Below are 142,916 nucleotides of genomic sequence, written 5' to 3' on the forward strand. Positions count from 1 at the left end.
TATATCCGGTAGCTCTTTACCGGTTTTATCATTTTGATACCAGTTTTATCATATTTTTACCTGTTATATCGTTGTGGATCGATACATTTTTATAAAGTATCGACACTTTATATGCGCTAAAATTGCTTCTCTTTTAAATTCACAAAGTGTCGATACTTATATTAAAGTACCGACACTTTAAATATATCTGGTAGCGCTTTACTGATTTTATTATTTCGATACCGGTTTTGTCATATTTTTACATGTTATATCGTTGTGGATCGATATATTTTTATAAATTATCGACACTTTATAGCATTAAAACTGCTTCTCTTTTAAATTCATAAAGTGTCGATCCTTATATTAAAGTATCGACACGTTCAATATATCTGGTAGGGTTTTACCGGTATTGTCTTTTCGTTACCGATTTTATCGATATTTTTACTTGTTATATTGATATGGATCGATACATTTTTAATTTGGATTGACACAAACCGACAAGTTAAGTTTGCCGGTTGCCAAATTTTTTAATATTTCTTCATGACTTAGACCTACTACATTATTATTACTCAACATTTTCGATAATGCTAAACAAATTTATTAAATATCTTTTAATATATCTGATAACGCCGTATATTAATCATATATCAACCCACATTTCCTAAGACATTCCCCCACATTAGCCGTCTCAAATCTTATTCCCCCACATCAACCCACATTAGCCGTATATTATTTTCCCCCACATTTCCTAAGACATTCCCCCACCTTCTTTATCACGGTAAAACTAATGTATATGCACTCGTATTATATTTTCAGTATATATTTTATTTTTTATAGTTATTTGTTAGAATAATATGTTCATTATTTTATTATAAATTTAATTCAAATCATTGTATTTGTTTTCCTTTCATTTTATAGGTTGTTTTATCTCAATATAATTTATAAAATTTTTAATCTGATATCTATTGTTAATTACTTTTTTTTATTGATATCTTTCTTTACCACGTAAGATAAAAGTGTGTTATGTTTATGTCTACATGACAATAATACATGCTAAAATAAAAGAACACAGAAAAGTGAGTCCAAAAGTATGAAAAAATTATACGACTTTTATCTAAAAAAATAAATGTGTGATTATGTTAAATATACATAATTATACGAACACTAGTAGGGCGATGACAGTGACACGCTTAAATTAGTCTTATGTTTAATTACTGATTAAATATATATTTAAAAGATTATATTTAAACAATTAAAAATTCACATATCTATGCAACTCCTTTTAATACCTTTGCAAATGTCGTGATCAAATTTGATATTTCTAAAGATAACAACCATCGCTTTAACTATTTATGTGGCTTGATTCATGTAATGATAAATGTTTTTTGAATAGTCTGAGATGTTATAAGATATTATATATTCATGATTTTTTAGACATTGATAACGTACGCATACTCACCATATTTGCAATTTTAAATGTGTTATATTCGAGTGAAAATCCGATTTTATATCCTATCCATGGGTCTTTAATTTTAAATGCAATGGTTTAAGTTAAATTATAATTGATCATAGCAAAAAGATATTTTATTAAATTAAATTAATTTTTCTATATTTATATAGTTGTAACAACAACAACATGTCATAACAACGGGGAGATGACGAGAAAAATTAAAGAGCCGAGATTCAATTGATCACTAAAAATATGAACCACATGATCATTACATAAACTTTCACAGAGTGGGTCCCAAAATGATAAATCTTGTCATACAAGTGAGGTCCATAACTTGTTGGATGATGAAGAAAACGGGGGAATTATTCTATAGAAGAATACAATCACCACATATTGGAAAATAATGTATCGACATACTTTTTTTTATATAAAATATGGGTTTTGAGGTATATGGATTTTTTAGGGAAAAAAACTTTAATTGGATTGAGTTTGAAATTAGAGAGAATTCGTCTCAGAATAATTACAAAAAAAATTTATATATATTTTTATATTATTAATAATTTTTTTAAAAATATATATAAAAATTAACATATAATATTATTAAATTAAAATTTATTTTAATTTTATATTATTAAATGAAATATAATTTATTTTTCTATAATTTACTATTTTAACAAAAATATGTAAAAATTTAAAAATTACGTTAAAATCAGATTCAATAAGAGTCGAAAATGAATTTCTAATTAAAATTTCGGGTCGAGTAAAAAAAATTAAGCTTCAATTGGGTCAGAGTCAGCTTTTGTGACTATAGAATTGAATTAATAAAAGTTCATCCCACATCATAGACATCCCTAATCACAACCAATATAGATTGAAAGTATTATAAGTAAAATAACGGACGAGACACTTGATTTCTTAAGCAAGGTCGATGGTTCGAATCTTGATATTTGTGAATAGAGAAAATTGTTACCCTCTCCTCTGCAATACCGAATTTATATTAGTCGATTAATGGATAGAATACTAATTATTAATTAAAAAATAATCATAACAAAATATTAATATATATTTTTTAAGAACAATGTCTATACCACCCAGACTCTTCTCCATCCATATATAGGAGGATATTTAATGTTTAAGCATGCTTGATCTTATGTCATATCGTATGTTGTATCAATGAAAATATCAATTTAGATGAACTCAACCGACATTAAGTATAGTAATTAAATTAATTTCGAGTAATTTTAGATAAGATGGTATTTAATTAGAATGAATATTTGGGTAAACTATATAAATGATCTCTAAACTTTTAGAATGCTTGTATTTTGGTCATCAAACCCTTAAATTAATTTTTTTTTAAAAAAACCCTTAAGTTAAATATCATTTAAATGATATTTAAATTGAGTATTAGTAGACTTAGTATGTTAAAATCTTGTAACAAAATACAAGATGGGTGCTTCTGTTTATCGAGGTGGTATTGAAGGAGAATTGATGGCTATAAAACAAATGAGCAAAGCTGTAGATAAGTATTTGTGGGGCTTCTGAGCGCTCTGATGTTCTCTACCATGTTTATAAGTTCATGGAGGAATGTTCTTTTAAGAGAATGTCTTCAAAACAATAGTTGCCAGAAATTCCATACATGTAATTATAAGATTCGGATTGTTTTAGATGTTGCTAACGAGCTTTATTGCCTTCACAGCTTCACCAGTTCAACATATATGCATAAAGATACTTGCAGTGACAAAGGATCGTGGTTGTAGTGTTTGAGACTTGGATGAAAAGATGGCGATGATTGTGGGGAAATGATGAAACTCTTGAATAAGGTGAATGTTGTATTTTCTAACTATAATGATTGAAACTATGTCGCGTAGACGAAATGAGGTCAACAACTACCAATTTGAAAGAAAATCTTAAGAATTTTCTGTTTGAGAATAAGACTTTAATATGTTACATTAATTTTTCTTAATGACATTTGAAGAGAATAAAAACGTATTAAAATTTTAATGATTTTATAACAAATTTTAAATGTTCAATAATCAAAAGATATATCACTCTAAAAATTAAGTGTCCATTCATGTAATTTATCCTAAACATATAATTTTGGTTGAATAAGACTCAAATTCAGTCGTTTAATGAGTCGGGACATCAATCTAGTAATCTTTAACGTGTCAGAATATCATTGACAAACTTTTTTAAAGTTAATTATTGATATTCGATCTATTGATCGACTAATCCAAATCGAGTATTGTAGAGAAAATGGTAACCCCAACACAATTTGCTCCATTCGTAAATGTCAATGTTTGAACTATTAATATATTTTTTAAGGAATCTAGTTATCATTCTATTAGACCAACTAGTTATTGGTAAATATCATTGATAATTTTGGTTTTGATTTAATTTAATACCGTATATAACGACATTTTTTTTCTAAATTACACATTGGAAGTAACACGGTTTTGCTGAAATACCGATTCAATTTCCAAAAGCAAATCGTGTGAGACAAAGAAAAGAATCGCACGATACGCGTTTTTCTGTAGAGGATGATGTTATGTAGCTACAAAACGACTAAACTTGAAGCTTCTTATTTAGGTTAAAACTTAAAGCTAAAGGATTTTATTAATTAACATTTTTGGACATTTTTAGATTTTTATTGTAAACATTTAGTATAATAATTATTGAGTTATTTTCGATTAATTTTGTTGGGTTTTCTTAATAGTTAATATAAAGGATATTGTTACTGAAAATGTTAGACCCTTATTTATACAAATTAAAGAATACATATTTTTATTCAATTATTTTAAAATATTAAATCTTTATTTAAATATTTTGAGAGTTTACTTTATTTTTATAAAATGAAAAAAAGAGATTATGTTATCATGTGAATAACACTTAAAAATAGATTTTTTTAATTAATCACTAGTATCCGATCTATTGACCGATTAATCCAGATTAAGTACTACAGAGGCAAGGGTAACTCTCTCAACCCAGTTTGCTCCATTTACAAACGTCAAGATTAGAACCTTTAACCTTGCTTAAGGAATCTAATTCCTCATCCCACTAAACCAACTGATTGTTGATAATAAAAAAAATAAATTTTTAGTTGAACGGTTTGTCAATTTAAAAAACGAATTCAATGACGAATTTTAGAAAAAAAAATAAAAGATTATGAATTATCAGTTAATTTAATTAGATAAAATGTTAAGTTCGTTAATAAAGGTATACGACTTAAAAATATTGTTGTGAATAAAAAAATTAGGTTCGTTAAAAAAGGTATATGGTCTAAAAATATTGTTGTGAATAGAGAAAATTATATTCGAAATATATTTTATTTGAATAATACTTTATTTTTTAGTTCAAATTTGTTTTTAATTAAAAAATATTTGTGAGGTTCATGGGCTAAGCCCAAGGTGGTCTGATGGGATTAGCCTTTTTTTGTTATGTGGACCATAGACGGCTAGACCCACTAAATTATCGATTCCGTTTTGTTGATAATGAAAAATGGTATTTCATAAGATAAATTTATAACATGATATTTATATGGTTTGGTTTTTGAAAATGTTTTATGGTTTTTAAAAAATATATATATATATTTTAATAAAAATATCACTGATAAATAAATAAAAATTTTATTTTAATAAAAAATGTTAAATATGTATTTTTCAAAATAAAATAGAAATAATAAAAATAATTCTTATATATTAGAGTTTGACTCGAATTCAAAGTGACACAAATTAATTAATATATAAATATGAGAAACTAAAAAGCATAGTTTGATTAAAAGTAGAAAACTTTATTAAAGTAGTTTTGTAATTTATATAGTTTTCTTTATAATAAAAAATCTATCCCTCTAAATAGATATTAAGGATTAGGGTAAGAGATTAGGTTGTCCACAAGAACTTTTCATATATATATATATATATATATATATATATATATATTTCTTTTGACATTAGTGAATTTTCTCCTCTTTTGTCCGTGGTTTTTTTCGAAAAGATTTTCCACGAAAATATTGGTGTATATTTTATTAGGTGATCATTATGCATGTCGTTATCATCTAACAAATTGGTATCAACTTTCGAGTTGTTTGAATCGATCACGATATTGACGTCTTTGATGTATGAAATTTTTCTATTGGATCACAACACTAGGGATGGCAATGGGTCGGGTTTTTTGGTCACCCGACCCGACCCGAGAAGAAAGGGTCCTCCACCCGTGACCCGACCTGACCCGACGAAATTAAGATTTCACCCGACCCGACCCGACCCGAATATATGACTTAGAAACCCGACCCGAAATAAAAAAATATTTTTATTCAATAAAAATAGTGACTTAATTGAAAAAAAATTATATATAGAGGGGTATTATTGTAATTATCCCTAAATATATAGGGTAAAATTATATATATTTTCAGGTCGGGTCGGATTTTTTCCACCCTAAACCCGACCCGACCCGACCCGAATAGTGCATTTAATAAAAACCTGACCCGAACCCAATTTTTTTTAAAAAAAATCCGACCCGGTCGGGTCGGAACCCGTCGGGTTCGGGTTGAGTTGCCATCCCTACACAACACCATATTAACGCTATGTAAGGTAGAGGTGCAATAATTTCTAAGAACTCTCTTATTTTGATGAAAGGGAAGAGAAAGACTTCTAAGCTTTATATTATCCAGGGTTCAATAATTATAAAAGATGAACTATTATTTTTTTCCTTCGTGACAAAGGAGGATTTTGTGTTGAACAAAACAACCGTGGACATAACGATTTTAGGAGCAGAAAATTGTTATACTCTGTCGGCATAACATACTTGAGAAGAAAAGGAGAGTTAAGCTATGTGGCATAACAAATTCGAGAAGAAGAAAATTCAGTTTTGTCAGCATAACGGAAAAGATAGAATTGTCATTGATGATCAGGATAGTGTTGTGCATGGTATTACTTGTAGTGAACAAGTAATGAGAAAAAATAGCACTTATGATTTCTTTATCGATCTGAAGACTAAATCCAAGTTTGGGGAAACTTTGGATTCATTTGACAATCACTGTTGAATAATACTCCTCTAAGGAATTTTGTGGAAGAAGTGGAGAATATGTTCTCAAGCTGGAGAACTTATTTGTTGAAGTGAAGAATTATTTTTGTTGAGTTTGGTGTGTCTCATCAAATTTGGGTGTTTTGTCTCGAAGCCTTCGCACTTTCATAATTCACGTAAATGTGGAGATTTGTCAGAGTTTGACTCGAATTCAAAGTAACACAAATTAATTAATATATAAATTTAGGAAAGTAATAAACCTATTTTGATTAAAAGTAGAAAACTTTGTTAAAGTAGATTTATACTTTATATAATTTCTTTTGTAATCAAATATATATATACTAAGGATTAGAGTTGGCGATTAGGTTGTCCATGAGGACTCCTCTTGTATTCTTCTTCTCTTGACATAAGTGAATTTTCTCCTCTTCTGCCTGTAATTTTTTTCAAAAGGATTTTTCACGTAAAAATTTAGTGTCTATTTTATTGGACGATCATTATGCATGTCGTTATCTTCTAACATTACATTTCTCTGATTTTTAACTAGCATAAGATAATTGATATTTACAATTTGTTAAAAATAATAATTTAGTTTTATATGAATTTTAACTAGTATTAATTCATCAAATTAAAAAAAAATAGTTTCAAGCTTTTCAATTTCACAAAACATAAGTGGTCCTTTTTCTTTAATTTTCACATATTTTAAAAAATTTATTCAGAGAAAAATCATTATATATATATAAAATAAAATATTTTAATTCCAATCCAATCCTTATTAATTGTAAATGCCATGGATTGTGAGTTTAAGATCGAGACATGTGCATAATTATTTGTCTAAGAGGTTCGCAGTCGAGTTTTGGACTTCTTTAGATAATTTGATTTGGCTTGATACTTGAAAAATACTATAAGGTTTGATCGCATTGATTTTGATAAAAAAAAGATAGTGCTTTTTATCAACCAAGTTTTCAATAAAATAATTTAGATGATCGATTTGAGTTCCATTGTCTAAGATCACACAAATTGCTTACTGCTCTTTAAACCCCTGACTGCTTGACCCAAATACTTTCAAATACGTATATATATCCTCATTCTCTGCCTTAAATATTCTCCATTGAATACTTAAATTACAAATGGTTGAATTAATAAAAAAAAAGGCAATAGAATAATTAAGTAAATCAAAAGTGCAAAATAGCAATTAATAAAAAACAATTTATATCTTCGATAATTATTTTTATTAAAGGCAATGTATCTCTCTAACATAATCCTTCCATTCTTGAGGGTTTTATTCTCAAAAATAGGTAGTCCATGACTATTTTCTTTAAACAAGAAAATTCCGTAAAAACAAAGATTTCTTTTAAAATAAGAAAAAGGGGTTCACATTCTTCAAGCTTTCTCAAAATACACCCCTAAAAGATATCATAAAATTGATTTAAAATTATTTTTATTTTTTTAAATAAATTCTAAAAAGGGAGATTCTTCCATACCACCTTACATCTGTATCTTATCACACAGAGTTGATGGACGAATGTTAACCAAAACCAGTAGAAGCCAAATCACGAAAGGGCAAGAGACAAAAATACAGGGAAAACCAGCCAAAGGCCCAAACCCCAAACTCAGGACAATGGCTGTTCTTTTTTCAAAAGCTCTTGCAGTTCGATAAATATCTACATAGATATTTTCTTCTGCATTAAAGACATCATTAACTCTAGTTTTATCTACTTATTTTATGTCCGAAAACCCAGAGAAAAAAAAACTATAAATAACAGTTCCAATAATACAAAGTTCTGGTGAAAAATATCACTTAAAGGCAATATCAAAGTGAAGGCATCGAATCATTTAATCAATGAACAGTGGGGGGAGACTGTCTCATCCAGCCATTAATGCCCCATTTAAAGGACCACTTGCCTCAAAGCAGCCATCCCCAACCAGGATGTTCCATCCTCCCTTACTTCAATGTCTCCTAGATTTTCTAATCAATTCCCCCATATTCCTTTCGAATTACGTCGTTTTCATATCGTGTTCGTGTTATTTTTTATATCGTCTTTTGATGTTATTATGTTCATGTTATGTTCGGAATCATCAAGTATGTTTATGCCTTATTGCTCAAGTTTTCTGCCCACAGGAAAAATTATGTTTTGCACATGGTTTCTTTCCGGGGATTTTTGTGCCCATTGTTTTTTTTGGGCAACTGACAAGCTAAGGCAACCCTTTTTATTACATGGAAATCTACTGCTTTTTAGGGTTTGAGGACAACCAATACCTCCATTTCCAATTGCTTAGGGTTTGCAGACAAGTTGTCAGGGTTCTTCCTCAAATGTCCAATTGGATTTAGCCCTAATTTATTCATTGATTTCCCGTCATTGGCCTTTGGAACAAAAGCTTAGGGTTTTGAGAATTCGATGACTTAAATTTGCATTCAGTATAATTGAATTTCTTCCCTCATTTTATGAGCCGATTTTCGGGAAATTGAACCGCATTTCTTAAACTTTTTTTTAATTAATTTCAACCGTTCTTAATTCTGGTTGTGAGTTGACAAATGTTATGCAGAAATTAAAAATATTATCCGACCTAAAATACAACTTTATTATATACCAAAGGCCTAAAATCATTCAAATAATGTAATAATTCCCAAACACCATCAATCTGTTATGATGTTAGGTCTTCTCACCTAATGCTATTAGTATATTTTTAATATACCCCTGATTTATACTTTTGATTTAATTCTTTTATATTATTGAGTGTTCGTAATCATCTTAAATAGATTATGTTTGAGTTGTAATACATTCAATTGTCAACGTATCGTTATCATTGTATTTATTTTTATATTAATGTTGATGATATTTATTTTTCATCGTCAACTATAATATTTATTACTATCTTCAATTTCTTCTTAGTTGTATGGTTTGAAATTTTAACTCTTTTATTTTATGGTCCCTTTTCCATTAGTTTGTGATAGTTAGTTTTACTCTTTTTGGTATATTTTTGTAAAAAAAAAGTGGTATTCCTTAAAAAAACATTGGTTTCAAAATAATAATAATAAATGACCTATTAATAAGGATGGATCAAGAGTGTTGTAATTACACTATGAAAAAAATTAAATTTTAATCTAATTTATGTATTTTCTTTGTATTTTATATTAATGATCTAATTCCACACCTTTAAAATTATAATATAACTTCTTAAATTTTTTCAAACATAAAATTTTATGTTTGTCCATACCATCAAAAGATTACTGATATTGAGACTGAAATTCAGATTCGAATGAGACTGATCATGTTGATATCATATGCTAGTTGCGTCACGGTAAGAATCTAACATACGTTCCCCCCTTGATTATTATCCGTGCATGCATTAGTTTAGCTTTGGGGCTTAGCCCTCATCATAAATGCCGCCCTGCATTCTTTACCCTATAAATGCTTTACAAACTCCCCCATCTCCCTCAAATAACCTCCTCCTTCATTTCCCATAAATTCAAACAACGACAGATTCACAGCATTTCTTTTCTCAGATCTAAATCCCGATGTTAATGGAGTGGTTTTCATGCATAACCGATGTAGCATTTAGGCACGGAGAAGCCATCTCTTTCCGGGTTTTCGCGGCCATGAATGACCTCCAAATCGAGACCTTCATTCGAGTGTTGAAGAAAACTCTCTTTGCAGCTTTCACCTGCATTTTTTCATTAGGTATATAATATAGATAGACATGATGAATGCATTTGTACTTTTTTTTACAACTTACATGGAAATCTGTAAACAGGAGGATCTATGGTGGGAACTGTAGTTGGAGCAATGAAAGGGCAGACGACAGAAACAGGGTTTGTGAGGGGAGCTGGAATCGGTGCTGTTACAGGTGCAATCACAGCCGTTCAATTGCTGGAATCATTGGTTGATGGGGAGTCATTATCAAAGGTATACATGGAGGGTAGAATTTGCCAATTCAAGCCCCCTGAGAAAAATAATTTCCAGATTACCATATTTTCATCATTATTGCATTCATTATTTCATCCCTTCTTTAATTTTTGCTGTTTTATAGGTAGCTTTATTAGTTAGCTTAGTAAATGGGAAAGTGTTTGTTGAGTGGGTTAGTCCAGCAGTGCTGAAAGCTTACCAATGGCAAGTAAGTAACTTTCTCAGTAACCAAACAAACCTTTTCTCTCTCTCCTTTTTTTCTAATTTCAGTTCTGTATTTCAGATTAACTCGGTTGAATCGACGTATAGAGAAATCTCAGACATTTATGACGTAAATGGAGCAAAGGGTTTGTCCAGAAATCGAATTCGAAAGCTTCCGGTGTTCGAATTTCGATCTAGAGATATGATGAAAGTGAAACCCATGGAGGAGGGTGGTTGTTGTTCAATTTGCTTGCAGGGTCTAAAGGAAGGAGAACTGGGGAGAAATCTTCCGAGATGTGGGCATGTCTTCCACTTGAACTGCATAGATGAATGGCTAAGCCGACAAGGCACTTGTCCCATGTGTAGGGAACATGTTTTTACTGATGTTAACCAGGAATTGTAAATCACATCAAAGTTTTGATTCACTAAGAACAACAAAAATGTTTTTTCCCCCTTCGATGTTCCAATGTACAATTTGGAGAATGAAAATGAATGGTGGAAGAGATGAAAAGAAAATGGTGTATTTATACTTCGTTGCAACCTTTCATTTGAGCATTGATTCGCTTGTAAATCTGTCAACTGATCATTGTTAGAGTGATAAATAACTTGTTTAACTTCTTATTGACGGCCGCATCTAATATTCAAACTTGAACAACAGCTCCCCGAATACAATAGGGTAAAGTACATTAAAAGTCATTGAGTTATACTCAATTGATTGTTTTGGTCATTAGACATTCAATAATTTTAAAAATGATCATTAAATTTATCAAATTATTAAAAAATGGTCAGTGTGACGTTATAATAATTGTAACAGTTTGAATAATTTAATGACCGTCAATAAAATTTAATGACTATTTTATAATGTTTGAACTTGAATATCCAAAACAATAATTTGAGCATACTTTAATGACCCTATGATGTACTTTACCCAGTAAAAATAACATATATGTATGTAATATTTTTCTGGGTTAAAGTACACCAAAGGTCACTAAACTACGCTCAATTGATCATTTTGACAATTGAACATTTAAAAGTTACAAAATGATCATTATATTTTTCGAACTGTTACAAATTAGTCACCACAATGTCATGATAATTGTAAAAGCTTGATAAATTTAATGATTATTTTATAAAATTTAATGACTATTTATATTAGTTCGATAAATTTTAATGAAATATTTTATAATTTTTGATAAATTTAATAATTATTTTATAATTTTTAAAAGTTCATTGACTAAAATAATCATTCGAGCATAGTTAGATTACCTCTAATATATTACTTTAAAAAAATGAAAAAGTAACCTTAAGAAAATCATTTTCAAGAATAAGAAAATCATTTTCAAGAATATAAATGAAGTGCGAAAATAATGGACTTGTAAGTGGATTTAAGATTCAACCAAATCTACTCCAAAGCCCAAACCTTTAACAATAATTGTCTGAAATCATCAGCTTTGGGGTCAATCTAGGAAACATCGAAAACCAAACTTGGAATATTTCTCGGTTCATAAATTACAACATTTTTTTGTTTTCCAGTTGTTTTCACTACAGTTTCACCTGGCTATGTATAATATAGTATATACATACATAAAACACAAACAAAACACCATAGAAAAAGTGACCAAAGAAGGAAATTTGGGAGAGACAACAGTGAGAAAATGGTTTGGTGTAGTTTAAGACCAATCAATTTCCGACTATCGATGTCGGCTTGCCACTCTCCGGCTCTCAGTTGGCTGCTGCTGCTGCTGGATTCGTAGCTGGCTGTTACTTTTTGTTATCTTTTTCGAGGGAAGGCTCCCCTTTTGCTTGCTTAAGCCTATCAACTTGTACTGGAAAAATGAAACGATTGTCATTGTGAAAATGGTGGGCCTTTCACATATTTTTCGTTGTTTATAGTTTCATTTTCGAGTTTTCTTTGATGGGTTGTTCTTGAAACTGTGTGAATTTGTGTTGGATGTTGGTTTTAATTGAATCATACTTGTTGAGTTCATGATAGAGTTTATGGGAATTCATATCGATTTATACTTTGGAACCAATGTCATCAACAACATTACGATAGTAAGGGGCTGAGAAGATGGAAGTTTAAGAGAATGCTATAAGCAAATTGATCATAGATTATACTTTGGAACCAATCTTTGTTTCATTATCAGTCACAAAGCTGTTCTACTTTATAGTGGTCTTTGGCTCCATTTGATGCCTATGGTTTGCAGGTTGTAACTTGTGACACTATCTTGATCTTAGCGAAAAAGGAGGCAGTGGTAACTGTCAAAGCTCCGGCAGCATTGGGACCGTATTTGCAGGCCATCAAGGCTAATAATCATCTCTGTCTCCTGTATTCTCGGTCTTATACAGGAGGTTCGTGACATATTCATCGGTTCTTGATGTTTTAAGGTTGTAGTCGTAGAGTTCCAGAATATAAACGAGGTTCTGGTCTTGTCTTTTTGGTATTTTTCAAGACCGGAAATCTCGTCTTGGACAAAGTAGAGGATCAAACGGAGCAGGTAACCTACGAACATATGAACTAATGGCCCTGTAAATTTGCTACCGAGTACATGATGGTACACTGCTATGCAAATCTATGGTACTCAGAAACATAGGAGAAATACTGAAAACTGGTGGTGCTGACTATTCCGCCGAGGTTAAGACAACAATTATGTATAATTCTTCTTCGATTTTCTCCGCCACTTTGCTCGATGTATCGATGATGATTGATGATCCGAAATAGTTAAGATTTTCATTGTTTCTCTGGTTTCCTTCTTGCACGCTGGCTGACATGAAAGACCTCAAGAAAGTGAATGAGATCTACGATAAATGTGAGAACAAATAGTTCAAGTTAAAATCTGCTTCAAGTTAAAAATAAACCGTTGTATACATTGGTTTCCAGTTTCGTCTTGAACATCGTACACATCGACAGAACGATTTCTTTTGCAGACTTTCATTCGCCAGCACCAGCTCGTGCAACACTTCAGGCAGCAGCATTGCCATTGGATGCCAAGAGTGATTGCTGCACTCGAGGCATGACGAAACTAAGCTTCAAGAGCCTCATCGTTTCGATTTTGAATTCGGATGTCGTTTCGGGAGACTGCTGCAGGTAGTAACCCCGTTTTGACATCTAGAAACCAGCAAATCTCATGTGATTTGAGATCTAATAATGTTTTGAGTTGCAACGCATAAACATCTAGTTGTATTGGTTTTATGCATATGGTTATTGTTTAACAGAGCAGTCAACCTCTGTTCTTCGGATATCGGATACCGAGTATTGTACACCTGAGTACCATGTGTATTCCGTTCTCTAGTTTCCGAGATCGGAGTTCGAATTATTAACAAATAATTAATGATGGATTATCAATGTTATTGATAATCGAATAAATAGTTAATCAAACCATAAAAACAATTTTTTTAATCAAACCCTTTGAAGTCTATTCAAATATTATTCTTTTATCTATTTAAAAAAATATTCTTTTATCCTGTAAGCCCTTGTTGGATAGAATTGTGGCTCAGTTCCACACTTGGACTGCTCGGAACTTATCGTATGCGAGGAAGACTCAGTTGATTCAGGCTGTTATCTTTAGTATTCAAAACTACTGGAATAGGCAGTTGGTTATTCCTAAAGCCGCCCTTTCCCGTATTGAGCAGCTTTGTTCCAGGTTCTTCTGGAAGAATGGAGACATTGAGAGTAAAGGGGCTCGGGTTTGCTGGAAGTTCATTTGTTGTCCAATGTCGGAAGGGGGGTTGAATCTTGAAGACCTGGAATAATGCATGCTTAGTGTTGCTTATTAAGGATATTTTACAGGGGACGCCTAAGGTCCTCTGTCTCGGCTACGCTTGTGATGGATCCGGGGGTGACCTTAACGAGGGTGTGGGATGCTATTAGATTGAGAAGGGATAAGGTGCACTGACATAATCTGGTTTGACATGCCTTCCAAATGCCTAGTCATATCCATGGTTTTCAGAACCGGACCGGTTATCGAACCGGTCATGTTATCGGTTCACTGGTTCAATCGGTCGAACTGATTCGACCTGTCGGAAGAACCGGACGACGTCATAATTATTTAAAAAATTAAATAAAAATACCAAAAATATTTAATAAAAAATAATTTTTTATATCACAAGACATATTCAAAACAAGTCATAACATATATAAGTTAAAAACCATAAAATCAAGTGAAACAAAATGATTCAAATTAACTACAACATAATATTTAAGTTAAAACATATTAAATAATAAATATAATTATATAACTATAATTAAAAAATAAATTTGGGGTTAAAAAATCATAACAAAATGATATTGTTTGGTTTAATTTTTTTTTAAAAAACAATCTCACATGGCTAAGAAACATAGAACAGCATCCCAAAAGTCTAAAGAGTAAAAATACGAGAACAAAACAATCTCACATTGCTAAGAAACATAAAAGAGCATCACAACTAACTTCTATAAATAATAGATGTAATTTGACATTCAAAATCATGGAGCCTTTTGGTAAGTATTGAGTGAACTATTCTTTCACTTCAATCAAGCTCGAATTTTAGGCTTCAATCGAGCTTCTAAATTTTTTTTTTAGTTCAAGCCTTTTTTGAGTTCAAGTTTCAATATTATATTTCGAGTTTGAGTTGAACTTAATAATTTTTAACTTGTGAGTTTGAGTTGAGTTGAACTTACTTTTAAAGTTTTCAAGTTCGAGTCGAGCTCAGTAATATTCGAGTTCGACTTGGCTCGTTTAACAAACGACGTTGTTTGGTTTAATTTTTTTTATAAAAAAAATCCCGATTTTTCCCGATTTTTTCCGGTTTTTAGCCGGTTCGATTTGAACGGTTTTGACCGGTTCACTAATAACGGTTCAACCAATTTAAATTGAACCGGACTAAATAATAATTTCCGATTGAACCGGTTGAACCGATTGAACCGACCGATCCAATCCAATTTTCAAAACAGAGGACATATCTTTGTATCGACTATTGAGTGAGGGTGGTATTGTTTTATGTAGAGGGTTTTAGTGTTGATGTACATTTGGTGGCACCCCCGCTGCTCTTCGGATAAATACAGTCGCATTTATCCTAAAAAAATGTTTATTCTTTTATCATATTACTATGAATTTAATTTAAAATAAAGATAGGACAAACAAAATAATATTTTGACAAACCATTATTTATATAATATCATGGATATTTTAAATCCAAGATTAGATTTTTCCCAGAAATGTGGGGCCAAGGGACAAGTGAAGATTACACATTTAGGTCATATTTCGATAAATTATTAAATTGATTTTATTTTAATTACTAATCAATTAAATTAGTTTTTTGTTTTAATTTCAGTCAAAGTAACTACAATTAACCAAGAATTTGACATAATAATTTTAAAATTTGTATAATAACATAATAATACGCGTGGGGTTATCTTTTGAATTCCCTTTATTTTAAAGTTATATCGTTGTCGGTGTCGATTCTAGTTCTTCCGTGATAAAATTCGGTTCTTCTGTATTTCTTTTGAATTGTATTTCAGGTAATTCAATTTCTTTAAATTTTTACCATTTCAAGTTTTTTGGTAGGTTTTTCCGTCTGGTTTGATTTTAGATTTTGTTGGTAGCATCTCTTGTTCTTTGATTGTATTATTCCTTCTCCAAGGTTCAAAGTTTTTATTTTTCTTTTAATTTTTTTGCTGTTTTTTTTTTTCTTTTCATCTCTTTGTTTAAATTGTCCAATGGTATCACATATATATTGCTAATTGCTTAAGAAAATTTATTTATTTTTGGATAAAATGCTTAAGAAAATTTAATTTAGATTATATTATTGTGAGCTACAAAACTGGGATTTCATGCTTTGATCAATCTGCTGTTCCTTGTTTCATTTTCACAAGTTTTGTTTTCCTCTGTGTGTGTATGTATGTATATGTATATATATATATTCATGGAATTTAAAGAACCAATTGCTTAGTTATTTCCATTATCGACTATTTAATCATCTATTGATGCAAGTTAATTTTGTGTTTTGTTTTTTAGGTGCATAATAATTTGGATAATGGAAGGTATTGTCGTTAGAAGGGTCATTCCCTCGGACAACAGCTGCCTTTTCAATGCTGTTGGGTTAGTTCATTAAACTACTAGATCATTAACTTTCCGTTTTAACGTGTTTATTAGTTTGATTGGTGTGGTTATTGTTTACTTGAGATCATGTTACTTCGTTTCCTCGCTTTAGGTACGTGATGGATCATGACAAGACCAAAGCTCCGGAATTGAGACAGGTTCTTATCTGCATTATCTCATGATTTTTTTTGGAGCACTTCATTTAGGTCATAATGTTATTTTATGCTTGCGTGGTGATTGAAGATATATATCGAAACTTTGTATGCAGTTTATGTTAACTAGTCAATTCTAGTATTTAGACTTCGATCTGTAGATAGAATGGTTACAAAATAGGAAGCTTTATATGTTGGTATGCAAATGCATACGACTGGGGCTTTAATGGAAAATGTTCAAGATTACCGTATTACTAACATTACCGTATTTAGGTTGTTTGGTATTTTAAATGAATTTCGTGCTTTGCTTTGTTTGCCTATATATTACTACTGAGATCTCTGATGCATCTACGGGAGGTGTGATATACTTTTTCATCGAGTTGTTATCACTGCTATACGCTGCATGCATCTGGAATGCCAAAGTAGATAGAACGATCAATGTATTTTAGTTGGAAGGTGGAAATCTGTGAGCATACATGAAGTGTCAATATAACGCCATTTATCCTAACTATTTTAAATGTGATTTTGTTTTCGTAACCTAGTATGATCGATGATTGTTTGAAGGTTATAGCAGCAACAGTGGCAAGTGACCCAACGAAATATTCTGAGGCATTTCTTGGAAGGCCAAATGCAGAGTATTGTTCTTGGATTCTCGACTCAGAAAAGTGGGGAGGTTAGTTGAACTCTCCCCCCCCTCCACTCGAAGTCCATTCTAATATTAATTAATTTTATCGGGATCTATTTATTACAAGGACAGTCTTCATACTATTTCATTAATTGGCTACTGACCTTGGTATGTTATTTCCTGTTTTGAAGGCGCCATTGAGCTTTCAATATTAGCATATTATTATGGACGGGAAATCGCAGCATACGATCCCGTTGTGATTTATATGGTCAGGTTAGAACTGCTTATGTCGTCACTCTTTTTTGTCTCTGGTCGTCAATTTGTCATTATCGATGCTTACACTCCCCTTTCTTACTTCGGCCTTCATGACAGGAAAAAAAATTCTCTCAAAGAGTCATGCTGATCTACGACGGTCTCCACTATGATGCATTGGCCGTATGTTGTTTCATGACCAATTTATTATTTTCCGAGGCTGTCATTGTCACATTTAAAACCAGAGGAATAACACAAAAAAAGCATTAGTGGATAATAAATTGCTATAAAGGAAACTTTGAGAGAATCTATATGAGATTATGACCATTAAATAGGACATCGCTGCTGCTGATTGTGATCTTTTTCTTTCGTAATGTTTTTATCTTTATTTCTTGTTGCTGCCATTCTCCTTTCTATGCTTATGTTTTCCCTTTTTTGGGTTTTGTATCAACAGATGTCTCCATTTGATGGTGCTCCCGAGGAGTTTGATCAGACTATATTTGCCGTGCAGAAGGATAAAACCATCGGACCAGTTGAAGGTCTTGCATTGAATCTGGTTAAGGATCAACAAAGGTAGCATTTTAAGTTTTTGAATATATTATATTTGTTTATGTAGTCAGTGTTTGAGTAATCCCCGTTTTATCCTTTAACCGACCTTTTCTAGTGATGAGCATTAGACCTTAACTGATTTTGGCTCCTTGCTTGTTAGGAAGAGGAGCTATACCGGCAATGCTAACTTCACTTTGCGTTGCGGTGTATGCCAAATTGGTGTGGTAGGCCAAAAGGTCATCTTTTCCCCTCGTTTCTTAAGCTCACTATGTCGCATCCGGTTTCACTATATTTTCTTTTAAATACGACACTTCTCACGTAGCTCTGTGCTAATGTTTAGGAGGCTGTGGAGCATGCACAAGCAACAGGCCATGTGAACTTTCAAGAATATAGATGATAGAAAAACCGGAGAGGTTAGTGTCGTTTCAACTCCTTTTTATACCTATCTAGTCCATTGAACTTGTATCATTTGGTTGATAATCATCTCATCGGATTCTCGGAAAACAAAATGGAGGTTGTTGTTCCAGTTATTTCGGGAACTGTTATTGTAGGATTGAAGTTGTGCTAGATGAAAAATATTTTCTGGTTTCTTGTTATATCATCACAGCAATGGAAAACATTCGGTTTACATTCATGGAATGATAAAAGGATCATAATAGTGAGATCTTTCTGTTGTTTTCACGCTTAATAACTTCTGTATAATTTCCAAAAGTTTCAACCTTGATCATGCCATCAGTGAATGGTTCAATTTGGAAACTCAAACCCTGTTACCGAATCAAACAGCAATGATAGTCGAAAATGGAACAATTTGCCTAGTAAATGGTATTTGCAGGCATTAGCAGCCAAGCATTCCTTGAAAGGCAAAGAACTCGAGACTGACAATAGAGTAAGTTATTAGATACTTATCGTGTTTTGTGCAAACAGTATTTCTCGAAAAGGCAATATGGATCGATAAACGAAAATAATCCAATCAATCAAGAGATTGCCATTGTGGTCCATTTTATCAATTGACCGAAATATATACACACACATACATATTTAAAACAAAAATTACAGAGGAAAAATGATATCATTTCAGTCTGCCATGAAATTGTTTTCCTTGATAACATCGAGTGATGCAATACAAATGGCATGCATTGCTTTCTCTATAACATAGACCATGTAGAATTACAAGCTACAGATAAAAGGAGCCAACTAACCTGTTTCATGAGGAACATCATCTGGCTAAAGTAGCAAGAACTCGATAACTGGAAAATCGGATAATCTATGGGAGTAACAGGGTGTTTTGTATTCAGATGCTCCAACTTTTTAAGCAATTCCGAACTAGCAGCAGAAGTTGCCTCGTGTATATATTACTTATTTCAGGTGGAAACCTATCTGTTGAAATCACTAATCAACATCTAAATCTTCTGTTTAAGAACATGCCGTAGTTGGACCTTTTGGCTTTCCATCCTTGCCTCCAAAAGTTTTGCCTTCAAACTATTCTTCTGCGCGCCACGAGGCCAGTCAATGCATCCTTTCGTCCCTCTCATTATGTGTGGATGACTAGAGTCGGGAGAGCTCCACTGTCCCACTGAGGGACTAAAACCATCTTTACCTGATCCTCGATCTGGGGATACAATACCGCCGTTAGACATTCTTCCATTTGAAACCTGGCCATTCGCTCCTTCTACCGTGATCATCTTGTAATTTTCTCCATTGTTCGGGCAAGACCTCCAAAGCCTTGCTATGGACAACACCTTCGACTGCCTAGCAGGCAATGAACAAACTTCGCTAGTCTCTGTGTTTGGCGTATCCCCATATGCATTTCCTTCCCATTCAGTTCCACTACCTGAGAAATTGCTGTCCCGGTGAATCTTGCTCGCAGATGCAGCACTTTCTTCGGGTGAATAACTTGAGCCCTGATCCTCGAAATGGCTTACAGTTTCCCACCCACTCTCATCTTCCTCTATCTCATCATTCTGATTATATTGTGCATTTGAATGTCTCGCCATGCTGTCTTTCTTCATCATTTTCATCTCAGGACTCGGTGTATGAACTTTTGAGGCATGGCTGGCAGTACTGTATGCAGTACATTGTTCGATTTCCCGTTCATTTGCTTCAGCTAACACATCTTCGAAAACCGAAAATATGTCATCTGGGTTTGCGGGTTCATATGTAAATTCCTTGATTTCTTCAACATTAACAGACTGAGCAGCCTGTCTTAGTGACTCTGCTTCTCGCAATTCTTTCATGTGCAGATTTCCAGTTCTTGACCTTAGAAAAGTCTCCAAATCTGCTATAAGCTTGTTCATTTGTGAATACCTCTCTTCAAGTGCTACCTTCGCATCAATGAGCTTCATCTGAACACGTTCTTCACGCCAGACCTCAGCCATCTGCAACATTTTTCTTTCCTCATCGACTTCCTCCCGAAGCTTCATGGAATCTCTCTTAATTTTCTCTGCTTCAGCCTTGTCTTCTCCAATTTCCTTAGCAAGCTCGTCACATACTTCTTCAATGAGTTCTCTGGCCTTTCTTTCCTTTTCATAATCCTGCACATATCGCTTTGCCGATAACTTGGCAGCAGCCAACTCATTCACCAACTTGGAATTAACAATTTCAAGCCTCTGGCGTTTCTTCTTTTCTCGATTCAACTCAGCTTTGACGTCGTCAACAAAGGCACGTATCTTCTCATGTTCTCTACTCCGCCATGCAGCTCTTTCCTCGCTAACTTTCCTCAAGAAGTGCTCAAGTTTCTTCTTTGAGGAACGGCGCTCAGTCTCAAGCTCCTCAATGTGAGCCCGAGCCTGTGCTAGCTCAGCTTCAAGGGCAGAAACAATTGATACAGCACTTACTTGTTGGTCAATACGCTTCATGTGGTGGTAAATTTTCCGTACCTCGTCCGTTGTTTTTAAGCAGACAGGATCCCACTTTGTTGCTCCCTCCATTGCAGAGTTTGAAAATTGAATTGAAGGCTCAATCTTAAGAAGGAAAAAAGCAGGATAAGATCAGAAGAGTAAGGAAATCAATATGCAGAGCATGCAGCTGTCTTCGTTTTCACGTTGTATTAAGCAAGCTACAAGCATGTTTATCCTAGCTTTTCTTACAAATATCCCTTTTGGAGCGATTTCCCCAGTTTATCCTAGAGTTGAAGTGATTATTGCCACTCATCTTCATCTAATCACGGTCAATGCATCAAATGGAAGTGGTCTGTAATTCTATTCTTTTCCCTTCTAGTTTTTCTAGACTTGTTACGAGTCTCGGATAGGCAATGAACATAAAATGCTTTAATAGGGAGATTGATAATAAACCGCTCGAGCACACAACTTTGGTAACATTCAAACGTCCAAAAATATAGTGAGAAACAACCTATTCTTCTTTTACAGAATCACCAGAATGGAACATAATAAACCCCATCGAAAAGAAATCACCAAATGTGGGTCCCACGTGTAGATTACAAAAGGTTTGGTTTCCTATGAGTTCCATTCGTCGTTTCCTTGTTGAACAGGTCATTAAAAGTTCAAGATTCGGTTTAGTAGCTCACAGATGCAAGCATACCTTACGCAGGAGGCCGTTTTTTGCGCCAGAGACCGAACTTGGGCTCTGTAATGGATCCTCTGAACCATGATTCTTTTCCTTCTGATGATAATGGAATGGAACACCCATAAAATCTTTACCAGACTGCAGTAAGCCACAAAGTAATGAGCTTGAAATGTCCAGAATCATGATTCAAATTTCACAACAATTAAGATTCAATTGTTCGTTCAAGACGGAAAAGAGTGTTAACTGTTAAGAAAGACTAATTAGGCAGCACAACTTTCAGAAGCAATTCAAAGAGATGATTGAATGCATTCGTTGTGAATCAAGCAAACCCGTAATACTAGCGAACGTATAGCCCTTTATCGAGAAAATATCCATAGAAAACATATCAAACCATGCTCACAAAATGCCTCTCATGATTAGGAAAACAAAACTATACCAGAGCATACAATGAGGACAAACTGCAGACATGATAAATGCATCGAAAAGGAAACTTTCGGGTAAGAAATCATACGAATCGATTACATTTAGCAAGTTATGAAAGGTTCACTTCTTTGTTAGACATGCAAAAGCTTCATAAACATCAAAACTTTCAAAAAATGGAACAATGATGGCATTGTAAAGATCTGATTCTTTTCAGCATCAATTGCTAAAGCTTCAATTATAAGCAAGAAATTAACAGTTCTTGAATTTGATCAGCTTATTCTCATTATACCAAATAGTCTAGAAACAAATGGGAAAAAGAGCATAAAAGCACAGGTCATGGGGGAAGAGGTTAAAAATTCCAACCTTGAACCCTGACCGATCACTCCTGCCTGCGCCACCGGGCGCCACCGTCTCCGGCAACTGCAACTGCAACCGCCATAATCCAGCTGCAAGCTTCCTCGCAGACACTTTCGAAGCACTTTGCCTCCGACGTCCACGACCACCGCCTCTCCTGCAGCCATCCTCCTCTTCCTCCTCATTCGCGTGCTCCTCTTCAACTCCACGACCTTTCTCTTTCTCCTCCACTTTCCATTTCAACAAAGGCGTCTCCGGCCTGCTCCGCCTCCCCACAACCGGCGTACCCCCGACCCGTTTCCACCTCCTGTTCCGTGTCTTACGCTTCATCGCCGGCTTGAGATCCGCGTCCGTCGGAATCCTACCCGAGAATGCCGCACGTAAACTAGCTTTTCCCGTCACCTTCATCACTCTCTCAAACTCAAACCTCTCCCATCAACATCCCAAAAACCAACAAAAATAAATCACAAAATTCCCACTTTATAAAGGAACAAAAGCAACCCAAAAGAAAAAAACTTTGCAAATTAGTTGGCCAAAAAATCCATTCTTTCAGTGAAGTGTGTGAAATTGATTCGGGAAAAAAAAACACAAAAACAAAACCAAAAGAAAGAGCAAAAACTGAGCTGAGAGAGGATTGTGAGTGTGTGTGTGTCGCTGTGTGCGTTCCTATGTTTTTTTTAAAAGTATCTGGAAATGGAGAAAGAGACGTATCTCAGATATGTATAAAGATACGTTTATATGTATCACCGTATTTTTGTACAGTCAACGTGTAGTTCGGAAAGATACGGTGCCGTTTGGCGGCGTACTAGGACGCGGGTTTAGTTTTGCTTGATTAGTGGTGGTGGGTTTGCACTTACAGAGATAAAAAAATTAACTGATCTTATTCTCATATGTAATTGAGTAAGGGGAGGTAGAATAGTAGATTGTCTTCAACATCAAGTTGAGAGCAGCTTCTGTAGGAGACTTCCGGATTATATATTAGAAATTTAATTAAAAGTACATTATTTATTGGCTTTTTCTTCTTAAATTATTTTGTATGGAATTGTTTTCGAAGAAAAGAAAAGAAAAGAAAATATTTATAAATATATATTTAGGGTTTTTAGTGAGTGAAAAAAGATTATGTGAATTAGTGTGTATTGATTAGTGTGATTTTCACAATCTTTCATGTAATTTGTTTTTGATGTGGTGAAAATTTTCTTTTATATATGTAACCTTTTTGTTTAAAATATTTCGTGTAAATTTATATATTTTTAACTTATCATCTTATTCATTTATTCATATTTTTTATTTTATACTTTTTTACATATAAATTAAAATATTATAAATATACAATAATTTTTTAAACTCACTTGTAAGAATAAAAAGATATTATATATCAAATAGTTATTATGATTTTTATATCTCATTGAAAATTTAAAATAAGTATATTTAATTATTCGATATTTAAATTTCTAACATAAAGAGATAATAAATATCACATAGATTTCAACTAATAATATGTAAAAAATATTAAAATGTATAAAATAATTATTAAGGAATCAGATAAGACCATATAAAATAATAATAAAAATTCAATGAAATAATTTAAAAATTAAAAACAATCACTATTGCTATCTTGATAAATATCATTAACATTAATATATATATATATATAATGATGATATTTTGATAAATTAACTTTATCACAATTAAGCAATGATCGATCTATCTTTAATGATTTTAAGTATTTATCATGATCAATAAATTTTAAATACTATTAATGGTATTAATATAACATGGTCAAATATGTGTGTATAGAGAGAACACACGGTATGGCAGATTTTTCTTTTTGCAATATTTTAGACCGGATCTTGAAGGCATCGAGGAAACTCCACGTGGCTATACATCTAAGTCACACGTGGAAGACAAACCAAATCAAATAATTTAACAATCAACAATTACTTTTTTGGTGTATTATTCTTTTCATATCCGCAAGCAGACGAATTGTACCCTCATGGCCTGGCTTGATGTCCGAGCCAACATCAATAAAATAGAATAAAATTTGGATCTTAGACTCCCTACACCTTAAAATTAAGACATGAATGTGCAATTTTTTATTTTTATTTTTATTTTTCGATAAAATGAATGTGCAATTCAATTTTTATATTCGTAACAACCATGGAAGGGTTATTATTGTTAAACCTAACATTTGTTATTATTTGAGGTCAATGAAACTAATCAATCGAGTTAGCTAAGGTAAAACACATTGTTGAAGGATTTTATTTATTTATTATATGATCGGTCAAAATCTTTAAAAATCAAGTATTATATTTTTAAGATGGCATTATTTTGATCAAATACATTTTATCGTTACGGTAGATTCAAAAATATTTTTAGGTCGAACATGAGTATGTTAACAATATAAATTTTTTAAATGGGGTAGACACAATTAAAATTTTAGGATGAAAACTCTCAATAAAATAAGTAACTAATCGAAGAAAATTCATATTTCGTGTGAGCACGTGGCTATAGATCCACCGCCATTTGGTCGGTTGGTCAAATTGATCATCTTTGTTCCTTCATATTCCATTGGATCATAAGTTATAGACCTACCGGAAGCACTCTCATTCTTTAACTTAGAGTCTCCTTCTCCTTCCTAGAGGACTGGATTTAGAATCAACAATAAAAAAAATGACACTCCCGTATAGAGTCATATTAAGATTCTCTCTCTATATCCTGTAAAAGGTACTCGGAAGTGCCTCATAAGATTATATAGGGCGTAGAACTTTATGGTGACTTATCTCTCGATGAATTAGGACCTGTTATAGGGTAGAGAAATAAAATGTTGAACATTTTCATGATGACGTCATTTTGAGAATATAATACACAATTGTTGGAAATTCAAATCAATCACACAATTAGACGATCCCTCCACTCCACGTATAAATATTTGTTTCGTTTAGATGATTCCATCTCAATGTGTGCTTAGATATTTCGTAATTAATGCAAATCTCAAACGACAATTAACCCTTAAAACTACTCAAAATTTGTCACATTGTTTGCGGCTAACACTCACATTACATATACTTGGGCAAAATAATTGTCTTACATATGTTTTGGTAATAATAAAAGATTATGGCTACCCAAAAGACAGACAATTAGACAATGAAAATTATGGGTTTTCTTCAATATTGTAGTAATTGTGGAGGGATTTAGTGGGGGGATATAAGCTGTTCTTAATCCCATATTTGTGGGCCAAATTGTGTTTTAAATGTCACTAGCAAAGTAGAGGTTCTAACACAGTGTCTTAGTATGCTTAAATGACACTTCGTTGTTGTTCTTGTTAAATTGTGACAATGTATAAAAGTTAAAGAACTAAATCTATTATTATATTAATTTGAATTTTATTTTATTTTATTTTTAAATTATAATTAATATAAAATTTTATTTATAATTTAAAATTTGAATTGATTATTAATTTTTTTTTATTAATGTACCATGACATCAGCCTAGAGTTAATAACGTAGTGATTATTTTATGCTTTCTCAATAACATGAATGATAAAAAAAATAACTTGAATGATGATAACATAACTTTTTAAAACTTTAATAATTTATTATTTCTATTATCAGCCTGTTTCTGTATTCTAATAATTAATTATAATTGTAATTATGAAGAGTTGTCAATTTCTTTTGCCCATATTTTATTACGATGGGGAACCATGTTGTTTCACATCTCTTTCATTTGCTGGCTTTAATTATATGTTGAAGTTTTGTACCAAACAAACCATTAGGACCAATATGTTACATATGAATTTCTTAGCCAATAAGAATGGAAATCTTAAAATGGACAATTAATGTGAATATGATCTTTTAGTATTTGTAACAGGACAACATAAAATAAAAATATAAAGTAAACAAATGCAGCAAGGATGAAGAGGGTCCATGAATAGTTGCCCCATTGATATGTGTGGCTTAAATGTTCTGTAATTCACTGTCCCAATCAACAATATGATCAGTGTGGGACTGCTACAAAGGAAAAGTATAGGTCTCCAATCATCATCAATTTGATCACGTAAACTTTATATTTATATATTCATATATAAAAATATATTATATGAGAATATTTATGGATCAAACCGGACTAAAATATTTCGCATAATTTTAGAAATTATTAATCAAAGTAAATTTGATTTATTAATAAAAAAAATTAATACAATATTAAGATATAATACAGTCTCAAGAAAAAAATGAACCTAAAGACGACATTATTCAGAGAAAAAAACATGAATTTCAAAAATTAATACCCATTGATTCTTCTTTAGGTGTCCACAATTGAGAATGTATAAATTGTTTCCACCTTCCAACAATTAGATGTGTATATGATTCCTTCGAGGTTGATGAAATTAATGTAGGAGTATTAAATACAAAATATATTCGAGTCAATAAAATTAAACTCTTTATTTTTTTTTAATAGTCTGAGTGGTTACAATTACAAGATAATATTTCTTAACTAATTGACAATGTATACGCATCTTGTAAACGCAACTGCTCAAACTTAAGATCTCTATGATATTTTTTTATGTTAATGTTAATGATTTTTATTCTTTATTCTTGACGATGAGATTTGTTCTTATTTTTTTTATCTTTTCAAATTGTTCGTTTAAATTTTTTAACTCCTTAATGTATGTTTTTGTCTTTAATATTTAAGGGTTAGTATATGATATTTAATGATTTTGGGACACCTTCCTTTTAATCAATTAGAATGCAAAAGTTTGATACTTATCACTTATAATAAAGGCACGATTAGTTGAGAACATTTTTATTGAAGTACGTCCAATTTTAATCTCATATGACTAAAAAATATAATTTCTATAAATAATATTATTTAGGCTTTATTTTAATAATTAAAGAATAAATGAGTATTATTTATATAAATTAACCCATCAAAAGAGTGATATCACCTTAGCTTTTTGGTCAAATAGTTAATGGCTATAATAATGTAAGCTATGGGGTCTTTAGGCAAAAACACGTAAAAGAAAGTTAAATATAAAAAGAATAGCATCAAAATGAGTGAAATGGTTGATATATACAATATAAAGACAATGCCTAAAAAGCAATGCAACGTATTAAATACATTTGCATGTTGTAGCATTCTTTGAAGTCAATTGTGAAGCCATGGCTAAGGTTTGGTTGGGTATGGGCTAGCCTGCCAATACCCATGTGGACTAGGAGCTAGGCTAAGCCTCTTTTTATTTTTTTTATTTTTTTTAAGTTTTCTTACTTATCATATATGCCGGGATTGTCTCAGGAAAGGCTGGTTAATATACAACGTTATCGGATATATTAAAAGATATTTAACAAATTCGGTTTAGCGCTACCAGAAATGTTGAGTAATAATAATGTAGTAGGTCTAAATCATGAAGAAATATTAAAAATTTTGGCAACCGACAAACTTAACTTGTCGGTTTGTGTCGATCCAAATTAAAAATGTATTGATCCATATCAATATAATAGGTAAAAATATGACAAAACCGGTCACGAAAAGACAATACCGGTAAAGCCCTACCATATATATTTAAAGTGTTGATACTTTAATATAAGTATCGACACTTTGTGAATTTAAAAGAGAAGCAGTTTTAGCGCCTATAAAGTGTCGATACTTTATAAAAATGTATCGATCCACAACGATATAACAAGTAAAAATATGATAAAATCGGTATCAAAATGATAAAACCGGTAAAGCGCTACCGAATATATTGAAAGTGTCGATACTTTAATAAGTACGTGCAATAAATTATCGATAATTTCAAAGAAATAGGTAATTATCCTATCGAAAGTATCGACACATGACATAAAAGTATCGATACTTTGGTAGTTGTATCGTTAAATATAAATAACATATCCGATGAAAATATAAAGGACATAGCTAAATATTCTCTGAAAATAGATAGAACGGACGAGTTTTTGAAATCGAAGCGTAATTGTTGCTGCATTTCAGAAGGCGTTTCTAAAGCGAAGTTTGCTTGTTGTTGCTGCAGTCGAATCGAAAAGTATGTTGTCGAAACTCTAGTTTTTTATTATTACAATAATCACAAAAAGGGTTTTTATGTGTTATTTGGGGTTTTGGAGTAAAGAAGCATTTGTGATCAATTACAGGTAGAAAGTGATATTCAAGGTAAAATATAAATGTTGATACTTTTATTAAATATTATAGGTAGAAAATGATATTATAGGTTGTATAAATGTGCCAACACATTTTGTAGTGGCCATTCAAATTCTTTTGAAGAAAACCGTTTTACCACAAGAGTAGTTATCTATATTTGAATATTGAATAAAGTTTATGTAACAAGTATTTGATTTGATTTGCGTAAACTGATATATGAAGGAAAAATGGAGTCAATGGGTGGAAAAATTGTTGGTGGCGCAGATGACTTTGAAATTGAGGCCGAGACTCGAAAGCAACCAAAGGGTGGATATATGTACTTCTAGTAAGTATCAATGTCTTTTTGTTATTATTGTTGAAATGGTAATTGGATTAAAGTATTTAAGAACTTTAAATTGATGACAAATTTTAAATGTTGATAGTATGGCCGAATGCAAAAGGATGAAGAAAGATGGCACACAGAGCGGTTCGATATGTAAAATGAAATTGACATTGAGTATTATTTAGTGTTAATGTATTGATTAAGAAACGTGTATGCTTAATATTAGGTAACAAAAGATGTGAGGTCCAAATGGAATTCGATGAGTGATGCTGAAAAGGAACCTTACATCACACAGTCAAGGAATGATAGTAAAGAATAAAAAGAACGGAGGAAAGCACATGAAAATAAGGTATTCATTAAACTTGTAAATACGTTGATACAAAATATATAAGAACTATAACATTATATATTGTTAAAAAATATAGAAAGTGTCGACAAGGTGCAGGATTAAAAGGGTGAATTCATTAGTTAAACACCTTAAGGAGAAGGGTCAGTTGAATGTGCTGGGAGAAATAGTGTTTGGATCGTTGGTAGGAGTAAGGGATCGACCTATTCGGAGAGAATTGTGTTGATCCTTGATGGCGCAATTTGATGTCAAACAATGTATTGTTAAGTATGGTGATTTTTTATTTCCTCTCGGGATCACATGTGCTGCAGCCGTATTGGGGGTAGAAAATGAAGGCAAAAGTGTTGTAGAAGTCTGTAAAAGTAATAACTGAAAATCACTTGCCTCCAAATATGGTTTAAAACAGAAGGTGACATATGCTGAACTTGAAGAGGAAATAAAAAGTGGATCTTACGGGGGGATGAGCTAAAGGCCAGAGTTCTATTGTACCTTGTTGGTATCTTTATTTGTCCAACGGGTGATACGTCAACGAACAAGGATTATATGAAGCTTATTTGCGATGAAGGCTTGAAGGGTGAAATCAATTGGGCTGAATATGTCCATTCAAGATTGATTGAATCAATAATCACCTTTAAAAAGGGCAGCCAGAGATACCTCAAAGGGTGCATAGCAATCTTAGAGGTAAATGACTTGAAGAACTTTTTTGTGTTTTTATATAAAATGATAGTATAGTTATTATATAAAATTATAAATTTTATTATAAATGCAGGTTGCACTGTTCGATTTTTGGTCGGGCTGTGAGGCAGTGCCGGTTTATGAAAGAACCGGAATGGCACGCATCCGTGCATGGGGGAAGGAGGTGGTGGTTAGAGTGATGGCGAAGTTGAACTTGGATAGACCGAGGAAGCACGAAAGGATAATAAATGTAATTAAATAATATTAAGAATATAATCAATGTCTTAATATTGTAATTTAATTTTGAAGGTTATTGGCAAGAAGGCAGTGGAGGCAGAGGAGAAGAAAGAAGAGATGGTTGTATTGGGGGTGACGATAAGGGAAAACAAAGTAACTTCAACATTTTGATGTCTGAATTGACTGATATAAAAAAATTCCAATTTGATATCATGCAAAGACAATCAAGAGTCAAAGAGAAACTTGAGAGAGTCGAAGATACACTTGAGAGGCATAAGGGGGAAGTGGAAGGAAAAATAGATAGAGTGGTGAAAGAAGTAAATGTGTTGAGGGGTGAAGTGGTGAAAGAAGTTGATGTGTTAAGGGGTGATCTTAAGATGGTGACGGGTGAAAAATTTGATGGAGTGGTGAATGAGGTTGTGGAATTGAGGAGTGAACTTACAGAGGTGAAGTGGGTGGTTGATCAATATTTGGATGAAGGAGATCAATTGAAGGGTTAAATAAAAGAGATGAAGAGCTATGTACAACAAAAATACGATGAAATGAAAAAAATATGAAGAAGAAAAGAGGGAGGAGAAAGAAGAAAAGATGGAAGAAATAAGGAGGAAGGAAGTCGATGTCATTTATACACTGGAGAATGTTATAGCAACAGATTTGGATTCGGAATGTCCTGCACCCCAGAAGAAGAAGCAGAAGGTAAGTTGAATAAAAGAAAACTTAATTTGATCTTTATCATGTTGTTGTGACAAAAATTTGTATGAAAAATTGTAGGTTGAAAAAGCGGATATTCCAAGCGGAATTGATGACATCGAAACTGCAATTTGTGATTATTTACGGAATATGAGTTAGAATCGGGGTAAGTGAAATATATTGCTTTGTGAGTGATATTTAAATATTTCATGACAACATATTAATTCTAATGATTCATACAGATATTCTGTAATCTTAATGGGAAATCAATTCGCTAGTTTATACGACGTTGCAACGTTGAAGCCTACGGAATGAGTTTGCGGTGTGGTAAGTAGAAAGTAGAAAATGTTAAAACTTATTGAATATGTTCTGATTGTGTAATTAATTTTGTTAGGTTATTGATTTGCTCGCTTGGACAGTATGCTACGATTCTCAAAAATCATTCCGGATGATTGACTACCTTCCATACCTCTTAGCGGTAAGTTAAATTAATAAATATTGAAAAGCAGTGTTATAGACGGTAAATTAATAATGTTTGTTGCGTAATTGCAGCAACAGGCGTTGGATGCCAACAACAAAGAAAGTTTTGAGAGTATTACTATCTTTTGGGGTCCCATATTGGATAACTATGTGAAATTCACCGACTGTGAGAAGGTAAGACACCATACCAATTGCAAATGATATTTTCGGATATAGAATGTTGAATTTTATCAAATTGGGTGTGAAATTTGTTGCAGACCATGATCACAATAAACTACCATAATTCACATTGGTATCTGTTGGTGTTGGATATGGTAGATCGTGTTGCAACAATATATGATAGTATGTTTACATCTGAAGCAGCTAAACAGAGAGTGAAGGATGCTAAGAGATTGATATGTATGTATGTATGAAAGGACATTATGTAAATTATAATGCATAATTTTTTTGGATCATAACTTCTTTTTTTTAATGCAAATTAAAATATTATATTTTTATAATAAGAAACGCATTTGGGTTGAATATTGTGGATCTCTAGGAAAGTTCCCCTTGAAAAATTTCAAATTTGTGGAGCATAAGAAGAATAAGCATTCAATGGGTATGAGATGTTATCATAAATAGAAAGCTTAATTTATGCAGGATTCATAATTGACATGTGTGGTTTTCAAATTTTGTAACAGATATGATTGCGGCATGTATGTGATGATGTGGATGAAATCGATCGGTTCTATAGGGGCAACTGGTGATTTTGTAAGTGGAATTCAAAATTCGTTTGCGGTAAAATTGTTAAAAGTCGTAGATTGAATGTTGTGGTTTACAATAGTTAACGTTCTGCCAATTTGAATATAGGTTGTTGGAGAGTGGGATCGATCGCGAATATTAAACGATCTCATAAGCCACAATCAAAATCAACGAAGATAGGAAATAACAGAAGCTGCCTTGAGACACTACAATAACAAAATGATGCAATGATGTAAATGTAGGGTTAATTTTTTTATAAGATTTATAATTTTGTATGTGAATGTAATTATGTATGAGATGAGAAAAGTTAGCGTAGGTTGTTGTATATTTTCTTATACACATTAAGAGTCATGTTCATACGTACGATATATGGAGATTGTTGTAAAAGGTAAATTGACAATGTAGTTGGTAAAAATAGACTTTTTACTGAAAAATTAATAAACACTTATTTGTTTCCAACATTTTGTCCAGTATGATTCCCAAACATTAAGTTTCCAAAAGTAATAGGTAAAATATATCGATCCCAGAAACATATGCATCCATAAGTATAATGTAATAGGTAAATTTACAATGTAACTGGTATAAATATATCGGTTTTATGAGAGAATAGGTCTACAACATGTATCGACACTTTTTTAATTTTGTGTCGATACTTTTGGTCCATAATGGATGCCAAAAAGAGTGAACACAAAAAGTGTCGATACATTTTCAAAAAGTGTCGATCTAGAAATATATGCATCCATAAATATAATGTAATAGGTAAATTTACAATGTAACCGGTATAAATATACCGGTTTTATGAGAGAATAGGTCTACAACATGTATCGACACTTTTTTAATTTTGTGTCGATACTTTTGGTCCATAATGGATACCAAAAAGGGTGAACGCATAAAGTGTCGATACATTTTCAAAAAGTGTCGATCCCAGAAACATATGCATCCATAAGTATAATGTAATAGGTAAATTTACAATGTAACCGGTATAAATATATCGGTTTTATGAGAGAATAGGTTTACAACATTTATCGACACTTTTTTAATTTTGTGTCGATACTTTTGGTCCAGAATGAATGCCAAAAAGGGTGAACGCATAAAGTGTCGATACATTTTCAAAAAGTGTCGATCCAAAAAACATCGAAACCCATAATTATAATGTAATAGGTAAATTTTCAATGTAACCGGTATAAATATACCGGTTTTATAAGAGAATAAGTCTACAACATGTATCGACACGTTTTTAATTTTGTGTCGATACTAATTTAAATATCGTGTGTTTTCCCCCTTCATTATTTATTCGATACAAACTTCAAAATCGACAAATAAACCCTAAACCTAAAGGCTTCTGAACTCTTCCTCTTCGACGAATACTAGCGTTATCATAACAGTGACGATCATATATTCAGGTAAATTTATCGATATTTTATGGGTTTGATTGATTTGTTTTCCTGAATGTGTTTGTGTTCCATTGTAATAGTATCCACACCCAAAATGGCTCCAAAACGTCAGCATCAGAAGCGCGGTCTTTCTCAAAGCTCTTCTCAACCCAGTTCTTCTCAACCACAACCTCATTCTCAAACAAACGATTCTTCTGAGGAAATCAGGTCCTTCGAAACTCTGAACTTTAGATCCGATATGGAGAAACAAAGATGGCAAATGAGCTTTAAAGTAAGGAAGATTCGTCCCGAACGTGTCATTGACTTGGGTTTCTTTTTTGATGATAAATATGTATTTAGTTTAAAATCCACATTTACATCTTGGGGTTGGCTTGAATTCCTTGGTGTAGAACCAAAATATTACCCCAACCTAGTTAGAGTCTTCTACAACAATTCTTCCTTACAGTACGAGCCTAATAAGACTAATATAATAGGAATTAATACCCATGTCATGGGGAAGAAAATATATATATCTCCGAAAACTATTGCGGAGGATCTAGGTGTCGAGAATAAAGGGGATTTAGATGAAAATAATTTAGATACTACAATACAACGGGTTGCTAGAAATAACCCAATTCACCTAGATGTAGAGTCGAGAGTGTTTCACAAAATGCTCACATGGTATATCCGGCCTAGTGGGGGGAAACATTCAACGCTTCGAGACAACGATTATTGGTGGATAGCAAAGTATAAATCCAAATCCAAAATGGCTTCAAACATTGCTAAACTGATATTTAATACAATTGTATATATGGTCACAAAGGGAGCAACAATTTCAACTTCACTACCATATGGATGTGTCATCACCCATCTGTTAAAGAAGAAAGAAGTTGATTTTTAGCATGACGTCCCTGTTCGATTAACCCGTAAGATTGACATGTTATTTATTAAAAAAGCGGGATATGATTTTGTTGAAAAACTCGGTTGGAAGCACGTCAAGGAGGTCGGATTAGATCAAGAGAGGGAGGAAATGGACCCCATTGGCCATGAAGATGAGCAACCAATTGGAGACGCAATGATGGAAGAAGCTCCAGTTAGAGAGGATGTCACAATTAAGACCGTAATGGAATACATGGTCAATTTTTGGGAGCGTATTGATTCCCTTGTGAGTAGAATGCGACCCGATATTTCATCATTACGCGATGAAGTCTCCATGTTGCGTGACGAATTACGTCAACGATATCAGACGAGTTAGGTAATTCATTATTTATGGTTCTAAACATTTACACGTTCTGAAATGTATTTTATTTTCTTTTAACAGATCTGAACAACCAAGCGGTCATTGAAGATGAAGATGACGATGAAGATGACGATGACGATGATGATGACGATGATAATGATGATGATGATGATCCAAACAAGTATATTGTGTCTGCAATGCCGCCTTCAAGAAAACTTTTAATTTTTTATCTCAATGGTGTCCTTGCCTACATCCCAAGACTGCCTGTAGGTTTTAATTCTGTTCTTTTGTATCCATTATTTTAACATATAAGCGTAGAACTTTAATCTCATTTTCTTCATGTTGTAGATGTTGTCCTCAGAACATGATTATTTGAATTTATGCAATTTTGTGTAGACAATTTTGTTGTTGCCATTTGGTCTTCCAAGATGAGGTTAGAACTGTTGAGCAATTGAATTACTGTAGCTAAAATCGTTAATATACAATTGAATGTTAACATTCAAACTTGATTACAATCTCAGGCATAACGTCGACCGTGTACTTGAGAAACTACCTTTATTTTCTGAGCATTTTCTATTCGTTTGGGTAAGATGAATGTCATTACAGTTTGCTGACTTTTCTTTGTCTACGATTCCTACATATTTATGTTCGACTGTTTGTGAACAGGATCAAGCAAAATGCAAAACATACGATAATGTTACCTACTGTAAAGATCTCAATGATGTTTGGAATGCGTGTCCTAATTTTAACGAGCTAAATACACTTTTGGTCGATGATTAAGCGAAAAAAATGATTTATAATCCGGTAAGTTGCATTTATGCAATATGTTTTTCCAGTTAAACAGGTGTTCATACATTGATTATTTTAACAATTTATGTGTTTATATAGAAATATAATTACATATGTCCACATACCTTTGACACTGTTTCCCATTTGAACGACAGTGCTCTAGGTATGACACAAATTTATTCATGCTTATGCGAATTTAGTTTATTGTTAGTAAAACCGCACCTCATTAGTTTGATAATTGAAATTATTTATGTATGTCCTTAGAAAAAGGCGAAAACATACAAGAGTATTTGGAAAATTTGTTGAAGGCGCGTAATGTTCCGGACTTCGTTAGAAATAACCCTTTTTCATCGGATTAATTTCGTTGTCGGTACATTATTTGAACATTGTTGTGTATGTATCTTTTGGTTTGATTATATTGTGTGTATATTTTCATTAATTATTCCATATTTGCTCCTCTGTATACAGATACATTTAAAGATTGTTGAAATATCAATACTAGTTATTAATATATTTTACATCTGCGTGCAAATGTATCGAAACACATTATTAAAGAAATGTTTTCTATGATCTCCACAACAAAGTTTTCATACTTAGAAATATCGGTATATTTATAATCGTTTTCTATAATGTATCCAAACTTAAAGTTTCCCATAAAGTGTCGATCCATATATAAAAAGTAACGACCCAAAAAACATCGAAACCCATAATTATAATGTAATGGGTAATTTTTCAATATAACTGGTATAAATATACCGATTTTATGAAAAATATGTCTACAACATTTATCGACACTTATTAGTATTGTGTCGATACTTTTTGTCCAGAATGGATGTCAAAAAAAAGGGAACCTACAAAGTGTCGATACATTTTCATAGAGTGTCGATCCAAAAGAATTGCACGCATAAAGTGTCGATACATTTATTAAAAGAGTCGATCCCAAAAATATCGAAACCCATAATTATAATGTAATAGGTAATTTTGTAATATAACCGGTATACATATATCGGTTTTATGAGAGAATATGTCTATAATATGTATCGACACTTATTAATATTGTGTCGATAATTTTTGTCCATAATGGATGCCAAAAAGGATGAACGCATAAAGTGTCGATACATTTTCAAAAAGTGTCGATCCTAAAAACATCGAAACTCATAATTATAATGTTATAGGTAAATTTACAATGTAACCGGTATAAATATATCGGTTTTATGAGAGAATAGGTATACAACATGTATCGACACTTTGTTGAAAAACCCCAGGTTTTATTGGCTATGCTGTCAACATGATTAACCTGGATAATCCTAGTTACAAAACTGATTCCGGCCATGATTGCGGGAGACTATACTCTACAGATTGTTTGGCATTTATGTGATGATGCGGATGAAATAGGAAACGGTCTCGTAATCCACAATAAAAATAGACTAAGAGAGTAAATTTTGTAAATATAAGGTTAATTTTGTATAATTTACATTATACTCAAGCTGAGCTTGACTTGAGGACATGTTAGTTTTTTATGTCCCTCATCGTTGCAGTACCCACATCGCCTAATTATCTTCTTGACCTTGTTCTTCGGTACTTCTTTTCGCTTGCGTTATTTTTGTTGAGGGTCACGAACATTGTTTACTGCAATGCTCTGGTTTACTGAATCATTCAAACCAAACGAGTTTTCTAATTCTTCTATTACTCTTTTCATCTCATCTCTTGCGGTTTTGAAAGACTCGTATGTCTTTGATGCAATGTAGCATAACCTACTTGACGTTGAACGTAGAGCAGCGAACCATGCCATTTGCATCACTTCTGGAGACACATTCAAGTCAACATAACTGGGTGCAGAAGCCTTCGCATCATTAGTATACCTACTTTGAATCAAAGTCCCGGGCAAATATGTATAATCCAAGTGCTTCAAAATGTGAAGTTGATGGCGACACGAAAGTCCAACGGTCTTGAATTTTTTGTAGGAGCAAATTAGGGTTTTCGTACGAAAATCAAAACTAATTTCAAATTTCCTATTTTTTTCTTTGTACTTTGACAAAATATAATGTTGACATTCGTCTGATAAGGACTGAATCTCTGACTCAATCTGGTACAATGTCTCCCATAGAAGTTCATCTTGGAACGCACGAAAAGATTCACGGGTAAAAATCACAGCAGCATGGCTTTCAAGGTCGAGCAGTTTTGTGATTTGGAAGGGCTTCGTACGGGAACTTAAGTAATCTGTTTTCAACTCGTTCATACGCATTCTACTAATTCCATCTTCAATTGCGCGAACAACATCTAAATATGTCTTATTGTGTTTCAGTGCAATCGCTAGTGAAGCATTCATAGACTCGCACCTTTGTATTGAGCGAATATTGGCAAAGAAATGGCCTGTTAGATATGCTTGTGCCCATAAGTGCCGTGTATTTCCCTTCTCAATCACCCATGGATGCTTTTCAACGTTGAATTCTGAAACAACCGAACGCCATTGAATATCAAATTCCTCGGTTGTCCACCAGGAAGCCATGCATTTTGAGAATGCTGTTGTAAATTTTGGGTCACCAATGTTAGCTTGTACATTGCTAGAACGATGCTAAGAACATAATATGTGCTTAGCATAAGGGATAACATATTTGATAACCCTCTGCATTGCCCTATCCCCATCGGTGACAATTGAAATAGGTGATTTATTCATCATGGCTTCTAAAAAATTCTGTAGCACCCACTCAAAAGATTGAGACGTCTCGTCAGCGATTATGGCAGTGGCAAACACAATTGTGTTATGGTGATGATTGACACCGACAATAGGCATAATTGGTCGACCATACAAATTATCTTTGTACGTTGTGTCGAACGCAATTACATCACCGAAGCATGTGTAATCCGATCTCGATGTAGAATCCGACCAAATAAGATTATACAATGCCCCTGATTCATCTACCGAGTATGTCATAAAAACCCGGCATCATCATGTTTCTTATAATCAAAGTAGGCAATAAGCGCATTCACATCCCCATCGACGATTTCCTTTGCTTTACCTCTTTGAAGTGCATTGTAGAGGTCTTTATGTATAAATCCAACATTATGATAGCCCCCTACCTGCTGCGTTAAATAGTTCATTACTTGTGACGTGCCAACACTGACCTCTTTCAATATTGTTGCCTCATCGATATCAGCCTTACTTACAGCTCTATTAGAACGCATAAATGGTGTCATAGCAGGTGTTCACAATGCATGATTATGTTCCTGATAAGACTTACTTATAACCCATTGATCGTTTGTATTTGTTGCTGTAACTATGACTCTAGCCTTACATCCTGTTACTGTGACTGGTGTATGAGCACGTTGACGATTAACAGTATTAACTTTTGATTCTCGAAACCCTTCTTTAGAACAACAAAATTCTTGTGTCTTCACATTCCCTTCCACGTCAAGCCGTGTTATTCCCTTACGTGCACTAAACCCATATTCCCGTACGAATCCCTTGTAAAAGTACCAAGCTTGATCACGTGAACATAAGAGTTGACCAACCAATCTGTCAGATTCATCAACATTATGTACTTCATGGCATTCCTCGGTTGGCTTAACATTGTCTGCATCAGTATGATCTATGACAAAAATTTTGTTGTGCAAGTTCAGTGGTCCCAGAGTTGATGGAGATGTAAGCAAATGTTCATTAAACATGTTTCAGTCGTGTTGCTTTCAATAGGATGTGGTATTGGTAGTGGTAGTTAAAAGGTGGGTACAACATTAAATTTACAGTACATATTTAGGTATGTACAATAATTACCTAAATATGTGTCGATACATTTTATACAAGTATCGACCCAAAAAACATCAAAACCAATAATTATAATGTAATAGGTAAATTAACAATGTAACCGGTATAAATATACCAGTTAATTAGAAAACATGTCAACATAATGTATCGACACTTGTGTAATTTGTGTCGATACTTATTGTCCAGGAAGAATGCATAAACGAGGTGCACGCATAACGTGTCGACACTTGATAAATTTGTGTCGATACTTTTGGTCCAGAATGAATATAAAAATGGTGTAACCATAAAGTGTCGATACATTTAAAATTGTATCGATCTAAAAAACATCGTAACTGATAATAATAATGTAATAGGGAAATTTGCAATGTTACCGGTATAAATATATCGGTTTACTTCGAAAATATGTCAATATAAGCGCTACCTATTACATTATATAAGAGCTACCTAATATGTTTTTATACTTGATAATATTTCTGGTTAAATGCCTATTTTATTATATAAGCGCTACCTATTATATTATATAAGCGCTACCTATTATATTATATAAGCGCTACCTAATATGTTATTGTACTTGATAATATTTCCGGTTAAATGATATAACATTACCGGTCAAAATTTTAACCGATCACGTCATTTTTTAACCGCCGCACAGCAGAACTTCCCCATATATGCCATTTGCAAAGCCCACTCAAAATCTTGTTTCCATTTTTTCTTCCTTTTACACCCAAAAGGAAAGTTATTGTTACGGATGATAAAATAATGAAATTGATCTATTTTGATGTTGTTATTAGAGGTTATGTGTTCGAACGCCAGCGACTGCAATGGTGATTGGACATTTAGCGTCAAATGGTTTAGAGTATTTAGAACATATATTACTTTGTAATCATTTTAGCTCATTCAAAAAATAAAAATCAAAGGTTTTAACTGTGGTTAAAAGGAGTATTATTCTTCCTTGAGGTTTTTGATTCGAATAGTTGTGTTTGTAAAATGTGCTTTGTCAATGGTTAAGGAAGATTATAAACATATTTACCTTCTAATCATCATAGATTATTAAAAAAAAAGGTTGTGTGAAATAAATTTTACTAACATGAAATAATAATCTTATTTATTTTCATTTGAAAATTGAGTTTTGTAACAATATAGGTAGCTTTCTCATGGAAATTTTCAAGGTGGGATTGAGGTAAAATTCTATTGTTATATTTGTTAAAAATACTTAACTTGTAATTTTGTAACTATTTTCATATTTTTAAATTTTATAAATTAAGAATTTAAATTTTAAAATTGAAAGGAGTCAATACTGAATTTACCTAATATATAAACTTACAAGGACTTGAATTGAAATTAAACCAAAAAAATTGGGAACATGTCCCTTACATTCACTTCCATGATAAATAACGTATGGTATTTAGGCCAACTTTTCTGACAAAATATAAAAAATTATTTAGGTCATAAATGTACCAAATCTCAAATAATTGCCACATGAATTGGACCCTTTCTAAACATCTACCAAATTTGTTTTCAACTTTTCTATGTTCAAGATTCTTTGATATTTTATTATTAAATTAAATTTTGATTATATTTAAAATTAAATCTGATTAAACTTTCAAAATAAAATATAAAAAATTATTTATAAAATTTGATTCTGTAATTATAATTCTATAATTGTACTTAAAGAATATAAACATTTTTTATTAGTATGTATTGAATATAAAATAGTACATGTTTAAAGGATCTTAATTATTAATTTAATACACTTTTAAGTGTCTAAATTATATCTCAAATTAACTTTTGGTGTCTAAAGAATTTTTCATTAAAATAGGTGCTTAATGTTTCTAACATTTCACTTTTAGGTGTCTGGACAATAGCAGTCGTTAAATTTGATCGTTATCTGTCACGTGCCACGCATATAATTTTAAAAAAAACAAATAATATTATAATTAAAAAAACAAAAAATCCCAAAAAAAATCACCATTGATCGGCTACTGTCGGTCCATGACAGTCACCGTTGACACCATCAGAACCATCTTGCCATCGCAAACAAAACACAGTCTCTCATCCATCGTGAAACTACGTTGATCGTTGTGAAAAACGACGCGAAGGGTCGTCGGATTTCTAAGTTTTCCTTCGCTATTTTGCGACAATTCCGACGACTACAACTGACCGTACATTGCATGACCTCCACCATTGAGTTCTTTGCCTTGTTCCGAACAAAACCTAGTCGGTGGTGACCCTTCGTCGTCGTCGGAGGTAGGGGGAATGGGAGGGAGAGGGACGACGCAGGGGAGGAGGTTTATTATTTTTGAATTTTTTTTAAATATTTTTGTTATTAAAAAATAAAAGAATTAAAAATATATATAACTCTATATACCTAAAAATATAACGGATAAAACTTTAGACACTTATTTTAACGAAAAATTCTTTAGACACAAGTCAATTTGAGATATAATTTAAACACTTGAAAGTGTATTAAATCTTAATTATTTGATATTATATACTTGTATATTCTTGCAAAGTGATACTCAATCTTATGATCTCAAAAAATAATAATAATTCTTTAATCATTCAAGTGGATTGTTAATAAAACTTAACAAATATATATATATATATATATACAAAAAAAACGAAACAAAATTTTGTACCTTAGATACGAACTTTCTATCCTCTTTACCACCATATATACCTTCACTTTCACCTCCATTTCGTATTGGCTTTGTGTTTGTCTTTGTCTTTGACTTTGACTTGTTCGCTTCTTTATCTCCTTAGAAAACACGTTAATTTATTCCATACTGCACCATAGAAAAAAAAAACCTCACATTTTCTCTAACTTTCTCTCAAAATTTACAGCTTCAAGCAGGGCCGGGGTTAGGACGTTGGAGGCCATGTGCAAATTCTTAAAAAGAGGCCGTTAAATCTTAATTTTACCACTGATCCATAATACTTTGTTTGTTTTTTTATTGTAACAATAGTAATAAATTTAATTTTGTGGGTCCTTAAATCTCAATTTTACTATTGATCCATAATACTTTATTTAATTTTTTATTGTAACAATAGTAATAAATCTAATTTTTTGAGTTCTTACTATTCCGAGGCCTGTTCCGTCACATGTTGTCCATGTGCTAGCCCGCCCCTGTTTCAAGGTAAAAAAGTTGTAACTGGTTTTGTCTTTACATTTTTTGTTTGATTACCAAGAAAAAAACACGAGTAAGTATACGGTGTAGATATATATATAAGTATAAACAGTATCCAACTAATCCAAATATATGTGGTCTTGCTTTGGACGTAGTTCTTTGTTTGATTTCATGGAAACGGACGCCAGAATAACATAAACTAGTGGTTGTGGTTTTAGTTTTAAAGCCCCGTTTTTCTTCTGCTTTCTTTTGGTGTCCAATTCCAAACACAATATTTCTTTTTGTTTTTTTTTCACCTTTTTTTATGTTGACGTGAGAGCTGTTTGCATTGACTTACACGAGGAATATAGCTGCAAGTTTTTCCCTGTTTGGTGACCGAGAAAATTCCTGAAAGAGCTACAAATTTCGAGTATTTTTATATGCTCTTCCTTCAGTTTTAGTTACAATTTTACTCTATATATTTTTTCTTTCATTATTCTTATGATCAAGAATCAAATAGATATACAAGGTCTGGTTTTGTTAATTTTCACCATCTTCTGGTTTTTGTCATAGAGATTGACCCTTTCGATGGAGAACACGGGGAGTGGTTCTTTCTTGAGGAACAGAAGATTCGAGAGCTTCCTGGATACGAAATCGGGTCCAAATGTGAGTGAAACTCAAAAATTATCTAGCAAAGAAGTAACAGATCAGAGTCTTGAAAAAGTTGATGCTTTTGTCGACGACGAACATGATGATGGATGGATTCCGACATTGATATCGTGTGTAAGGATTGTAACATGTTTTCTGGCAATGATGGTCACCGCATTCATTTGGGCAATAATCATGGTGTTGCTCCTTCCTTGGCCTTACCACAGAATTAGGCAAGGAAACATTTATGGTCATGTAACTGGTAGATTGCTGGTAAGCTTTGTTTCATTCGTTCCTCTCATTTTAACTTTCATGGGCTCCTTTTGTTTCATTTTAAAATGCACTGATGTTACTCTTTAATTATTAGGATTAAATGTACTTGGTATCTAATTATTTACATCATAATCTTATTAACTGTCAACATTAATATTTATATCATTAAATCTTAAAAAAGAATTTTGATAACAAATTAAAACGTTTATTAAAATTTTGATAGATTTGAAATGTCATTTATGTAATAATTTACATATATTTCATATTTACATCACATATTTGTTCCATGTGTTATACTATTTAATTTATTAATTTGACTAATTTGAATAAAATATTATATAACTTTTTATGAAAAAATAGTTAATTATATGTATGAACCTATTGAGTGATCTCAGTAGTTAAAATGACTTATTTTTCTTTAAGATATTAAGTTCAAGCAACCATATATGTGAAGTGTGAGTTCTAATAGTTATAAAAAAAATTAAACATATACTAACTTATAATTTAAAGACATATGATACAATTATCTCTCAAAGTAATAATACTCAACTCCAAAAATTCATATGCAATAAATGGTCATTATTAAGGGTTCTCACATTTCTGTATTCAATACTTTGCCTTGAAATGAGCGTTTGCTACTTTTTAGTAGAAATTATGGGAAAGGTCATCTGGATAGGTACATAGTAGACTGTGTTTATGGTTTGCCACTTGTATTTTAGTGCCAGGTTGAGCATTTACCAACTGGCCAAAAGCTATTAGTGATGAATGTTCTAGCAGATTCATCCAATTCTTTGAATATTCTGGTGGCGCGGTTGTAGTAGGAATCAGACCGGGTCGATTAATTGAACCGATTGAATTTAAAACCGATGATTTAATAAATTAAATTAATAAATAATTATACACATTAAAACCGATGTATTAATGTTGTTGCTCTAGACAATGTTACGTTATATATTCAATGTTTAACTAGCATCTGCAATTTGTTCAGTGGAGATGGAAAATAGTTTCCCATTTGATCATTAGCATTACCACAAATTGATTGCAGATGTGGATCTTAGGGAATCCGATAAAGATCGAAGGAACAGAGTACTCGAAGGAACGAGCCATTTACATCAGCAACCATGCATCTCCGATCGACATCTTTCTCATTATGTGGTTGACTCCTACCGGAACCGTTGGCATCGCAAAGAAAGAGGTACATTCCACTCGTCAGCAGTTTAAACTATATTACAACTTCGATTATTTGAATTGCTCGTTTTCTGCAGATCATATGGTACCCTTTATTCGGACAACTATATGTTTTAGCGAATCATCTTCGGATTGATCGATCGAATCCAAGCACTTCCATTAAGTCCATGAGAGAGGTGTGCTTTTCTTACCATTTATCATCTGTTAGACATGTCGTTAATGTTACAAAGTTACGTTTTCTTGTCTCTTGCTCAGGCGATTCAGGCTGTTAAAAAACATGGCTTATCTCTGGTTATTTTTCCCGAGGGCACGAGGTCGAAAAATGGACGACTTCTTCCGTTTAAAAAGGTACGACTGGATCCGTATTTGTTTTATAATCTTCTCAAACATAGGTGTTAAAACACGAGTGTTGTACGTTGCAGGGTTTTGTTCATTTAGCCTTGCAGTCTGGCCTTCCCATAGTTCCAATAGTCTTAACAGGCACTCATCTAGCGTGGAGAAAAGGTAGCTTGCGCGTTAGACCAGCGCCAATATCCGTAAAATATCTCCCTCCGATAAGAACCAATGGTTGGACGGTCGAGAAGATCGATGATTATATAAAAATGGTGCATGACATGTATGTCGAAAACCTTCTGGAAAAAACCGAACACATCCGATGACATTAAAGAAGGAAACCATCAACATAGACACAGAAGATTCAAGATTGTGTTGTGATAGCCATTTAAAAACTTGTATCATTGGTGCCTAAGATATGAAACATAAACGTATAGTGCATAATATTAAGGCATCAGTAACCTAGTGTACAATTTTTAATAAAACAAGAGAAAGGGATCCACCAATGATATTGTAAGCTTGATATTATAAGTAAAATTAAATATTAATGTATAATAGGTGAGATAATGATTTCTTATGGTACTCAATATTTTTTTTGACGTAGACAGAGTCGCTGATGTTGATGTTGATGTTGATGTTGATTAAATATTAAAGTATGGAGTAAAATTCCAGTGAGAAAGGAAAAGGAAATTTCCTTTTGTTAGAGAAAAAGAGAGACAAGTTATCCTTTCACTCCTAAATGACAATTATAGGATATGCTTAATGAGGATTTAGATGAGTCTTTCCGGTGATCATTTACGATTATTTATTTATTAGGGACATAATATTTTTTTTGGAGAGAGCATTAGAATCATGAGGATTGTGTATCATTCCTTTTAATATTTTAGTATTTTTATTTCATTTCTTTTTAAGTTACGATTCGTCCCTTCTTATTTCGAAATAACTATAACGAATGTGTGAAAGCATCTTTACGATCACCTCATCACCAATCTAACGATTAGAATATCTTAGGGACATGTTTATTTGAATGTAATAAATCATAAGAAACATTTCATTTTTTTATTTAGACTAAAAATCACATATTCATCTATGATAATTTGTGAAAAAATCTCTTATAAATTTGTAAAAATATACACAATCATCTCAACACTCTTAATAACAAAAAAATTATGATATTTTTTTTAATTTAGGCAAAGACCCACAAAATACTTCCCTGCTCACATGTCAAAGGCTCCAATGAGGAAGTTTTTCACGTGCGAAAATCTAAACAAATAATAATTGAAAGTTAAAAACGATAGAAACGAAACGTAGTTGAAAATGTGATAAAACAAACATAATATTTTATATTAAACGTAACTTAAAATATAACATTTATAATATTTTCAGTTACAATCTAAAATATTATAAAAAAATATCACATTTTCTATTACTGGCCAAAAATATTATAAAAAATCATATTTTAAGTAGCAATAAAATATATGATGAAAAATATCACATTTTAAATTACGTCTAATTTAAAATGTTAGGTATTTTTATCATAGTTCACACTCTGTTTTCAACGTTATTTTAACCTAAATTTTAGATTGTATAGCACAACTATCGTTTTCACGTTGTATAGGCAGATTTGAAAAAAAGCATCAACATCAACATCACAATCAATTCTTCGCCGGCCAGTGGCCAAAATAAAAGACCATAATATCAATGATGAGTAGTTTACCCCTTGATTAAAGTATCAAACTTGAACACTTTAAATTTATATATTTTATAAATATATCTTTATATAAATGGAATATATTTACATTATTTATAAAGAAATATTTTTAAATAAGATGAAGAAACATTAAGACAAATAATACGAGCATAATAGTTTAATAGTATTTCGATTCATGTAAAAATTAATATTTAAATTTAAAAATATAAAAATTTATTAAATATTTAATTAAGTAAAAATCGAACTAAATAATGATAAGTCTGCCTTCTCAATTGGTCTAATTACAATTTAAGTTAGTGTAAGTTTTAAATATTAGACAAATTTGAAGTTGTCTTTTGAGTTTTGATTTTTTTTAATTTAGGGTGAATACAAGGTAATATATGTACAAATATTTTCAATTATTTGATAATGAACACTCATATCACTACATACATGTTTGAACTCGGGACATCAAGGATGATAATAATCCTTTAGTCACTAAGATCACTTGGTTCATATTGAATTTCGAGTAATATTTCGATATCTAACCAATATTTAATTATGGTTCGATCTGATCACATTGGAACAGGAACTGTTTGGCTTGACTTTTATATTAGTATTACAGTAACTAAAACAGTTGTTCTGTTTTGGTTTTTTGTTTGCCTTTTTTCCTTTTTTTTTTTGTTTACTACAAGAATCGTTTACTAAATTTTATAATTAAATTTTAAAACATTTTTATATACTAAATTGTAGCGTGTGAAAGAAACCCTGGATTTTATTATTAAATTTTAAAACATTTTTTACATACTAAATTTTAGTACGTGTATCATTTTAATCTCTACTAAAACTGTCAGCTCCTTAGATTGTTTATGTCGGCTAATCATTGTCTATTATCGGTTGTTATTCCTGATAAAATCAGAATTAAAATTCTAGTATTTTGTTTTTTTATTGGATTGATATTTTATGAAATTCACTTAAAATGAATAAAAATTCATTTAAAGATTTAACATTATGTAAAAACTCATTTTCGTCCACATGGTATTTACATGATTTATGTGTTATTATTTATAATATATGTTGTATGTATATTATATTACATAATATACACATATTATATATTATAATTAGATAACAAATATTTTATTACCACTAATTTATTTTTCGTTACATATTGCAGGCCTGAATATTCAGCTCGAAATCATTACAAAGCCAAGCCCAGTACAGCAAACCCACTACGCAAACCCATCACCCAACTATCCAGCAGTAGAGACCCGAACCCGTTGGAGATCCTGGAGCCCGACCCGGTTTGAAACCCTAGGGTTTCAAACTTTTCTCATCCAAAGGCGTCGCATGTCCCCATGCTCCACGCTTCTCATCCCCGCCGCTTTCCACGGCCGTTTCTCGCACATTCAAACAAAACACCACAGGCGTGTGTTAGCAGGACTCTCATCAACCAGCAAAGTCGAGTTTCAATCGGGATCAAATACTAAAAATAGGGCGTTTTTTTATAAATAGATGAACACTAGGACACACAAAGGACGATTACTAGAGGCAAAAATCGTACACAAGTATTGTACAGAGGGTTACACACGAAATCAAAGCAAAATAGTTGTAAAACTTTCGAAACCCATTTGAAATAAAGGTGCGATTTTTTTACCTTGTTTTTTCGATCGATGCTTGCATGTAGGAGTGGTATTCGGTTTTCAATCGTTTCGCTTTAAAAAAAACAAATCTTTTCGAAACTTTTCTTTTAGATCTACTCTCCCTGATACGATTTTTAAAAAACAAAGTTGATATTTGAACTAAGGGAAGAGAGATCTTTTGGAAAAAACAAATTTTTTTATGTTCGCCGCCGATGATTGGCAGCCGGTGAAGCGGCAGATCGCCGGATTCTGGAAAACACGACGGCCGTGTTCTTCACAATGAAGAACACGATTAAATGCTTTGAGAGAGAAACGAAATGGGGGAGGGGTGTTTTGCTTCAAATGAAAAATGAAATGTTTTTTGGTTAGTTCTTGGGTTTTGTATGACCCATGAAGCCGACCCATGACCCGAGCGGATCCCCTGTGTTTTCGAGCGAAATAGGGATAATTCTCATTTACTCCCTCGTAGTTTTAAAAGCTTTAATTTATGTCCATTTCATTCAAATCAACCCCGAATTCCTTTTAATTTAACCCCTGATTTACATTCTCTTTCAAATCGGTCCCTCCACATTTAACTTTATTTATTTATTATTCCTTACCTCTATTTATTTAAGTGTTATATTTAATTACAAATATATATATATATATATATATATATATATTATTTTTCATTATTATTAATATATACATTTTATTTTATTTTTCTTTTTATTTCCTTTTTCTTTATTATTAATATTAGTATATATATACTTTTTTATTTTACTTATGTTATTTTATTTTAATTTATTATTTATATATATATATATATTATATTTATCTTGTTTACCTTTCTTTTGTTTTTATTTTATTTATTTCATTTATATATAGTTTCATTTTTTATTATTATTATTTTCCTTTATCTTATTCTTTTATGTTTTTATTTCTATTTATCTTTGTTTCATTAGTCTTTATTTTCTTTGTTTTTTATATTTTTTTATAGATTATATTTATTTTATTTTCATTTTTTCTTTATCTTATCTTATTTATTTTATTTATTTTATTCTTCATCTAACATTTTCATGACTTTTTAAGGGTACGTTTTCAAAACCCCTAAGGTAAGACGCATATCATGTAAGAAATAGGGTATCCGATCAATCCATTTGTTTTAAAATAAATGATCGGTGGCGACTCCTAATCCATTTTCATAAGTAGAAGCCCAATTCCGGGGGCCAACCAAAAGACGATTCCGACACATTCAAATACTTTAATTTTTTGAACGTTTGTCTAATAAAACTAATTTCGATATATATTATTTAGTTTTTTGAAGAGATATTTTTCACTATATGAATTTTTGAACATACATCTTAAAACTCTCAAATCTGAGAAAATTTTTAATACAAAAATAATAAAGTCTTGTACTTATTTTTCGTGAGTTTTTTTAGAAAAATAAAAAAATATTATAAAATAATTAAATGAATACATCGTTGTCGCAAAAGATGCAAAGAATGATCAATGAAGAATAAAATTGAATAAAAATTTTAAAATGATAAAATAAAAAAAGTACTTTTATACCAACACAATGTCATCCAATTACAGGTGGAAAGTAAGACACAACATAACGAGAAAAATATAGGCAGATTATCCTGTTAAACGTAGTAGTGGTATATTAAGGCCATTGCAATGAAAAGATTCCACGGCAAAAGCCAACAATACCAAGGTCAATAACTTGCTCTCCATGGATCGGCTCCTCTCATACACAACCATGAACACCATCATCGTAGATACACCGGTGTATCTTGGAACTGGTCGGGGAAGATCATAAGCGTGTTCGTGATGCTCTCGTGTCGGTCTTGAAACCGGAATCGTTGAAGCATTATATTGGAAAGATGGATGAAGAAGTCAGGAATCACCTTGAGATGCATTGGCATGGCCAGGAACATGTCACGGTATGCTACAAAACATGCTATAAAATGCTGTCTAACATGGGAATATCATATGTGATGTTTTTTTTCCCGTCCCGATAGGTGTTACCACTGATGAAGACCCATACATTCAACATAATCTGTTCTCTCCTATTCGAAATCGAAAGAGGGCCGAGAAGAGAGAAACTTGCAGACGATTTCCGTTACATTGTTGAAACATCTCATTGCCGAGAAGAGAGTCGATCTAGAGAATGGTGCTTCACCTCGCCAAGACCTCATCACTTGTCTTCTTAGCATTCGCGATGGGAAAAACGAACAAGTAATATCTGAGAAAGAGATTATTCACAATGTTATGCTCATCATGGTTGCTGGATATGACACCTCGTCTGCTCTTCTCACCTTCTTGATGCGCCTTTTCGCTAATGATCCTGCCGTTTATGCAGCTGTTCTTCAAGGTAATATCGACACGTTCTTAACTCTACAAGATTATGATTCCAACCGCGAAACGATCTTGCAGAAAATGGACATGATTTTGTTGATTTCTGGTTGCAGAACAAGAAGAGATAGCAAAGAACAAGCCTAATGGGAAGCTTCTGACATGGGAAGACCTTGACAAGATGAAATACACATGGAAAGTTGCCATGGAAACTCTGACTGTTTCCACCAATCTTCGGTGGCTTCCGGAAAGCTGTAAAAGATATCGAGTATGGCGAATATCTCATTCCAAAGGACTGGCTGGTAAGCAGAACCATACATACCATTCTATTTTCTTCCAACGTTTCAGATTCATCCATTTCTCTGTTATGGTGTCACACTGATATAAGTCACTGATTTGTATCAAGGTTCTCTGGGTTACGGACATGACACAAATGGATGATACCATATTTCCGGAACCATCAAAGTTCGATCAAAATAGATTTGAGAATCCAGCTTCGCTTCCACCTTACTGCTTCATTCCTTTCGGAGGGTGACCTCGGATATGTCCAGGATACGAGTTTGCAAGGATTGAAACCCTTGTTTCGATTCATTATATAATTACACGGTTCACATGGAAGTTACTATGTTCAGCAACAGTTTCAGCAGGGATCCAATGCCTGTCCCAGCTAAAGGATTACCTGTTCAGATTAGTCCTAGGAAACTTCTCTGATATTTTAATCTCTTGATCACTTTTTTCAAAGAAACTTGCAAGATTTATGTTGCAGATCAATTGAACTTTATTTCGCTTCATTACTGAAAATGAGATTATGTCCAGCTGGTTTTCCGCAAATACTCGAACCAAGCGTATGTCACTAAACAAGCAGACATTACAGCTCCATACATAAAACTAAAATATCTGACAGAATGACTCTATCAGCATCAATGTTCCATTTTCTATCATCTGTAACAAATCAATATCTGAAATCTCAACTCCTAGATTGATCACCATATTTACCATCGATACCAATACACAATTTCTCAAGGCATCTTGCGTACGATCGACTCAAAGTACAGTTGATGAACTAAAAGTAGTGGTCGACCACTGTCTAGCAGTTTTGTGGCCTGAAGTACTTTGGTGGCTTAGAAGGACACCGTTCATTCATATTCAGGTACGGGTCCAAGGAATTAAATCCCGGTAGTTCCATCCTATACTTCCCCAGAATCTGACAATAGGGAAGCTTTACATCATCTGCATCATTGCACCACTTTGGCAGTCGGCTTGAATCATTCTCGAAAAACTTTAGAGTATAAGCATCTTTGATCTGTGTTTTTGGTTTTAATTCAAACAGAAAGAGTCAGCAATAAGGATTGGAGCATGGATACATGAAAAATCTGTATTTCGGAAGAGAAATCCTACAATCTTAGACAAAGACTTCACTCAAAATAAGCTCACCGTGAACTCGGTGACTTGAATAGAGTCAGCAATAGGATCAAAAAGTCCCGCCTCCTTGTACATTTCGAGGATAAAAGCAATGCACGAGGTTGACTTCCCATCACTATATATCCAATCATCTTGTTCAGGAACCGTCAGCAATTGATCAAATGATGATCCACGCTTTTCGGTTTCCACCAGTATATCAGAAAGATTAAAACCCTGCCGTGACGACCATAATTAGAACAAAGAAACGATAATGCATGTTACCTTCAAGACGTAAATCGCAAACAATTCAGATTATATTTTGTGTGAACATTCCACAATAAGTTTGACCAATCGAGAAAGATATACCATACCTGAGTTCCAAGCCGCTTGTTTAATCCTTCATTCCACAAGTTAGCAGCATATTCAGGCTGCATTTGACTCCAAACTGTCATGGCAGAAGCTACCTGTATCATTGCACAGAAACATTCAAATCTTATGAACTGAGAAAATTACAAAGTGAGAGACTGCAACAGAGGGGAAGAGTCATATGCATTGACAACATTGTTTTTTGTAAATGCAACGATGAAGAAAGCAAGAAAAACGTGGAAGAATGAGAGTACGAGACCAACATATTAGCACCGTACACTATAAGCTTAACGTAAGGCATTCAAGTTAAATATATAAATACCAGGTGAGCATCCAACGGAGGAGGATAATTCCCATCTATGGTGTCTATCCAGCTGAATAGCATGTTATGATAGCCGTATGGTCTGCCTTCCATGCTTAGTGCATACTCCCAAGCAGCAGTATCATTAAACTTGGCTCGAACATCAGGATGCAAATGAAGCAATGCAATATGGGGATTAGACTCATCCTTGTTCAGCTCGAAATTCCACCATTCTTCCCATGGAATAATGGCAACTATATCTTCTCCCTACATTCCAGAACAGATATGTTACTACACTCGGTCACAATACCAAAAGAAAGATTTTATAGCAATATGAAACTTATTCCAATTTCCAAGTGCAACAAAACCAGTGGGAATCTATCTACAAAAACATAAAGCATAGCTCGATAAAACAATGTGTTTACACAACTTTACTTGATATATAAACTAAAAGGTTTAAGATTACCTTCTGATTTTCATGTCCTGATTCACCAACCCATAGCTTCCCCTCAGAATCCTTTAGGAAAACAGCACTATGACCAGCATATGATCCAGTAACCCACTTCTCAAGAGTCTCGAAACCACCCCATCGCCCACGAATTTTCGATAGTACCATGAAATCTCCTGAGTGTATATCGTCGACACTAATGTTTGTGTTCCAGGGCAGAGGTCGTGGTTCGAATGTAGCCCCCATGTGTTTCTCAAGAAACCCGAGATTGGCATTCTCACCCCATTGAGTGTTAGTATATAAAGGGAAGACCTCCCATAGAGCTTGAAGTGTTCCAAGCATCCCTGCTTGCATCAGGAAAATAGAAATTCCCCTGTTTTTCACCTAATTTAAACACACCATAAAAACCATGAAAGAGTTTGCATGAAAGATGCATGATCAAACCAAAACTAACAGAGAAAGGCAACTTACATATTCATACTCGGCTCTCTCTTCCCACTCCTTGATTTCGAGTGTATGCTCCCGAGATCGAAAATAATAATCCCATGTTACGCGGTACGGAGTTGCAAATACATAAAGATCCATACAAGTCCAACTATGGGCTTTGCTAACCTGGATAAGCACATTGGATCATTTTCACATCATTTTGTGCTGAAGAACTCTAAACAATTCTACCATAGATAAGCATTTCGCACCATTATAGGCCTGAGTTATGCAAATATTATAAGCTACAAAAACCTATCAAGAAATATCTGCAGTAGTATTAAATAGTATTAAACCTAGTTTTACCAAAATGCTCTTTTTAACTTAAATAGTATTAAATTATAGTCGCAATACAACGTAACGACAACAGCATAACAATTTTCAAGCTTATCGCTATATCGCAATCGTATACCCAATTTAAAATCATTGTGATTTTTAAAAAACAAATCACAGACAACATCACAACAACTGCAATCACCACTCTGCAACCCCATTTTTAACATACATGGCAACCGCAATTTAATACTATAGTCAAAGTACTTGTTGCATTTCATTTGTGTAAGAAAAAAGTTCACAAATAATCAACTCTCCAGTTTCATTCTCAATAACGATCCATCAAACCTGAAAAATTCAAACTTGGAGCACTTTCAGCTCAAACCAAGCAATTCCCAGGAACAAGAACGCTTCAAAAACTTCGAAGAAATTAAGAACTTAAAGCATTTTCAACTCGAACAAAGCAATAGTGCAATCCCAGATTATAAAAAAAAAAAAAAAAAACTCCAAAGCATTAAGAAGAAAAAGGCCAAAGGTGTTACCTTGATATGGAGAGTTCCACCACCACACTCACTGCCACTCTTGTTATGGAAATCCATCCAAGCCGTGTTCTCATAAAAGCACGCACCTTTCCAGCTTACGATGTGGTTTTGGGACGAAACGGAGCCGACAAAGGTTGGCAAAAGGTCGACGGCGCTGTTGAGTGAGTTGAGGATCGGCCATGAAACCTGTCTCGGCAATAGAGGGAGAACATCTCGAGGGTGAAATGGTGTTTTCACCGTTTGGACATGTGAGAAGAAGAAGTGAAGTAGCATGCAACATCGAAGAAAAGAAGAAGAAGCCATGATTGAGAGAGCACTAAGAAGTAAGAAGAAGAAACACTTGTTTTAGTTTATTTTTTCCTGTTATCATGATTTTGTATGCAATACCGAGATCATTTACTGTGATTCTTTTTGGAAGATTTGTAATTATTTTGAGCTTATTGCATCTTTTGTCCCATGTGTCTTTTATTTTAAATCAATATTTAAATATTTTAATTTTATTTTCAAATTATAATTTTAGACTAAGTTTTAAATTCTAAATATTTTAATTTTATCATAAAATTATAATTTTTATTCTAAATTAATCTCTAAAAATTTTAAACATTCAAACTTTATCGTCAAAATATCGATATTATTAGTTATATCTTATGCTAATTAAATTATTAATTATCATATAAACACCGGCGTAATAATATGATATGATTTAAATGATAATTAATGTTATATCACGGCTTTAAAGATTATTATTTAAAATTAAATTAATTTTTTTATCTTTCTCTCAATTTATTTATAATTTTTAAATTTATTAAAATTATATAATTGTTTTATTTAAACTCAATAATATTAGTTATCATTTACCATATTATTATATAATATATATTTGTATTTATATGATAATTAATGATTTTATAATTATTTTATTAAAAACGAACGTAAATGATATACCGATAATTAAAAAATAAAAATAAAATATTTAAAATTGTATATTTAAGTTACTCTTAATTATATGAAAATAATATTCTTAAAACTATAGAAAAATGATATCTATAAGTTGGAATTATAATTATATTTGAAAGAAGTAAAGACAAAACACTAGAGACCAAAATCAATTGAAAAGAGAAAGAAAGGAGGAAACTTCATTCCAACAAAGTGCCAATTTATCATTACAGCATTACCCTGTTTCGAACGGAAGTGGTCATGGCCCGGTTAAGGTTTGATCTTAAAAAAAATCAATTCATAAAAATATTTAGTTTTTATTTAAAAATAAAAAAAAATTGTTAATAAAATTATAATTAATCTAAATGTGTGTTGAAATGATGGATTATAATTATACTTATTGAGATTGCATTAATTACAAAAAATATAATTGTTAGAGGTAGTTAAATGAAACAATTGCACTAATAGTCCCTGCCAAAAATTAATAATTCATTTTAAACTTTATAACCATCATTTAAATGGAAAAATATATTTGTGGCCCTCCAAATAAATTAAGAATCTAATTTAATTACTTTTGACCAGATTTGTTCCATGATTGAGTTACGTGTCATCAAAATAGTAACATGTAATAAAAATATAAAAATATCACTATTGTTGAATAATGAAAAATAGAAACATACAATGAAAATGATTACAAAATTCAGCTAAATAATTAAAAAATTTAAAAAAAAATACTATTGATAGTGAAAAATAAACATATAATCATTAGCATAATAAAAGGACATGATAATACAATAACCACAAATTTTATCGTAATTTAAATATGATATATTTGTAATAATTATGAACATCTAAATATTTTTGTCAACAATCTATATAGTAAGTGATTAAATATTCTCAATTGATTTCTTCCCCTAAGTTAAAGATTTAGTATCTATTAGGAGCAAAATCTTAATTTGCTCTTATTAATTATTGAGAGAGAAAAAAACTAAGCTTAAAAATTAGATTTATCTTACAAAGTTGGCATATAAGGGTCCGTTTGTTTCACGTAAAAGATTTTCCGAAAAACGTTTTTCCCATTTTCTAGGCTCGGTTGGAGGAAAACATATTGATCAATATAAAACATTTTCATGGTCAACATAATTTTCTTTGTATTTTCTGGAAAGTGAATTACGGTTTGATTTTTCGTAAGTCATTTTTCGAACTTTTCACTTCAAAGCATAAAATACTCAAATGGTATTGCTTTATGTATTTAACATTAATACGATATTTTAGTATCATTTTAATAAAAATATTAATTATTAACATATTTAAAATATATTTATTAATATTTTTAATAATATAATAATATTATTATTACAATATATACTCAATTATATTATAATAATATATGATACTATTATAATCATATTTTAATAATATATAATAACTTATTAATAAAATTTATATTATTTATTAACCTCTTAAAAATAATATTATTAAATTATTAATAGTGAATAATATTATTTATGTATTTAATATTAATATAATAGTCTAATAATATTTTAATAAAAATCGTTAAAATATATTTATTAATAATTTTAAAAATATAATATAGTAATTTTATTTTAATATATATATATATATTTAATATAATTTATAATATTTTTAATAGAATATACTAGTCTTAATACTTTTATTTATAAAATTAGAGAAATAATATTTTAATAATAATATTGACATAAATACTATTAAATAAACTATTCTAATATGTTTAAAATAATAGTATTATGTTTTTATAATAAATAATATTATTTATTATATTTCATATTTGTAATAAATAATTTCTAGAAAATTTATCAATTAGTGAAAATGGTTTATACAACATCTTCTAAATACCGTGAAACATTTTTCAGAAAAATGTTTTTGAGAAGATAAATTCATTTAACATAAAACATTTTTCAGCAAATGTTTTCAGTGAAATAAACAGACCCTAATTGTATGAATAAGCTTGAGGATACTTGAACATTCCTACCCTATCTTTGGCTACTTGGAAGCTTCAATTGAAGTTTCAAGTGTAAACAAATCTAGGAGTTTCAAATGTAAACAAATCTAGGAAAAGGACGGTTCATTTTTTTCACTACAACCTCAAATTCTGCATCTCTATTCTTCTTAGCACATGAATTCAACGAATAGATATTTATAGAAAAAAATAAAAATATTTAATTAGTATTTCTAAAAATTGTTTGGATGAAAACACATACATTACATATACGTATGATGAGATCGAATTTAATCACTCAAATTATTATTTGTTAACATCATAGAATCCTTAGTTTGAAATACGTATAAACCTTGCTTTTGGTGAAGGAAAATGAAAACAATGACGCTTTCCGGATTTCAATAGCCCCATGCCTTTGCTCAGTGGCCACTACTTTATTCTCTTAACATTCTTTAAACATCGCCATTTCATTTCACTAAACTTTTAGCTTCTCTCATACAAACCCTTTCAATGTCTATCTTGAGTCAACACGGTTGTATCGAGGTCTCTGACTCAGGTTCCGACTAGCCGACGATTGAGCCCGACTGCTCGTTTGACATGTTCAGCTGTTACCACGGCCAAGCTAGAGTCCAGTTGGAACCGGTTGGTCATTGGGCCACGGCTTGAGACTAAACCGGACCTGGTTACTATGGTTATCCCTAGCGGTGGCCCTCCTTTGCCAAATGACCCAAGTTTGCAATCAACATGGTCTCACCGGGCATGGGTGGCAAGTGGTTGCACAACACTTGTTTTTTCACTAGCCAAGACTCATATGGGTGCAGCTGATTCTCATATGTTGCTCGAACCTATGATAGCAGGCTATGTTGGGTATATTTTAGCCGACCTTTTGTCTGGTGTTTACCATTGGGGGATTGACAATTACGGTGATGCATCGACTCCGGTTTTCGGTTCTCAAATTGAAGGATTCCAGGGCCACCACAAATGGCCCTGGACTATCACCAGGCGCCAGTTAGCTAACAACTTACATGCATTGGCTCGTAGCATAACTTTCATAGTGCTTCCTATAGATATTCTTTGCAATGACCCTGTTGTTCAAGGATTTGTTACCACGTGTGCTGGTTGCATCATGTTTAGCCAACAATTTCATGCCTAGTCTCATGGCACCAAGAGCAAGTTCCCTCCATTGGTGGCGGCGCTACAAGATGCTGGTGTACTTGTCTCTCGGACGCAACATTCTGCACACCATAGGCCTCCGTAAAACAGCAACTACTGCATCGTGAGCGGTGTCTGCAATGAGTTTCTGGACAAGAACAAGGTTTTCGAGACTTTAGAGATGATTATATTTTTCAAGCTTGGGGTGGGACCCAGGTCTTGGAGTGAGCCTGGAACTGAATGGATAGAAGAGACGGATGAGGCTGACTCTTAAGTTACAGTTCATTGAATTTTTTCGCCTTTTCTATAATAAGAAAATTATAAGCAAACATTCCAATGACATATGTCAATGATTTGTTTTTGTGGAGTTCAGGATTTGATGTATAGATGATATACTCATGGGCTTCTCCTGCAATAAAATACATTATTAGAAAAGGCTTGAAGATATTATACATTTTGCAGGTAGAATTACCATGTATCCTTCTCTGTTTTCCTCTGGTGGAACTTTTGGTTTCACGCGGTCTAATTATGGTTTTAGTACATTCTCTATGTTCAAATTTGAAATTTAATCATTCTACTTTTTATTTACTATAGTATGATCCTTTATTTTTTTATAATATTAATAGTAGTTATAACTTATAAATTGATAATGCAGTTCTACTTGGAATTTAGTAACATTGTTAATTGTTTTCATTAAAAATAATTATGAAATACTTTTTACTAGGCAACCTACAAATCTAATTATAGTTACATAATAATAAACTTATATCAAATGAATGCTGTTATAAAAAAAATCATCTCAATACTTTAATGTAAGAAACTGTTGTTATTTTGAATTTGGACTGTCAAATTTAAATAGAATTATTAAAATTCTAACATAGTATAAGGACTATATCACAATTACACCGTTTCTAGTTCATAAATTCAATTGATTAAGTAAAATAAAGCGTGCTTTTCTTGTCAACAATCAGAGTGGCGCAGCGGAAGCGTGGTGGGCCCATAACCCACAGGTCCCAGGATCGAAACCTGGCTCTGATAAGTGTTTTGCTTTCTTTTTCCATTAATTTGTGATTTGGGCTATCTGCTACACGCTATGGGTCTTGTCGTGATTTACTTTTTTCTTTTTATATTTTGCAATATATCTGGAAATAATATGTTTCATATTTCTAGTTCATAATTACATTTCAATATGTAAAAAAGAAAAATCAAACTTTATTTGATTGCACTGTTACATATCACCTTACAACAATTTTAAGGCACTCATAATTCTTTCTTCATGTATATAATCCGTGCTTGTCAAAGGTAGACCACAGCACGGAACAAGGTGAACCATCATCAGAAACATTCACTTTTTCCCGGTATTCCGAAGCACATATAAGTTACAACGTTATTGTTTGCATCTGTGTAAGACATGTAAGATTGCGACTAAAAGTATACTTATTCACTAGCAGTTTCTCTGCAGTAGGACGGGGACACTGAGGGTTGGTATACGAATGGTCTGACAGCGTGGAAATGAGCTGATGGGCGATTATAGGTCAACTTGATGCCGGTACTGCGTTCCCCGGGATGGTTGTAGTGGTAGTGACAAGCATGCATTCTCGTGCTTTGTTTCTGCCACGGTATATACCCCCCTTAGCGTTTGTGAAAGCCTGGTAGTTTACTACTTCGTCGGGTTTTGTAAAGTACAACCACCTCAACACCTGCAATAAGACATTTATTTTACATAAATATAAGGCAAAACCGATAAATCTGATTGATGATTCATATACTTCAAGATTTGGTTTAAAATATTAGTTGAGGATTCTATGGAAAAACCCTAAGAGAATGAAACGAAACCAAAGATCATGAACATATTCCACTATTCGATATTTTAAGCCATTAGAGAATTGCTTACACAAAACTGACTCAGAGTCGAGCAATCAACTCAAAGACCCTTCTAATACACTATAATAGCAGTTTAAAAATCATTTAACCACACACACCAGTATCTAGCAAACACTAATCATAGAAGCAATTTAATTAAATAAAGTAAATCATAGAAAAATCACTCAAACAAACAACATTTAGTGAAGTAACCAGACCATCAAAAAGTTAATTTTAGAAAAAAATTCTCAACCTAAGCATAAAATGTGTCAATCCAATACGATAATACTTGGTCAAATTTAATGAAATACATCTCAAGGTAGCATAGGATCAATACTTAATTAAAAATGGTGTAAATTTTGTCACTATCTAAAATCCATAAATCTGTCAACAAGTGAAAGAACCATAATTGCAACAAAAAGATCCACTTCAAAATTCAGTTAAAAAACACAATCGAACCAATCAAATGACTACAATCATAAAATAAAAAGAAAGAACATAGAGAAAATGAGAGATACCTACCTTTTAAAGCATGATTTTCAGGATCAATAGAAGAATAAACGTCATATACAATTTATTATGAATCTCACCGGTTTAAGATTTGACACATAAGATCAATAATACAACTAGTACAACAAAATCCAGAACCATATTCTTACTCTTTGATTCTATGTGTCTCATTTTTCAATTGAGCTAACAAAGAACCGATATATGTTTGTTTATTTATCTACAATTTCTCTTTATATATATAAAGCATAAGTTGAGAAAAATGGGAGTATTATATAAACTCGCTAATGATTCATTATATTATGTAACTAATATAGAAAATAAATTTAAGATATTGTTAAATTTTATGGTTGATTTGAGGGATTTAGTGGATCTAACTTGGACCAATTTGTCTAACCTTTGCTGGCTATAACTTTTCTATGGTTGATTTCTAAATTTCAATGCAAACCAAGAAGTTGATTTGGGCTAGAAAATGCTAAAGATGGCTTCCATCCAACTAGGCCCAGGCTTAAACACTAGGCCATGGCTAATTGTTATTTAGTTATACATGGAGGAGAAGAAATGAGTCAATTCTTACTTTATCATCTACTTCTATAAAGCAACTGAAACCCTAATCTCTGACTTACCAAAAGCTTAGCATAGCATTCTCTGTATCCATCATTCATCTTCTTTTGCTTTTCCAGAGATGTCTTTTCATTAATAGTGTCCTTTCTTCTGTTTTTAATCTACGGATGCGGTGGTTCTGGAAGTAAAGATATCTTATTTATCAACAATCGTAGTTTTTTAATACCCAATGATGAATTTCTAATTTATTTTAAAAGTTGATAACCTGATTTATCTTGATGAAATATATGATTTTGAGGGATGCTATTCTTTTCAGTTTCATCTCATTTTTAATTGTTTTCTTTATGCTTCTAATTTGGTATGAATCCCTGTGAAGAACAATTTCCATAATTAAAAGTAGTGGGCTGATGTCTCCATTGATGAACAATGAGTCTGAGGGAATCATACTCATAGTTTACCACTAAATTGAAGTTGTTGGTAGCATTCATTTTCTGTTCATTGTTTACTTGTTTTTAACGCTTGGATTCACTTTTTCTCTTCGTGTGCTTGAAACTGTTTGTTTTGAAGTTCCCTTTTCTAAGTGATTCTAAACCTGGAAAAAAATATAGATAAAGTACTTGGTTCTTAGCCTGGTATTCTATGTTATTCTTTATCGATCACTTTACCGGTTTGAATCCTATGATGATTGAAATGCCAGTTTTTTAAGCTTCGGTGATTAGCTTCTAAGCATTGCCGTTGAGATTCTAATGTTTTCGGTGTCTTTTAACGCTGTGTTGAGGTCTAATCTGCCTGATTTCGATTTAGTTTGTGTTCTGCTAACAGGGTAGATATGAAAAATCTTTCAACATTTGGAAACAGATAGTTTGTTTATTTGTATGAGCGAAGGGTGTTGATCAATGAAGAACTGAAGAGAAAGATGATGGCAGGGAAATTGAAATTAACTAAAGATTAAAAAAGCAGCTCAAAATTCATGGATGTTGTTGTTAGATACTGCAATGAAGCTTTTCTTTTTCTTGCTGTAACATGTTTGAACCAACTTGATTCACCAAAAGTTAAGCATTAAGTTATCGAGTGGATGATCAGATATTACAAAAAAAAAAAAACAAAAAAAAAAACAATGACTAATCCAAATGAATGACTTGAGTTAATACGTGCTTCCAGATCATCTAGCCATGTTGTTTCATTTGGACAACCACTGCTTCCCAACTTTACATCACTTGCAGCTACCATTTATTCTCCATTTGCAGCCTATTCTTCTCCAAGTGTTGTTATCATCTTGCATCTTGGGAGCTCATTATCTGCAACTGAACATTGACATGAAGAGTTGTCTGAAGCACCTCGACTTTCCGTATTGTCAAACTTGTCATTAGATTTCAACATTTCTGATATTGTCTGTTGATCTTCATCATCAGAATCCAATGAAAGACTTTGAGGATGATTAGCCGAATTCTCATGATTTCCACCCATTTTCTTTGGTCCATGACTGTATCGCTTGTAAACCTGATGTGGTTTGCTAACAGAGCATTTGGAAGGAAAAGCAGGAGGAACCTTTAGGTTAGCTTTATCTTCATTAAAAGAACATCTGGCTTGCTGCATGTCTGCTTTGGGAGGAAAACCAGGAGGAAATGGAGAATTCTTCAGTTCCATCTGAATTACATAAACCAGCTGTGATTCTTTTAAAGGTTTGGAAAGTGTTATGACCTAGTGTGATTAGAGAAGAAAATTAGAAGAAGAAGACAGAAAAGAGATAAATGAAGAATAAAGAGAATAAAGATTAAGGAGAGAAAGAAGAGATTCAAAGAAGTTTACAATTCATTCAATCAAATCATGGCTTTCTCCTCTTCTAGTATATGGTTTTATATAATTATAATGTACTAAGGCTAACGTTTGCTTGACAGCTAAGGAAGATTCTTTTCCTGGGATGTCAATTGAATTACCATTGAGCCTCATTTCTCTAATTTCATTTTATTTGCTAGCATATCAGGTGATTCATTTCCTTCTCCCTGAATTTAAGAATTTTTAATCCCTAATTCCATGTTCTCTTTCACAATCCTTAATTCATTTCTGAATCCCCAATGCCCTTCGTCTCATGCTTTTTCTATTCTCTCCAATTTTTTACAATTCCTCCCTCTATAGATGATCATTGCCCCCAAGGATAAAAAACCTAGGACTTGTGCTTTAAGTACAATATAATTTACCACAGTGACGTTTTTAACTCTAAATTTATCCACTGCACTTGATTGTGCTTCTTCTCTCTATGTTTGTCGAGCACCATAGAACTATAGAACCTTGTTGTCAACTTTAATCCCTTACGAATAACAAGTGAGGTTTGATGATAAGATTGAAATTTCTTGTAAACTCGGCCCCCGGCCTTCAAAGTTCTAAATGTCAATTTTTTATTCGCATAAATTTCCATTTTGCTTTGCGCCTTTACGCCTTGAACAATTTCTTTGATGAATTGAGATAACAATTTCCTCAATACATGACCACCCTTATGAGATTTTGGGACCTTCCACTTGATTATGCATTCCTCTTCATCTTGAGAACCCAATGATTCATCCAGTCGTTTTTCGAACAATAACCTTGCCAATGTAAGCACCCACTTGATATCAGTTTGGTTTGATGCCCCGGATTCTAAAGATGAATCATTGGGCTCTTTGAAACCATTATTGTCAGTATCAATATTCACAGACCCAATTAAATCTTCATTAATAACTTATTCGAGAAGATTCCCTAAACTCACTTTTGTAAGTCCAAAAACTCGTTCTGACTCAAGTAATTACTTGGAAAAAGAGGCCAGAGCAAGCAAGGTAGTCTCCCTTAGCTTCCACCAAAGTACATAACCACCAGTATTTTCTTGTTTAAATTCACTAGATCTTTTCCTTACAACACTAATAGCATTAATACCTTCTTCCTCACAACAAATAACCACCTTTTATATTAAAAGTGCGTCAGTGACACGATAGCTATTATTGACATCATCCTCATCCACTACCATTTAGTTGGCATCCGTCGATCACATATAGACAAGCAGTTCTGTAACTTGCAGAAAAGCAATAGCGTATTATACCAATTATGCAATATTATTTGCAACGATCTTTACCAATTTTGTGCGACTCATAATAGCCAACAGGAACTCGAGCAGCTGAACAACGAAGAGATCAAAACTTTTCTATGTATCATCAGAGTCATCACTACCCTCATAGGAATCCTCATTTGCTACCATAAGGTACTTATAAACAAAAAACTTGTATAAATCTTTGAGAACATTTTCTGAGATTTTTTATGAACCATTATTAGTCTCCTCATTGAAGTTCAAGTTATAGGTTGTAAGTGCTCCATAAAATTCAGATACAGTAACATTCATTCTAATAACAATTTTGTCTGTGTAACTAGCTTTAGCAAAGGCAATTCGATCAAGCCCTTTATTCTTTTCATGAATAGTAAGAGTAGTAAAATCACCTTTATCACCGACAGTTGTTGCTTTTTGACCATACTTCTTCTCGATAACAATCTGTAGTGATGGTAGACTTCCACATCCCTCTTCCTGGCCCTCTTAAAGGATGATGCTCCAATAAGGAGAATCATCAACTAATGCATAGCAAGTTTATTTATTGGATGTGAACCACCATTAATGAAATTGAAAGCAGGGACTAACATGATCAACTTCTGGTTACCAAAAAAGTTAGAAATGTATTTATAAGCAATAATGTTCTTGACTTCAACTCCAACTTGGTAAACAATAAGGGAAACCACAATAATAACATTTATGCCAAGCTTTTGTTTACACCAACCCCAGTCATTTTGAGTTCCATCTAGTTGTTGAACCATGAAATTGTCAAAAGTAGTATATTCGGTTGGGTCATTTTCGATCAACGCGGGGAGTTAACATTTGCAACAACATTATTCGACTGATAATGGTCTATCCTTCAGTTGGTATTATAATAAGTGATTGTTCTCATTCTCAACTCTTCTTGAAACTTCATTTGATTTTGAAGAAGTCTCTGTTTCAGATTCAACTCCTCCCAAATTTTTGTTCTATCCATGTAGAGGTAAGGCTTCGGACTTTGGTATTGATTTAACCATTGGACGTGTACCCTTTTAGACTCACATATGCTGAATTTTTCAGCACCACGATTGAGTAATTTGTCACCACTGCTATGATGTACCAAATGCTGAAGCTCTAACGTTTTCTCAAACATTTTATGCCCTTTACAGTGAAGTATCATAACACCATTGTTGGGACCACTCTTTACAATTTCGGCATAACATTTAAGTGGTGAGTCAGTGCTTTCCAGCTCAGTTGTGGGTATAAAACAAACTTCTTTAAGTGTATAAACATGGTAGATGTTCATCAACCATCATAGTAGCCTTTATGTTGTTTTTCATTGCTTGTTTTTGCTTAGCTTTTGTTTTTGCAGGATCTTGACCATCATAGAGGTTGGATGATTCAATAATGAATGGCTTAGCTTCTTTTGCTTGCATTTTGTCGAACACCTGAGATACATTACTGCAGCCCCTCTGTTTTTGTTTTTGCTCACTCTTTGTACTAGTCAGAATCTGGAAGATCTACTCCACTGCTCTATGGGTTTTATCCGTTTTCGTCTCCAAATTAATTATGCAAGCATTCTGTGCCTCCCACCATTTTGGAGGAGTTGATTTAGTCGTGGTATGCTTTGCCATCTTGGTGAGATCGTCAAGCTTCTTTTGAATCGTAGAAAGATTAATTGAGTTTGTCATACCTTGGTTCTTTGTTTCAAGCTACCAAGAAATGATGACTTTGAATACCAATTTGTTATGACCCTAGTGTGATTAGAGAAGAAAATTATAGGAAGAATAGATAAAGGAGATAGACGAAGAACAAAGAAAATAAATATTAAGGAGAGAAAAGAAGATATTCAAAGAAATTTACAATTCATTCAATCAAAATATAACTTTCTCCTTCTCTAGTACATAATTTTATATAATTACAGTGTATTAAGACTAACGTTTGCTTGACAACTAAGACATATTCTTCTCCTGGATTGCCGATTGAATAACTGTTAGGCCTCATTTCTCTAGCTTCATCTTATCTATCAGCATGTGACTCATTTTCTTCACCCTTTATTTCAGAATTTTTAATCCCTAATTTATACTTTTCTTTTGTAATCCTTAATTTATTTTCTAAATCTCCAATGCTCTTCCCCTCGTGCTTCTCCCCCCCCCCCCCAACTATGACATAAAGATAGCTGGATTCTCCTAAATGTAGGGTAACTCGAGGAAGAAGCTGATAAGACTTATGGTGGATTCCACTGTCATATACACGTGAACCAGAAAAGGCTGCAAATGAAACACCATGGGCTGCATCTGGAAGCACGTATTATCAGGTTGAAAGACTTGCTGCTGAGATGAAAACAGCTAGGAAAACTCAAGCCATTCATTTGGATTAGTTATTAGCCATTTGAAGTGAACTCCATGAAGTAGAGGCTGTCTTCTTTTTCTTAAAAATATGAATGGGATCATTGTTTTGGTGAGCTTAGCTATACTATACAATCTTGTATGTTCGAATCATTATACAAGTATTTTCGTTGATAGTTAAATATTTTATAAAATAAGGACGTTCATTTGTTACTAAAATTTATACTTTTTATTATATAAATCTTATTAATTTGGTTTTAGTTTGAAATAACTTAATAACTTTAATATTTTTATTTAAATTTTTATCGAATTCATTATTGATTTTAGTATTTCAAATACTATCAAAATGATGTCATTTTTATATAGAAAATATTGAAATATTGTACTTAGAGGGATTTAAACTCTAAACCTATGGAATAAGATGTTAAACTTTAACCATTAGGTCAATTTGATATTTCGTTATATATATATATATAGATTTTTTAAAATTCTAAATTGTAAGATTAATTCTAAAATATAAAACAACCTATAAACCTAAAATATTCAATATTCTTTTATTTTCTTCATCCCAATCTTCATCTAGATACCTATATTTTCTTATTCATTTTCATTCATTCATCTTTTGGTGAGGTAATTACCTCAACATCGCCACAATGTATAATTAACATGTCATTTTCTTATTAAGTCATTAATGATTGGATATTATAATTGTACTTAAAAATAAATATTAAAATTAAATTGATAAAATTAAAAGTTTAATTGTATAAACAAGTGCTTGAAATTTGATAGTATTTGAAATATTTCTCTTATTTTTATTCTATATCACTTATTATATTATATTTTAGGAAAATATACACAAATAATTCATGATTATAGGGTGTGTTGTTTTGTTGAGTCATTAATTATTGAAAATTACAAAATAGTCTTTCGATTGAGCCTTACGACTATTTAAAATTACAAAATGATCATATGCTAATTAGGATATGATCAAAATTATATTTAGTTGATGTCTACTGGTACCGTCATTGTTTTTAAGCAACTCATCGATATAATATTTGAAGCAATAACTCGACGACATAATATAAAGGAAGAGTCGATCTACAAAACACAACTTAAATAGTTATATGATCATAATTTTAATATATTCCAAGCCAGGAGATTGACGTCCATCTTAGATGACCGTCACTTTTTTTATATTACTAATTTTTAGTATCAGAGGTCATTACAAGATAGTATATGTTCAGGATATTTCTTAATCATTGCATGCATACACACACATCTCACAAAACACAACTACTCGAATTTAATACTTTTAAGGAGAATACTGTTTTATTTAACTACTAAATTCACTTTATAAATATTATAATAGTAATTTATTATTATTTTATAATATAATGTAATTATTCAATTGCAGCTATGCTTGATTTGGCGGTAGTGGTCCAGGACATTGAAATTCTATTGAATTCAAATTGACGTTCAAGGAATTCTCTAATAATGGAAACCCCCTCTCGTATTCTATATTTAACAAAATCCAATGTATTGTTGGCAATTTGGGGCCAATGGGATCTGGAAACAACAGAGGCCAAAACAAACACGATGAGAAAACAACTCCGTTTGATCTCTCGATGGGCAAGATAATATTAAGAAAATTCACAGCTCAGCTGTGGATTTTCTTTATGCTAAGATCATTTTATAAATTTTGATCAAATGATTTCTTATTGCTGTTAAACACTTTATAATTTTGGGTTTCAGAGGAATTTTGTTTGTTGATTTGATATCACGAAGAAGAAGAAGAAGAAGAAGAAGAGGAACGAACAATGAACTGCTTTTCCTGTTGTATGTCGGAAGAGAAAATAAGAAGCAGGAGGACAAATGCCGAGAATGACTTCCCCGATGAGCCCAATACGATAAGAGCTATGCTTTCGTTTGCCAATATTTCATTCAAGAGTGGTACAATTTCCTATAATTTCTCTTTAGTTTTTCTTATAATCAATGAACATGCAATGGAAGGAACATGTTCTTACTTCCTATATTCATGGATACAATCTGTTTGATGAAATGGGCCTTTGGAATAGAGGTTAATTTGATTGCAATTGCTGAGCATGCTCGTCTTTGTCTATGTAACTACGAACTTGATACATTTTCGTTCATGGATATGGAAATATAAGTCTTGAATGCTCATGTTGAATACGTATCCGTGTTTGATACTCGCATCCGAGGAATAAAGTAGTTGAAAACTAGAGCTTAAAGGTGGTTCATTGATTGATATTTTGAACAAAAATTTCCTCTTTTATGGTAGATGGAAGCCGAAAGAGATACATTTCCGAGGAAATCGTAAAAAGGGGTAAAAACAGTGCGACTGCAAAGACTTTTAATTACCGTGATCTATGCACTGCAACTAACAACTTCAACCCAGAGAGTCAGCTTGGTGAAGGGGGTTTCGGAAGGGTCTACAAAGGGCAGGTTGATAACCCGAATCAGGTTGTTCACATGTACATACATATATATATGTGTACACGTATATACATGCATATCGTATAGATGTACTGAGATATAGTTGTTACATTATATCAGGTTGTTGCTGTCAAGCAACTTGACAGGAATGGATACCAAGGGAACAAAGAGTTCCTTGTTGAGGTCTTGATGTTGAGTTTACTTAACCATCCAAATCTTATGAGTTTGGTTGGATATTGTGCCGATGGGGATCAAAGGATTTTGGTCTATGAATACATGCCTAATGGTTCCTTGGAGAGCCACCTTCTAGGTATGTTTTAACATCTAAGTTTGTTTTCTTTACTCGGATACAGATAATGTGACTCGGAACTTTCAAGGCCTTCTTTCCACCATTTGTTCTTTGGATGATTCTGATGTTTGAAAGTGTTTAATGATTTCGATTTGTATGATGTGGGTTTTCTTTTGGTGAAACGTATTCAGTTGTTTGTGATTATGCCTTTCAGACATACCCCCACACAAGAAGCCATTGGATTGGGATACCAGGATAAAAGTTGCAATCGGTGCGGCTAAAGGCCTTGAATACTTGCATGAAACAGCTGATCCCCCGGTGATTTACCGTGACTTTAAAGCATCAAACATATTGCTGGACCAGGATTTCACTCCGAAGTTATCGGATTTTGGACTTGCAAAGATCGGTCCAACCGGAAATAAGTTGCATGTTTCCACCAGGGTTATGGGAACCTATGGCTACTGTGCACCTGAATATGCACTAACAGGCCAATTGACTACGAAATCAGATGTTTACAGCTATGGGGTCGTGTTTCTGGAGATGATAACGGGAAGAAGAGTAATAGACACTTCGAGACCAACAGAAGAACAGAATCTTGTCAGTTGGGTAAGCATGGAATGTTTTATTTCTTCTAAACAATCATGAAACCGTGTCACCTTTATACAAGTCTAACTTCCAAACATATGCCTTTTTGGCAGGCAACACCTTTATTCAAAGATAAGAGAAATTTCTCACAAATGGCTGATCCATTATTGCAAGGGAATTATCCCAATAAGGGTCTCCACCAAGCACTCGCAATTGCAGCAATGTGTCTGCAGGATGATGCGGACGCTCGGCCTACTATGAGCGATGTGGTAACCGCTCTTGAATACTTAATCACAGGTAATGTACCGAAAGAAGAAGAAGATGACGATGGCAATGAAGAACAAGAAGGAAAAGGCGGCAATGAAGAACAAGAATAGGCAGGGTTATGGAGACAGTCGGAAACCTCGGAAGAAGGGGCAAAGGGACAAGAAGAGGGTTAATGAAGCTTATCAGAACTCGTTTCGTGGACCTGAAACTCGAAATCTTATTTCCTTTCATGGGCTGCTTTTGTAAGATGGTACATGGAAAGGATATTTTGATGATAAAATGGCTAATGGCCATGGCATCTTTGAATTTCATGGAGCTTTTGCCATGCCAAGGCATGCAATATACAAATCCATCAACCCAATTTTGCCTTTTGTTCCTTTTGGGGTTTTCATAAATAGCTTAAAATTTGTTAAAACTTGATTTGTTTATTCTTTCTAATAGTTAGAATTGGAAGAAATTTGATTAGACAATTTTAGCATGATTTAAAGCTTTAAATGTATATTTCAAATTAATGGCAAATATGCAATTTCCTTATATTTCATTCCCTAATTTAAAAATAATAATAAATAATAAACAATACAGAAAAGAACAAGATATTTGCATAAATGGCAGCTACAAAATGAAATGGTCCACTCAAGAGTTTACAAAAGTGAAGAAGAAAAATAAAATTTTGGGGCCAAAAATTAATTAAAAGTCATAAAATTTTAAAAGGGTTAAATAAATCATAAATTTACCATTTTAGGGTCTAAAATAGAATTTCACCATCATGTTAATCTAAACTTTTATGAAATCTGAAGGGACTAAAACTAAAATTTATCATATAGGTCCCAGCTTATAAGGAGTATATAATTTATAGTAATTTCTGTTTTTTTGAGACTGTGGAGAGTTTTACTTTTACTTACCCTCTTAAAACGAAAGGAAAATAAAGGGTTTTAGGCTTCTCATCTCTGTCTCTTCATGGCCTCAGCTCTGCAACTCCAGCAGTCACAGTCCAACTTGTAAAAACCCTCCAGAAATCTCCACAATCTTGACCCTCAATTACCCAATTTTTTCCCATCTCTGCCACTCAACAAAAAGCAAACAAAACGGCTTCCTGTATAGTGAACAATTCTAGCGGCAAGCTAGCTAGACTTGCAGATATCATGGCTGCTATCGGGAGTTTTTCTTCCACTTCACAAACTGCCGCTACCCCTTTTGGTAGTAGACCAATTTGCCCTTCTTCTTCTTTTTGGTTTTCCTGGTTTGGTTCCCGTTCCAGGCACCACTTCTTTGCTTCTTCCCGAGCCTTGCAGAGGTTCACTCTTCCACTTCTTTTCCGCATTGTTTTTGTGTTGTTCTGGGTGTTTTTAGCTAGTTTCTTAGACTATTTGATACCCATTTGTCCTTTCATATAGGTCTTTTTCTTTATTGAGTCTATTTGGTTTTCGTTTCATTAGCTGCTGCTTCATGTTTTAGAGGGGTTTAGGGTTTATGTAATGGAAAAGGTTCTATTTTTATTGTTTTCTTCCTGTCCTTTTGCTGTGTTTCTTCCCCTCATTATCTGGTTTTATTAGATTATGCGATGCTGTTGCCTATTCTAGAGGGTTTTGGGGTTAGTGATGGAACGTTATGGTAAAATGTGATATAAGATGTACATAAGCTATTGGAATGGAAATGTAATAGTGCTTAAGTTTCTAGAATTCAATTTTCCTTCAGGTTATGGGAAATAAAATGGGCCAGTGGATTTGTGGTTGATGTGATGGTCTGATTGGAGTGGGGGGTATACGCATGAAATCTGGATTTTTTTCCTTTTGTTGTTAAATTTCTTATAGATGACATGCTAGAATAATGCTTCATTCAAATTAATAGGTATTTCTTCTATTTTTTTTCTTCCCCCCCCCCCTCTTTTTATACATTGCAGGCGAGAAATGTGGACAATGCAGAGTGTTCACTGTGCTTTTCTCGGTGCGACCATGACAAGTAGTTCCCGTCATTACCAGCATCCCAAAGATATGAAACTTAAGGTAGCTGCTTCTGAGTACGCTAGGATGGTCTACCCTGAACCAGATTGGCATGTTTCGGATAGCAAGTGCAAAAGAGTGAACAATGACCACAGAAAGAATGAGAACCCAGAAACTTATGGAAACTCTAGAATGGCTCCATTTCGAGTGAATGATTTTAATTTAACTCTGAAAATTCCTAGCATGGCCAATGCTGAACGCTCATGGGAAACAGAAGCTCGCATGTTGAAGCAGAATAAGGAGATGGCGAAGGAGAGTTTTAAAGGTTGTAGTTCTTCCAATTTCCAACAATACTTAAATGTGAAGCTTACTGGCTCACTATTTAAAGAAACTAATAAAGAAGGATCAGTCTCCGGAAATAGTGGGAAAAGTATTACTCTTTTTGGGAGTCATTGCCCATTCCTACCTACCAGTAACGATCAAATGTCCATAGAAAACAGTGTAGCTACTGATGAAGTAAATGGTCTTAAGCAGCTGAAAGGTTCTGGCAGGACTGTAGTTCCAAGTAATGGATCATTTCCAGGGCTGGTTTTGGACGACCACCAAGAACTTGGATCCAGTGGAGATACTGTTTTTCGTTCTGAGGATCATTCTCCACGCCATCCATCTAGCACTAAACAAATTTCTAGAGCGAAAAGTACATCTACCAAAAGGATAAATGGTTCCAAGCAGTTAAAAGATTCAATTGGAGCAGAAGTTTCGGGTGATGGCTTATCAGAAGGGGCAATTTCAGATGACTTACAAGACAGAGGACATATGGATCCTAACACAATCACAACGGGAAAAACCAATGGAAATGGGGTTGCGAGCATTGAAGAAACTGACCTAGTTTATCAAGATGATATTCACAAGCAGCTTGCTAGGATTTATGACAAGGTTCTTGTTGTAGATAATATCTCTGCTGCAAAGGAAGTTGTTCTGTTGCTTACAACTAAATACAGGCATCTTGTTCATGCATGTGATACTGAGGTATTAGTTCTGCTAGTTTCAATCTCTTTTACCATTTTGTTGTATGTGTACTGTAGTACATGCTGTATGGAATAGGAATCTGTTCCAACCACCATCCAGTCCAAATGTAAATGAGCTATTGTCTATTTGCTGATGTCGAATATTCGCAGGTTTCTAATATTGATGTCAAGCAAGAGACGCCTGTTGATCACGGTGAGATAACATGTTTCAGTATTTATTCCGGAGAAGATGCAGATTTTGGAAATTGGAAATCCTGTATCTGGGTTGATATCCTAGATGGTGGTGGCAAGGATCTTCTGAAGGAATTTGTGCCGTTTTTTGAAGACCAATCCATCAAAAAGGTGTGGCACAAACTTTTTTTCTTTGCTTGTTATTGCATAGCACTATACCATACTAAGTCGTGAAACAAACTTGATGTTGATGTATAGGTGTGGCACAATTATAGCTTTGACAGTCATGTTATTCATAACTATGGGCTTGAGCTTTCTGGATTTCATGCTGACACAATGCATATGGCACGGTTGTGGGACTCATCGAGACGTACAACAGGTGGTTATTCTCTTGAAGCACTTTCTGGTGATTCAAATGTGATGCAAAGGACTAAAATGCGCAGAGAAGAAAAGGAACTGATTGGTAAAACATCAATGAAAACCATTTTTGGCAAGAAAAAAGTTAAAAAAGATGGAACAGAGGGAAAAATGATCACCATTCCCCCTGTTGAACAGTTACAGCGGGAAGAACGCAAATTATGGATTTGCTATTCTGCCTTAGATTCAATAAGCACTCTGAGACTTTATGAGAGCTTGAAAAACAAGCTATCGAGCATGTATTGGGTATTTGATGGTAAACCGGTTCCTGGTAAGTCCATGTATAACTTCTACGAAGAGTATTGGCAACCATTTGGTGAGCTTCTTGTTAAAATGGAACGTGAGGGTATGTTGGTTGATCGGACTTATCTTGCTCAGCTAGAGAAGGTTGCTAAAGCCGAGCAAGTGATTGCTGCTAATAGGTTCCGCACATGGGCATCCAGATATTGTGATGATGCCAAGTATATGAATGTCGGAAGTGATACTCAGCTCCGCCAGCTTCTTTATGGCGGTATTCTTAACAGGTACTAATTGCATATTTTGTGTTCAATAACTTAAGTATTTATCAACACATTGCATTGAAATTTAGGCATTATGTTCAATAAATGAACAAGATGCATTTTATCATTCCCTAAATCAGAATCACTGTCACTATGGTAATTATATGTCTGGATTCAAATTTCTTGCCGTTAAGTCGGTGATTGTGTGGTTGCAGTGCAAGATATGTTACTTGGACTTGGGTGTTAGTGTTGGACATGGGTACAATAAAAAATGAAGAGTCTGAGCATGATTGTGTGGTTGCAGTGCAAGATATGTTACTTTGACTTGGGTGTTAGTGTTGGACATGGGTACAATAAAAAATGATGAAGAGTCTGAGCAACATAGGTGCAAGAAATTCAGAAACTTAATGTTGCTTATGAACATTCATTTCCTATAATTTATGGAATTATTCACTCTCTCAACCAAACAACTATTATTTTTCATATGTGCTTGTGTGTGTTAAGGATCCAAATTTTCATCTTTCTGATTCGGAAACTTTCTGGGTGCAACCAGAGAGGGGGTCTCTTGAAAATTTGAAAGTAAAGTTCCCAACCATTAACTTGACTATTTCTTATTACAGTAAGGATCCAAATGTGAGTCTTCCTGATGAGAAGATTTTCAAAGTTCCAAATGTTGATAAAGTGATTGAAGAAGGCAAAAAGGCTCCTACAAAGTTTCGCAATATTAAGCTGCATAGCATTGGTGTTAAGCTCCCTGTTGAGATTTACACTGCCACTGGTTGGCCCTCGGTTAGTGGTGTCGCTTTGAAGAGCTTAGCTGGCAAGGTTTCTGCTGAATATGATTTTTCTGAGGCCACCAATGATGGTGATATTGATGATCTTCCGGAAACAATGACTGATGTTGATACATCTGAATATGGAACTGCTTTTGCTGCATTTGAGGATGAGGAAAAGGGGAGGGAGGCATGCCATGCTATTGCTTCATTATGTGAAGTTTGCTCTATTGATTCGTTAATATCCAATTTCATTCTCCCGTTGCAGGTTATTTTGATTCCTCATTTGATTGTTCATACATGTTGATCGGCTTTTACAGTTGTTTTGTTATGCCCATTTTTCCTCTCTAGTATCTTTTTATTTGTTTATATTTGAGGGCTCATGCTATTTGCTTATTGGTCATAATTTCTACTCAATATGAGAGCTGTGCATGTCCTCCATGTGGTGATATTATTATGAGGGTGACAACATGAGTACAATATGTCTTTTCCTGTCAATTATAATTCATCATTAGCAGAGGAAGGTATCAAAATGCCGGTCTGATATTTGATCATGTTATTAGTTGGTGCTGCTAGGTGTTAACAAATTGGTAAAATTATGTATACCGCCAGGGATCAAAAGGATATGTAATTATAATCGCAGTTACTTAAATTATATGCCAAGTGGTCATGTACCTGGAGTATATTATTGTGAATAGTTGTTTGGCTAAGAAGAAAACTTTGAAAGCAACGTCTCTCTCTGTCTAAATGATCATGAAAATTAAGAAGGCATTGTTTTAAATTCCTCCGTAACTTCAGCTGTTATTTCCTTTCTCTTAATTAATTTTATAACTTAAATACCTGGATGGTTTATAATGAGAATGCTCTTCTTTTACTGCAGGGGAGTAATGTGTCAGGTAAGAGTGGGCGTGTTCACTGTTCACTGAATATCAATACAGAAACTGGGCGCTTATCTGCAAGGAGACCAAATTTGCAGGTTCAGTTTTCATTTATTTTGTTCTCTGCCATTGTTTTAGCTAGCATTTGAATTATTAGAGCCTTAAGGTTCTATATATGTCTATAGCTACCATGCCACTTCAATAGCATTAGACCAAAATTTTATTCGTGATGAAGCACAGTGGACTATGTTTTTCTTTAGGTTATATATATTAGCCTAAATATCCATATCACAGGATAGTTTTCTACTATGTAATCATGATCATTTCCTCCACAAAGTTTGCCATAGTAAGGCGTGAAGAAAACAAAAAGATAATTCTTATTACTCCTCTACAAGTCCTTCACTTGCCTGCTGGATCGGGATTGGTAACCTATAATCTTAACATCTTTCTTGTATTTTCTTTTTCAAACCAGAATCAACCTGCACTAGAGAAGGATCGGTATAAGATACGTCAGGCCTTTGTAGCTGCCCCGGGAAATTCCCTTGTTGTGGCAGATTATGGGCAGGTAAGTTCATTGTGCTAGCTTCTTTTTTCATGTAATTCCATGTATTGATTATAACCTAAATTCATATTACAGCTGGAACTTAGGATTCTTGCACATCTGGCTAGCTGTAAAAGCATGTTGGATGCCTTCAAAGCTGGTGGAGACTTCCATTCGAGGACTGCAATGAACATGTATTCTCATATCCTTGAAGCTGTCGAAAAGGGGCACGTTCTTCTTGAGTGGCATCCTCAACCTGGTGAAGAGAAACCACCAGTTCCACTTTTAAAGGTAAGTAAAAAAAATCCCACTTTGCCTGAGTTTTATGTACAGAACGTTAGGTAGATATCTGGTGACAAGGATTGGGGTAGAAATTATCCAAAAACTATCTTAATATATTGAACTTGTAACGCTTATCCTGTATTTGTCAGAAAAATAATAAAAGTAACCTTTATCCTGAATACTTGTATTAGATGTCTTGCCATATATCAATGACTGGTTCAAGTATGACCTAAATTGCTTTTTCAATTTGAAGGTTATTAAGTACTTGATGTTTTATGTTGAAATCGATGTGGCATTCTTACTGGTTTGCTCAACATAGTTTATTTATAAATGTAGTCAGGACATTGATGTATAAAAGTCTGCCTATCATGAGACCTTGCTACCTGATAATTAGGTTTGTTTTTTTATTGTTGAATACAAGTGGGCTGATTTTTTTTCTTCTTTTCAGGATGCCTTTGGTTCTGAAAGAAGAAAAGCGAAAATGCTCAACTTTTCCATTGCATATGGAAAAACTCCTGTGGGGCTTGCCAAGGATTGGAAGGTATCCTTGGAACCTAAAATAATGGCTGAAACTTAAAATTCATTAAGTCTGCACGTTAATGGTTGTTGCAACTCTCTCAGGTTTCTGTTGAAGAAGCAAAGAACACAGTTGATCTATGGTACAGAGAAAGACAAGAAGTGCTTGAATGGCAGAAAAAGCGTAAATTTGAAGCTCAGAAATTTGGTTGCGTTAAGACATTGCTTGGAAGGGCTCGCCGCTTCCCATCATTTGCTCAGTGTACACGTGCTCAAAGAGGTCATATTGAACGGGCTGCTATCAATACTCCAGTGCAGGTTCTTATCTTCCTCATGCTCTCAACTAACTCCCTCTCTCTCCCCACTCTCTCATCTAGTTGTTTGTTACAGGGGAGTGCTGCTGATGTTGCAATGTGTGCCATGTTACAAATATCAACGAATAAACGTCTAAAGGAGCTTGGTTGGAGGCTTCTTTTACAGGTTATTCCTTTTATATTTTCATAAGTTAATTGCACAGTAGGTTCTCAAACTATGACCCCCACTCAAAATTGGTTCCTAAACATTGAAATGTGTCCCTAAACTATGAGCTCATTCTAAATTGGTCCATAAACTTTAGAACATTCTATATCAATCCTCAAACTATCAATATTATTTTATTTTAACCCTTCGGTTAACATATTGTTAAATCTATTTGTTAAAAAATTAGTAATATATTTTTGAAGGTCTTGGGAATTGAACCTGGTTTAATTTATTTTTGAAGGTCCTGATAATTTGGTTAGAAGGTCATGAGTTCAACTCATTGTACCTTCAAAAGCAAATTAATTTTTTAAAACTAATATAGTTAATGGTAAACATTAACGTAAGGATCAAATTGAATGATATTGATTGTTTGAGGTTAGGTATAGAATGTTTTAAAGTTTAGAGATTGATATATAGAGCATTTTAAACTTTAGGGAACAATTTAGAATGTGGGTCATAGTTTGGGGACCTCCTATGCAATTATTTATATTTTCATCTATATAATTTTTTTTTTCTTTTAAGTAACAAATATAGACTATGCTGTGTGGTTCTTCCTGGAACATAGTTACTTCCGTGATGGTTTCACTAATCTTTGCATTCCATTACCAATGCTTTGGTTATACGTATTATTCACAAATTTGCACACATTTTGGTAGGCCTGTAAATGAACTGATCGTTCAGCAAATTGTTTATGAACCGTGCGGCGGGAAGTTTGTTTATGTCTGTTTATTTATTAAATGAACGAACATGAACAAGATGCTGCTTTCGTTTAATTAAATGAACAAACAGAACAAATGAATCGTTCGTTCATTTACGTTTGTGAACGTTCGATTATATGTTCGTTTATGTTCGTTCATTTATGTTCATTTATGTTCGAACAGAGGACAAATTGAATATGTTATAAAAATTATTGAAGTTTGGATTTCAAGAAGATTGTTTTGTTGAACAAATTAACTTTAAGATTTTATTATGGTCATATAGCTTATTTATGTTTTATGTATTTTTGTCGTATTCGAACAAATTAATTCTAAAATTGCAGGTTATATTAATGAATTTTAAGTTATTCTTGTTGTTTACTTTTTTTTACATTCATTTGTTGTGTTCGAATAAGTTTGCTTTTTGTGTTTATTATGTTCGTTTATGTTCATTTATTATGTTCGTTTACGTTCGTTTATCATTTAAATGAACGAACATGAACAAGTTATATTTCTTATTGAACGAACATGAACAAATTTTTTTTTGTTCGTTTATGTTTATGTTCGTTTATTTATTAAATGAACGAACATGAATATACTTCCGTTCGTATGCGTTCGGTATGTTTACATGCCTATATTTTGGCTTTCTTGTACTTCATAATCTCAGTTCATTTGTATACTTTGTCTTGTACGTCTACATAATCTCACAAATTTGCGCATACTTAACAAAGCAGGTTCATGATGAAGTAATCTTGGAAGGACCAAGTGATTCAGCCGAGATTGCAAAAGCAATTGTCGTTGACTGCATGTCGAAACCCTTTGGCGGAAAGAACATTCTTAAAGTTGACCTTGCTGTTGATGCCAAGTGTGCCCAAAACTGGTATGCTGCCAAATAGACATTGTTCTGGGATCCGAACAAGTAAATTTTGGTTTCAAAGACTTTCTTCCAAGATGCTTTTTTTTTACCTTTGAAGAGGAATATCAGAGCTAGCATAGCCCTCGGCTGCTGCAGTATTTTAATGTCTAAGGCTGTTCCTTGGGCATTTCATCTTCTGTTCAGTGATGTAGCTGTTGGGGTTCTTTGCCAATCCGGGGGTATGCTTTGGGGCTTTAGTTGCATTTCAAGGGCATGGGTATTGCAGCTGTATAAAGATTATTGTTGTATTAGTTAGTTCTTTGTAAAATTCTGATTACGCTGATTCTTTTATCCAAGTGAGAAATGAAGGTAAGCTTGATTCTGTTCCCTTTTTTGTAATTCTCATTCTCTAGTTTTATACCTGCAAATAGACATGCACAAAGTTGAATAAAAAATCGATTCGGATGGGATAAAAATCGATCCGGTTTTTATACCTAACCAAAAAATCGAATTTTAAAAAAATCGGTTTGGATCCTAATTAGTTTGGAGGACCTGATGGTGTAATCGGTTTCGGTTTGAAAAAAACCGATTTTTTTAAAAAATCAGATATAAAAAAATCGATTTGTAGTCATGATGAATAAAAAATTATAAAAATAAGATTTGAGAGATGTTTAGATGTTATGTAATAAGATTTGAGAAAGTTGTAATCAACCAAATACATCTACAATCTATTTATACATGTTTAGGGTGATAAAATGGTGATTTTTTTTTAAAAAAAATAGTCACAAAAGTCCTCCAACGACTAGGTTTTAAAATCTCAAACCTGATTTTTTCCGGATAAAAATCAGTTTTTTTCAAACCAAATTTTAATCCGATAAAAAAAACCGATCATCCAATTTTTTTCTAAACCGGTTATACTATCCGATTTTTAAATATCAGATCCAGTTTAAAAAAATCGATTTTTTCCAAATCCAATTTTAAATATTTTTTACGTAAAATTAAATATTCAGATTTTTTGTGCATCTCAACCTACAAAGCACAAGTGCTGCTAGAACTTTTAAATGTTATGATCCAGATCTGGCCCAGGTTGCTTTATGTTGATTAGGGGAAAATAGGTAAAAGCTGGCGCCTTGGATATTACTGTTAACAGTGATTTGCATTTTGGAAACCCTTTTTTCCCTTTTCATTTGCCATTTCGTGTAAAATAAATGCACTGAAACAGTATCCTAATCAAGAAGTTAGCAAGCACAACACAGGATGCCAAAAACCGGCAGAAATTACTTATCAGACTGTTGCAGATTAATTCCCCAGGCCGATACTAACTGAAATAGAAGTTGATCAGGGGCCACACCTTCCCAGTCCTCAGGTGGATCCATTGATGAAGTTGCCTCGTGTAAATTCAACAAAATCTCCTTCAACTGCATGGGAATACCCAATGCATCAGGTCCATTTTCTAACACCACTTCGACCAACTGAAAAGGTTATAGGAGAATATGAGTAATTAAAAACTTGAGAAATAAAGCAGCTTGAACTAAAATGATCAAAGATTTAAGAATCCATACATGCTGAATCCAGGATAGGCAGATATCAAACAAGTCCTAGTCCAGAAGAAACCGCACAATTGCATGCAAGGCCTCATTTACTATCTCGTTTGATAGTTTTTTTTTTATAAGAATTGGAAGCCTCGTTAAAACCCTCCTTCATAATCATCAACATACTAAAACGTATGTTAACGAAAATTAGGAGGAAAAGAATACCTCATGATTTATTAAATAATAAAACCATTACACCTTATATGAAAAAACACCCCAATAAGATACATACACCACATCTAAACCATAAAATCTCTAAATCCCCCTTAAACATGCAAATATTACAAGGTCAACCCGATATGATACCCGCTCACACCTATCCCAAGCCTCACACCACTAAAAACCAAAAATATTCGAAAGCAGTACATAAATCCATTAATATAATTAAAACACAATCGACTCCTAACGACGAACCATCTATATCTTGGAGATGCAACACACTCGAATCAATTAAAATTCCTTCCAAAACCGCTAACAGACTAAAACCCAATATTCGTCCGAGACGGTTAAGCCACTTTAGCCTTTTGCTTGCTACTTTTAGATTCGTGAGGGTTTTTTTTTTTCATTCCGTATTTTGATCCCTTCCGAAGACCCTCTCCCTGCAACCGGTTAGAATCACCTATTGCCTCACTACTGAGACCGTCTTCCAGGGCATGAGACTCACCAACATTCTGATCTGATCGATCGAGGGCACAAGGTAAGGAAGACTCCAAAACTAAACATGACCTTGAAGCTAAACCTATCTCACCACCATTGGTTCCATCGCCAAGAACTTCTTTCCCCATCTGATTCGACAAGTTTTCCATCAATCCACGTGAAGAGGAACCGGTGTAGCCTCAAGGGAACATCGACCAGTGGGAGGAGCTTCAATTTGACTCACCATTGGATTTTTGGATTCGTCGTTGTCAGGGGCAATCGTGTCTTCTTCATCTTCCACGAGAACCCAAGGAATAGGCTTGAAACTCGGATCGATCTCGCGAACCATGACGTTAAACGATTAACCTTCAATCGTACTACCTCATCAATTCTAGAGATGATATTTGTCAAGATTTGGATTTTCACCCGATCCAAGGACGATGGATATTGGGATTTTTCATCTATTGCAATAATTTCCCCCTACTTTGATGCAATGTTTGTAAAGGTATCCCAGCTCCAAGCATGAAAAGGAATACCTTCGCAAACCAACCATATACGCAGACTCTCTACTATCAAGTTTTTTTACCATGATTCAACCCTGTCGAACCACACTGCCAGAGACTCCGAATTCTCTACCTTCATTCTATTCAGCAACATCGAGGATTCAAAACACATTAGGACAACATTTCCAGTAGCTCTCATCAACGAAAAACCCTTAAGACATTTTTCATGCATTTGTCTTGCAAGGTTCGAGATGGAGACAAAAATTCTACACCAACACACAAGGCATTTTTCTAGTACTCACAATTTATCTTCATCAACCACCCCTTCAATCGAGGATAGGCAACTCTTCTTGTCAGCTACCTCCCTATCCTTCTACTGAAAGGATGTATTAGTTCTTCTCCAGAAGGATTGCCTGGGCTTATATTTTGCCATCGAAACTCCAATCTTGCGTCCAAAAATGAAAGAGCCATCCATCCTAACAATTGCTTTCTTGGCTTCTTCAATTGAAGCAAATCTGATAAATCCAAAACGAATCTCCCGTATAGATTTTTTAGAAGGGATAAAAGCATCAATCACCTTTCCATGAATGCAAAAAAGAGGGCTAAGCTTTTTCCAATGAAGATTCTCAGGAATATTTTCGACAAATAACGTATAACATCCAGCCCTAATTCCCTTTTTTGTTGGTATGTATTTTTCCTTCCCCCATGAACTGTTAACCTTCCTCCAGACACTATTGTCGTTCCTCCCGTAATTATTTTTGATTCCAGCCCAAAACCCGTTGAAATGATCGCTCATATTTCACAAATCAACTTAAAAACAAAGACAGAAAACAAATTCAGACTTGACCTTTTAGTACTGCCGGACTAACGAAGTTGAAATCTCCTGGAACTGAAAAGTGGGATTTTTTAGAACTTCCGGCAGGGTATGGTCGGAATACTCCAGACACAGCAGCAATAAAATCGGCGCTGGAATTGGTTGTCCACATGCCGGCGCGTGAAGAAGAGGCTGTACTGTGTGGCGGCGCTTGAACTCAACGCGCTGGGTGAATGGTGACCAGGCTTTCCAGATCGGCCGATCGTCGAATGGTGTACCTCTTGGTGCTGGCGGAGTCGAGAGAACGGTCTCCAAAGGTCCCCGGCGAAAATGAAGAAACGACCTTCAACGGTAGATCTGCGCCGTTTGAAGGATTTTTTTCGCAAAACTAAGTTCGAAACTAGAATCACAGTGACGAGATGGACTTCCCTGAGAAAAATGGCGACGAAAGATGGTCGGAGTATAGCGGCGGACGGCGGTCAACGATGAATAGCGTTGGCGGACGGCGGAACGCACACCTGAGAACTAATGGGATCCCCAAAAACACCTAACCTTCTAGAGAGAATGGGAGCTTCTCTCTCTAACACGAGAAATCTCGTTTGATAGCTGGTCGACTGTAGGGCCTGATCTATCCATTAGTTTTATAAGCAAGAGATCATCCCCTGTAGACAAGACTTCAGCGAAAGCAGTATCCATATCACCTACTTGAAGGGATGCATTGCGTTGCTCCAAGAAGTCCGGACTGCATCTTGTTCCATTCCAACATTATTTTCTCCAACAGCTTCGGCAGTCAATTCAGGAACATGTTCTGTTCGAGATGCTACACTTTCCTCACCACCTACACAGATTGCTTCCAATGTAGCTTCGTCTTTTGATGCCTGCCAGACACTTCTAGCAGATGGCCCTTCATCAAGCCTCACAGGTCCAGGACCCTTATCCCAAGCTCTCTTGCCACCAACCTGATCACTCTCATGTTCTGATTTGGGTGATCTATCATCCAGGCTGCCGCTAGCAGGATCTCTTCTTGATGCAATTTGTCCGTTACTGGAAGACACTTCTAGCAGATGGCCCTTCATCAAGCCTCACAGGTCCAGGACCCTTATCCCAAGCTCTCTTGCCACCAACCTGATCACTCTCATGTTCTGATTTGGGTGATCTATCATCCAGGCTGCCGCTAGCAGGATCTCTTCTTGATGCAATTTGTCCGTTACTGGAAGCACCAAATGCAGGGAAATCCCAATCATCAGATATTTCAGATCTCCAAGAAGGTCACTTTTCCCTCCCACCTGGACCAGTTCCATCAGATCGTGCAAACCTCTCTCCAGATGGGATTCACCCACCAAACTTGGAACTATAGTCAGAGAAGCCATAGTACTTCCCTAAAGGCCTATTCAATGATGCTTCAAATCGTGGCTTAAAAGTATCACCTCTCCTGCTTGATGATATTGATAAATCCTGTCATATCTTCGATAGTTCTCTCAAGACCCCTAACTCTGTTTTGCAACGTTAGCATGCTATGATGAGAGCCACCCATAAAATCCTGCAACATGTTCATGAGATTCGTTTGCTGTCTCTCGAGCTGCAATAACTGCCTCTGAATAGCCAACCAATTTACTTTGCTTCTGTCGAAGGATCCCTCAGACTGTCCATCCACCTTTGAGAAACCCAAATGATTTCCAGATGTCTCCCTATGATTTACATCTATCCTGCCATCAGCATCAAATGCCCTTGTTCTTATGTCTGTACGATTTATCTCTTCTTCAGGCCATTTATCCCGCAGATTAGCAGCTCCACGCTCCAAGTTATGGTTTTTGCTGCAGGAAGTTGCAACAAAGTCATCTGTCTGTCTTTTTCCCATACTATTCGACCTTCTTGCATCTGGATCATTTGGTTCTGATTCTTCCCCATCCTTTGAGTTTGAAGAATTAATATATCTCCGAGGAACAACAACTTCAACTGGAAAATCACCGGAACCCCTCGATTCAAGTTTCTGGAAGAATTCAGGATTTAATTCTTTGTCCGTTAATGCAGGTGCTTTCTTCTTTAAAATTACAACCGCTTTTTCAGGAATGCTTCCACCTTTGTCTTTGGAAACAGAATCAGATGCAGGGGAAAGGCTATCAGATGAATCCTTTGCCGAGGTATCTGTTTTTCTATCTCCAGCCTTTCTATTTTTCAAGCCATTCTTTTGTGATGATTCAGCGGAATGAGGATTGTCTCCATCTTCATCATTAATTGAAATAACTTTATCCAACAAAGTATGAAACATTTGGCGGACAACCGATAAAACTTAAGAACATAACAAACATGCTTACCATGAGATAAGACTTTCTGTTCATCTGCAGCTCCATCATCCCCTTACCCTGCAATCTTCTTCCATAATTGCAATGCTTCTGTCATGGCATCTCTCAAAAGTTTCATCTGATTAACCAATTATTAACATTATCCAACGCAATAAAATTTCCATAAGGCAGTGTCATGTGACACCATGTGTTCCTATTAGAAGAGATGGCAGTGATGGATAAACACCAAAGAACAGTATCATTTACCAGAACACAACGCTCGAGTTATATTGATTAGTAATGAATCAGACAAAACCCTTGCCTTCCTAAATCATAACATACAAACTGAAAGTCCCTTTTTAAACCATTTCAGAAAGCATGAATTCATTCAGTCCAAAACATGTATTACCCCTAAAAACCTCAGCCACACAATTAATCTTCGGAATTCTAATTGTTCTATCCCCGTAAAAAATTTAAATCTATGTTTACATGAAAAGGAAAATAAAAGGTATTGGACCAGTGATGACCACAAAGTATTGGAAGTTAATAGCCTCAGATTATGCATATGGCATTGAGAGTAAACATACAAACATTATATGGAAGAGAAATGGCTCTAGAAAACTACCCTATCGAATCGACAATCCTCCAGTAATGTTATCGTTGAAGATGCTCTATCTGCAACCAATTTGCTTGAATGTAGCGCCAAGGCACTTAAAAGCATCAGCAGCTGCCTTCCGAGTCGCCCAGTCTGTGCTGCCAAAGCATTAATGAATGCTTTACAATAAAGCTTAAAAACTCTGAGGGCAACTGCTCCCACCTGCGACAAGGTCACCATAATTTTTCACAGAACTTGAATTTGTTCTATTTTTCTTGTGAAATTCTATGAACAATTTACATGATTAAAATCAGGATAAAAATAACTACATGTTCGAACCTGCGATAAGCTCGCCACTACTGACAAAAGGGAAGATTTAGCCATGAAATTCTGGTTATTCAACAGCTTGCAGATTCTAGGACATAATTTGTGAAAAGCAGCGAAAGGTAGATTAGCGGCACATTCCACCATCTTAGCCCTACATGTAGCTGCACCAGATTGAACCCCTTTGTTCTGTTCCCACATTGCTTCAAACAATGGCTTTACAAACAATCCCACCACAGTTCCCCCATTCTTCCCTTTCAAATACTGCTCCGAAAGGGCCCCAATCGAATCCCGGCAAGCATCTTTCTGCCTTTTAACAATGTGGGCAACGACTTTAGTCAAATGGGAAGCTGCCAATTCACCATGGCGGTTACATAGCATTGAAAGTAACCTTAATGATTCTGTTCTCACACCTGGTTTTGGATCATTGGAAGAATCGAAAAGGCAATTCAGTAACATGGGAAGGGAATCAGGCGAAATGGATTGGATGATATTCTCAAGATCTTCAACGGCAATTTGGTAAGTGTCACTATCAGAGAGCTTGGAAAGTGAAGTTAAAATCCTTTGCTTTAGCTCTACCATTGCAAGATGAGAAGAAAGTGAAGAGGGTTTTGGAGTGTTTGAACAAGTATGTAAAGTTGAAGCCATTGAAGTCTTTGTTGATTTGGGTGCTTGGGAATTACTCATTTCAAAAAGAAAGAGAAGAAAAAACAGTGGGTTTCCGGTGGAATGGGGTTTTAAAGATCAAACAAGGAGAACAAAGATGAGAGATTTTGAGGAAATGGGGTTGCAGAGATTGGAGCAAATGAGGAAAAAAAAGAATGGGATATTGAGGAAATGGGGAAGCTTTCTGGAGTGAATTTAGAGACCAAAATGGGGTTTTTTAGGAAATCAAATTGTTTTATGAATAAAAGAAATGGGATTTAGCATACATTGGAAGGAAAACTGATGAAGAAATAGAATTGGGGACTTGAGAAAAGTGAGGTTTTGAGAGATGGAGTAATGCACAGGGGACAGTGAAAGCTGAGAGAGTTAAGAAAGAGAGGAAGGGGTTTTGATTTTCTTTTTCTTTTGAAATTATTTGTTTTATGAGATTTAGTGAAGAAAGAGGATTAAGGAGGACAAATTGAGATTTAAATTTGATAATTTGAAAATTTAATTTGTTGTTGGAGCGTACAAGCTACAAGGGGGTAGGGTTTATGGTGATGTGGAGATTATGACCCTTAATTTTGATTGGTCTGATTTGCCTCGAAAGCCTTTGGTACTTCGGTAGGGCGTGCAGCCTTAAACCAGAAAAAGATTTGAACCCTTCCTCTATTTCTACATTTCATTCTCTGCCTCAAACAAAATGAGAGAAAAAAAAAGGAGAGACCTATTGATTCGGAGTCACTACGAAAGGGTCGGTCAATAGCATAGCTCTTTCTTTTTATGGTCTCCTTTCGAAGGAAAGGCCTTTGCATTTATAATTTGGTAGTGTCAGACGCAGTGACAGATCTAGAAATTTAAGAATGTGTGTTCAAAATTTTAATTTTCTTTTATTGAAAATAACGAGTACGCAAAAATTATAATTTTTTTCTTTTTTCCTAAACACATTAACTTAAATTTAACCACTTTTCTAAAATAATGGAATGTACTTGGCCCTTATGGGGGCTTAGTGCATCCACCACTGGTCGGACGACTTTGTTTGCCCCAACTTAGCTTGGCGAATTGCATCCTCGCACAACGACGTTGTTTGCGCCCCCTTACCGTTCTCGCTCAGTGTTTGCAATGACTGGCTGGGGAGTCAATCATAGAAGCGAAGCCTATCGTCACGCCAACCATCAATTACGAGATTGGGGCCTTTCTAAAATATTTGATGGAATGGCCTAGCCCACCCAAGGGCGCTTTAGTCATATGAGAACTCATGGCTGAAAACAATCCTTATGGCTTTGATATCCGGTAGGAATAATAAGATTAAAGTCCAGGTTGGTTGGTGAGCCTAGTGATAGGAGACTATCTAGCTTGGTTCGGATAGCACTCGTTGGGTTAAAGATTTTTTTGTTTTTAAATGTTACGGCCTAAATGATGAACTATTGACCCTACTTGTTTGGATGGGTGTTCACCCCAAAGTGTTTCGGGACTGCATGCATACATTCGTAAGTAACTTAATGCAACATGAAAAATTTCATTGAGAGGAATCAGTAAAGAAAAGAAAAATGGGTCAACATCTTAATGTTTATTTGAGAGATTGTCCTCGAGCTAAGGAGTGTCCACATGAGTTCGTTGAGGTGTCTACAGGTTCTCCAGGTCTGAAGGGATCCAGTGCCCATCTACCGATTCCTCCCAAAATTACGTTGTCGGAGCCAAGCCATGAATGGTTGTTAGTGGACACCCACCACTTTTCACCGGTTAGAGAGGACCTCTTTAATACATTAAGAAAAAATGTTCACAGGGGCTAAAAAAAACTCGCTCATAGGACTTAGACCATCTACGAGCTCGTAAACGAAAACCACCTTGACCGGATAAGAGGAAACAACAATGTCGAATCAGGCCACCCCTTGCCTTGAAAGAATTCACACGCGGCCACCAGCCTTCCCAAAATAAAGGGGGATTCGCTGCTTACTGCTCACGGAAACATACGACCTATATTATAGTAAAGTCATCCGCATATCTTTCTGATCTTTTTTTCTTCTATTCAATAGTTTTTTTTTTGGCTTTGACCCATTCAAGGTGAAAAATAGTGTTGGCTAAATAGGGGGCACCCTATAGCAATAACATTATGCGTGTGTAGATCCTAGTTAACACAGAGGAAGTTGGAGTAAAGATAGCATAGCTTTGGCGGTCATCACAAAGGTGTCCAACCAATAAAATTTATTTTTAGAGATGAGACAAATACAACCGGATTGCTCGTCATATGATGGGTAGCCTTACTGCTTAATCGGTGGTATAGTCTTTTCCTTAGTGTGTGGTTTAGAAGATTCTAATTTTGAATTACCGCCGAGATTTCATGGTGTAAGAATTGACTTAATTTACCTGAGAGAGTTTTGCTTTTTTTTTAACCTAGGTTCAGTGGTGAGAAGGCCGAGAAAGTAATTAAAACCGTCATCTCATCGGGTGGAACCTCAAGGTTATTCCGGTGAGATTTGCGTTCTGTGGAAGAGCAAAGATATATCAGTGGATGTCCTTCAGGATGACTCTCAATTAGTTCATATGAAGGAATCGATAGCCAAAGATACAACTTGCATGAAGAAGGCCCTTCGCTCCTCAATTTGATATGGTGTAGCATAGGATAGAGCTCTTACTGTATCGATTTTTCATTCCTATTAACCTAACGTAACCTTAGCGGCTAAAAAAAGGAGATTCCTGAGTTAAAACTTGTAACACCCCCAACCCGTACCCTACCCGGATCCGAGTCTGAGGTGTCACATTGACTTTTCAAACTTTGACTCTTGACAAAATTTAGAGAAAATTTAAAACTTCTATTAAAATAAAAGCGGTTTATTAACATAAATAGACGAAAATAACCAAAATCTATCAGAGCATATTCAACTCAATCACTTAGTACATGCCAACTATATTCAAATTAACCAAACACATTTAAATCATCTATTTTCTGATCTGAAATTTTGTAAGGGAGATGCTGACCTGTCTTGCTCTTCTTCGCTTCTCTTCTCGCTTCTTTAACCTACGTATGAAACAATTACACGCTAAGTCGAAGACTTAGTGAGGTATATAAAACTCAATTGAAACTCTAATTCCTAAAAATGCATGAACATATCATACAATAATATCATACAAGTCAATATGACATTTCATACAATCACATGCATACAAATATATAATTCGTATCTTAATTATCAATAACCTCATTTCTTAATCAATATTCCGTACATTTATGTCTTTTAGTTATCTATTCCTATACTTAAACTTCTTAACAATCATATCATTCATTTAACCATTAATATATTCAACATTATATATAACATATATTACATTTCACACAGCAAAGCAGGTACAGTACATATCATGTATTTGTTTGTATTTCTTTATTAGCCTATGTACACCTATGAGAACTATAGATATGTGAGTATATAGAGGTTGTGCACTAATGCTGTCACCACAGCTCGTATAAATGCACCGAAGTGCTACGTAGAATTGCACCGTAGTGCCGCGTAGAAATGCACCGAAGTGCCATATAATATGTCCCTAAGGACCACGTAGAAATTACTTAAGAATCATATACATATGCCAAGGATCAAGTATGTGTCTCAAAAGACCTCACACATATTCCAAAGAATACATATATGTCCCGAAGGACCGCGTAGACCCTCGACTCTTGGCATGCCAACTATATCCTTAGCTCTCATGACACATATCATGGGCATTATCTTTTATATCCTTTTTCATATTCATGTAAACATATCACATATTCATCTAAACTCGTAAATTCATTCACATATACATGCAATCACGTAGTTCATGTAAATTCTCATAGTTTCTTATCACATCATGTGATCATATCACTTATAAGTGCATAACTCATATTCACATATCTTATCTACATGTATATACATGAATCAAATGGCACATACCAAATCATATGAATATATATATGTATCACAATAAACCTTGTCTTAATTATTCTATCAGTAATCTATACTTACATGGCTTGTCTCTTAAAATAATATATTTACATATCTTATTTTATGATCCCCCATTATCTTATAATAATATTTTACTTACATCATATATCAAATACAAAACATATCAACATACATCACATATACTCATATCAAAACATGCTTATATCCATTAATTTATGCATTCTAATATAGGAAATAGACTTGTCGCAAGTCATATTTCCTTTACACATCATATAACTAGCATGCACTCACCTGGCCTCATTAGTCAATACCGATCTCTAAACTTTCCCCTTGATCGATCTTACTTGTCAATGATTCCGAAACTTGTTTAGGCTCTGTATCTACATAATTATACATTTTAAGGCAATTATCAGATACCTACACCTTGTAATCCGATACTAACAACTTAAATGAACTTAATAAACTAATATTAACTTTTTTCGTTAGGGGTGTACCGATGCACTATAGGTGCATGGGTACACAAAATAGCTTCGAAGTATTGATGCATCGATGCACCCCTTACTGCATCGATGCACCCCTTACATATTGAATGTGTACCGATGCATCTTTCCCAGAAATTGCTCTTTAGGCACGAAAATCCATTTAATTAAACTCAAATGCTTCATATTTTATCCCTTTCAAATTCCTAATTTACATATATATGTTTAAACTCATTTATATTCATTTATCTCATCTTGAACCTTAATATCCTCTCCTCTTTATTAACTTCAAGAATCATACCAGATTTTCAACATGTTTTAAAACTCATTTTATCACTTCATATCTCTTAATTTAACCATTGACAAGTCAAATTCAACTTCAAAATCTATTAACTCCTTCTATTTCACTAATTCACTTAAAAACTCTTCATATTTAATCCTTCATAACTCATCCATTTTGAAGTTTCAACATACTTTAATCTCTAAATAATCTTTCTTAGCATCCCAAGAATAAAAAATAAGCTTAAAACTCAAGAATTAACCAATTGAAATTAAGCTTACCTTTGCCATGGAGCTTACGGGAAGAAGAAACCAAGAAGAAGGATAAGCTTCCAGACTTCTCCCTTAAATCCCACGTGTTTTTCCTTAAATAAAGAAGAGAAAATATCTTTAATGTTGAAAAGACCATAATAACCTTCATTCTTTATGTCCTTGCAATTTAATCCACTACTCAAATATTCCTATTTAATTTCTTATACTTTTCAATCTTTCAAAAAAATCAATCCTCACAATTCTAAAATTTCTATTTTAGTCACTAACCCCAATTTTGGGATATTACAAATCTCCCCTCTTTTTAAGAAAATTTGTCCTCGAATTTTCTTTACACATACCAATAAGAACATATCTTCTAATGTTCTCATGTTGTCTCATTTACTTAATATTTCCTCCATTTATTTTATTCAACCACCTTTTTCCTTTGTACATCCTTATCATGTCACTTATCATATAACATGTAACATCAATTCTTATTATTCAAATTCATAAATCAATCAAATTCCTTATCAATCTTTAATTGCCTTGCAATAATAACCAATTTTTATTCCATAATCACTTAATTACTTCTTAAACTTCCTTAATACATATTAATCATTCTTTATTTATCTGACTAAGTCTGCTTGACCAAAAACATAGCCTTTATCACATCTAATTCTTTAAACTTTATCCTTTCCTTTCCTTATTCCATTATTCCCTTATTCATTCAAAATCCAAATCTTCTTTTACACAAATCTCCTTTTACACAAATCATATATTTTATTTCATGCTCATATACTCTTTTCCTATCACTTATTCTCATCTCTGATTATTGATCTTTATCACATCTTCACAGCTCTTATAATCCATATGAACTACCTAAAATCTTGTTATGATATCAAATCCTTCAACTCCATTACACTTATTATCACATAACTTCGTTAATCAATGCCAGTTCTTCCAATGTGAAACGTAAACATTCATCGAACCAACTGCATGCATTCCTTTCAATTAGAATTAATCCCTCAATAATTCACTTAAATTAACAAATCCACATCTTTCCTCATACTCTATGCAATTTCCTTTGCTCAACTCAACATTACAACTTCCTTTGTCTTATAAACTGATCATCGATATACACATTCTCAAACTCTTCTTATCAATCCTCAGCTTTAGTCAAATATACAAATCCTTATTTCCTTTACTAATATCACTTTACTATAATCCAAGTATACAATTGTATCCAGATCCATTTTATATTTGGTTATTATATCCTGAAAATATCTTATAATCTTATACTTCCAGTACATTCCCATCACATATTCTTGTTAGCCAACGCTAACTTTTTCCTTCTAAAGTGCAAAACAGTATCTACATCACTTGATCCATTTAAAAGACTTCTTATTCTTCACTTTGTATAATTTCTAGCAAAACTCTAAAGTCATTCCTCCAATTTGATCTTTTAACTTGGAATACAACCAATTCTAACCAAGTTTATAATTGAAAATCATAATCTTTATCACTCTTCGATAGTGATGATTTATGAAATACTAGTTCCCTTAATCATTCTGAGTTCTCTCCAGAACCTTAACAGAATAACCACTTTTTGAAAAGGAACCATTTCAACACCTATAGCACTCCTTTTAATCTAGGCACCAGCCCTCTACACTTCATTTGCATGCATCATTTTCATTTAAATTTGCTTCACAACCTTTCACTCTACTCATCAAACTGTAATCTTGTCCATACCCATTACGATTTCCCTCTGTATCAAACTCATAAACCCTGGCTTCATATACCTTATACACTAGTCACTGATGCACTTATCCTTGAACTCTTTGGCAATTCTAACCCAATCATTTGATCTCTTAACATCCTTATGGTGATGCTTGATCACCATATTCTATCTTATTCACTTAACAAAACTTCTCCATATCACTTTTTCGATTTGAAACAGTGAAAACCTTTTATCACTATTCATATATGATTTTAATTTTTTGAAATCAACATTTAATCTTATAAGACACTTTCTGAGGTATCTGCTCTTCATCCTGCCTGGCCAGGGCAGGTGAATTGCTATCACCATCAGATTTGTCAGCTATCGATTCACTTTGTCATTTCTTATAATCACATTTCTATTGTATTCTATTAAATTTATTCTATCAGCAAGACAACATATTCCTTACAATTTCAGATCAGAAATTTTTGCTATTTTGTTGGCATGTATACATTATACGACACTCTAGACTCTGGTTTATGCCGAGAATCAACTAAACCATAGCTCTGATACCATTAAATGTAACACCCCAACCCGTACCCGACCCAAATCCGAGTCTGAGGTGTCACATTGACTTTTCAAATTTTGACTCTTGACAAAATTCAGAGAAAATTTAAAACTTCCATTAAAATAAAAGCGGTTTATTTACATAAATATACCAAAATAACCAAAATCGATCAGAGCATATTCAACTCAATCACTTAGTACATGCCAACTATATTCAAATTAACCAAACACATTTAAATCATCTATTTTCTGATCTGAAATTTTATAAGGGAAATGCTGACCTGTCTTGCTCTTCTTCGCTTCTCTTCTCGCTTTTTTAACCTATGTGTGAAACAATCACACTCTAAGTCGAAGACTTAGTGAGGCATATAAAACTCAATTGAAATTCTAATTCCTAAAAATGCATGAGCATATCATACAATAATATCATACAAGTCAATATAACATTTCATACAATCACATGCATACAAATATATAAATCTTATCTTAATTATCAATAACCTCATTTCTTAATCAATATTCCGTCCATTTATGTCTTTTAGTTATCTATTCTTATACTTAAACTTTTTTACAATCATATCATTCATTTAACCATTAATATATTCAACATTACATATAATATATATTACATTTCACACAGCAAAGCAGGTACAGTACATATCATGTATTTGTTTGTATTTCTTTATTAGCCCATGTACACCTATGAGAACTATAGATATGTGAGTCTATAGAGGTTGTGCACTAATGTTGTCACCACAGCTCGTATAAATGCTCCGATATGCCACGTAGAATTGCACCGTAGTGCCGCGTAGAAATACACCAAAATGCCATATAATATGTCCCTAAGGACCACGTAGAAATTCCTTAAGAATCATATACATATGCCAAGGATCAAATATGTGTCTCAAAAGACCTAACACATGTTCCAAAGAATACATATATGTCCTGAAGGACCGCGTAGACCCTCGACTCTAGGCATGCCAACTATATCCCTAGCTCTCATGACACATATCATGGGCATTATCTTTTATATCCTTTTTCATATTCATGTAAACATATCACATATTCATCTAAACTTGTAACTTCATTCACATATACATGTAATCACGTAATTCATGTAAATTCTCATAGTTTCTTATCACATCATGTGATCATATCACTTATAAGTGCATAACTCATATTCACATATCTTATCTATATGTATACACATGAATCAAATGGCACATACCAAATCATATGAATATATATATATATATATATATATATATCTTGTCTTAATTATTCTATCAGTAATCTATATTTACATGGCTTGTCTCTTACAATAATATCTTTACATATCTTATTTTATGATCCCCCATTATCTTATAATAATATTTTACTTACATCATATATCAAATACAAAACATATCAACATACATCACATATACTCATATCAAAACATGCTTATATCCATTAATTTATGCATTCTAATATAGGAAATAGACTTGTCGCAAGTCATATTTTCTTTACACATCATATAACTAGCATGCACTCACCTGGCCTCACTAGTCAATACCGATCTCTAAACATTCCCCTTGATCGATCTTACTTGTCAATTATTCCGGAACTTGTTTAGGCTCTGTATCTACATAATTATACATTTTAAGGCAATTATCAGAAACCTACACATTGTAATCCGATACTAACAACTTAAATGAACTTAATAAACTAATATTAACTTTTTCCTTTAGGGGTGTACCGATGCACTATAGGTGCATGGGTACACAAAATAACTTCGAAGTATTGATGCATCGATACACCCCTTACTGCATCGATGTACCTTCAAAATTTGTCTTGGTGCATCGGTGCACACTCATAGTGCATCGATGTATTCCTGGCATTCGATGTTTCTTCTTTTAAGCATGCATCGGTACATATTCGATGTTTCTTCAAAATATGTACCGATGCATCTTGCCCAGAAAATTGCTCTTTAGGAATGAAAATCCATTTAATTAAACTCAAATGCTTCATATTTTATCCCTTTCAAATTCCTAATTTACATATATATGTTTAAACTCATTTATATTCATTTATCTCATCTTGAACCTTAATATCCTCTCCTCTTTATTAACTTCAAGAATCATACCAGATTTTCAACATGTTTTAAAACTCATTTTATCACTTCATATCTCTTAATTTAACCATTGATAAGTCAAATTCAACTTCAAAATCTATTAACTCATTCTATTTCACTAATTCACTTAAAAACTCTTCATATTTAATCCTTCATAACTCATCCATTTTGAAGTTTCAACATACTTTAATCTCTAAATAATCTTTCTTAGCACCCCAAGAATCAAAACTAAGCTTAAAACTCAAGAATTAACCATTTAAAATTAAGCTTACCTTTGCCATGGAGCTTGCGGGAAGAAGAAAGCAAGAAGAAGGATAAGCTTCCAGACTTCTCCCTTAAATCCCACGTGTTTTTCCTTAAATAAAGAAGAGAAAATATCTTTAATGTTGAAAAGATCATAATAACCTTCATTCTTTACTTCCTTGCAATTTAATCCACTACTCAAATAGTCCTATTTAATTTCTTATACTTTTCAATCTTTCAAAAAAATCAATCCTCACAATTCTAAAATTTCTATTTTAGTCACTAACCCTAATTTTGGGATATTACAAAACTTCTTTCCATTACTACCTTCGGGGTCTCAGTCATTCTTCGTTGAATGTTTATTACCCAGGGAAATTCCTCATTGTTTCAACTTTAGGTTCTGGAATAACTAGCACAACCCATAGACCAGCACAAATTTATGACTGATCCTTATACCTAATAAAAGGACAGAGAGAATTTATCGTTCTAAGATTCTACTGGCTTGTCCTCGCGATCATGCTCTCTAGGCCAGGCTTCTGAATGAGACTCCCTTTCGCCAATTTAGTGAGTCCTTTCATTTAACTTCTTCGAGTATTCTCTACGACCGCGACCTTCGGTATCACGTTGGGAAGCTTTTTCCATCAAGAAAGAAGGTTTGAATCTAGGTCCTTAAAGGACCAACAAAACTTGAGTGGTGAGGTCCACCAAATTAGAAGCCCCCTACACCATGATATAAGCTACAATTTATACAGTGTGAGAAATAATGCCAGAACTTGATCTTCATTAAAATCAAATATTGTTATAACTTATAACCAGAATTTTGCAATTTTCCTGGATATCAAATCAAATTTAACTCTTACAAGTCACAGGCTAAAGAGCCTTCATCTTTGCATTGCACTGGTAGCACTAAAAGTAAACATTTATTCATTCATAGATAAATGACAAACTATCTGTTGCGGAAGACGGCAATCGAATAGAGCAAAATCGCAACTGATAATTTGAGAAAATAAAAATGAAGATAAAAGAGACACAAAATTTACGTGGAAAACCCCTAAATAATATAGGGTAAAAACCACGGACAACGGTAGAAAAATTTCACTATGAGAAAATAGGAATTACAACTTCTCTCGATCTACCAAGGAGAAAACAATGATATTTCTCTCTTGATAAATAGGAGAAAACAACTCTCAAGAAACTCTCTAAATTCTCTCTAGTATTGGAAGAAAGCTAGAATGCTTTGGGATGATTTTGAAGCTAAATGGCTAGGGTATTTATAGGTGAAGCTTATGGACTAATTTGTAAATACCCTAAACTTTAGTGACTAAACTTTGTAATTTTCCCTTTCTCATTTTCAACAATTACAACCCCTTTTTTGACTTAGCATATTTCGGTGGATTTAATTTATTTATTTTTCTCCAACTTTCAACTTGCACCGAAAGGTGCATTGAATTTTCAACAATCTCCCACTTGAAGATTTGATTAGAACAATCATATCTTCACACCATTATTTCTACCTTGCACCTTCATGTTGCTTACGTTTCTAACAGGTCACAAGAGGATCGACACCAAGTAAACTTATCAACATTTATCGCATTTGTCAAGAAATCTGATATGTTCTCTTTGGTATGAATTTTCTGCATATCTACCGTCCCTTCTTCCACCTTTTCACGAATGAAGTGGTACTGTACTCGTATGTGTTTTGTTCTTGAATGAAATGCTGGATTCCTTGCTAGATGCAAGGCGCTTTGACTGTCACAAAACAGAGAGACATACTCTTGATTGTACCCAAGCTCCTCCAATAGCATATTCAACCAAATTGCTTCTTTACTGGCTTGTGTAGCTGCTACATATTCTGCCTCTGTTGTTGATGTAGCCACAACTGACTGCAATTTTAAAACCCAGCTTACAGCTCCACCAGCAACTTTGAACATATATCATGTAGTAGATTTGCTTTTATCCAAACCGCCTGCATAGTCAGAATCTACATACCAATTGATTAGTAAGTTTGATCCTCCGTAACATAATGCAACATTTGAGGTCCCTTTGATGTATCTCAGGATCCTCTTTACTGTATTCCAATTCTCTTTTCCTGGATTTGCCATGTACCGACTAACCACTTCCACTGCTTGTGCAATGTCTGGTCTTGTGTATATCATAGCGAACATTAAACTTCCCACTGCTGATGCATACGGTACTCGAGACATCTTCATCCTCTATTCTTCACTGTTATGACTCATACTGGAGGATAATTTGAAGTTAATATGAAGAGGGGTATAAATTGGCTTACAATCTTGCATGTTGAATCGTGACAAGATCTTCTTCAAGTAATTCTTTTGTGAAAGCCAAATCTTCCTATTACTTCTGTCTCGATGAATTTGCATCTCTAGAATCTTGTTTTCTGATCCCAAGTCCTTCATTTCAAATTCCCTAGCCAGTTGTGCCTTCAATTCGTCAATATGATCTTTGTTGGGTCCTGCAACCAACATGTCATCCACATACAACAGCAATATAACAAAATCGTTATTACCAGACCTCTTGAAATAAGCACAAGGGTTTGCATTAAGTCTGTTGTATCCAAGGCACATAATGAAGGAATCAAATCTCTTATACCAACACCTCGGCGCCTGCTTTAGACCGTACAGAGATTTTTTCAACCTGCAAACCAAGTTCTTCTTTTCTTTTTCTTCAAAACCTTAAGGTTGGAGCATATAATTTCTTCTTCAAGATTTCCATGAAGAAAAGCTGTTTTAACATCTAGCTGCTCTAGATGTAAGTTCAATGTAGCATACATTGTCAAAACTACTTGAACTGTTGTTAGTCGAACCACAAGAGAAAAAATTTCATTGAAATCAATACCTTCTTTCTGAGCATATCCTTTGACCACCAGTCTTGCACGATGCCCCTCAACTTGATCGTCACCATTTCGCTTGATTTTGAAGACCCATTTGTTACCAATTGGCTTTCCTCCTTGTGGTAGTGGCACAAGGTCTCATGTATTATTTTTATGAAGGGCTTCAATTTCTTCTTGCATCGCCATCATCCATAGTGAAGCATCTGAGCTGTTTATTGTCTCCTGGTATGTTGATGGCTCACCGTCTTCTGTTAAAAGACAGTATGCAGTATCACCTTCTATAACATAATCTGAGTGCCAATTGGGACATCTTCTCACACGATCTGATTAATGAGTTGTTGGAGCTTCAGAACTCTCTGGTTCTTGTTCATCATGTGCTGTTTCTGCTTCAGAAAAATCTCCTTGTTCAAACTCTTTTTCCATATGTATTTGAGTAGTCTCTTATTTTTCAGCGCTATCATCATCTTCTTTTCTTTGTAGTTTATATTCTACAAATATAATATCTCTGCTGATGATCACTTTACGGGCAGTGGGATCCCACAAGCGATACCCATTTACTCCATCAACATACCCCAAGAATTTGCATTTCCTGGATTTTGGATCCAACTTTGAGATTTCTTGGGAGTTGTACATCACGTACATAATACTTCAAAATACATGGAGGTTTAAATAATCAGCTGGTTTACCAGTCCACATCTCCATTGGTGTCTTAAGCTCTATTGCCCAGAAAGATTTTTCTAGGCCTGCATCCCTCAACACTGCTATTGTTCTTTCTAACAAGGTTTTGTTCATCCGCTCTGCCACTCCATTTTGTTGAGGAGTGTTCTCCACTGTGAACTATCTTTTGATGTCTTCTTTCCTGCAAAAGTCATCAAATTCTTCACTTGTGTATTCTCCTCCATTATCTGTTCTGAAACACTTGATCTTATTTCCAGAATCAAGTTCCACCCGCGCTTTGAAGTTTTTGAAAGTTGAAAACACATCTGACTTCTTCTTAATAGGGTACACCCAACATCTCCTGGAGTAATCATCAATAAATGAGACAAAGTATTTTGCTCCGCCTAGAGATGTAACTGGTGATTGCCATGCGTTAGAGTGAACCAATTCTAGAACACTTTTGCCTCTAGAATTTGATATGTTGAATTTCAACCGGTGTTGCTCACTTGTTATGCAATGCTCACACAAAGGAAGTAATACCTTTGTTAAGCCTAGAAGTAGCTTTTGCTCCACAAGGACTTTCATTCCTTATTCTGACATGTGTCCAAGTTTCTGATGTCATAGCATTGCAGAATCTGAACTACATGAGGCAACAGAGGCTTCTGCTTCTAGCAAAGTCTCTCCCTTCAGCATGTACAAATTTGTTGTTATTTTTTCGCCTTTCAGCACCACAAGCGCTCCACGGAACACCTTCATGATTCCTTTCCGTGTTTCAATCTTACTTGCATTATTATCCAACAATCCGTAGGATAATAAATTTTTCTTCAGACCTTTCATGTGCCGCACATCTCGAACAACTTTAATCGTTCCATCATACATCTTCAATTTGATGGTTCCCATGCCAACGATCTCTAAGGTATAATCATTGCAACTATACACAGATCCTCTTGAGATAGGTTCATAATGATGGAACCATTCTCTTCTTGAGGTCATGTGATATGTTGCTCCTGAATCAATGAGCCATATATCTGCAAATTTTTTTCTGCCTTCCACGGTGGTTGACGCTTCACAACATAGAGCATCTCCATCATCTGAAGTGTTTGCGGTATTACCTTGTGGATTGGAGTTTTTATTTAGACTCCAACAATCATTCTTCAAGTGACCATTCTTTCCACAGTTGTAGCACTTTAAATTCTTCTTGCTTCTCGACTTCGATCTACCATGTTTGTGACTGCTGCTTTGGCCACGTTCTGTTGATCTCCCACTCATCATTGTCAACGCTTCTGCTTGTTGCAGATTTACTTGTCTGTCTTCCTTGTTCTTGCGCCGATTCTCTTCTTGTAGAACAACAACTGCAATGTCATCGAAGACTAGACTTGTGACATTACTGTTTGTCAAGTTGATGATGAGTTGATCATACGAATCAGGTAGACTTTGAAGTAGAAGTTCGACACGTTCTTGTTCTCCTATTGTACATCTTAAGGATGTAAACCGAGAAAATAAAGTGTTCAGCGTGTTTAAGTGATCCGTCACTGAAGTAGATTCTGACATACAGAGAGTGTATAATTTCCTCTTAAGGAAAATTTTATTGTGCAACGATGTGGCCTCGTACAATTTGGTGAGATGATCTCATATCTCCTTAGTTGTCTTATTCTCCTCGATGCTTGACAATACTTCATCTGCTAATGCTAGATGAAAGTTTGCCATAGCATTCCCGTCCATTTCGATCCATTTGTTGTCGTCTGTGAAATCTACCGGCCTTTCACTGATAGTTGCTAGACAACCGTCTTTTCTCAGGATGGCCTTCATCTTCAATTTCCACAATGAGAAATTTCTCCCATTAAATTTTTCAATATCAAATTTCGTTGCCATAGCTTCTATTACGGATAGCTCCCACTATTTCACTATCGTGAATAGTTCTTTGGAACCTTCAAAGAATGAGTAATAACTTCTTACTTTCTTATGTTGGAGAATCCACGTTTTGGTGGCAACCACAAAGACAATAAACAGATATTACACACTCAAATCTGGCTCAGATACCAATTGTTGCGAAAGACGACTATCGGATAGAGCAAAAGCGCAACTGATAATTTGAGAAAATAAAAATGAGGATAAAAAAGACACAAACTTTACGTGGAAAACCCCTAAATAATATAGGGTAAAAACCACGGACAACGGTAAAAAAATTTCACTATGAGAAAATAGGAATTACAACTTCTCTCGATCTACCAAGGAGAAAACAATGATAATTCTCTCTTGATAAATAGGAGAAAACAACTCTCAAGAAACTCTCTAAATTCTCTCTAGTATTGAAAGAAAGCTAGAATGCTTTGGGATGATTTTGAAGCAAAATGGCTAGGGTATTTATAGGTGAAGCTTAAGGGACTAATTTATAAATATCTTAAACTTTAATGACTAAACTTTATAATTTTCCATTGTAATTTTCAACAATTACAACCTTTTTTTGACTTAACATATTTAAGTGGATTTAATTTATTTATTTTTTTCTCCGACTTTCAACTTAGCATTGAATTTTCAACACTATCATTGGTTTTTGGAACATGGTTGGTGACTGGCAACTCGTTTTTTTTCCTGCAATATGATTAGTGTTGGTGTACTGGTCTGACAAGACCAATGAGACATAAAACTATTGCACACAAACTTAAATTTCAAATGCAAAGAAGATTAGATATGATTCTTCTGGAGATGGCGTAATCAAAAAACACCCAATTAGTTTTTCATTTACCAAAAATCTTCAAAGATCTTAGTCCTCGAGTCTTGAAATCTTGGTGGGTTTTGTTTCCTTTTTTTCTTATTCTTTTAAAGTTTTATTTTCACTTTTTTAGTTGTGTTTTCAATTCAACCTGTCATCTTCAAAGTTGCTGATAGTTCACACTTTAATGCATTTGGTGATATGTAAAGTGGTAAGCCTTTTCCTTTATGTGAACCTTTAATTATCTGCTTGAAGTGTTTAACTTGTTTGTGTCAGATTGTAACTGTGTAATGATTACTGGTTGTTGGGATCTTTTGAAAGTTTCTTTTTTTTTCTTTTGGATTCCATGATTTGGTAGTTGGCTAGTTGCCTGAAATTTGGTGAATTTTCTTACTCTTGTCTCGAGTATTTGGTTCTGTTTCTGCTTGATTCTTGGTGGAGATCAATGTTGTCTTTTTTATTTTATGATAGGATTTTGATGCAGAATCTGGAAAACTTAATTTGAAGATTAACTGTTTGAGTTATTGATCATAACCTCGATCTGCAGTTCCATATTCATATTGATTAACTGGGAATTTTCTTCTTACATTTATGGATTTGCTGCCTTTCTTGCAAAATAGGCTCTGAAAGGCTGACAACATCTTAAAAATAGAAAGCAAACATGGTTAAAGAACTAGAAGCTACCAAGGGAGGTGGAGGATCAATCAAGGTGGGGACTAAAGGGACAATCAGTTCCTTGATGACAAGAGAACTGGACTCCGTTAAACCAATCCCGCAAACACCGGTGTCTATTAGACACAAATCTCAGACAATTCTGGCATCGGTCGCCTCTGGTTCTTCTACTCCTAAAAGACTAAAGCTGAGGAAATCTTTGGATGGAGCAAGTACCAATGGCAATGGCAGCAACAAGAGTTACAAAACCTTGTCCAAAAATCCCCATCAGATTCCAATGCTTGGTTTTGATAATATTTCTTTAGATAGAACTCCTAGCAGACAGAAAAATGACAAAAAAGCGTGTAACATTGTTGAAGTTGTAGACATAAAGTGTGGGAAACATCTCGGTAGAGCATGGTCGAGCCCCATAACGAATCAACTCAAGAAGCTCGGGTTCTCTAAGCTTTCCCAGAGCTTCATCTAGACCTGCAACTTCTTAACATCGGATTTCAGGTTCCGATAACCAAAACCTGACCTGTTGTCCGAAATTTCCACCATGGAACACATGCTGGGTATTAACCTGCTGCTTCCTCTCTTTTTCTTAGTTGCTGCAACTGGCCCAATATTGGAACGAGGCTTGTTACCATCCTTGCAGCCTAATTCGAGCTGGCTGAAGTACTCAATCTCTTGCATTATCAAGGATCCGACCGTGCCACTGGTGCCGATTTCGACAGGAGGATTCACACTCGCAGCAGCCATTTCAACCGGAACACTTGCGGTACAAGTTTTCGATCTTTTCGTGCTTTGTTTGATGGGGTTAATGAAGGAGGATTGTGAATGAGAAGAGGTAGCTGTTGTTGATGTTGTTGTTGATGATGATGATGTTGTCTTGATAATGAAATTTCTCTGAAACCGGGCCATGGTGGTGTTTGGACGTATACTTAGTATCTCCAAATGAGTTCTTTGCCTCATGTTGTTTATCTGAAAGTGAAGAGCATAGGGCTTGTTGGGATGATTAAATGATGCCCCTTCATCATTGTATTCATGTGCTGTCGGTTAAACTATTTAAGCTTCTAACTACTGTGCCTCTTTTCTTTTAACTACTTTGGTTTTTATCTTAAATGATGCTTGGAGCCTCAATATTTAGAGAAAATAATTTCAGTGACAGAAAATACCTTATAATATACGATTTTAATCAATTTTTTTTGGATTTACGAAAATAACCAACAAATTCGTAACGAGAACTCCAATTTCGCAACATAATTTCTAAATTCGCAACGCGATTCTCCAAATTAGCAACGCGATTTTCAAATTCGCAACGCGATTTTTGTTTTCGCAACGTTAATTATCGATATAGGTAAACACAACTATTCGCCACTCAGTTTTCAAATTTGCAACGCTAATTACCGATATAGGTAAACACATCTATTCGCAACTCAGTTTTCAAATTCGCAACACGAATTAGCCAATTTTGCAACTAAATTACCGATATAGGTAAACTCGGTGGAAAAAATCCGAATTCGAAAATTTGAAAACTGAGTTGTGAATTTGGCAAATTTGTGTTGCAAAATGTAAAATATCGCTTCTTAAAGAAAAAATCGTGAGTAAATAATAATTTGATCTTTGTCAATTTTAAAAGTGAGTAACTAATCACAATTAGTTCAATATGATTAGAAGATTTTTTTAGTTCAATATGGTAGTCACACGTAGAATTTTGATTAGTAAAAAATCTCGTTGCGAATAGTTGTGTTTACCTATATCGGTAATTAGCGTTACGAAATTCGCGTTGCGAAATTGAAGTTTGCGTTGCAAATTTGAGATCGCGTTGCGAATTTGTTGGTGCAAATCCAAAAAAAGTTAGTTAAAATCGTATATTATAAAGTATTTTGGGTCACTGAAATTATTTTCTCCAATATTTATTATAATTTTTGGTTTAGGTTTTAGGAACGCTTAATGTATCTTTTACTCCTAATGTTCATCTATTTACTTATTTTGGTATCCAACTTTTTTTTTCGTTAATAGTACCTAATGTTTGTCTATTTTCTTATTTCGGTTTCAATCAGAGTTTTAGAATAATCGGATTCAGTTGGATTAGATTAAGGTAAAAAATATCCGATCTGATCCGAAGATAATAATATAATTAACCTTATGTATCTAAAGAAAATTGCTATAATATACCTATATCTATATTCTTTTAATTAGGTCCCTATTTCACTTAATAAAGTGAAATATATATTTGAAAATTTTCTATAAATATCCCACTATCTTAAAGATATAATTAATCTTTTTATATATAAGGAAAATTAAGTCTTTATCTAAAGAAAATTGCTATAATATTCCTCTAACTTAAAACTTAGAATTCTAGGGAGGGAAAAACACACGACGGAGTCATATTATAACATTTTATTTGATATTACCACAAATGCCTTGAATGGGTTTATTACATCTTAATAGTTATTTCATGAGGTATAACACAACAAAACAACATGAAAAGTCCCCATTTTGCAGCAGAATAAGACCAGACATACATATTTAACCAAATATTAGAACCCCAAAGCTGGAATCATTGCTAATAGCTTAGAAATTAGAATCCCCATCTCGGGCCTTGGGTGGGAATCCTTCTTTGAGCTTCTGAATTGTGTAAACATCAGTCTTGAAAGACTTTGCTAAGATGTCATCATCTATGTTCGTCCCAAACACCGTAGAAGGAACCGAGACAGTGCCTGCAGCTGCACTACCAAAGGCTGAAATCGCCATTGCAGAATCGTTATCAGCACAGTTGAACTGATAATGGACTAATCCCTTGGGAAACACAAACATGTCACCAGCTTCAAGTCTTAACGTAAACAGCTTGTTAGTAGTGTCCACAAACCCAACTTCAAGTATGCCATAGGTTAGAAACAAAAGCTCGGAGGCACGAGGATGAGTATGAGGAGGGTTAACAGAGCCAGCAGGGTACTGTAAAACAGCATAGGAAACACTTTGGCCATTAAGGGTGAAGATACTAATTTTTTTATCCATATTATTATTATTATTATTATTATTATTATTATTATTATTATTATTATTATTATCATTATTATTATTATTATTAAATATATATTAAATATATATATAAATAATTAATTACAGGCCAATTACAAATGGATCGGCCCAGTTACAAACAAACCAGAACCGGTCCAGAACAAACCAGAAACCCTAAACATTTGGGGGTTTCAGTTAGGGTTTCCTAACCCTAATCTAGCCGGCCGCCTCATCACAGCCGTTGGATCTGAGAGATCCAACGGTCCAGATTGCTCCAGATGGAAACCCTAGGGTCTGATACCCTAGGGACACGCGGCCGCCGCTGCTATCTCGCCGCCTCCGCCGCTGCCACGTCCCAACCGAAGGCTCCAGAAGCTCCAACGCCAGCCGTCCACGCCATGGCTACGGGGTGAGTCACCACTGGTAGTCCGGTGACTCACCGAGACCCCATCTTCGGACCAGTCCGATGGCCACACCGGTGGTGGCTATAAAAGCCACCACCCCAACCTGAAAAAGAAAAAAGGGAGACAGAGACAAAAAAAAAACAGAGATAGACGAGGAAACAGGAGATCGAGAGAGATACAAAGAAACTAGATACTAAAAACTACCAACGATCTCAACAACCATTCAGCAAAGAAACAGAAAAGAAAGGAAAAGGAAGGAAAGAAACTTACCGAGGAAGCCTCGACCACCGGATCTCGTCAGAACCTTCGAAATACCGAAGGTATTTTTGTAGATTCGCTCCGATTAGGAGCTTTTTAAGGGAAAAGAACACCGGGACCGTCCTTAGGACGGTCCGATCTATCTATTAGTGTGAAAATAAATTTTTCCGGCCACCAAATGTGGTGGCCGGCGGTGACATTCACGGCGGCACACGGTTGCCGTCCGGTGACCAGCTTCCCTCCGATGAGGGAAGCTAGAGAGAGGCGAGAGAGTTTTAAAACTCTCTCAGTTTAGAGAGAGAGAGTGAAATGAGAAATGAGATAGCTGGCCCTTCGGGCCAGCCGTTTTGGGCATAAATAGCCCTTCCCAAACAACGCCGTTTTGGGGAGGGCTATTCGTGTAATTAAACAATAGTTAAACCCCGTCCGCAGTCCTCCGAACTTGTAATCTTTACATTTTAGTCACTAAATTGAATTTATAATATTTTTAATTCAGTCTTCGAATTTTAATTTCTTTTATTTTAATCCTTTATATTAAAATAATATATTTAGGATAAATAACAGATTTAATCCCTTAATTTTAATAAATAATATTTTAATCCTTAGTTTATATTTTTAATTTATTTTATTCTAATATCCGAATTTTAGATAATTTTATTTTAGTCATTAAATAAATAAAATAAAGAAATAGCATGTTTAATCCCTATAATTTTGATTAATTATAAATTAGATTTTTAAATTTTATTTTTACTATAATTTAGTCATTTATTTTATATGTTTTCATTTATTTTACTGCTTTTAAAATATATTATTTTAGTGGTATTTTTATTTTATTTGTTTATATATTTATGTATTCATAAATATATATATAATAAATAGTAATTTTTAAATATTTATTTTTAATATCGAAGAAAAGGACAGTCTTAATACAACTGGATGTCCTATTCTGATATTTTAAAATTAAAAATTAAACAATATTATTTAAATTAATATTTATCAATATCAAAGAAAAGAGCTGTCTTAAGGCACCTAGAAGTTCTTTTCTGATATTTTTTAAATAAATAAATATTTTTATATAATTTTGAAATAATAGAATTATAAACTAAATATATTTTTGAATTTTTAAATTTTAACAATAGAGACAATTTATAATTAAAAAGTACCAATTTTGGGCGTTGTAGGGGTGCTAATCCTTCCCTAAACGTAATCGACCACGAATCCCTTTTTATTATTAAAAAGAATGAATTTTTGGTTATAAACGCAGATCAGATTATTTTTTTTAATTGATGTTTTCTTAAAATTCTTTTAAAAAAAAATAATTTTTAGGTATTCGACCTACCTGATCCAAAAGGCCGATGGCGACTCCCAAATTATTTTCAAAACTATTTATTCACATCAATTTCCCCGCCAAGTATAATATTTCGTGCCCGGACGAAAATCGGTTACGACAGCTTGACGACTCCGCTGGGGAACGGTCAAACTTTTAAAAATCAATTATAAATTGTCTCTATTAATTAAAAATTAAAAGTTAATATATTTAATTTTTAATTCTTTCTTTTCAAAATTTTTATATTTACTTATTATTTTCATAATATTTATATGTTTTATTTTATTTGTAAGTATTTTATTTCATTATTTATTTTGTCAGAGGTATGAACATTTCTCCTCACACACAACACTGGCATTGCATAACATAAAACTCTATAATTGAGTTGTCCCTTTTAAGTGGGAGTGAAAGCGACGTCTTCGTGAGAATTTATTCTCCATGTCAGACCTAGCAAGTAACTTTCGGGGTTCATATGCTCTATGTCTTCGTGAGAATTTATTCTCCGTGTCAGATATAGAGAAATGTATCCCCTCGAATTGAACTCGATCCACTTTAGTCTGTGATGGACTAGGATTGAGGGTTAGCAACCCATGGGGGCACTAACAAGGACAATTCGGGTACCTTGATTCTTAGATCTGAAACCCTGCATATAAAGAACCTTAGAAACTCTTCCGATCAGAAGTCATGCCGAAATTTTGTCCAAAATAGGTGTACACACAGGAGAAATGAATTCTGACTTTCTTGTTAATTTATTTATTAATTAAATTACATGTTTAATTAAATTATTTAAATTTAGAAAAGCATGTTTAAATAAAGAATATTTATGTAAATGTTATTATTAAATTTCTTTATTATGTAAACTAATTTATTTTCTTTTTGTGTGTTCTTTATTTTTCTGTTTGCATTGCATCATACAGGATAAAAGACATTGATCCTTGTGTTAATTGTCTCATTGGAAAGCCTTCATCTATGGATAAAAAGTGTTCAAATCAAGTAATTCTAAACTCAGAAGTAAGACAGTGGGCTGAGGACTTACAAAGACGGGAAGGAGACAGCCTGCAGGATGATTATGTATCTGACTTGGCCAGTTATGCTCCAGTTTCACTAAAAAGAAATGATATGCAAGATTTGCGAAGCATTTGGGAAAGTTGGGATTCAAACAAAAAATTGCAGTTTTATCAGACTTACGGAGACATCCCATATTTGCTCTATGTAGAAGTTGATGATGAATTACTCAGAGCCCTAATTCAATTCTAGAATCCAGGGTACAATTGCTTCACTCTCAATAAAGAGGATTTGGTCCATACTATTGAAGAATACACAACTTTGCTACATATAGATGGGACTTTGGAGAATCGAATCTATTCAAAGTCAATTAAAACTCAACCCTTTCGAGTTAAATTAGCAAAGATTGCTGGGGTACGAGAAGAATGGGTGGCATCCCGTACAAAACAAAAAGGCGAAAGTGAAGGCATCGCTTGGACCAACATTAAAGAACTTATTCAGAGTCATCCAGATATTAAAGTACGATTCGATTTATTTGCTCTGGGTATGTATGGTATGGTCATCTTCCCAAAAGTATTGGGATATGTTGAAGCTGCAGTGGTAGATTTGTTTGAACAGCTACCGAAAAAGATTAATCCTGCTTCTGCAATCCTAGCAGAGACCTTCAGATCGTTAAATGCTTGTAGAAAGTTAGGAGGTGGACGATTCTCAGGGTGTACCCAGTTGTTATATGTTTGGATCCGTAGTCATTTCTGGAGGACAGAAAAGGTTTCATACCGACGCTTTAATACGGATTACTCACCATTAAAAGAATTTCTGGAGCAGGAATGGCCGAAAGAAATTAAGAAAGATATGTGGATTAATGCCTTTCGAAATCTGCAAAGTAATGAAGTAATTTGGCGAGCCCCGTGGCAAATCCAAAGGGAATTCTTTTACAAATGTGGAAATTACAACTGGATAATGTTGCTCGGATTATGGGGAGGAATTGGATATGCACAACTTCTGGTTATAAGACAGTATGAAGGTCGTCAATTTGTACCTGTCACTGCTGGGTTACAGTCATCTGAATTCGCATTCCACAACAAAAATTATAAAAGAAGTATCATGGAAGCCGTTACAGCTTGGAAAACAACTTTTTGTATCCGAGCTAAAGCAGCAAAAGAAATGCTAACTTCTGATTATGAAGAATGGAGATCTGTCAGGAAAAACGAAAATATTCCTTTACCAGATCAAAATGAGGATATCTCTATGGAAGATCGCATTAAGGTGGTTCCGTCAGAGATTGAAATCTTGAGAGCTGAGTTTGAAGCAGAAAGAGAAGGCTGGTCGAAAGAATTAGAGCAAATGAGACAAGATAAAGCTATGTTGGGGGTTGACATTGACTTTCATTCATCACAATGTGCACTGTTGAGAAAAGATAAAGAAAAAAGGTGATAATGAATTCAGAGCATTACAGAAAAATTACCAGGAGTTATATAAATCCCGGAAAGCATCAGGATCAAGCCAAGCAACAATACAGATGAATAAAGAGTTGAACATCGAGAAAAGACGAGTTGAAGATCTGAAAGGAAAGAATAGCCGTCTACTCAAAAGCCTTGAGAAAGGAAAACAAAAAATGGAAGATTTTGAGGTCGACAGAAGAGAGCGAATTATAAAACACAAGGCTGAGCATCGCGAGATCATGAATGAAATGCAAAGAGAAAGAGATCGAGTCAAAGATGTAGAAGAAATGAAGAATGACATCTTTAATAAATTTGAAGGTGAGAAAAATATCATGTTCAAGGGATTTGAATCTGAAATGAACCAGTTGATTGCTGAACTTGAAGTCAGAGGCCAAAAGATGGAAGAATCCAATGTTGAAAAAGAAAAATGGGAGCTGGAAAGAAAAAATTTCAACACCAGATTTGAGGTAGAGCAGGAAGTGGCTAGAAATTGGATGCGAAGATGCAGAAACAAAGATGTGCAGATCCAGAAGCTTAATCAAAGAACACAAGAAGCACGAACAAAACTTGAAGAAGATCTGGATCAGTCTAGAAATAAAAACTCAGAGTTTAATGCTTACATTTTGCAACTTGAGGAATCGTTGTTTCAAGAAAAGGTTCGTCTAGGGCCTAATGATCTCAAAGAAAGTAATGAGGAAAATGCTTCACTGCGAAGACGCATTAGAGATCTTGAAAAAAATTCTGCACAATTGTCAAGTCAGAATCACTGAGTTAGAGCAAACTCTTGAAGGAACAAATGAACAATGGCAAAAGTCAACTGAGTTCTATGTTGAGAGAAGTGAAGAAAGAAGTAATATGGTGTTCGAGGCCATGGTTCAAATGAGCGAAGTTGCTAGATATGTTGTGGAACTAGCTGTTGAAGCCAAAATAATTGAGCATCAAGTCGATCCAGTTTCTAAGTACGGAAAGAAGGTGTCATGGTTAATGAAAGAAATTATAGAGCTTAATAGGAAAGCTATGCCTTATCTGTAGTTATGAACTATTATAAAGAAACTTTTGTATGCTGATGAAAGTTGTTCTATGACAATTAACTTTTTAGGATCAATGTTTTTTGCATACATACATCATTCATTTCATAATTTTCTTTATGAATAATTTTATTATTTTATTTTATTAAGATAAAATTCATTAATTAAAATTTGGAAAAAATAATATTAAAAGATTTTTCAATCGTAGTTATTCTGGCCAAAAGAGAAATACAACATCACTACGGTACTAGACAAGCTACTAAGAGAATTATGGAGGATAAAATACAGCGTATTGAGGAACAACATCATAAAGAACAAGAAGAAATGAGAATGAAGCTGGAAAAAATTGAAGCCAATATTGCAAATTCACAAGACAGTATGATGAAGAAAATAGAGGACTTGTTTAAAAGGCAGGCTATCAGTGGAAAAATGCATGAAAATCCTGTATCTTTAGACCAAGAACCCATATATCCTCTAGGTTTTCCACCAGAACCAATTTATCATTCTGGTACTACACCTATACAAATCAATGCTCGTACATCTGCATTACAAGAAGCCAAACTACATGAAGATCAACAAGTGAATCCTGCATCTTCAAGAAAAAATCCGCTTATATCCGATGTGAAAATAGGGGATCTTAATACTGAGCATTTAATCCCAGATTTGAATGAGCTGAATGAGAAACAAAAAGTAAATGAAGAGCTGACCAGACAGATCAAGAGCTTAGAAGAACGAATGAAATCTGTGGAAATAACTGAATCATTCTATGGGTTTGACGCTAGTGAGTTGAGTTTGGTTCCAGACCTAATCCTCCCCATCAAGTTCAAAGCTCCTGAATTTGATAAATATGATGGTACTACATGCCCTTCATCCCACATTACTATGTTTTGTCGCAGAATGGCAGGATATGTGAAAGACGAGAAATTGTTAATTCACTGCTTTCAAGATAGTTTGACAGGACCGGCTTTAAAATGGTATACTCAATTGACCAAAGCCAACATTAGATCCTGGAAAGATTTGGCTAAAGCATTTTTAGAGCAGTATCGCCATGTAACAGACATGGTTCCCGATAGATGGACTCTCCAAAATTTGGAGAAAAAGAGTAATGAAACATTCAGACAGTATGCCCAGAGATGGCGTGACACTGCGGCCCAAGTTCAACCACCTTTGTCAGAAAAAGAAGCCACAGTAATATTTGTTCATACCTTGAAGGCTCCTTATTTAAATCATCTAATGGGGAATGCAACCAGAAATTTTGCAGATTTGGTCATTTCTGGAGAACTCATTGAAAATGTCTTGAAAAGTGGCAAGATTGAATCAAATGATGGGTCTAGTTCCAAAAGACCTACGTACCGGAAAAAGGAGAATGAAGTCAATAATGCAAATTCTTACAGCAAGGATTCATCGAAAAGTGTTACAATAACCCAGCCAAGGGTTAAGAAAGAGGAAACAAACACTAATCGAACAGAGTCCAGAGGATCTCGAAAAGAAAATGAAAGGTTGTCTTTTACACCATTACCAGTACCATATGCAGAGATCTATGATTCACTGTTAAAAGCAGATGTCATAAGACCTTATCCTTTGGTTCCCATGCAACCACCATTTCCTCCTTGGTATGATACAAAGGCACACTGTGTTTACCATGAAGGAATTACAGGTCATTCTATTGAAAACTGTTTAGCATTCAAAAGGGTGGTTCAAAATTTGATCAACACTGGGAAGTTGGAATTCAATACACCATCTGCATCAAATCATCCATTGCCAAATCATGGAGATAAAAACGTGAATGCAATTCAGGAAGAGAACAAAAAGAAAGCAAAAACTGACATTTCTGAAATTAAATCTCTGTTTCTTTGGGTATTCCAACAACTCTCTTTAATCGGTATAATTCCACAACAATTCAGGCCAAAGCAGAATGAAGGCAAGAATTATTGTGAATATCATCAGGAAAAAGGGCATAAAATTCAACTATGTCATGAATTTAGGGATTTAGTGCAAAAATTGATGAACAACAGAGAAATAGAATTCTTTGAAGAAGAACCAGGAAAAAAAGAAAATGATGTTTGCTCATCAGAGGATTCTAAACCGAGTCAAAGAATAAATGATCCTGTGATCATTAATGTGAAATCATCTACGGTGATTCCTGCACCAATAAAGCCGAAAGTAGTTATCACCGCTCCTCTACCATTTCCATACAAAGATACCCGCAGGGTACCTTGGAATTATACTACCAATGTTTCAATGGTAGGAGGATCTGTTTCTCTAAAAAAAACAGAAGAGAAAAAACAGAGTTTGGGTACAACATCGAAGTCTGAAGCAGTGAGCGAAGTCGGTTTCTTTACGAGAAGTGGGAGATGTTACTCTCCCGAAACATCCAATGCTTCAGAACAAGTGAAAACAAAAGGAAAAGCCATGGCAATACCTCAGAAGGTATTTGATGATGAATCCCTTCCAGCATTCAATGAGCATGTGACAGAAAAACAAGCTCAAGAATTTTTGAAATTTTTGAAACATAGTGAGTATAGTGTGGTTGAACAACTACACAAACAACAAGCGAGAATTTCTATTCTTGATCTCTTGATGAATTCAGAAGCACATAGAAATGCTTTGATGAAAATTCTCAATCAAACATTCATCCCTGAAGATATATCCCTCAATAAACTTGACAGAATTGTGGGACATATAGCCGCCGACAATTACATAACGTTCACAGATGATGAAATACCGGAAGGCGGAATGGGGTCAGTAAAAGCTTTGAACATCACGACACATTGTCATGGTCATGTGTTGCCAGGAGTATTGATTGACAATGGATCCGCTCTCAACTTGATGCCTCTAGTCACACTTCAAAAAATGCCTCTGGATCAATCACACATGAAGAGTTATCAGAATGTAGTACGAGCATTTGATGGTACTCAAAAAGAAGTGCTTGGGAAAATGGAAATACCGTTGTTAATTGGCCCAGTCGTGTACAATATTGACTTTGTGGTGATGGACATCCACCCCACATATAATTGTCTATTATGGAGGCCATGGATTCATTCAGCAGGAGCCGTTCCTTCTTCATTACATCAGAAATTAAAATTTGTTGTTGATGGACAACTAATATGCGTAGGAGCTGAAGAAGAAATCATTGCATCGGTAACAAGTGATGTTCCATATATCGACACCAATGATGATGCTCTTGAATGCTCTTTCCGAGCTCTTGAATTTGTAAATGCAACCTTTATTGCAGAAGGAAATAAAATTCCATATCCCAGATTGTCTGATTGCACCAAGATGACAGTACAACAAACTTTAGGCATCGGAGCTAAAGCTGGGAAAGGTATAGGAAAGAATCTTCAAGGGATTTTAGTTCCTATCAGTATAAAGATGAAAAAAGATCGTTTTGGGCTAGGGTTTAAGCCCAATTTTCAGCAAAAGAACAAAGAGATGAAAAGAAGATGTGAAGACAGAAAGGCAAAATTGAAAGGAGGAGAAATCCTTTGGGAACACATGTCTTTCCCACAGTTGAAGACCATATTCAGATCAGGGGGAACAATTAATGTAGAACAGCAGCTTGTTGAAGCCTTTAAAGAAGAAAAGTTGACGAAAGATCAAGACATAGTCGAAGAAGCTATGAATGGATTATTTATCAACATGATCATGAATGACAACAAAACTGGCAAATACTTGGATAGGATTCGACCATGTCTTCCTGGAGAAACACTCACCAATTGGACCACTGAAGATCTTCCTATAGTTTTTAATATTAACGCAGAGTAATATTCAGAACTAATCTTTATGTTTAGTTCAAAAATATGAAAACTTTTTGTTATCTTGTAAAAGAAATTATGTTAAATATAAGAAATTTTCTTTAAAATTTTCATATGGCAATCATTCTTTACATTTTTTTACATTTTTTTACATTTATTTATTTCATAAATTTACTATATTCTTTCGGAAATATGTCCGACTTAAATTTGCAGGTGTCACCGTGTTAATAGCATGTGTATTCCTAAATTTAATCCATTGATAAATTTAGAGCAGCCTGTATGTCTGGAAGAAATCAATGGTTGTGAGGATGAACTGGAATGTGATGTTCCTACTGAACTATTAAGATTGGTAGAAAAAGAAGACAAACAAATTCTATCCCACAAAGAAAAGGTTGAGACTGTGAATTTGGGAACAGATGAAGAAATAAAAGAGGTGAAAATTGGTACTACTCTGACCATCCAGATAAAGCAAGAATTGATAAATCTCCTTCAAGAGTTCAAAGATATCTTTGCCTGGTCTTATCAAGATATGCCTGGTTTAAGCACAGATATAGTGATACATAAGCTTCCTATCAATCCAGAATATAAACCGGTCCAACAAAAGCTCAGAAGAATGAGGCCAGAAATGTTGTTGCAAATCAAAGAAGAAGTAATGAAACAGATCAATGCAGGTTTCCTACAGGCATCTAAATATCCAGAATGGGTAGCCAACATTGTGCCCGTACCAAAGAAGAATGGGAAGGTTCGAATGTGTGTGGATTACAGAGATCTCAACAAAGCTAGTCCAAAAGATAGTTTTCCATTACCCCACATAGACACATTGGTGGACAATACTGCAGGACACGCATGGTTTTCATTTATGGATGGATTTTCAGGATATAATCAGATAAAAATGAATCCTGAAGACATGGAAAAAACAACATTTATAACCATGTGGGGCACATTCTGTTATAAAGTGATGCCATTTGGATTGAAAAATGCAGGGGCAACGTATCAAAGAGCCATGGTAACTTTGTTTCATGACATGATGCACAAAGAGATTGAAGTATACGTGGATGACATGATTGCCAAATCCCGAACTGAAGAAGAACATATTCAAAATCTGAGAAAGCTTTTCCAGAGATTGAGGAAGTATCAATTAAAGCTCAACCCCGCAAAATGCACTTTTGGGGTAACTTCCGGAAAACTTTTGGGATTTGTGGTCAGCAAAAAAGGAATCGAGATTGATCCAGATAAAGTAAAAGCAATTCAAGATCTTCCACCACCCAATACAAAAAAAGAAGTTCGAGGCTTTTTGGGAAGATTAATTATATCCCGGTTCATTTCTCAATTAACTGACAAATGTGATCCAGTGTTCAAATTACTTCGAAAGAACAATCCTGAAGTCTGGAATGAAGAATGTCAAGAAACTTTGGATATTATTAAGAAATATTTATCCAATGCCCCAATTTTAGTATCACCAATGCCTGATAGACCATTAATTCTCTACTTGACGGTCTTCGAAAATTCGATGGGATGTGTACTAGGACAACATGATGAATCTGGAAGAAAAGAAAAAGCTATTTATTATTTGAGCAAGAAATTTACTGATTGTGAAGTTCGATATCCACCAATACAAAAATTATGTTGTGCTTTGGTGTGGACTACTCGAAGACTCAGACAATATATGTTATACCATACTACTTGGTTGATATCAAAACTTGATCCTTTGAAATTCTTAATGGAATCACCAGCTTTGACAGGCAGAATGGCTAGATGGCAGATGTTATTATCTGAGTTTGATATTGTATATGTCAACCAAAAAGCAATAAAAGGAAGTGTCATAGCTGATTTTCTTGCCAGTCGTGTATCAAATGATTATCAGCCTTTGAACTTCAATTTTCCCGATGAAGATCTGTTGTGCATATCCATGAATGAAGAAGTCATAACAAATGATGAATTTGCAACTTGGAAGCTTTACTTTGACGGAGCATCTAATGCTTTGGGACGAGGAATCGGGGCAGTGTTAATTTCTCCAGAAAATATTTATTATCCCTTTACGAGTAGACTGGAGTTCTTTTGCACCAATAACATGGCAGAATATGAAGCTTGTGTCATGGGATTGAAAGCAGCTATAGAAAGAAAAATCAAATTTCTCAAGATATATGGAGATTCATCGTTAGTGGTGTATCAATTGCGAGGAGAATGGGAAACAAAAGACCCCAAATTGTTGGAATACCGAAATTTTACACTTGAATTAGTAAAAGAATTTGAGAGAATTACCTTCAATTATCTCCCTCGAGAAGAAAATCAAATGGCAGATGCTTTGGCTACATTAGCTGCTATGTTTCAAGCAACCAAGAAAGTTGATATGATGCCAATCAAAATGCAAGTTTATGAAATTCCTGCACATTGTTATAGTGTAGAAGAAGAGGTAGATGGTAAACCATGGTATCATGATATCTTGCAATATATCAAAAATCAAAGTTATCCACCAAATGCATCAGAAATTGATAAAAGAACCTTGAGAAGAATGACTGCTGGATATTTTCTTGATGGAGAGATTATGTATAGAAGAAGCATTGATCAAATGCTATTGAGATGTTTAAATACCAGCGAAGCTCGAAACGTCATTGAAGAAGTACATAGTGGAATATGTGGAACACATGCAAATGGTCTTTCCATGGCCAGAAAGATAATGAGATATGGATACTATTGGGCTACTATGTACACAGATTGCATTGATTATGCAAGGAAATGTCATAAATGCCAGATATATGCAGACAAGATTCATGTACCCCCATCTCCTTTACATGTAATGACAGCACCCTGGCCATTTTCTATGTGGGGAATAGATGTCATTGGAGCAATTACACCAAAAGCATCGAATGAACATTGTTTCATCCTTGTGGCAATTGATTATTTTACCAAATGGGTTGAAGCTGCTTCATATACCAATATTAAGAGGTCCACAGTCTGCAAGTTCATAAAGAAAGAGATAGTTTGCCGATATGGCCTACCAGAGAGGATCATTACAGATAATGCTTTGAACCTGAATAACAAAATGATGACTGAACTTTGTGCATAGTTTAAGATCAAACATGCAAATTCAGTGGCATATCGTCCAAAGATGAATGGGGCAGTTGAAGCAGCAAATAAGAACATCAAGAGAATCATTACAAAGGCTACTGAAACTTACAAAGATTGGCACGAGAAGTTACCTTTTGCTCTATATGCATACCGAACTACTGTTCGAACATCTACTGGGGCAACGCCTTTTTCTTTAGTCTATGGGATGGAAGCAGTCTTACCAATTGAAGTTGAGATTCCATCGCTTCGAATATTGAGAGAAACAAAATTGGATGAATCTGAATGGATCCAAGCTAGAGTTGATCAATTGAACCTTATTGAGGAGAAAAGATTGAAAGCTATTTGCCATGGACAGATGTATCAGAAACGGATGATGAAGTCTCATGACAAAAAAGTACATCCAAGAGAATTCCAAGAGGGTGATCTAGTACTAAAAAAGATCTTACCTATACATAAAGATTTCCGTGGGAAATGGATGCCTAATTGGGAAGGGCCATACGTTGTGAAAAAGGCCTTTTCCGGAGGAGCATTGATCTTGGCAGAAATGGATGGAAAAATTCTGAGAAATCCAATAAACTCGGATTCTGTCAAGAAATATTATGCTTGAAGAAAAAAAAGAGAAAAAAGAAAAAAAAAAGAAAAGAAAAAGGGGGGTCAAGGTGAAAACCGCAAAGGGCATTTGTAACCAAAGGAAGGATTTGAGTTGAAAACCTGAAAAGGCGGCTCAAATGCAGATTGATATTAGGCATCTGACAATTGAACTCTCTTAAGATTTTGATAGTTTGGAAGAAACTTCACATCTACAAGCATTTCAACAACGTTTGAGATCTTCCAGACAAAAGCTTACATCATCTCTAAATTGTGTCAACTTGATTAATTTAGAAATACTTATGCTTATAATTTGTTGAGACATTTGAATTTTTTATCATTCTTATGCTTGCCAGAACTTTGAATACAATTCTATCTATTTCAAGTTCAATTTATTTGAGATTCAATTTATTTTTGGAAATTCAATTTATTCTTCTATGAATTAACATAATTTTGAAATAATTTAAAGATTTCTGAATATTACCTTATGTTAATACTTTTAAATACATGGAATATAAAGTAAGCAAATATGAACATCAAGATTGTTACACGGGATGTTACCGACAACAAGGTCAAATCCGCCAAATCTACTCATCAATTGCTCCAACTAATCATCATTCAGTTCTTGCACATCTGTTTTCAAAGATATACTAAGACAGTAGAAGGCAACCTTAGTAGCTTTGATTCCAGTAAAAAGAAACAAGACATTGATATCACTGGGAAACATGTCTCTATACAGATTCTTGTGTATGGTTTTTAAGGAAACCTAGAAGTATTTCCACCTCATCAGGTTCAAGTGGAGCAACTTTATTCCTTCCAACCCATACTAGATTCCATTTTCAGCACTCATTAAGAACATACTTCTGGACACTTGAAGGTGGCTCATTGTCATAAGCTTCAAGAACCTTATAGATCCTTTCTGTCAATTTGAGACGTCCTGTACATGTTTATAAACAGTTCAACTTTGTTCTTGGATCACATGAAAGCCATCATTTCTTTGTCAATGGAAAAGCATCAGCACATGGAGGAAGCAAAATAAGAGAAAATCTGTTCTTTAATTGGCAGAATTATGGATATAGCCCTTTTCAGTGTAGTAGCATGAAAATACTTCGAATCTACAAATTCTGGCTCTACATCAAATAAGTATTGTGATATCCTAGTCCAAACATTAATTGAAAGATGAATTTGCCAATAGCATCTTCTGGAAGTGTTCTTTGAGTTATCTGATCTGGTTGGACAGAACAATCATTGAATTTAGAAGATGAATTTGTTAATAGCATCTTCTGGAAGTGTTCTTTGAGTTATCTGATCTGGTTTAGCAGAACCAATCATTGAATTTAGAAGATGAATGTGCTCATAGCATCTTCTGGAAGTGTTCTTTGAGTTATCTGATCTGGTTGGACAGAACAATCATTGAATTTAGAAGATGAATTTGTTAATAGCATCTTCTGGAAGTGTTCTTTGAGTTATCTGATCTGGTTGGACAGAACAATCATTGAATTTAGAAGATGAATTTGTTAATAGCATCTTCTGGAAGTGTTCTTTGAGTTATCTGATCTGGTTTGGACAGAACAATCATTGAATTTAGAAGATGAATTTGTTAATAGCATCTTCTGGAAGTGTTCTTTGAGTTATCTGATCTGGTTTGGACAGAACAATCATTGAATTTGGAAGATGAATTTGTTAATAGCATCTTCTGGAAGTGTTCTTTGAGTTATCTGATCTGGTTTGGTAAGAACTACAGAACCAATCATTGGAATTAAAAGATGAACTGCATGATCGTCTTCATTAAGAAGTTTCTTTTCAAGCTTCTTTTGCTTATTCCTTTCCTAAAAATCATAGCCCAGGGCTATTTGAAGTTTCAACCTCTGAGAATCCCATTTTTGTCAAGTATAACAGTTTATTCTCCTCATCAGAATCAGAATTCAAGATTTCTCGGTATTAAAAGAACTATCGATATCTGTGAAATCATTTTGAAAGGTCACTTCATAATCAGATGAGTTGTTATCAGAATCAACATGTTGCCTGAATGCAAGCTTTTCAAGAGCTTATATTATTGAGTTTTATTCTCAAGAGGTTTTGTGACATTATATCTACATCTACATTTGTCAAAGATGATAGATTCTCTGATTTGAAGAAGACAAATATATTGGGTTTTTACAATTGAAGAAATACTCAATTCACCAGTCTGAAATCAAACAACTTAATATTCATGCATCATATTTAGGCATTTGCAAAAATAGATGCATTTTCATTCATTTTTATTCTTGTTGAATTTTTAACAGAAATTTCAAAGATTTTAGCAAAGATTTCGAATCCACTTGATGGATTAGTTTTTGCCAGAGAAGGTTCATAATGAGAAGAACTCATCTGAAGAAGGAAGAAGAAGTTCATAATAAGAAGAATTTGTTCAACCTTTTACCTGAATCCATCATTTGATGGATCATCTTTTCCAGAGAAAGTTCATAATGAGAAGAACTCATCTGAAGAAGGAAGAAGAAGTTCATAATGAGAAGAATTTGTTCAACCTTTTACTTGAATCCATCATTTGATGGATCATCATTTCCAGAGAAAGTTCATAATGAGAAGAACTCATCTGAAGAAGGAAGAAGAAGTTCATAATGAGAAGAATTTGTTCAACCTTTTACCTGAATTCATTACTTGAGGGATCAGCTTTTCCAGAGAAAGTTCATAATGAGAAGAACTCATCTGAAGAAGGAAGAAGAAATTCATAATGAGAAGAATTTGTTCAACCTTTTGCCTGAATTCATCAAATTGATGGATTATCTTTTCCAGAGAAAGTTCATAATGAGAAGAACTCATCTGAAGAAGGAAGAAGAAGTTCATGATAAGAAGAACTTGTTCAATAATTCTATCACAGAAAAAGATAGATTAGCATCAGCCTTTCTAGAGAAAGTTCATAATGAGAAGAACTCATCAAGAGCTTAGTCAATCTTTTGAATGACTCTATCACAGAAAAGAGGTCATCATCATCCCCAGCAGAAAGTTCATAATAAGAAGAACTCATCTGGAGAGAGAGAAGAATTTATTCAATATCTCCATTATGATCAAAGTAAAGTCAAATGGATAAAAAATTTTATTATCTTTTCATCTTTGCCCTATTCTTGTTAACACAAGAATGAGCAAAGAGGGGCAGCTGAAGATACTAATTTTTTATCCATATTATTATTATTATTATTATTATTATTATTATTATTATATTATTATTATTATTATTATTATATATATTATTAAATAATTAATTACAGGCCAATTACAAATGGACCGGCCCAGTTACAAACAAACCAGAACCGGTCCAGAACAAACCAGAAACCCTAAACATTTGGAGGTTTCAGTTAGGGTTTCCTAACCCTAATCTAGCCGGCCGCCTCATCACAGCCGTTGGATCTGAGAGATCCAACGGTCCAGATTGCTCCAGATGGAAACCCTAGGGTCTGATACCCTAGGGACACGCGGTCGCCGCTGCTATCTCGCCGCCTCCGCCGCTGCCACGTCCCAACCGAAGGCTCCAGAAGCTCCAACGCCAGCCGTCCACGCCATGGCTACGGGGTGAGTCACCACTGGTAGTCCGGTGACTCACCGAGACCCCATCTTCGGACCAGTCTGATGGCCACACCGGTGGCTATAAAAGCCACCACCCCAACCTGAAAAAGAAAAAAGGGAGACAGAGACAAAAAAAAAAAACAGAGATAGACGAGGAAACAGGAGATCGAGAGAGATACAAAGAAACTAGATACTAAAAACTACCAACGATCTCAACAACCATTCAGCAAAGAAACAGAAAAGAAAGGAAAAGGAAGGAAAGAAACTTACCGAGGAAGCCTCGACCACCGGATCTCGTCAGAACCTTCGAAATACCGAAGGTATTTTTGTAGATTCGCTCCGATTAGGAGCTTTTTAAGGGAAAAGAACACCGGGACCGTCCTTAGGACGGTCCGATCTATCTATTAGTGTGAAAATAAATTTTTCCGGCCACCAAATGTGGTGGCCGGCGGTGACATTCACGGCGGCACACGGTTGCCGTCCGGTGACCAGCTTCCCTCCGATGAGGGAAGCTAGAGAGAGGCGAGAGAGTTTTAAAACTCTCTCAGTTTAGAGAGAGAGAGTGAAATGAGAAATGAGATAGCTGGCCCTTCGGGCCAGCCGTTTTGGGCATAAATAGCCCTTCCCAAACGACGCCGTTTTGGGGAGGGCTATTCGTGTAATTAAACAATAGTTAAACCCCGTCCGCAGTCCTCCGAACTTGTAAACTTTACATTTTAGTCACTAAATTGAATTTATAATATTTTTAATTCAGTCTTCGAATTTTAATTTCTTTTATTTTAATCCTTTATATTAAAATAATATATTTAGGATAAATAACAGATTTAATCCTTAATTTTAATAAATATATTTTAATCCTTAGTTTATATTTTTAATTTATTTTATTCTAATATCCGAATTTTAGATAATTTTATTTTAGTCATTAAATAAATAAAATAAGAAATAGCATGTTTAATCCCTATAATTTTGATTAATTATAAATTAGATTTTTAAATTTTATTTTTACTATAATTTAGTCATTTATTTTATATGTTTTCATTTATTTTACTGCTTTTAAAATATATTATTTTAGTGGTATTTTTATTTTATTTGTTTATATATTTATGTATTCATAAATATATATATAATAAATAGTAATTTTTAAATATTTATTTTTAATATCGAAGAAAAGGACAGTCTTAATACAACTGGATGTCCTATTCTGATATTTTAAAATTAAAAATTAAACAATATTATTTAAATTAATATTTATCAATATCAAAGAAAAGAGCTGTCTTAAGGCACCTAGAAGTTCTTTTCTGATATTTTTTAAATAAATAAATATTTTATATAATTTTGAAATAATAGAATTATAAACTAAATATATTTTGAATTTTTAAATTTTAACAATAGAGACAATTTATAATTAAAAAATACCAATTTTGGGCGTTGTAGGGGTGCTAATCCTTCCCTAAACGTAATCGACCACGAATCCCTTTTTATTATTAAAAAGAATGAATTTTGGTTATAAACGCAGATCAGATTATTTTTTTAATTGATGTTTTCTTAAAATTCTTTTAAAAAAATAATAATAATTTTTAGGTATTCGACCTACCTGATCCAAAAGGCCGATGGCGACTCCCAAATTATTTTCAAAACTATTTATTCACATCAATTTCCCCGCCAAGTATAATATTTCGTGCCCGGACGAAAATCGGTTACGACAAAGGGCAGGGAACTCAGCCACGGTTGCTTTTGTGACAGTGAAATTTGTCGGTGGAGAAGAGTTAACGAGTGGCCTCATGCCGGTATAGGTGAAGAAGTTTCCATCCAGTTGAGTATTATTGGTTCCCAGTGGAACCACAAAATCAGAGAGAATATCAGGATCTCCACCTATTGCTGAGAAAGGGAAGGAGATAACTAGAATTGCTAGGAAGAATTGTTGCTTGACAGTAAAGGACATGGCTGGAGAAAAAAAACTAGGAAACAACGGTGCTATGCCTTCAGACATCATCAAGAGTTCCATATATGCATGGGAGAGTTTCTTGGTATTGTCGATTAGATATTTGTTGGATTGTTAACCCTGTGAATTTGTTTAGCAAAAGGAGTCAGAAACATGGCAGCTATAGGCTCAAATTTTCTTGTCTATGTTCCCAGGTTTTCTTTATTCGGGAATCTGAGGATGTTCTTTTAACAGATCCATATGATTATTTTTGAAGAAGCAAAGGCATATCCACATTTCCTGTGTGTTTTTTTTTTTGGGTTTGGTACTACTATGGACAGAATCATTAAGAGGCTTTAAAGAGGTGTGTTTAGAGCAGTGTTATCTAATTCGGAACTCACCCCACGAATCTCGTTCGAATTTATTTGTTTTAGTTTAGGAGTCGTCCGTGTTTCAGTTTGAGGTGCTGGAATGATCAAATCTACATATTGGGAACCTAATACATCAAATGCAAACAAAATCAATAATAAAGGAAGAGAAGGAAGCATTTAGATTCTGACACCACAATCTATGTATAACATCACAAAGATAATAAATTTAAATTGTAGTGTTGCATCACATTATTCCACCCCACGACATAAATCCCAAAGTCTGCTCTAAAAAAAATCCTTCTAATTTACAAACTATAAAATTAACAAATTGTGATTAAGAATCTGTTACGTGAACCAAAATAAATTATACATTAAATAACACTGATTTAAAGATTTATATCAATAAACCTATGCTTGGTAGGAAAAAGGAGTGTGATTACTTAATCTTAATCATTTCCTTTGGACTTACCAAATATTAATGAAAACAAAAGTTATATATACAACTTACTCTTAATCATTTCCTTTGGAGTTACCAAATCTATTAATGGAATTAGCCAATTATATATAGAGTTTTGTTTATTTATTGATAAATTCTAATTCTAATTTCTAATCTTAATCCTAATCCTAATTCAATTTTGTTGAGAAGAAAATGAAATAAAAGTTTTTTAGAAAAAAGAAGTGTTCTTAGTAAATATAAAATTCATTAAAAAACAGTAAAACGATAACTACTAAAAAGGAAAATCAGATTAAATCTCACCAAGTTATATAGATCATCGAGTCTCATTATTCCTATTATTTTATAGATTATTAGCTTACATATTCACGGCGAAAATATTTTTACAAAGAAAATTATATTAATGTCACATAATTTTGTTTTTTTAATATAATTAAAAGACACGAAATTCATAGAATAATACTTATGAAATATATTTCCACGTGGATACATTAAATAGTTATCCTAAACATGTCAATTAAAACGCAGCCGTTTTTTTTTCTTTGGGGATGATGCGTAGGCGGAGGGAAGACGTCTCTGTGCAGAAAACGTCGTCAACAAAATCAAAGAGGTTCCAAAACAACTCCCCAAAAAATTAGATATTCTGCAGAACTTGGAAGGAAGAAGAAAGTAAAATGGCGTGTCGTTTCATTCTTCAAAATCCGTCAAAACGAAAATTACTTCACTCCACCTTCGCTTCCAGATCCGTAATTTCTCTTTTTTTTCTATTTCTAATATTAATTTGGGAGATGAAAATTTCCTCTCCTTTATTTGATTTTTATTATCTTTTAATGAAAAGGCAAGTACTTTGGTCTTAGCTGAACATGAAGGCGGCTCGATCAAGGCTCAGTCACTGAGCGCGGTGGTGGCTGCCAACTCCGTCAGCAGAGACAATCCCGTTTCCTTGCTTTTGGCTGGCTCCGGCTCTTCCCTTCAACAAGCCGCTGAGAAGGCTGCCACGTGTCACCCTTCTATTTCTCAGGTAACTTCACATTTGTTATTAATTACTTCAATAGTAATAATTTTGTAAAGAATGGTAATTATTTCACGAGTGAATATGTTTTCTTTGTAGGTGCTTGTAGCTGATTCCGATAAGTTTGCATACCCTTTGGCTTAGCCATGGGCTAAGTTAATCCAATTGGTTCAGCTAAAAGGAGGCTACTCTCATGTAATTGCTAGTTCAGGTTCATTTGGGAAGAACATATTACCTCGTGCTGCTGCCCTTTTAGACGTTTCTCCTGTTACTGATGTTGTTGAAATTAGTGGCCCTCAACAATTTATCAGGTAACTCTATGTTGTCATACTATCTGTTCGATGAAACAGTGTGCATGCACTTTGGCGGATACTATTTGTATGTTAATAATTGTTGCTTGTAGTGCAAGTTAAGTTAATCAAATTGTGTCGATACACTTGAACTTTCATAACAGTGAACTTCTTTAAGAATGACAAGTAGATTAGAGTTTAGAAGGTGTTAGGTATGGCTCATAAATATACCAGTAAAGAGGACAGGAGATGGAGCGGAGTGAGCGAAGCGAACATCAACTGTCCTTACAAAGAAAGTCTCGTTGTGGGGTTACAAATTATGTGGGTTGGGGGTGCGGGGGCTACGGCCCCGCGGTACGGTACAGGGTTGATTTTGTAATTATGTACCATGGTTTTCTATTATAAATAGAGATGTAACCTAGACCTAAAATATCATTGAATAAAATTCTAGCGCCGCCTAGGCACCGAGGACGTAAGCACATTGCCGAACCTCGTAAAATTCTCGTGTTCTTTCGTTTTCTTTACCCGTTTTCGTCAACAATTGGTATCAGATGTCAGGAGCAAAATTCGAAGTCGCGAAATTCGATGGTCAGGGTAACTTCGGATTATGGCAAACGAGGGTGAAGGATCTATTGGCGCAGCAAGGGATCTTGAAGGCTTTGCGACCTACAAAGCCGGCGTCGATGGATGAGGAAGATTGGGAAGAATTGCAGCAGCGAGCGGCAGGAACCATACGATTATGCTTGGCGGACGAGGTCATGTATCACGTCATGCATCTATCGTCTCCAGACGAAATTTGGAGGAAGTTGGAAAGTCAGTTTATGTCCAAATCCTTAACGACAAAACTGTATCTGAAGCAGCGGTTGTATGGGCTGAAGATGCAGGACGATCACGATTTGGCGCAACACGTGAATGTCTTCAATCAAATCGTTTCTGATCTGGCTCGGCTTGATGTGAAAATTGAGGATGAAGACAGAGCGATGATTCTGTTGTGTTCGTTGCCTTCCTCTTACGAACACATGGTGACTACTCTTACATATGGGAAAGAGACTATCAACGTTGAGGAGATTACTGCAGCCTTGTTGGCTCACAACCAGCGGAAGCAGAATGCAGGGGAAAGCTCTCAAGCCGATAGCTTATATGTCAAGGGTAATCGAGATCGTGGACGGAAGCCAGAGAAGGTAGGGTCCGGGAAGCGGAATTCCAGATCCAAATCCAGGGATAAGAAGACGATTCACTGTTACAAGTGCAAGGAGGCGGGTCCGGGAAGCAGAATTCCAGATCCAAATCCAGGGATAAGAAGACGATTCACTGTTACAAGTGCAAGGAGGCGGGACATATGAAGCGAGACTGTCCGAAGTTCAAAAAGCAGACTGATGAGAAGCGTGATGGCTCATCCAAGTCTGTGAACGTGGTCGAGGATGATACTTCTGATTGCAGTGAGGGTGATATGCTTTCTATTTCAACGACACAATTGACGAATGCTTGGATTCTTGATTCTGGATGTTCTTATCACATCACGCCAAATAGGGAATGGTTTTCGACATACAGGCCGGTTAATTCTGGTTCGGTTTATTTGGGTGATGATCGATGTTGCAATATTGTTGGTATTGGTGATGTCAGAATTAAGATGCACGATGGCTCCGTTCGGACGTTGAGTGGTGTTCAACATATCCCAGACTTGAAGAAGAATTTGATTTCCTTGGGCACTTTGCACAAGAATGGTTTTATCCCTAAGGCTGACGAGGATAGGGAAACCATTCGGATTGTTAAAGGAGCATTGACTGTGATGAAAGGCAAGATGACTGCAGGGATATCTACAGATTGTTAGGGAGTACCGTTGCAGGTGGAGTTCACTCTGTTGAGTCCTGTGATGATACGACAAAATTGTGGCATATGCGCTTGCTCATCTTAGTGAACGTGGTATGGCAGAATTACACAAGATAAACTTGTTGCATGGTGTCAAAAGCTGTAAGCTCGATTTTTGCAAGTATTGTGTTTCTTGGTAAACAGACTAAAGTCCGTTTCAAGACTGCGAAGCACACACTCAAGGGATTCTTGATTATGTGCATTCTGATGTATGGGGGCCTTCCACGACATCGTCTTTGGGTGGATCTAGGTACTATGTTACTTTTATTGATGATTTTTCACGGAAAGTTTGGGTGTATTTTTTGAAACAGAAATCTGAAGTTTTTGAGAAGTTCAAGCTGTGGAAAGCTGAGGTAGAAAACCAACAGGACGAAAAATCAAGTGTTTGCGGTCTGACAATGGTACGGAGTACACAGATTCACAGTTCCTACAATTCTGTAAGGAGCATGGGATTCAGAGGCATTTTACAGTGCGCAAGACACCACAGAATGGTGTTGCGGAACGAATGAACAGGTCGTTGAATGAAAGAGCCAGATGTTTGCGGTTGAATGCCGGGCTTCCCAAACACTTCTGGGCTGAGGCTGTTAACATGGCGTGTTACCTTATCAACAGATCGCCAAGGGCATCGCTGGCTGGGAAAGTTGCAGAAGAGGTATGACTGGTCATGATGTTAGTTTTGATAACTTACGGATTTTTGGTTGTCCTGCTTATGTGCATGTACCTGCTGATGAGAGATCCAAACTTGATGCAAATCGAAAGAGTGCATTTTTCTGGTTACAAGAAAGGTGTCAAAGGATTCAAGTTCTGGGATCCAGTTGCGAAGAAAGTTGTGATTAGTAGAGATGTCGTTTTTGATGAACAGTCTATGTTGCAGCAGAAGCAAGACACGACAGTGGTAGATTTCGAGCAGTTTCCAGTTGAGAAACCAGAAACTTCTCAACCGACTTCTGGTGGTTCCACTACGGATGATTTGCAGGATTATAGTCTCGCCAGAGACAGGGTGAGACGGACGAATATAAATCCTCCGAACAGATTGGGTTTTGAAGACTTGGTATCTTTTGCACTTACTGTTAGCAATGATGATCCAGTTACTTTTCATGATGCCGTTACTAGTCAGGAAAACGACAAGTGGATGGCAGCCATGGTTGAGGAGATGGAGTCTTTGAATCACAATCGCACATGGGAGTTAGTTCCCCTTCCTGAGGGTAAGAAGCCGATTGGTTGCAAATGGGTGTATAAGAAGAAACCAGCAGTAACAGAAAAAGAGGGGGAGAAGTTCAAGGCTCGTTTGGTAGCGAAGGGTTTTTCACAGCAGAAAGGAGTTGATTATGATGAAATCTTTTCTCCTGTGGTCAGGCACACTTCAATCCGAGCAGTACTTGCATTGGTGGCTAGTTGGGATTTGCATTTAGAGCAGATGGATGTTAAAACTGCTTTTTGCATGGTGATTTAGAGGAGCAGATCTACATGCGGCAACCTGAAGGTTTCACTCAACCTGGAAACGAGCATTTAGTTTGCAGATTGAAGAAATCTTTGTACGGGTTAAAACAGTCTCCGAGACAGTGGTATAAACGGTTTGACTCCTATATGATCAAGATTGGCTACAACCGATGTGAGTATGATTGTTGTGTCTATGTTAAGAGCCTTGATGATGGTTCTTTTATTTTTCTATTACTGTATGTTGATGATATGTCGATTGCTGCGAAGAACATGGATGATGTTATCGGTTTGAAAACTTTATTGAGTCAGGAATTTGATATGAAAGATTTAGGTGCTGCAAAGAAAATTCTTGGAATGGAAATTTGCAGGGACAGAGACTCAAGGAAACTGCGGCTATCTCAACGGGGTTATGTTGAGAAATGCTAGAAAGGTTTGCGATGAGCAGCGCGAAACCAGTTAGCACTCCATTGGCGAATCACTTTAAGCTCTCATCAGAACAGTGCCCTAAGACAGATAAGGAAGCTGAAAATATGGAAAAGGTTCCGTATTCTAATGCTGTTGGCTGCTTGATGTATGCGATGGTATGTACTCGTCCTGATTTAGCTCATGCTGTTAGTCAAGTTTGTAAGTACATGTCTAAACCTGGTAAGCAACATTGGGATGCAGTCAAGTGGATCTTTCGGTACTTAAAGGGTACTGTGGGACATGGAATTGTTTTTGGGAGTCAGCGGGATAATCCTTTGGTTGTAGGATATGTGGATTCAGATTATGCAGGTGACTTGGATAATAGAAGATCTACGACAGGGTATGTGTTTACTCTTGGTGGAGGGCCTATTTGCTGGAAGTCTACTGTTCAATCTGTCGTGGCACTATCTACAACTGAAGCTGAATACATGGCAGCGGCTGAAGCTGCAAAAGAAGCTTTATGGCTTACTGGTTTAGTGAAGGAGTTGGGTGTTCAACAAGGTGGAGTTCAGTTGCTTTGTGATAATCAAAGTGCTATTCACTTGGCTAAGAATCAGGTGTATCGTGCTAAAACTAAACATATTGATGTAAGGTTCCACAAGATCAGAGAGTTGGTTGCATCTGGAGAGGTTTTGTTTCAGAAGGTACATACTGATGAGAATGCCGCTGATATGTTCACCAAGTCTGTTACGACAGACAAGTTCAAGCATTGCTTGGACTTGTTGAATGTTTCGAGTTGTTAAAGAAGCAAGGTAACCCAACCCACATTGAAGTTTCTAAGGGGCAGGATATTCGCCAAGGTGGAGATTTGTTAGGTATGGCTCATAAATATACCAGTAAAGAGGACAGGAGATGGAGCGGAGTGAGCGAAGCGAACATCAACTGTCCTTACAAAGAAAGTCTCGTTGTGGGGTTACAAATTATGTGGGTTGGGGGTGCGGGGGCTACGGCCCCGCGGTACGGTACAGGGTTGATTTTGTAATTATGTACCAGGGTTTTCTATTATAAATAGAGATGTAACCTAGACCTAAAATATCATTGAATAAAATTCTAGCGCCGCCTAGGCACCGAGGACGTAAGCACATTGTCGAACCTCGTAAAATTCTCGTGTTCTTTCGTTTTCTTTACCCGTTTTCGTCAACAGAAGGAATTGCACTTTTCTAACGTTATCTAGGGGGTTATTGTTAAGGTATATGTTTGTCACCGGTATGCTTAATTATTTCTAGGTCAATATGTTTAGAGTTTCATACCCATGTCCCTATGTATAAATGTGCCATATACAAGTATTAGATATGGGTACTGCCATTCCGGGAAAATGATGAGTCTAGGCAACATAGGTATTTTGAGGTCTGTTCCATATCTGCTAGTTGGTTGCTGGTCTAGGGCCATAGGTTCTTGATTTTGAATTGTACTAAAATTATAAGGTTGTGTAATACTTATAGCTTCTTGTGAGTTGTGGCCATGGTTGACTTGGTTCCCACATGTGTTTATGATCGGTAAGTAACTACTTGTTTCTTAATGGTGAATAACAAAGCAACCAACTATGACCACAACCATAGCTTCTTGCGAGCTGTTGCTTTGTTCTTGTGCGTTAAGAAACCAAGTCGATTACAGGGTTATGAACATCAAAAAGCAACTCAATGCTTATCTTGTACTATGCAGAATCCTATATGTGAATAGTGAATCATTATTTTGCCAATGCTTATTTTGTATCATGCATGATCCTACATGCGAATAATGAATCATTATTTTGCCAATGCTTATTTTGTATAATGCATGATCCTACATGTCAAGACGAACCATTACTATGCCTCTTGTTAACTGATTTTGATTCAAGATGTACTCCTTTCTTTGTCACAGGCCTATTTATGCAGGAAATGCCCTTTGTACAGTTCGATACACTGGTGCTAGCCCTTGTATGTTGTTAGTTAGATCCACCTCTTTTCCGGTGCCTCCTCTTTCGGGTGATTCAAAATCTGACGGGGCTTCTATTTCTGAGGTTGATCTCTCAACCTTAGATGAAGGTATGTTTTCCTTTTACTGATGCATAGATGTTCACATTGACTTTTCTCTGCCTTGTAAGATTTTTGCATTCCTGCTCAAAGAAGAAAGGAACCAAAGAAGGCTTCCGTGTTCTTGTAGTTTCTAATGGATATTTCTTTTGTGGTCGGAATTATAATGTTGAGAAATTCTCTCTTAAAAATTTGATCAAAACTCCAACTCTTTATGTTTAGTTGGGTTGTTGAGTTCGCAACAAGAGTCTATGTTGTGTCTTGAACTTCATTCTTGCATTGATTGCAGATTCTATTTGTAAATCTAGATTCATAAAGCTATCATCCGAGGAGACAGATCGCCCTGATTTGGGAAGTGCAAGAGTTGTGGTTACAGGTGGAAGAGCTTTGAAAAGTGCTGAGAACTTCAAAATGATAGAGAAGCTTGCAGAAAAACTTGGTGCAGCTGGTATCTTCAAGAACTCTACTATGTCAAACTTATAAATCTTCCATTTGATTGTTGTCTTGTCGCACCCCTTATTCGATGAATATGTATATTTCAGATTGGTCAACATGATCTATTAGTCTTTATTTACTTTTTACCATATCATGCTTACCGGTTCTTACCTTTTGCTATAGTTGGTGCTACCCGTGCTGCTGTTGATGCTGGATTTGTTCCCAATGAACTTCAGGTAAGATGCATATGGTTTTTCCTGCTTACAAGTTACAAGCATGCCATAAGCAGCTTGTATCTAATGTTACAATTAGCACCTTTTGTTGCTGGGACATCTTGCATATGTTTTTCTTCCTCATCTCCTCTGTAATACTAATTTTTTTTGTCAGGTTGGCCAAACTGGAAAAATTGTAGCCCCGGAACTATACATGGCATTCGGTGTTTCAGGAGCCATTCAACACTTAGCTGGTATGAAGGATTCTAAGGTTATTGTTGCCGTCAACAAAGATGCTGATGCACCCATCTTCCAGGTGACCCTCCTTTCCTATCCAGAGATGTATCTGTCATTGAGAGATGTGAATGTATGCATACATACAAAAAATGGTGCATATATGACCTTGATTCACACAAGTCTGAAACTGATTGATTCTCACTGCCATTCTATATTTTTTACGGTGCAGGTAGCTGATTATGGACTCGTAGGCGATCTTTTCGAAGTGATACCAGAGTTGTTAGAGAAGCTTCCTGAGAAAAAGTAGACCTGTATACTTCCCAAAGTTGCAAAAAATATTGATTGTTGTTTAAACCAAGAGATTCTAATCGAACAGCAATAAAACAGATGATAACTTGTGGTATTTTATCACATTAAAGAACATTCTTCATTTGCGAAGCACTTAAAATTATTCAAATGATCAACGTTTTCTTTCTTTGTATGATATCAAGAGATTATAAGAATAAACTAAATTGGACTTCAATCTCAAATATTGACGGGAAAATAGGAAATTTCTTTGAACAAAACAAAGAGAAATTAAAATTAATTAAAATATGTAAGAACAGAGGTTGAACCAAGCGCATCTAGTGTAGTGGTATCATAGTACCCTCCCACGGTACTGACCGGGGTTCGATTCCCCGGATGCGCATTCCTTTCGTGATATTTTTTTCCCGTTTTAGCCTATTTTTACATCCTGCTTTTTCCTCCTTTTAGCCTTTACTTTCTCACTCACGGCTTCGCTTCTAGTTCTGATTCAATGAGTTCAATTCGTGAAATCCAGTTGCTGGTTTTATGGGTTCTCCTGATGAACCACTTGCTTTGTCCTTCTGCAATAACAATATATATTAGAACCAAAGACAGAAGGGGTTGTCCTTCTGCTGACCTTGTGGCTATTGACAGGAGAGGAAGCAGTATCTCCCAATCATCATCAACAAAACCATCCGATGATCCGTTGGTTTTTCTTTTCTTGAAACTCAACCTGTTTTTCCTAATGCTTTTATGATACAACCAACCTCCAAAAACATGTCTTCCAGAAACTAGAGATGAATGATGTCTGAGTAACAACAGCGGCTGTTTCCATTCATCTCAACACCATTGCTATGATCGTTTGAGAAATCCTCAAAATACGTAGTCCAGCTACTTCCCCCAGGCGTTTCATCATCATATAACAAGTCCCTTAACGTATGAGACAACAAAAGAAAGACGAGTCGAATCCTCATAAAACCCTTTCTGAATATATATATATATATATATATATATATATGGCATGTACGGTCCAAATAGGAATTAGAGTGGGAGAAGAATCAGGCCCGTCTCATATCTAAAAACAAAAAACAAGTTGAGAATAATTTAGAATCTGTGGCATGTGCGGACCAAATAGGAATTAGAGTGGAGAAGAATGAGACCCGTCTCAAAAGATGTGGTTCATTTATTATTTTTCAAGGTTAGACCTCTAAAATATTTTATAATAAATATTAATTTCAAATTTGAAATTATGAGTGATCTATATTTTATCAAAATTCATCATGAAAAACGATTAAAGATACTGTCAAAAATCTTTGTTTGCAACTTTCTCTGTTACTTTTTCGAAAATCAAACAGTAAGTTTGTTATATATGGACGGACGTGAATAACATTCATGTGTAGAATCCCTAAATTTTGAGACACTGTGACGTGTCACATGCTACACTTATATACGGACGTGCCTAGAAAAAAAATGTATACAGCACCATAGATTTGTTATACCAAAATGTATTTTGTTATGTGTGGGCTTTCTATTTCTTTAACCTAATTAGTATTCGATTAATTGATTAACTTGTTATACCATGTTAGATAATAAATAAAGAAATATTATATTCAGGTGAAAGCTATATAGGTGAAAAACTCAATTCGGCTCACAATCATCCCTAACAGTAACTTCTTTTTTATTTTTACTCAATACCTAACGTTAACTCTTAAAATAGTGGGTTGGTGGATAAAATTATAAGATAAGTAGTGAGTTGGTTTTTCCTGTTCATGAATTCACTAAAAATAATTAATGTTTTACTATTTTTTTTTGTTTTTTGGTAAAATACTAACTGGTTTGAAATATTTGATAAAAGCTCGAGGTACTTCATAAATGCATGCCCTAAATTTGGTAATGACAATGATATTTTGACTAATTGTGGCTAAATAATCATAGTAATGACCAAAATTAAACCGAAATCATGATTTCTTGGGTAATTAATGTATGGGTGAAATTTTAATTTTAATCTTTGATTATTGAAAAAAAGAATTATGCGACGATTAAGGAAGACTTTGTGCTTGTTTCCATTTCATTGGTACATTCTTCCAAATTTTAATTTTCACGAGATAAAATAATTTGTGACCAAAGTAAAAAATAAGTAATAATTGGTGACTAATGATATAGTTCACTCTTTTATTACTGGTGGGGGCTCATGTGACCCTCATTTTTTTAAAAGATTAAATGATTTTTAAATAAATTTATTTTTTTAAAAAATAGCCAATAAATAAGGATGATTTTCGCCACTATTTTCTAAGATAAAAACAAAATAGAAAAAAAAAAACGAGAGACATGGCATGGGGGTGGGGGAAAGGGGTAGTTCATGCCCAGCACTTGCACCCCAATATGCATTTATTTTGTTGCATTATGTGATGCATGACCAAACAAACGGAATACGCTTTGTTTCATTTTCAAAAATGTTTCCTTTTTTAAAATATGCCTCATACTTTTTGAGATAAAAACTTTGTCGCTATATTATTATAATATAATTGTAATATTTGTCTAATTATAATAGTCCAAGGTTTTTCTTTTAATAATTGTGATTATAAGTTAGTATTTATTTAAAAAAATTAATTATTAATAATAAATATATATCCTACAAATCGAGCTGCTCGATTATGTGGTGCTTTGAATGGAGTTTTACAAAAAGAATTGTGATATATACGTTTCTTGCTTAACTCTATTTACTAATGTTTCTTTACCTTTGGTGATGTTTGCCTAATTGTTATGAAAATGAAATAAAAATTAAGGTAGGTAATCACTAATTCTTTCATTCATTTTCGATTTATAATTTCTTTAATACTCGCCTATATATAATTTTCATAATACCTAATTGAAATATATATGTATGTATGGTTGTATACACGTGAATAAAGGGGGTGATATTAGAAATTACGTGTTAGATATCATAATTGATTTTTTTATCATTATTAAATTAAGATGATTACAAAGTAGTATCACAATTGAATTGTAATGTTAATTTAGAAGTTGAAAATACGATTTTTTTTTTATGATAGGGAAAATAAATTTAGAAACTTTAGAAATACAAAGCATATAAATAGGGTCGATAAGGTTCCTGAGACAAATACAATGTTTCCTACAAAAGGAAACAACCGACAAGAAAAACATAAAACATAGAAATAATAATATAACAAAGAAATCACGGTGGGGCATCATATAGTCATTTTGACAATCCATCGTCTTCCTGGACATGCATGTCATGATGGAGAGAGTTTCAACAGAGAAGACTTTCTTATTTTCGAAACCAGAAATCTTGATGGTCATCGAAAGAGTTTCATGCAAGCCAACAAAATTTAGAGAATTTGATTCTATCAAAGCAAAAAGTCGAACAAGACAACCCGCTTACAGAAGCAAGAAGCCAGGGTATCATAGGTTATTGGAAATAGGTCTAGAGAAGAAGGACATTAACAAAGCGAGGTCAATTACAAATGGAGATTATCCTCAAGATAAATGACGCCCAAAACACAAACGATTTGATTGGAATTCAACACAACACATCCATCAATTGCCATCAAGGGCCTAATTGGACCAATGATAAATAGAAAGTATCACTTTTTATGGTCAATTGGGCTCAGTTTTCATCCGATAAGCTTAAAATTTATCTAACAAATCTAATCACACTTACTAATTTATTTATTTATTTATGACTCGATTTAACACTCGAACTTAGTCAGCATATATCGAATGATTTCAGAAGAAAGCGACCTCAAAACGAGCAAAACCATGACAAACTCTAAATAACCAAAGTCCAGCAAGAGGACAACCCCTTAAACTTCGGAAGTCATGGTTGACGAGAGAAAATGGAAAGGTAGGTCAGAAGAAAAAAAGGGTGAACACAAAGGAGAAAAGAAAAAAAAGAGAGGAGGAGAAGCAACGGAAAAAACATAAAGAGAACACAAGCATAGAAGATGAAAAAAAAGAGAAAAAAAGAGGAGGCGAGCGGTCGATGACTAGTTCAAGGTTGGTGTCGTCATCAACGATGAAATAAAATTTGAAAAAGAAGTAGCGAAATAAATAGAGAAAAAGTGAGACTTGCGTTTTGTTGTTGCTGATGTGACTGTGTGAAAAATATAATTTTAACAAATAATAAATAATATAGTATTTAATTGCCAGCCTGTCCTCTTAAAACCGCCCCAAGATGATAGGTATAATGGAGTCATAAAATCGAGTTTTATTTAATTTTTGAAACAAATCTAAGTCTTAATTTATCTAAAATAATTTACTCATTCTGTAATTTGGATTGGATTTTGATGATCACTTGTAAATATTTTATTACGATCCGACGTAATCGTATCCCAACTTAAATAAGTTCAATTATACAATAACTTTAAAAACAAAAAAGAAAGTATACAATAACTTTAGCTCTAATTTAGAAATATTATCATTTCATATTATCAAATTGTTTAACATTTTGTTTTCTATTTAATTTATTCTTACATTATGAAAAAAAAGTAGGAAATAATGAGAGAGAGAGAGAAACATAAAGCGTTTAATAATTAGTTTAGTTTCAGGACAAAAATCATTGACTTAATTATAAGTGAGAAAATCAGAAAGCGTAAAGAATCCGCACTCTCATGAAACTGACAATTTAAAGCCTTTTAAGCAATCCAAACTGCCACGTCAGCAGAGAACCTGAACAACCAAATCTGGCAATGTACTCGTTTCCTACGTGCCCACCAAACGCTCCCAGACACTTTCTCAATTCTACTTTTGTTCCCTAAAATAATTATATATAAATAAGCTTTTTCAGTAAATTTATTTACGGGAAAAAAAGTTTTCAATCCACAAAGAAAAGAGTGAGATCTGCTCATCAGTTTTGATTTGATGTATGATTTTCTTTTTCATTTTGAAAATTTTGATTTTCAAAGTCATATCATGATAATGCATGTAACATTTATAGATGATTTTATTTATTTATTTCAATATATTTTTTTATTTTGATTTGTAAATGTTAATAGGGAAAATAAATTATTTTTTAGATAGATTATTATTAGGTAAATTAAACTAAATAGATCTTCTTCTTGTTGTTTTTGCAGATGGATAATATGGGTGAAAATGGGAGTGGTAATATCCAACAGGATAATAACCTAGAGGAACTATTCAACAGTGTTGATTTTGATAATTTCCAGAATATAATTGAAGCCGGGGAAGAAGAGTGAGGCTGCTTCTTACTTTTATTTTTCTGTAAAAGAGAAAAAATTACACTTTTTTTCACATGAAGTTAAGTATTTTTTTTTTACTTTTTAAAAAACTATATGGCTACAGTTTAATTTAATTTAATTTCACTTTTTATTTTGGTAAATCAGTCCAGTGGGGGGCTTTCAAGCAGCTCTTAGGGATGAAATTGAGGTTGCTGATTGCCACTTAGGGTTAGATCAACCTCCTGAAATGAATCCAGAGGTAATTTCTTATTTTTCTTTTTTTTCATATTTTTTTTATTTTTTCACATTAAAAAAAACCATAGATTGTGAGGTCCATTTCATGATAGTGAACAAGATTTAACAAAAAAAAAAACCCTAATATTTTTAGTCCATTTCTTGACGATGGAAACAATGTAAAAATGAGAAAATAGGGCATTTTTCTTATTATCTTGATCACTTGATTTTTTTTTTTACTTCACCAGGAGAATGCTATTTTACATAGTAATGAAGAATTTAGCTCCCCTTCACTGTACAATCCCCAGTCTCTACAAAACTCGCCGGGTTCAGAATCATCCACGAATGTTAAACCCGATCAAATGAACTGGGCGAGTGATCTTCTCATGCCGGTCTCGATAGGAGCTGATCTGAATAAGAACAAGATCATCGAACAAGCTATCAGAGACATGGATGAGCTAATAAAAATGGCTACAATGGGTGAACCACTGTGGCAACGCCAAGGAAATGGTGGAATGGAAACCCTCAATGGGATTCAATACTTGAGGGAATTCGGTTGTTTCGATGCCACAATGGAAGACATAATAAGAATGGTTGAAATCGGTGAACCAGAACTGTTCCCGAGCTTTGATTACTTCCATCCAGATAACCAGACACCAACTTTTCTAAAACCCGAATTCGAACCATTGAATGTAGGAGCTACACGAGATATCGGACTCGTTAACATGAACACCATGAACATTGTTGAGTTGCTCATGAATTCGGTTCTTGTTTGGTTTTACCTTTTCCCTTGAGCACTTTCATTTTATACTTACTTATGAACTAATTCTTTTCATTTTGTTTTGATTAGAAGCAATGGTCGATGGTATTTTCCAGCGTTGTCTCGAGAGCAACAGTGCTAGGAGTTATTTTAGATACTGTTGATGGGAGCTGTAATGGAGTTCTTCAAGTGGTATACCTCAAAATCCATTTCTTTCTCTCTAATTTCATGTCATTCATTACCCTATTGAAATCTCAGCAATATTGCATGCATGGAATGCTTCATGTTGGAGTTTTATATAATAAATAATACATAAATACACCATTGTTTTGCTTATGAAATATTTCTTTAATAACCTGATTGTTTTATACAATCTTTACCAAAATAAATTGATTGAAATAATTCGTTTATGTAAAGAAAGAATCACATAAAATTTTAAGGGAAGGGTTGTTTCATAGATATTTCTTTGTAACTTTGGGTTCATTTTGATTTCAGTTTTGAGGAAAGTTTTGCATCGTAGTTGAACATTTCTTTCTTAAACAAAAGCCTTATAAGTTCATTTTGATTCAATCACAATTTATTAAAAATTCTTTACAACCCATTTGTTTATTTCTTCTAACTGATCTTAAGGGAAAAAATTATGTCGTATCGAAGGTTTCGTTGTTAACTAAAAGCCCTATATATGAATTTATTTTGATTTAAAATTTAGAGAAATCATTAAATTCAATCATCGTTTATTAAAAATTCTTGATGATTCATTTGTTTATTTCCTCTAATTGATTTTTAAGGAAAGAGTTGTGCCAAAGGTTAAATATTTCTTTGTTAACTAAAGTTTTGTGACTTCACTTTGATTTTCTTCTGATATTTCTTTGTTAACTAAAAGTCCTACAAGTTTAATTTTATTTTGATTTAAGAGTTTGAGATAACCAATTATAAAATTTTGATAATTTATTTCCTTTAATGATTTTTAAGGAAATTAAGGTTTGTTTATAGTTGAATATTTCTTTGTAGCTACAAGGCTTTATTCGTTTCAATTTTCGGTTAGGGTTTAGGAAATTAAATCATTAATTTCAATCATAGTTTTCTGAAATTTCTTTATATTCCATTCTTTTATTTTTCTCTAATAGATTTCAAGAAAAGAAAAGAGTTTTATCAATTGAGTATTCTCTTTTCTTGAAATCAATTAGAGAAAAATAAAAGAATGGAATATAAAGAAATTTCAGAAAACTATGATTGAAAATGCTGCCTCATAGAACATGGGGAGTGGTTGATGTTTCCTTGGAGAATCTATTCCCATACCCACATATCCAGTTCCGAAGAAGACCATCAGGCTGTTTAATCCAAGAAATGTCGAACATGTCGAAGTCGATAACAAATCCCTTCACCCTCTCTTTCGTCCCATTGTCAACTCCGGTTTTACATTCAGTGCCAAACCATGGATCGCGGTTCTCCACAGGCATTGCCAATGGCTGGCAACTTCCATGGCTTGAACCACTCCTACTGATGCTGGAGGTAAATGTGCTTTTTTTCTTTCTTTCTTTTTCGATTTCGAATTACAGACTTAATCGTTGGAGCGCGTCCCCAAATTTTCATTTTTGTTCAGTTTTGATACCACACCCGGGGAGGGATAGTATGCTGAAGGTGGCTGAAAGGATGACGAGAAAATTCTTCATGAATATTAGTTCATGTACTGAGAATACATGGATAGGATTGCCTTCAAATTTTGGTGCTGAAGATGTTAGGTTCAGATTCGGAAATACATTAGCTGTTCCCGGGAAGCCTCCTAGTAACACTTTAATCATCACTACTTCTGTTCCAATCCCGGTTCCGGTGAACGTCTTGTTCAATTTTTTTCATTATGAACATTCGAGACACAAGGTACGTAAAAGATATGTACATATACAAGTGTCGGATATAAATATATGTCAAACATGAATATGCATGCATGCATACATAAACTTTCATATGGTTAAATATGGATTTGCTTTCAAAGGAACGACTTGTCCGAGAACTTGCCTATGTGATAACCGGTGAAATCCTCAGAATCAGTTTCGGTTATGCAAGTGAACGTAAGTTTGCTTACCATTTCCAGTCTTATCATTACAATTGTCTCCATACGACCTAACTCATAAGTATATACAACGAAATTCTCAATCGTCTCCTAACAAAATCGAGATATTGTATCTGCAAGAAAGCTACACCGATGAAACCGGATCGTATATGTAGTATTCACACCGATGGATACCTTCTCCGTGTCATTGATCTTGAACGGCGGAAACTCGAATGATCCATGTATTTTATCATCAGGGTTCGCCATTCTGCCTGATAAGCCATCGGGGCAAGGAGATGGACCCGTGGGAAGTATCTTAACGATAGCGTTCCAAAGCGCGGACAACGTATCGAGAAACGAGTTAATACCTGTGTTGACGCTTAAAACCATCGATGTGCTCTTGGCCTCAACCATTGCTTCGATCAGGGATGTTATGGTATTGCTAGCTAATAGGTTCGGGATGCAATTTGCTAGAAACTGATGAAGAATCGAGTTCTAAAACTCGATTCAACACAATCAGTAATGGTGAGTTTCGAGCTACCCTTTTTCTGTTTTTACATTCTGCATATGTTAATGGATTAATTGTTCATAGAACTAATGGTTATGTTGGCCATCAAATGGCTTGCTTGGAGGGAAATAGGGATGAAGAAACCTAAGTGAACTGCCCCTGTTTGCATGTATGTTTCTTTTTATGTTGTTTGTAAGATTATGTAAACCCAAAGGAGTTTGGAGCTTCGAATGTTGTTAGTTATGGCTCATAAATATACCAGTAAACAAAGAAAGTCTCGTAGTGGGGGTTACGATTATGTGGGTTGGGGGAGCAGACTTGCTGTACGGTTCAGGGTTATTTTTGTAAATATGTATCAGAGTTTATTTATTATAAAAGGAGATGTAACCT

The 142,916-nt window shown here is 34.3% G+C and overlaps 8 protein-coding genes, 3 non-coding genes and 7 pseudogenes across 12 annotated transcripts; 13 read left to right on the plus strand and 5 right to left on the minus strand.

The window, feature by feature from the left end:
- Window positions 1-9,901: 9,901 nt before the first annotated feature.
- Window positions 9,902-10,975, plus strand: LOC120197889 (NEP1-interacting protein 1-like). 2 transcript variants are annotated; one of them, XM_039199285.1, is made up of 4 exons: window positions 9,911-10,128; window positions 10,202-10,353; window positions 10,478-10,561; window positions 10,637-10,975. In XM_039199285.1, exons 1-4 carry the CDS (start codon window positions 9,966-9,968, stop codon window positions 10,955-10,957), a joined length of 720 nt encoding a protein of 239 aa, XP_039055216.1. In that variant the 5' UTR covers window positions 9,911-9,965; the 3' UTR covers window positions 10,958-10,975. The 2 variants fall into 2 exon arrangements, with proteins under 2 accessions (XP_039055215.1, XP_039055216.1); XM_039199284.1 differs by having other exon boundaries at window positions 9,902-10,128; window positions 10,478-10,975.
- Window positions 10,976-12,209: 1,234 nt separating this feature from the next.
- On the plus strand, window positions 12,210-14,425 carry LOC120198491 (annotated as a pseudogene).
- A 1,546-nt stretch (window positions 14,426-15,971) lies between these two features.
- On the plus strand, window positions 15,972-18,838 carry LOC120198059 (annotated as a pseudogene).
- Window positions 18,839-19,300: 462 nt separating this feature from the next.
- LOC120198643 lies at window positions 19,301-23,143 on the minus strand. Its single transcript, XM_039199947.1, has 3 exons — window positions 22,521-23,143; window positions 21,750-21,872; window positions 19,301-21,172 (listed from the first exon to the last, which is right to left on the minus strand). The coding sequence occupies exons 1-3, from the start codon at window positions 22,917-22,919 to the stop codon at window positions 19,613-19,615; spliced, it is 2,082 nt and encodes a 693-aa protein (XP_039055878.1). The 5' UTR covers window positions 22,920-23,143; the 3' UTR covers window positions 19,301-19,612.
- Window positions 23,144-42,603: 19,460 nt separating this feature from the next.
- LOC120198318 (1-acyl-sn-glycerol-3-phosphate acyltransferase-like) lies at window positions 42,604-45,390 on the plus strand. Its single transcript, XM_039199655.1, has 6 exons — window positions 42,604-42,848; window positions 42,994-43,339; window positions 44,385-44,534; window positions 44,605-44,703; window positions 44,783-44,875; window positions 44,950-45,390. The coding sequence occupies exons 2-6, from the start codon at window positions 43,007-43,009 to the stop codon at window positions 45,184-45,186; spliced, it is 912 nt and encodes a 303-aa protein (XP_039055586.1). The 5' UTR covers window positions 42,604-42,848; window positions 42,994-43,006; the 3' UTR covers window positions 45,187-45,390.
- A 4,361-nt stretch (window positions 45,391-49,751) lies between these two features.
- On the plus strand, window positions 49,752-51,257 carry LOC120198492 (annotated as a pseudogene).
- Window positions 51,258-51,516: 259 nt separating this feature from the next.
- Window positions 51,517-54,693, minus strand: LOC120198183. The gene is made up of 7 exons (XM_039199547.1): window positions 54,345-54,693; window positions 53,518-53,658; window positions 53,065-53,430; window positions 52,620-52,865; window positions 52,303-52,395; window positions 51,965-52,165; window positions 51,517-51,833 (listed from the first exon to the last, which is right to left on the minus strand). The coding sequence occupies exons 1-7, from the start codon at window positions 54,645-54,647 to the stop codon at window positions 51,618-51,620; spliced, it is 1,566 nt and encodes a 521-aa protein (XP_039055478.1). The 5' UTR covers window positions 54,648-54,693; the 3' UTR covers window positions 51,517-51,617.
- Window positions 54,694-56,513: 1,820 nt separating this feature from the next.
- Window positions 56,514-58,780, plus strand: LOC120198493 (annotated as a pseudogene).
- A 599-nt stretch (window positions 58,781-59,379) lies between these two features.
- Window positions 59,380-59,451, plus strand: TRNAM-CAU. The gene has a single exon. It is a non-coding gene; the product is annotated as a tRNA-Met (tRNA).
- Window positions 59,452-59,644: 193 nt separating this feature from the next.
- LOC120198494 lies at window positions 59,645-62,577 on the minus strand (annotated as a pseudogene).
- LOC120198667 lies at window positions 61,711-61,789 on the plus strand. The gene has a single exon (XR_005523390.1). It is a non-coding gene; the product is annotated as a small nucleolar RNA R21 (small nucleolar RNA).
- A 5,809-nt stretch (window positions 62,578-68,386) lies between the features above and the next one.
- LOC120197980 (probable serine/threonine-protein kinase PBL23) lies at window positions 68,387-70,617 on the plus strand. The gene is made up of 5 exons (XM_039199382.1): window positions 68,387-68,694; window positions 69,044-69,225; window positions 69,319-69,508; window positions 69,702-70,093; window positions 70,186-70,617. The coding sequence occupies exons 1-5, from the start codon at window positions 68,562-68,564 to the stop codon at window positions 70,447-70,449; spliced, it is 1,161 nt and encodes a 386-aa protein (XP_039055313.1). The 5' UTR covers window positions 68,387-68,561; the 3' UTR covers window positions 70,450-70,617.
- Window positions 70,618-71,243: 626 nt separating this feature from the next.
- LOC120198424 (DNA polymerase I A, chloroplastic/mitochondrial-like) lies at window positions 71,244-79,847 on the plus strand. The gene is made up of 12 exons (XM_039199775.1): window positions 71,244-71,633; window positions 72,240-73,308; window positions 73,458-73,649; window positions 73,737-74,419; window positions 75,016-75,436; window positions 76,049-76,144; window positions 76,519-76,611; window positions 76,684-76,878; window positions 77,318-77,410; window positions 77,491-77,703; window positions 77,776-77,865; window positions 79,334-79,847. The coding sequence occupies exons 1-12, from the start codon at window positions 71,482-71,484 to the stop codon at window positions 79,493-79,495; spliced, it is 3,459 nt and encodes a 1,152-aa protein (XP_039055706.1). The 5' UTR covers window positions 71,244-71,481; the 3' UTR covers window positions 79,496-79,847.
- A 778-nt stretch (window positions 79,848-80,625) lies between these two features.
- On the minus strand, window positions 80,626-86,989 carry LOC120197876 (annotated as a pseudogene).
- A 15,750-nt stretch (window positions 86,990-102,739) lies between these two features.
- Window positions 102,740-103,837, plus strand: LOC120197901. The gene is made up of 2 exons (XM_039199296.1): window positions 102,740-102,866; window positions 103,276-103,837. The coding sequence occupies exon 2, from the start codon at window positions 103,317-103,319 to the stop codon at window positions 103,791-103,793; it is 477 nt and encodes a 158-aa protein (XP_039055227.1). The 5' UTR covers window positions 102,740-102,866; window positions 103,276-103,316; the 3' UTR covers window positions 103,794-103,837.
- A 2,049-nt stretch (window positions 103,838-105,886) lies between these two features.
- On the minus strand, window positions 105,887-106,330 carry LOC120198495 (germin-like protein 9-3). Its single transcript, XM_039199821.1, has one exon. It carries the CDS (start codon window positions 106,328-106,330, stop codon window positions 105,887-105,889), a length of 444 nt encoding a protein of 147 aa, XP_039055752.1.
- A 19,781-nt stretch (window positions 106,331-126,111) lies between these two features.
- On the plus strand, window positions 126,112-133,925 carry LOC120197849 (annotated as a pseudogene).
- A 183-nt stretch (window positions 133,926-134,108) lies between these two features.
- Window positions 134,109-134,179, plus strand: TRNAG-CCC. The gene has a single exon. It is a non-coding gene; the product is annotated as a tRNA-Gly (tRNA).
- The last annotated feature ends 8,737 nt before the right edge of the window (window positions 134,180-142,916 follow it).

Source organism: Hibiscus syriacus, unplaced genomic scaffold (assembly GCF_006381635.1).
Source record: "Hibiscus syriacus cultivar Baekdansim isolate YM2019G1 unplaced genomic scaffold, ASM638163v2 tig00117056_pilon, whole genome shotgun sequence".
NCBI classification, from domain to species: Eukaryota; Viridiplantae; Streptophyta; class Magnoliopsida; order Malvales; family Malvaceae; genus Hibiscus; species Hibiscus syriacus.

What these genes read in the sequence shown, in the direction of transcription:
- LOC120197889 (XM_039199284.1), top strand. Translation starts at nt 9,966, where the DNA reads ATGTTAATGGAGTGGTTTTCATGCATAACCGATGTAGCATTTAGGCAC. An exon ending in CACCTGCATTTTTTCATTAG is followed by an intron (nt 10,129 to 10,201) that starts GTATATAATATA and finishes ATCTGTAAACAG; the next exon opens with GAGGATCTATGGTGGGAACT. An exon ending in ATGGGGAGTCATTATCAAAG is followed by an intron (nt 10,354 to 10,477) that starts GTATACATGGAG and finishes GCTGTTTTATAG; the next exon opens with GTAGCTTTATTAGTTAGCTT.
- LOC120198183 (XM_039199547.1), bottom strand. Translation starts at nt 54,647, where the DNA reads ATGGCTTCTTCTTCTTTTCTTCGATGTTGCATGCTACTTCACTTCTTC. An exon ending in CAGGACATGAAAATCAGAAG is followed by an intron (nt 52,866 to 53,064) that starts GTAATCTTAAAC and finishes TCTGGAATGTAG; the next exon opens with GGAGAAGATATAGTTGCCAT. An exon ending in TTCAAGTCACCGAGTTCACG is followed by an intron (nt 51,834 to 51,964) that starts GTGAGCTTATTT and finishes CCAAAAACACAG; the next exon opens with ATCAAAGATGCTTATACTCT.
- LOC120198643 (XM_039199947.1), bottom strand. Translation starts at nt 22,919, where the DNA reads ATGAAGGTGACGGGAAAAGCTAGTTTACGTGCGGCATTCTCGGGTAGG. An exon ending in GTGATCGGTCAGGGTTCAAG is followed by an intron (nt 21,873 to 22,520) that starts GTTGGAATTTTT and finishes GGCTTACTGCAG; the next exon opens with TCTGGTAAAGATTTTATGGG. An exon ending in AAAACGGCCTCCTGCGTAAG is followed by an intron (nt 21,173 to 21,749) that starts GTATGCTTGCAT and finishes TTCCTTCTTAAG; the next exon opens with ATTGAGCCTTCAATTCAATT.
- LOC120198495 (XM_039199821.1), bottom strand. Translation starts at nt 106,330, where the DNA reads ATGGATAAAAAAATTAGTATCTTCACCCTTAATGGCCAAAGTGTTTCC.
- LOC120198318 (XM_039199655.1), top strand. Translation starts at nt 43,007, where the DNA reads ATGGAGAACACGGGGAGTGGTTCTTTCTTGAGGAACAGAAGATTCGAG. An exon ending in ATGTAACTGGTAGATTGCTG is followed by an intron (nt 43,340 to 44,384) that starts GTAAGCTTTGTT and finishes AATTGATTGCAG; the next exon opens with ATGTGGATCTTAGGGAATCC. An exon ending in CCATTAAGTCCATGAGAGAG is followed by an intron (nt 44,704 to 44,782) that starts GTGTGCTTTTCT and finishes TCTCTTGCTCAG; the next exon opens with GCGATTCAGGCTGTTAAAAA.
- LOC120197980 (XM_039199382.1), top strand. Translation starts at nt 68,562, where the DNA reads ATGAACTGCTTTTCCTGTTGTATGTCGGAAGAGAAAATAAGAAGCAGG. An exon ending in AGGTTGATAACCCGAATCAG is followed by an intron (nt 69,226 to 69,318) that starts GTTGTTCACATG and finishes ACATTATATCAG; the next exon opens with GTTGTTGCTGTCAAGCAACT. An exon ending in CTTGGAGAGCCACCTTCTAG is followed by an intron (nt 69,509 to 69,701) that starts GTATGTTTTAAC and finishes TATGCCTTTCAG; the next exon opens with ACATACCCCCACACAAGAAG.
- LOC120197901 (XM_039199296.1), top strand. Translation starts at nt 103,317, where the DNA reads ATGGTTAAAGAACTAGAAGCTACCAAGGGAGGTGGAGGATCAATCAAG.
- LOC120198424 (XM_039199775.1), top strand. Translation starts at nt 71,482, where the DNA reads ATGGCTGCTATCGGGAGTTTTTCTTCCACTTCACAAACTGCCGCTACC. An exon ending in CAAGGAGACCAAATTTGCAG is followed by an intron (nt 76,145 to 76,518) that starts GTTCAGTTTTCA and finishes TTTTCAAACCAG; the next exon opens with AATCAACCTGCACTAGAGAA. An exon ending in GTTGGAGGCTTCTTTTACAG is followed by an intron (nt 77,866 to 79,333) that starts GTTATTCCTTTT and finishes TTAACAAAGCAG; the next exon opens with GTTCATGATGAAGTAATCTT.